Source organism: Cupressus sempervirens, chromosome 11, assembly GCF_028749045.1.
Source record: "Cupressus sempervirens isolate cs-2001-9-10 chromosome 11, ASM2874904v1, whole genome shotgun sequence".
NCBI lineage: Eukaryota > Viridiplantae > Streptophyta > Pinopsida > Cupressales > Cupressaceae > Cupressus > Cupressus sempervirens.
Genome location: NC_143128.1, coordinates 717,800,475 through 717,944,653, shown reverse-complemented (window position 1 = coordinate 717,944,653; position 144,179 = coordinate 717,800,475). Strand labels below are relative to the sequence as shown.

General features: G+C 35.5%; 1 pseudogene across 1 annotated transcript; it reads left to right on the top strand.

Moving 5' to 3' along the window:
* The first annotated feature begins 69,332 nt into the window (after nucleotides 1-69,332).
* On the top strand, nucleotides 69,333-134,969 carry LOC149531685 (lysine--tRNA ligase-like; annotated as a pseudogene). Its single transcript, XR_016358743.1, has 14 exons — nucleotides 69,333-69,734; nucleotides 70,141-70,226; nucleotides 80,169-80,293; nucleotides 80,378-80,458; nucleotides 80,749-80,874; nucleotides 80,983-81,265; nucleotides 81,447-81,543; nucleotides 81,668-81,824; nucleotides 86,297-86,441; nucleotides 86,703-86,770; nucleotides 108,404-108,547; nucleotides 108,627-108,678; nucleotides 133,959-134,173; nucleotides 134,455-134,969. The product of XR_016358743.1 is annotated as a lysine--tRNA ligase-like (transcript).
* Nucleotides 134,970-144,179: the final 9,210 nt, after the last annotated feature.

The following is a 144,179-nucleotide window of genomic DNA, read 5'->3' as shown; positions in this document are numbered from 1 at the left end:
GTTTAGGCTATGAGAAAAATCCATTTTGTTGTGTGCATTTAAAAGTACTGCAAGAATAGTTTTATTGCTTCTCATTGACAAGGAGGTTTGGTGAAATTTCTATGTTTAGTGAATAACATTTCCATTGTGTTATCATACTATGAAGATTTCACCACCTTTTGTGTATTGTAAGAATTATTGAAGGAAACATGTATTGTGTGTAGAAATATAAGCTATCTTGGTTCTTTAAGTTATTGTGCTCCTTCACTTCTATGTAGATTGCAAGAATGAATCTAATTATCATGAAAGAATTGTAATATTAGGAGAATTAGTTTGATGGAATGATATTATCATTTCAACTCTCTTGAATAATAATTGTATATGCATCATCGAATTGAATCCTTGCATGAGAATACAATGCTAGAGCTTGAGAAAATGATATACCAAATTTCATTATTCATAGATAAGTAAAATCAATTAGTTTCATGCGAGATTCTGTCATAATATATGTGAATATTGTATTGAATTTAATGTTCAAATGATTAAACAAAGATCATCAATCCAAACTATATATAACATAACTAGTAACTCCTAATTTATCATTTCAATAACATATTATGAATACCTTGGCCTATAGAAATAGAAAAAAAAATAGATGACATAGTATAGATATTAAGATTTAAGATATAACTTGCTATAGGTGCACATTTTATTCTCTAGAATTTGTATGAGAATGAGAAATTAAAGACTCTTTCTATTACAAAACAATATAAAATTTAGAGGAATATACCTAACTTCCTTAGTATAGGACACTAATAAAATAGTCATTTCTATCTAATGAATAGCAACAACCAAAATAAATAACTACCTAAAAATATAGCTACTCACATCAAAAACTCTATACAATAGGATGTCCTAAGTGTAGGACTATAAGTATGAAAAGGTTACTAATCACAATTATAAAACAAAATAAAAATAAATCCATCCTAAATACGATTACCTAGGCACCAAAATGTAGGATGAAACAAATTAAAATGAAATGAAATTATAAATAAATAAAATAAAAAGGAGAAACAACTATAAAAAAAACATAGGACATATGTATAGGCGCTTATTTCCAAGGCAACCAGCCATGAGACAAGTGATGGGAGGTGTAATACCCCAAAATTGGCTCATTTCCATGATCACCAATTCTGGTCTATTTTGATTAATTCTAAGACCTATTCTAATAGGCAATTCTCATTCTGCTACTCGCTACTTGACTTAATTGTCAAATGCTTAAAACCCTAATTTGCATTCATCATACTCATTATTTAATCCCTATAGTACGCACTCATATTAGCCACATTAAGAACTTATTTGATTCCAATTTAATTTAATCTAAAGTATTCATACTTTATTAAATTAAATTATCTCCTAAGGCTAATGTACTATGGAATTAAATTTATTTAATTTAATAAATATGCCTATTTTAATTAATTAAATGAAATTATTTAATTAAATAGAAAAGCTATTTCTAATTAATTAAGAAAAGTTATTTAATTAAATAGGGAGCCATTCCTAATTAATTAAATGAAGTTATTTAATTAAATAAGAAAAAGTGTCTCTAATTAATTAAATAAAAATATTTAATTAAATGGAAAAGGTATTTATGAGAGCATATCTCATTTTATTAAATAAATATTCTTTCTAATTCTTCTCTTCAGTTAAAAAATGGAAATTCTTAGATAACTACTAATCAAATTAGAAGTGATCCAGATCACTTGCTTTCACACTAAAGTCTATCTGAGCTGACTAAATCTTACACTCAGATCTAAGTCAGTTAACTCCCTCTAATTTGGGAATCTTCCACCTTAACTGAACCTCATCTTCAATCCTGACTGTTGATTGAAATCGATCTCAACCATTGATTCATTTCAGGAAAATCTATTTAAGAGACCCTCATTCCATCATTTTGAGAGGTTGAATTGAAGAAGCATCAAATTGCTGCTGCATTTTACACTCATCTAGCATTAAGATATTCTCATATATTTTCATTCTTAGCTTAATGTCATCTAGATTTAATATGCATACATTTAGTATAATTTCTTTTACATGTTTTTAGATTAAAAATGCATATTTCAATCTAGATTAATCTGCATACTTAGATAGACTAATTGCATTCTCAAATCCTTTGTTCTTAGAGGGTCTAGTTGCCTGCACCTCGATTTTGATGATATTAACAAGAAAAATCCCTTTAGATAGAAGGCAACAGGTCAGCTTGTAGGGAAAATCTTGGGTGAACAATCTCATGTTCATTCTAGGATGAATCCGCAAATAATGACCATGTTGAAGTGTGTGTGTTAGTATAGGCAACAATTCACACATATAGGAGGGACATGGTCCCCACACAGACTAAGCACATTTACTCCATGTAGCACATGAGAAGGAAAAAAGAGTTTGACCAAAAGTGTAATGATGGTTGAACTGACAATAGTTAGAAATTTCTTGCCTAAAGCACCTCATTTCATTTAATATAGATAATGTGTTTTCCTAGGTAACCTAGGTGACTTGGGAAGGAGTAGTGGTAGGTATTCTATCACGTAGTAAATTTGGCGCCTTAGGAGAGAATGTAATCCAAAGGATGGGACAAGCCCTTGGAAATTAGTGCTTGCTTTGTAGAAAAAGGGATGTTAGGAAATTTGAGGTAGTATTATTTTGGGGTGTAGAACTGTCAAGGGTTATTAGACGACTAAGCATTTTAGTTAGGATAGTAGTTAGCTAAGATTAGAGATTTATTAGTTAGTATTAGATATTGAGAAAATCCTAAATATTAAGGGGTAGTAAATCTTGTAAGGACATTAATAAAATAATAGAGGTAAATGAAGTTATGGGGTACAAGCATGAGAGGATGTGATAGTGGAATTGTATTAAGTAGTTAGGGATTGTATTTAGCAAAATTTTATAACTTAATTATGTTGGTGTAAATAATTATTTACCATTTACAATTACTTAAGTTTACTTAGGTTAATGAATTATTTTTTATTTTTTATTTATTAGCCATGTAGTAGTACGCATACTCTTGTGACTTGTCATGTTGACAACATAGGATTCCACACCTCTTTTATGCACATGGTGTCTACAACACAAAAATTAGCACACTAATTAAGCACATGGTGTTTACAACCTTGTCATTCTTATCCACTCATCTAGAATGATGGATAAGGCATGTGCTTAGTTTTCATGATGCTTATCTTCTCTCTTGGTTCTTTCTAGAGATATTCTAGGTGCTTCTTGAGAGGCCATTATATATAGGCACTCCTAGTGTGTTTGCATATACTAAATAGTGTAATGTATGAGGACATACTTTGATTAATTGATCATATCCATTTTTTGGTATATAGTTGTGCTTGTGTTTGTGTTCTTAGTTCTTGGGTGAATTTTACCCTATGGAAAATTCTTACATGGTATCAGAGTTCTTGGAGATTTTCTAATCACAGTCATTCAAGATCATTGTTGCTATAGCACCTCAGCTCAAATCTAGAGTACTGTAAAAATTGGGAGTATCTAGAGCTAGATCTGACCTCACCATTGCATCCAAAATGTTGATTCGGTGAAAATTGGCTATAAAGTTGCCTGCCCTAGGCCAAAGTCGATTGTGAGGCAAATTTTTTTTGCAAACCGGCACCCAAAGTACCAATTTGCAGCATTGGTATGATCATTTCATATCTATACATTTAATTTTTAGATCTGCATTTTTTTCATTTGCATCTTTGCTATTTTTTGGATCTGCATTATTTTCCAGAAATATTTTGGCCATAGGGCCATAGGAGAGAATTTTTGTAGCTGAAGATTGGAGCTTGCTATTACAAATTAGATATTTGCATTAGATTCAGAAGGTCCAAAAACCCCCAAATTAGATTTTGTTTCATCCAAATTGGACATCTGACCCAAAATCTAGAGCCATTTGTTTTTTGGAGATGTGACAGCAATTCAGAAAAAATAACTGCAACAACAATTTTCAAATAGTGATATCTCCCTCATATAGACTCTTTTTTGCGAGCAATTTTTTTTTTTGTTTTGGGGTAGAAATTTGTGATCTACACATTGGTGTAGGTGGTTGAGATCTCTGTTCCTAAATATTTCTACAAGTCACAAATCCCAAATTTTGCCACTTAAAATGCTCCGTACGGGCTCATCTGGACACATTATCAGGTTCCATTTTTTTCGAAAGTGCATTTTTTTTGTCTATTTTCTAGATCTAAAATCAGATTATAAGTTCTATAGATAGAAATATTGGTTTTTCAAATAGGTGCTAAATTGGCAAGTGGTAAAGTACCCAGATCATACCTTGGTTGTGGGGGGGGGGGGGGGGGGGGGGGGGGGGGGGTGGGTTCTTTGATTCTTTTGGTGTTATATTGATTAGTCCATCATGTAAGAGGAAGAACAACTATCAGGAATGGAGTCAACTTGTTATCCAATTTCTCAGTCAGCATAATGCATTGCCATATGTGAGAGACCTTCAATATGATATTGACCAGATTGACATCATTTGGCATAGTCACATTCTATTGATGGATGTGGACATTCTGGATACAATGTTTGACATTAAGTCATATGATCCATATGATAATTGGATGTATCTTTGGGAGACGTATGGAGATTTAAGCATTCCTCCATTTCCAAAATATCTCATACCTCTAGTTGCAACTAACTCCTCTTCAGATGAGATCACACCTCCAAATGCTCCTGTTGCTCCTACTGATCCTATTTCAGTCACAGATACTTCAAATTTAGTGTCGTAGGACCCTTTATGTCTCCCTACTCTACCTTCATGTGATGACTTCCTACCAATCCTTACCAACCTATTCATGGAGTCTCACACTGAAGATGTGGGAGACATTATTGATGATATTCATCTTCTCTTTGAGGTGAATACTACATTCATTACCATAGTGACCAATTCATGTACTTCAGCACAATAGGGTACGCTTGGTCTTCCAACCTAAGGTAATGAATTCTTGCTAGACATTTTAGGTCTATTCTTGGAGTCACACATAGCCAATTTGGAAGACTTCTTTGATGATCTACCACTTCTCTTTGCTGAGGATGATCCTTCTATAGTTGTTGCGAGGGCCCACTCTAACCCTCATGTCCATTCTCTAAATGATCAGACTTTCTAGGCTGATGTGATTGTGGATACTTATGTACAACATCTTTAGGAGGTCTCTTTTTGATTTGAGAAGACTATTTGTTTTTTGAAATAGGTTCTACATCACTCCTTGTTCGATCTGCACTTCTTCTTAGCAATTTTGGAGGAAGCCATCATCAACATCGACATAGGGACACTTGAATAGGTTTCAAAGACACTGTTCATCTTAGATATTCCTTCTCCATATAGGGGATGCATCTCCTATGTACCCTTGCATTTGTTTCTTCCAAAGGGGAAAAACATCACTCAGAGGTCATGGATCAACTTCTACGTCAAAGCATTTTTTACTTATTGGCACACTACCTTTAGTGGGGGAACTACCTCATATCCTTCTTCTCCTTTTTTGGGGGGGACTTTTTCCTCTTAGAGGCTTTTGTCCTTCTCCTTTTTTCTCTTGTATATATTTGATGTATGTTGTAATGGGGGGGTCTTTATTACTCTATCCATCCATGCATCCCTTCCCAACTCTCTCTTTTTGGGAAAGGGTTTTTCCCATGAGGTTTTCCCTCTTTCCCCACTTTCTAAGATATTTGCATATCATTATGTATATGGTTACCTAACATGGCCTTGTAGCCAGGACCCATTATGCATTTCATCCTAGTTCTTGTGAACTTAAGTGCATTCCCCTAAGTTGCACTTAAGGGGTGGTGTTGGTGTAAATAAGTATTTACTATTTACACTTACTTAAGTTTACTTTGGTTAATGCATTATTATTTATTATTTATTTATTATCCATGTAGGAGTATGCATACTCTTGTGAGTTGTTATGTTGAAAACATAGGAGTTTGCACCTCTTTTATGCACATGGTGTCTACAACACAGGAGTTAGCATACTAATGAAGCACATGGTATCTACAACCTTGTAATTCTTATCCACTCATCTAGAATGATGGATAAGACATGTGCTTAGTTGTCATGATGTTTATCTTATCTCTTAATTCTTTCTAGAGACATTCTAGGTGCTTCCTAAGATGCCTTTATATATAGGCACTCCTAGTGTGTTTGCATATACTAAATAGAGTAATGTATGAGGATATACTCTAATTAATTGATCATATCCATTTTTGGGTTTACAATTGTGCTTGTGTTTGAGTTCTTAGTTCCTGGGTGAAGTTTTCTCTAAGGAAAATTCTTACAAATTATTTAGTTGATTAATTAGATGTTCAATTAATTCAAGTCATTATGGTTATAGAGTGGAAGATTTAGTAAAATTGATAATGCTTCATTGATGAGTTGAGTGAATGAGCTTTAAAAAATAAATATTTAGTATTCGTTGGTAGAATGGAATTGGTTGATAGGTAGATAACAATAATAATATTAGCAATAGAAATTGTGATATATATAGGATATCTGAGTAATCACATAAGGATTAATTACCATTGATGCTTAGTTCTATCTATATAGGAATTCCACTTATGACCTTAACATTGAGATGATTTATGTAGAAGATTGTTATGTAAAGGTATATATGCCATGGAAAACTAAATTGCACTAATGCATTTAACTATGCAATCAAAATACTTGTTAAAGATTTAAATATGAAACTAGATATATATCTTGTTCTTAAGTCATAGGTTCTAAGTCATCTACATTATCATGTCTCCAATATTACAATGTATAATTATAATCAATTATGGATACAAACTTTATTGAAAAGCATTGGAGAACAAATGACTAACCTAATGTTACTGGGTATTGGTTATAGTGGAAATTAGTAATTATGATGGGTCAATTGTGATGAAGATCTAATGATAAAGTGCTAGAAGGGTTGCACCCCTCATAGGATTGCTTAGTGTCAGTTTTTATACAAGAATGTAAGCGAGATTATTGAAAAATGAATGAACCCATTATCTCTAGGAATAGATATGAAAAGAACTATGCGAAAGTTACCCGAATGTCATGGTCATACTTAATGAAAGAATTAGGTTGTTCGGGATGTATGGGTAAGGTTCCATACCACCCAGATGGTAATTGTGAATCTTAGAAGATGGTTGATCATGGCCAGTGTGCCTTTAATTTCAATACTCACACATGAAGTTGTGACAATTATACCTTTAAGATAATCTTAACATTCTAATAGATCATCATGTCATTTGATATCTTTGATGTATAATTTAAATGTTCAAAAAAAAATTGTAGTTGTGTTTTATCGTGTATGTTTGGGCATGACATTCTGGTATCAGAGTGTAGTATACAACACTGAGCATTAATGAGCCCACAAATGAATTTATATTTGTAAGTTATCATAATATCATAATACCATATTGCAAAAGAGATAGGCCTCCTAGGATATTGACTCATAATAAATATTATTACTTATTAGCAACAAAATTTAATACCCTAAATGGATAACACTAATTGGTTGTGGTAACAATTTAAAACTACTAAGGATTAAGATATGAAAGGATATAATCTCGACCTTGTAGAAGTTCAAATTAAAAAGGATCTCTATGTAACCCCTCTCAATAGTTGTGAGACTTAACGATTGCAAATCTTGACACACGTGAAAATACATCTTCTTAAACTATACCAACATTAAGGACTAAATGGGTGGTTGCTCATCTCGATGATGTTTAGGTATTGGTAAGAACTCAAAAAACCTTGTAAAATGTGGACTTTGGTCCTTTGGGGAAAATGCTCTTAATTAGGATAGATGAGAATGATAAGAATCATAATTTATAGAATTGTGATAAGAAACCCCCACGATGTAGTATAACAGTGCAAAGATTAATATGTTAAACAATAAGATAATATCTTATGCCTTGAATATCTTGATACAAACCCTATAGTTTAAGTGATAGAAATCACACATGGATAATTCCATTGGAAGTGATGCCTGATAAAGATAAGTCTCCTACTAAACAGGTAGGGGGACAATAAGGAACAATATGCAAATAATAGAAAGAACAACACGCATTAGGAAAGATAGCGTCAAGTATAAGATGTTACATCGATTTCACTTACAATATATACTTCCATAGAAAAAGAGAACCCTTCACCACCTGCAGTACCATCATATTTGGATGGGCAACATGACCATATATACACTTACCAACTAGGGCAATCCATGGAAACATTAAGTTTTTTCAATGTTGATCAATGGAACTTGCAAGCCAAATTTCGCTCAAACATTGTTGTTACTCAACAACACTTTGTAACTCGGTAATGAATTGTGGCATGTGCATCGGCTTCCTACTCAGTTTGCACTATAGCTCGAAGTAATGGAAGCTCAACAAAGACTAAATAGTTCTCACTATATCACTAAATACCTTAAGGAATTTTAGTCTATTATGGGATCAGATGGTAGAATCCTTCTTAAAAGTTATTGATACCCCCAAATGATGCTTGAAGGAAGGTGTGACAAGAGTACAAGCAATACCCTCAATGATTTCTCTAATAGCAACTTATTATATTTAAAGGTAAGTGACATGAATCATAATCTTATACTTATCTCAAGGGCCACTAGTGTAATTTGGGTGGAAACCCTAGCCCTAGGCTACATTTGACAATTCTTGATAGTAATGGGCAGGTAGGTAAGGAAACATAGGCAAATGAAGAATGAATTTCTAAGATTTGATAAACCATAAGTAATAGAGTGTGGATCACTTTCTTGACCTATTCTTATGAAGGACCAAAAATACAAGGGAATTATTTTTGCATACCATTAATTTACCATGTAACCTTAGGGAAACCCTTTCTCTTCTTTCCATTAGGAAGACTTTGGTATGACCACAATGCTTTTGAGAATTTGAATTGTTATGAATTGTTGTTATTTTTTATTTTTGCAAATTTTGGTAATTTTGTGGAACGTCCATCTATGATAATTTCTTGGTACGGTCCCCTTTGCCTTGAGACATGACTTGTTTTAACAAAAGATTTACCATTGTGGCCACACTTATGTTTAATTGACCTGATTTTATTTTGATTTAAATTATTTTTGAGGCAATTTTTTGTGAGAGTATTGTATTATACTTATAAATCCATCATATCAGGGGATATTCTTGACAACCATCATGAGGAAATTAGGATATCAGCCTTTCATTCATCATGAGATATGATTTCATTCAACCTTATAAACATGGAAATACTTAGACTTTCAAACACATATACCCCAATTTCACACCATCCTAAGGACTTTAGGTAAAGGTACAGTATGTGATAAGCCTATAAAGAACACGTAAACCACCGAGTGTCTACGATGGAGAACTTGTAAGTAGGTCTTGATATTAAACTAAAACTAATGGATCCTTGGAGTTTTTATGAAAGTTTTCAACCCTTCACTAATAAGTTAATCTTGGACTATCATTATAAACCTTGTCAGTACTAAGGTGAGTGAATGACTCTAAAATTAATGAGGATTAAAGTTAGTTGGTAAGAACTAAAGGAGAATATGATAGAATTGGTAAACGAATAGTTACCCAAACAAGACATAACATATAAGATTGAAAGCTGTCAACACAAAAAAAAAAAAAAAAGCAAATTGTAAAATAAGAGTAACCAAGTGAGAGAAAGGAAATTGAGTAAGTATGCCAACTAAGGTACAACATAGGAGGAGATAGGTGACCAAGTACTACCAATAAATAATTGGAATTGGCACTGATTAAACAAGTTGATAAAAGAAATGAGACTATGAAATGACAAGAACTAACCTAACTACCAAAGAAGAAGAATTTCAATATGATATTTGAACACACTATTCATGGTAATCCATCCCTAACTCATTAGGAGACTGGGAATGCCACAAGAAGTTGGGACATCCTAGATATAATGGACAATTACCCAACCTATCTAGGAAGAAGTTATGCACAATTACATTCATTAGGTATTGATAGTTACATTAACTTGGAATGGTAACTAATTAAATTGAGTGGAGAGTTAACCTATTTTAAGAAGAATTTTCCCTATATGAGCTATGGAACAATATTTTTATAGTCAATGTAGTTAAATTTTGAATATATATAAAAATCATTAGGAATGTGAGTTGATCTTAAGGCAAGGCCCCTAAGTGGGACACTTATGTCAAATCAAGGTAAGTCCTTCATATGAGTGTTGTGCCCCAAATTGTAGAAGACTTCTAGGAGGAAGTCAATAGCTGGGGAGGATGTAAGGCCCACACTCATACCCTATCATAAATCTTAAGGAATGAATGTTCACATTAGGAGTTAAATTAGGTCATGATTGACATTCTCATTACTAATAATGATTTATGAGATCCTATTAGAGACTGATGTAGATTTTGCTTATTATAAGTCTAATACTCGTTCAATAGCATTAGGTTGAATAGAAAAGACCACATGAAAATGAGACTCAATATGTTCTAGCTAAGAACTTGGTCACGAAATTAAAGGTATGATCTGCAAGGTAATTAGGAAAGATAAATTAACATTCACTCTAGTGAGAACAACAATGAATATAGGTTATAATGACAACAAGACATATGGTTACATTCAAAATTGGTTTTAAATTATTATGAAATAATTATGGAAACATTCTAATAGTCTCAAGAATTAACCCTAGGAACTCACACACAAAACCCTCATAATGTGATAAAGGGATATTGCTAGGATTGTCGCTATGTTTAACTTCATTGGAAGGATACAAGTTAACAAGTCTACATAGTAGTGATTTTCACTTGGGACATATATGCTAAGATCCATTTTACATGTTTCAATGATTTAGTAAAGAGGACTTTAGAGTTTCATTGTTATGTTGGAAAGAGTTGTTATAATATTTATAATGATAATTGGTTATGTTAAGAAAGATAACTATTGATACACATATTTGATATTTCAATGTTTTGAATATTTTATAGAAATTATTAGATGAAAGTTAATTGTATATGTTAATACGAATTATGTGATATTGGATTATTGTGCACTTATCTGTATGTATTTCTATATTACTTCATTGGGCTATTGATGTTTAAGTTGAGTGTGTAAGAAAATTGAACCGTGGAAATTATTCGAGGAAACAAGGTTCTTACCTATATGAACATGGTAAACCCAATGTGAATCTTTGCAAGATTCAAAACCTTGTTGTAATGTGCTTATTTCATGATGTGATTGTGCATGGGTGTTATAAGTTTAAAGATCATGATTAATTAGCAACATGTCATCATGATGTGTAGAGTATTTAATGTGTGTGTGTGTGTCATTTGAAACTTGTGTTGTTTATGTGAAAATGACATGTCATGTAGGATTTTGAGCATGGAGTCACTTAACCTAAGTTTAACGCCCATTGTGAAATTAAGTTAGCCCACCTTGGAGAGTGTTAGGATAAGTCACCTTCATTTTGGAATTCAAATTAAAATTTGATAGGAAATTTAGAGAGCCTAAAAGTGATTCCCAAGTGTTATTTTTTGTGAAAATAAGTCACCCGCATGGTAATAGTATAGGTTGGGGGTCTAAATATAATCATAAGTTGGCCTAGGGGACCTAGGAGACCCTCTAAACTAGTCATTTTCAAGCTAATTCGAAAATTAGAGTGTCACATGACTTCTTTCCTCATACCACCACTTGGTTAAGTTCCTATCAGTAGGAAGGTACAAAGGTGTAAGAGGGGTAGGTGGGGAGGTAAGTGGAGGTCCTTTTAGGAAGCTTTTGCTAAACTTAATTGTTGTTCACCCACTCTCTAATTGTAGAGACACTTAGGGTTTGGAGGAAGAAACTTGGAAGCCAAGGAAGGTAAGCTCTTCATCACCATTTCATAACCTTTAGCTTGGAAGGAGGTTAGAGCTTCATGCCATGTTTTCTCTCATCTCATCAAAGTTGAAGGATAGAAAATTTTAAAAGTGTTCTTGTAGGATTTATGTGTTGCATATGGCACAAGTTGTAAATGTTAGTGTGCTTGTTGAATCTATTAGCATTTGGTTTTGTTTCTTGAATTGTTATGGTGGATTGAATGTAGTGTTGGGTGTGAAGGCTTCACTCACCCTTGGGATGGAAGAGAAGCCTTGGGGTGAAGGGGTTAGTTGGGCTTTACATTGGAGTTGAGAAATCCTTCTCTTGGAGAGGAAATAGTTTTCATGGAGTATGGGCTCCAATGAGGCCATATGCCTTTCTATTATTCTGTGGGAGGTATAAGTAAGGATATGTGAAACAAATAAGTATGGATAGCCTTGTTGAGGGATGTGATTATTGATAGCCTTGGATGGCATGTGTTTCTTGGAAGCCTTATTGGATATATTGCAATTGCAAGATTTGTTAATGCATAAGGATATGGCATTCTCCTCCTTGGAGATCCCAACTTCACCCAATGTTTATGATTACAATTGTGAATTATTGTGCAAACCTTGGTTGGGGTTGTAAGTGTGTTGCAAAAATGTTGTGTTCATGTTTGTTCTCGTTTTGTGAAGTCATTTTGGATGTATCTCATTTGAGCCTTATTTCCCTTGGCACAGTGGGTGGCCTCCTCGAGGTTTAGGTTGGTAGGTGAGCCTCCATGGTTCACCCATTTTTATCTCTAATTTGTAGGTCCTTATTGGATGATCTTCAAAATTTGGAGCTCTTACTATCTTTCCATGTGCATAGGAGATGAAAACCTTTCTTTATTGTATTTGAGTTTAGGTTGTGAGAAAAATTCATTTTGTTGTGTGCGTTTAAAAGTACTGCAAGAATAGTGTTATTGCTTCTCATTGACAAGGAGGTTTGGTGAAATGTCTATGTTTAGTGAATAGGATTTCCATTGTGTTATCATACTATGAAGATTTCACCACCTTTTGTGTATTGTAAGAATTATTGAAGGAAACATGTATTGTGTGTAGAAAGATAAGCTATACTTGTTCTTTAAGTTATGGTGCTCCTTCACTTCTATGTAGATTGCAAGAATGAATCCAATTATCATGGAAGAGTTGTAATATTAGGAGAATTAGTCTCATGGAATGATATTATCATTTCAATTCTCTTTAATAATAATTGTATATGCATCACTGAATTGAATCTTTGCATGAGAATACAATGCTAGAGCTTGAGCAAATGGTATACCAAAGTTCATTATTCATAGATAAGTAAAATCAGTTAGTTTCATGTGAGATTCTGTCATAATATATGTGAATATTGGATTGAATTTAATGTTCAAATGATTAAACCAAAACCATCAATCTAGACCATAGATAACATGATGAGTAACTCCTAACTTATCATTTCAATAACATATTATGAATACCTTGGACTATAGAAATAGAACAACAAATAGATGACATGGTATACATATTAAGATTTAAGATATAACTTGTTGTAGGTGCACATTTTATTCTCTGGAATTTGTATGAGAATGAAAAATTAAAGACTCTTCCTATTATAGACCAATATAAAATTTAGAGAAATATACCTAAGTTCCTTAGTATAGGACACTGATAAAATAGTCATTTTTATCTAATGAATAGAAAAAACTAAAATAAATAATTACGTAAAAATATAGCTACTCATATCAAAAACTCTATACAATACAATGTCCTAAGTGTAGGCCTATAAGTATGAAAAGGTTACTAATCACAATTATAAAAGAAAACAAAAAAATATCCATCCTAAATACTATTACCTAGGTGCCAAAATGTAGGATGAAACAAATGAAAATGAAAGTTAATAATAAAAAAGGAAAATAAAAAGGAGAAACAACTTTAAAGACAAAACATGGGGCATATGTATAGGCACCTATTTCCAAGGCAACCAGCCACGAGATAAGTGGTGGGAGGAACATGGTTCCCACACAAACTGGTTGCATTTACTCCCTATATCACATGAGAAGGAAAAATGAGTTTGACCAAAGGTGTAATGATGGTTGAACTGACAAAAGTCAAAAAGTTTCCTCCCTAAAATGCTTCATTCCATTTAATATAGATAATGTGTTTTCCTAGGTAACCTAGGAAACTTGGGAAGGAGTAGTGTTAGGTATTCTATCACATAGTAAATTTAGTGCCTTAGGAGAGAATGTAATCCAAAGGATTGGATAGGCCCTTGGAAATTAGTGCTTGCTTGGTAGAAAAAGGGATGTTAGGCGATTTGAGTTAGTATTATTTAGGGGTGTGGAATTATCAAGGGTTATTATATGACTAAGCATTTTAGTTAGCATAGTAGTTAGATAAGATTAGAGATTTATTAGTTAGTATTAGATATTGAGAAAATCCTAAATTTTAAGTAGTAGTAAATCTTGTAAGGGGATTAATGAAATAATAGAGGTAAATGGAGTTATGGGGTACAAGCATGATAGGATGTGATAGTGGAATTGTATTAAGAAGTTAGGGATTGTATTTAGGAAATGTTTATAGTTTAATTATGTTTGGTGTAAATAAGTATTTACTATTTGCACTTACTTAAGTTTAATTAGGTTAATACTTTATTTTTTATTATTTATTTATTAGCCACCTAGGAGTATGCATACTCTTGTGAGTTGTCATGTTGACAACATAGGAGTCCGCACCTCTTTTATGCACATGGTGTCTACAACACAAGAGTTAGCACACTAATTAAGCACATGGTGTCTACAACCCTATCATTCTTATCCACTCATCTAGAATGATGGATAAGGCATGTGCTTAGTTTTCATAGTGCTTATCTTATCTCCTGGTTCTTTCTAGAGACATTCTAGGTGCTTTCTGAGAGGCCTTTATAAACAGGCACTCCTAGTGTGTTTGCATATACTAAATAGAGCAATATAATAGGACATACCTTGATTAATTGATCATGTTCAGTTTTTGTTCTCTAGTTGTGCTTGTGTTCAAGTTATTAGGTCTTGGGTGAATTTTTCCCTAAGGCAAATTCTTACATGGCATCAGAGCTATACCAAATTCTTACATGGTATCAGAGTTCATGGATATTTTCTCATCACATAGCCATTCAAGACCATTATTACTTCAGCACCTTAGCCTGAATTCAGAGTACTACAAAAATTGGGAGTGTCTAGAACTAGATCTAACCTTGCCATTGTGTCTAAAATGTTGATTCAGTGAAAATCAGCTATAAAATTGTCTAACCTAGGTCAAAGTCGATTGTGAGGCAATTTTTTTTTTTGCAAATTTGCACCCAAAGGACCGATTTGTAGCATTGGTATGATCATTTCATATCTGTATATTTAAGTTTTAGATTTGGATTTTTTTCATCTACGTCTCTGCTATTTTTTTTAGATCTACATTATTTTCCAGAAATGTTTTGGCGATAGGGCCATAGGAGAGAATTTTTGTAGGTGGAGATTGGAGGTTTTTGGTGCAAATTAGATATTTGCATCACATTCAGAAGGTCCAGAAACCCCCAAATTGGATTTTTTTTCAACCAAATCAGACATCTAAGGCAAAATCTAGAGCCATTTGTTTTCTGGAGGTGCAACGCTGATTCAAAAAATAAATAGCAGTAACGATTTTCAAACAATGATATCTCCCTCATACGGACTCCTTATTGTAAGCAATTTTTTTGGTTTTGGGGTAGAATTTTGTGATCTACACATTGGTGTAGGTGGTTTGAGATCTCTATTCCTAAATATTTTTGCAACTCACAAATCCCAAATTTTGCCACATAAATGCTACATACAGGCTTGTCTGGACACATAATCATGTTCTATTTGTTCTGAAAGTGCATTTTTTTTGTCTACTTTCCAAATCTAAAATTAGATTATAGGTTCTATAGATAGAATTTTTTTTCTTCAGAAATAGGCCCTAAATTGGCAAGTGGTAAAGTACCCAAATCATACATTGGGGGGGCGGGGGGTTGGGGGGTTGGGTTGTTCTTTGATTATTTGGGGGTTACATTGATTAGTCCATCATAGAAGAAGAAGATTTGATTTACTTGACCCTAGACAACTATCAGGAATGGAGTTAACTTGTTATCCAATTTCTTAGTCAACACAATGCACTGCCATATGTGAGAGACCTTCAATATGATATTGACCAGATTGACATCATTTGGTGTACTCTCTTTCTATTTATGGATATAGACATTTTGGATATAATGTTTGATATTAAGTCATCTGATCCATATGATAATTGGATGTATCCTTGGGAGATGTATGGAGATCCAAACATTCCTCCATTCCCAAAAGATCTCATACCTCCAATTGTAGTTGACTCCTCTTTAGATGAGATTAAACCTCTAAATGCTCCTATTGCTCCTACTAATCCTATTCTAGCCATTGATTCTTTGGATTTAGTTTCATAGGATCCTGTATGTCTTCCTACTCTACCTTCATGCGATGACTTCCTACTAGTCCTTACTGGCCTGTTCATGGAGTCTCACATTGAAGATGTGGGAGACACTATTGATGATGTTCATCTTATCTTTGAGGTGAATAGTGCATTCATTACCATAGTAACCAATTCATGTACTTTAGCATAGCAAGGTACACTTGGTCTTCTAGCCTCGGGTGATGACTTCTTGCTAGACATTTTAACTTTGTTCTTGGAGTCATACATAGCTGATTTGGAAGACTTCTTTGATTATCTACTACTTCTCTTTGTTGAGTATGATCCTTTTATAGTTGTTGCAAGGGCCCACTCTAACCCTCATATCATTCTCTACATGATCAGACTTTCTAGGCTGATGTGATTGTGGATACTTATGTACAATATCTGTAGGAGGTCTCTTTATCATTTGAGAAGACTGTTGGCTTTTTGAAATAGGTTCTACAACACTCCTTGTTTTATCTACACTTCTTCTTCATATTTTTGGAGGAAGCCATTATTAGCATTGACATAGAGGCGCTTGAAGAGGTTTTAGACACATCGTTCATCTTAGAAATTCCTTCTCCATACACGGGATGCATCTCCTTTGTGCCCTTGCATTTGTTTCTTCTAAAGGGGAGAACCATCATTCAGAGGTCATGGATTGGCTTCTATGTTAGAGCATTTTCCATTGATCATCACACTACCTTTAAGGGGGAGGACTACCTCATCCCCTTCTTCTCCTTTTTTGGGGGGACTTTTTGCTCTTGGGGGGTTTTGTCCTTCTCCATTTTTCTCTTGTATATACTTGATGTATGTCGTAATGGGGTGTTCTTGATTACTCCATCCATCCATGCATCCCTTCTCATCTCTCTTTAATGGGGAAGGGTTTTTCCCATGATGTTTCCCCTCTCTCCCTACTTTATGAGAGATTTTCATATCATTATGTATATGGGTACCTAACATGGCCTAGTAGCTTGGACCCATTATGCATTTCATCCTAGTTCTTGTGAACTTAAGTGCATTCCCCTAAGTTGCACTTAAGGGGGGGTGTTGGTGTAAATAAGTATTTAATATTTACTCTTACTTAAGTTTACTTATGCTAATGCATAATTTTTTATTATTTATTTATTAGCCATGTAGGAGTAGGTGTACTCTTGTGAGTTGTCATGTTGATAACATAGGAGTCCACACCTCTTTTATGCACATGGTGTGTACAACACAGGAGTTAGCACACTAATTAAGTACATGATGTCTACAACCTTGTCATTCTTATCCACTCATCTAGAATGATGGATAAGGCATGTGCTTAGTTGTCATGATGCTTATCTTATCTCCTGGTTCTTTCTAGAGACATTCTAGGTGCTTCCTGAGAGGCCTTTATATATAGGCACTCCTAGTGTGTTTGCATATACTAAATAGAGCAATGTATGAGGATATACTCTAATTAATTGATCATATCCATTTTTTGGTCTACAATTGTGCTTGTGTTTGAGTTCTTAGTTCTTGGGTGAATTTTTCCCTAAGGAAAATTCTTACAAATTATTTAGTTGATTAACTAGAGGCTCAGTTATTTCAGGTCATTATGGTTATAGAGTGGAAGGGTAAGTAAAATTGATAAGTGCTTCGTTGATGAGTTGAGTGAGTGAGCTTTAAAAAATAAATATTTAGTATTAGTTGGTAGAATGGAACTGGTTGATAGGTAGATAAGAATAATAATATTAGCAATAGAAATTGTGATATATACAATATATGAGTAACTGCATAAGGATTAATTACCATTGATAATTAGTTATATCTATATATGAATTCCACTTATGACCTTAACATTGAGATGATATACATAGAAGATCATTATGTAAAGATATATATGCCATGGAAAACTCAATTGCACTAATGCATTTAACTATGAAATTAAAATACTCGTTTAAGATTTAAATATGAAACTAGATATATATCTTATTCTTAAGTCATAGGTTCTAAGTCATCTATATTATCCTACATCCAAAATGACAATGTACAATTATAATCAATTATGGATACAAACTTTATTGACAAGCATTGGAGATCAATTGACTAACCTAATGTTTCCAAGTATTTGCTATAGTGAAAATTAGTAATTATGATGGGTCAATTGCGACAAGGATGTAATGATAAAGTGCTAGAAGGGTTTCACCCCTCATAGGATTGCTTAGTGTTAGTTGTTATAAAAGAATGTAAGTGAGATTATTGAAAAATGAATGAACCCATTATCTCTAGGAATAGATACAAAAAGAACTATGCGAGAGTTACCTCAATGTCATGGTCATAATTAATGAAAGAATTAGGTTGTTTGAGATGTATGGGTAAGGTTCTATACAACCTAGATGGTAATTGTGATTCTTAGAAGATGGTTGATCAATGGCCAGTGTGCCTTTAATTTCGATACTCAGACACTAAGTTGTAATAGTTATACCTTTAAGATAATCTTAACATTCTAATTGATCATCATGTCATTTGATATCTCTGATGTATAATTTAAATGTTCAAAAAAAAATTGTAGTTGTGTTTTTCCTTGTATTTTTGGGCATGAAATTATGTCAATAATTCGCTCCAAGTCTTCAACCATCTCAAGTGTCCAAAGACACTATTCAAGACCAATTATCAAGAGTTCTAGATTACTTTTCTCAACTCAGATACTCCCACATACATGAAGCATCATTGTTTAGTCCAGTCAAACAATAGTGCTTTGTACCACAAGACTGATGCATTCTCCACATCATCTACTCAAACATAGAAAGGGACATAACACCAAGCATACCTCTCAAGCACTCAAATGTATCTTTTGGTAAGGGCTTCATAAAGATATCTATAATCTGATATTTAGTACTAACATACTCCCATATAATTTCTTTCTTTGCAAATTTCTCTCTTAGAACATGATACTTAATTGATATATACTTAGTCTTAGAATGCAATACAAGATTCTTAAACATACTCATTGTACTTGTGTTATCACAATTTATGATAACATGATCTAATTTTATCCCAATTATGTACTTCAACATTTGTTTCATCCACATGAATAGATTAAAATTGTTTGTTTTTGATACATACACTACCTCAATTTTACTCTGTGAAATGTAATCTTATTTCTTGCTTAGCTTAGAATCTAATCTTCCTCCTAAGAAAAATGCTCCACCACTAGTGCATTTTCTATCATCCATACTACTGCCCAATCCACATTAGTATAGGTACATAAAGTGAAATCAATTGATCTTTTGTACCATGATCCATAATCAGGTTTACCCTTCAAATATCTGAATATCCTTTTCACTACTACATAATGATACTCTTAAGGATCAACTTGAAATCTGGCTAGTATCCCAATTGCATTTGCTATATCTAGTCTAGTGTGAGTTAGATCTATTACAAACCTCCAATCATTGATCTATAATTTTTTTGCTCAACTATAGGTGTTGTTTATCTCTATGACTAAGTTGCCTATTAGTGTTCAAGAACTTAGCCATTTACTAGGCAAGATTACAAGGTCATCACTATGACTGAGTTATCTAGTACAAGTTGAGCATACAATACTTATATAAAAAAAGATAGTGATTACCAAGAATTTAGTAGAGACCAAGAAGATATGCAAGCCAACAAATACAATGGAGACCAAGCATATTAACGAGTTATCAAGAGTCAAGAAGATAGGTATATAGAGGCTGAGTAACAACATGAAGGTTTATACATGACCAAGTGTTAGAACACTCAAGTGTTGAGTAGTTCAATTTTGATATGTTAGTTTTTAATGCACAAACCCATATACAAACCATTTTTGGCTAACTTTCTCTGGTATTTAATATTTGTAGAGCCAAAGAAAATGTTGATTACACGTCAATACAGAAGGTAATGATCCCTAGGTGTACAATTCAATGAATTAGAAAATAGGAAATAAATAGAAAAAGGTGATGAAGTTAAGTCATTGATCAAGATCTAGAAAATTTGTAGAACATCTATTTAAGGATGATTCTAACCCAAGAATCTATTGTTGTTAGAGTTGTTATCAAGGATAAGAGATGCATAAGGAGAGAATGTGCATGTGAAGGAGTAAAATGAATTTTCATTGTCAAATCCAAGAGAGAGCAATAAAAGTAGTAAAGGAATGAAAATAAATTATCAGATTAGGAGAATCAGATTAGAGTTATAGGAAATTTGAGACCCAAGATCAGCTAGCAGGGAAAATTGTGGGTCAGGTAATGAATCAATTATTTTGTAATTGAGATAGGGTAAATCTCTTAACAAAGTGCTCTTTATATATATATAAACCTCCTAACAGAGTCCTTACTTAGTTGTGAGTGTAAAATCCTTTAAAAAGATGAGACCTAATAGTCTCTTAATCTTTTAATAGTGCATACCTTTCATAGGGTAGACCATATTTTATGATCAAATATTGTAACCTTAACAGGTTAACTTTATTGTTGCAAAAGTGAAGATTTGTGGGTTTCATACCCACCCTAGTTTTACCATCATCTTGAAGTGTTTGTAAGTAAAAAAATTATTGTGTTATGTGTTGAACTTTTTATGGATGTGATGTATTTCATTTGTGTTTCAACATTATAGTTTTATTAAAAAACCTATATGATGATTTGTATATGAATTAACAGAATTGGTTTTGAAGTCAAAAGTTTTAGATCCTGATTCACACCCCACCCCCCCAGTATCTTATTTCCCATTTACAAATTCCAACAATTGATATTGGAGCCACTTCTCTTGTCAAGAAGCCTAACAAATTGAGAAGACCAATTCATGGAGATGGAAGTTTTTAAGATGGGAAAGACTATTGAGAATCAGATGATTGAAATGCATATTGTATTGCAACAATTAGAGACATCAAAAGAAGAGCTAAGGAAAAACCTAAAGAGAAGAAGAGAGATAGATATTCAACTAAATGACACTCAAGACATAGAAATTGGATACAAAAGGAATGTTGGAAAGTGGAAAGGCTGGTAAAAATGATGGATCATTGACAAAACTATTGGAGAAGAACAATAACTTGGTAAATAAGTAAAAGATCTCAAGACTGAACATGAAATCCATTAGGTACACTATGTGAAGCAACCAAGAAAAAGAGAAATAAATGGAAGATAAGAATATGGTTGAAGAAGACAAAAGGTAGATGACTAGTAGAATTGTAGAGAGATCATTTAAAGTACATAAGCTTACAAACAATCATATGGAAATGATAAATAAATCAGTGATTGCAAATCAATAAGAAAATAGAAAAGATTTGGAGATCACAAATCTAAGGATATAGAATGAGAAATTGGAAAATAAGTTAAGGTATGAAAAGTAACTCATGGAGAGAGTGACCAAACCTAATGAAGTAATTAAGAATTTTGAAGATATGATGAAGTCACCAAGAGCAAAAGACACCTTTGGACTTGGATACAACAAGCAATCTTCAACTTATAAAGAAGGAGACTCATCCAAAAGTGGAGAACAAAGAAATGCAAAGTCAAAAGGAAAACCTACATTTAATTATTGTGGAAAAATTGGATACACAACCAATATTTATAGAAACATAAATGGTAAGAAAAATACTAAACCTAAGGCAAGTGGTAATTGTTTTAATTGCAATAAAATAGGACATCAAGCACATGAATGCAAATCAAAGAACAATGATTCAACCATAAAGGTATCTAGATTCAAAGGTCATTGCTATAATTGTCAAAAGTATAGATGTAGAGCTTATGAGTATAGACTTAAGAAACATTCAAATTGGTTACTTGAGAAACAAGCTCATACAACAAGGAAAGAAAATTCTTACTATTGGGATTACAACACATGGTACAATTGTCATTATTGTGGATAATATAGGCACATTCCATCAAATTTCCTCAAGACACATTTCAAGGGAAATTACAGGAAATTGTTAAATGGAGAGATAGTATGTTTTAGTTGTCTCAAAGTTTGACACATTAGTAAGAACTGCAAAACTAAAACACCAACACTAGTACTAGAAAATGTGAATGGAAAACCTAAAAGGAAGAAGACATGGGTAGAGATAGTAAGAGCTAGAAGTAGCAGAGTAGATGAAATTATGGTCACCCAATGTGATGGATTAGGTGATCAAACCACATCTCACTAAAGAAAGAAGGTATGTAGGAACCGTATACTTAAAGCTATATTTTACATTAATTCCTAGCATAAAAGTGATGAAAAGTTGTATCTGCATAAATAAAGATGCATTAAGATTTGTTAGAAAAAGAATATTAGAAAGTACCAAGCACCATTGGTATAGTCTATATTGACTAAACCTTGTAGTATAGACTGAGTGATCAAAAGGGATTACATATTGACCAAGTAAATTGGTTATCACTGAATGTGTAACCTTGACCAAACTGAAGTAAAGACCAAGCTAGCTATCTTAAACTAAGTAAAAAAGCATTAATTACAGATCTAAACCAAAAGAATAAAGATATATATTGAATTTGAACTTTCATTTTTACTCACCAAGCAATCAAAGATCTCATGAGAATATTTAAAGGTGATCAAAGCAATTTCAGCAAAAAAAAGAAAAGTATCTTAACAAGTTATCAACAAATTTTTAAAGTGAAGCAAGTATTATTCTTAGTGATGAGTAAAGTATTTAGTGAAGTTTTTTTGAAGTTTTTATTAAAAGCCTAGTTCACACTAGCATTTGGAAGTGAAATGGTGAAGGATAGAAGTGCTCAAGTTATTAGGAATGATCAAAGACCTCCACCCAACTTTAGAAATATAATTAACATTAAAACTAATGTCGATGATGTTGGAGCTTTGTCATTAATTCCACCTAGAGTCTTGATTATGCAAGACACTAGATCATGCTACCAATGCAAGATTGGAGAGATTAGAGATTTTGAAATTAGAGCAACATATGACAAGCTATGTGTTGATGGATTTCTAAAAGATGAATTCAAGATTGTTGCTAACAATGGGATTAGTCGTGCCCTAGGATTTCCAAAAGTTTTCAAAGTTGAATGGATCAAGATTATGCTCAACAAAGTTCATGACATGAAAGTCTTGTTGGAAGGTGGGCAAATAAATATCAAAAAGGAAATCATTGAAAGGGTAACTGGGTACACTACATTAGATAGTCCAAAGAGCATAAGGAGTGGAACCAAGAATGAGATTGAGAACCTAACCAAGGTGAAATGGAATAGTTGTGGAATGTTAATAGACAACATTGAGGATCCACTAATTGAATTTATTGTTAATGTGATTGCACACAAGTTTTATCAATCAAGTAGATTAAACAAAATACCTTTCGTCATGGTTTATTTGGGCTACAAAATTGTAAAGAAACATCATTCATATGATCTTGCCAAGCTATAGCTACACTAACTCTCGAAGAACCTAGAAGCAGTGAGAAAAGTGAAGAACACATTGTCTAAATTAGGTTCACTATTAGTTTGCGTATTCTTCTATGTACAAAATTATTTTCCTACAATTAGAAGGATTGTGTAAGACAAAAATAGGGCTACTACGGAGTAGCTAAGTGACCTAATAGATAGGTTGGGAGAGAATTTTGAGGTATTAGTGGACAAAAAATTTGAAGAGCTCAAAGTTAAAATGAAGAACAGATTGAGAATTCCAAAATTAGTTGTAGATAGATACTATGATGAAATATGTTTCATAGTGGACACAGATTTTGTGTATGCACATGAAGTATTATTAAGGGTAGCATGGCTAAGGCCAATTCCCTATGAGGTAAATATTGATGATCTAATTGTAGTAGTTATTACACTCTTAGTAGAAGACATTGATGCTAATGTCAAGTAGTTTGGTACATATGAGACTATCATTGTCGAGATGACTACAAAATTTAACACACCTAAGGTAGACAAGAAAAGGAAGAGAAAAAGTGTCAAGACTTGTAAGAATGAACAAGGGAAAGGGCTAGGACAACCCTCAAAGGCCAAGGAAGGTAATGGTAAAGAGCTTACAATGGTGAAGCCAAAGGCCACTAGATAGAGAAAGGTTGTTATTATAGAACCCAATGTGAAAGAAGATCTCCAGAAAAACATACAAGAAATAGTGACACCACAAATACCAAAGGGAAAGGTGATCATCACCAGAAAGAGGTTAGCACATCCTCCTACTGAGATATTACTAGGAAGTCCATCAAAGAAAAGGAAGCAAGAAGATGATTAAGAAAAGCCAAAGAGGAAGCTAATTGTTACACAAGAGGAAGATGAAGATAAAGAAATGAATGATTCTGATGAGACCAACAAACTATAAGTGGAAAATAAACTCCCTCCAATGATTGTAGATTAGTTATATTTAAAATTAGTATAATTTAAATGCATTATAGGATTTAAAGACATTCAATATGATTCTTTGAGTAGTGATGATAAAGTTAAACTTGAAGGCACAGTGATTGATTTGATAATAAATTTTAGGCGCACATCCATGGAATTAGGAACATGATTTCCACTAGGATTGTACAAAAGAGTGGATGCTAAGTGGAAATGGGCATTGTCCATTGAAAACCAAGAAATAGAAACAACATTAGCACAAGTTATTCCAGATTTAGGGAAGACACACATGTCTATAGCCCTTAAAGATTTTGTCAAGAAGTTTATGCCAAGTGACATGGCATATAAATTTTCAAAAAATAATGCTCATAAAGTTGAGAAGGATAGTATAAGAGTTTGGAAAGAAGCATTTGGAGTGCCTATTCAAATAGTAGATGAGAGGGAAGGCCAAGATGTTATTTAATTTGAAGATGAATATAAGCAAGAAGTAGCCAAGCTAATAGAGGAAATTCAAAAAAAAATTAGTGGGTATGAAGAGAAAGACATAGTAAAAATTAAAGTGTTGAAAAGAGATTGTTTGAAGTAAAGAACCTATCATGGAACAATCATTATTTTTTCAATGATGTCAAACTTGCTACTTGCTAGTGAGACAATTTCTTTTTGGTCTAAATGCTATCATTTGCTTGATTGATGAAGAGGATTTGAAAAGATAGGATAACAAGAGGACCTAGAGAAAGTTTGAGGTATTTAGTTTATAAAAGGAGCACCAAGACCAAGTAGGACATTTATGATATGATGTATTTTTCGATCTAGTTAAGGCTAAAGTAACTAGTTACTTTAGCTAAGCTAAGAAGAAGTGTTATCATAAAAAGTGTCTACCACGCTTGACCAAGCAAATAGTGTCAATCAAGAAAAATTTAGTAAGTGCCAAGTGTCCATAAAATTAAGTGTCAAGCATTAGTAAAATTTAGTAAGTGCTAAGCGTTAGTAAAATTTAATAAGTCTCGAGCATCAGGTAAATAATAGTGGTGACTAATTTGATGTAGTTGATGCTAAGCAACCTAGTGTTGGCCAAGTATCAGAAGACTATTATTGTTGAGTGAGTAGTATAGATGTTGAGTAACAACATAAAGTGTTAAATTGAAGATTTGAAAAATCTAAGATGACTAATTTGATTTCTTGAATTATGTGAAGCATATGAAAGATAAGTATGATGAGATGGTGGTACAAAATTCAAGACAAACCATTTTGAGGAAAATTTAAAGAAGATTTTAGAAGAAGTTTCTAGAGGGACTAAAATGGAAAAGTGGTTAGATTCATTGAATCTTACCTAACCCTAAAATTGATGATTGTGGTTAAATAGAAAAGGACCTAAATTCTCTATTTATAGAGATAATAGACTAGAAGTATAAGGTTGTCATATGTGAGAACCTAAGGAAGACAAGAAGTCTAGGGTATTGTTTCATATGGTGGCCAAATAGAAGAGATTACAATTGGCATACAAAGTAAGATGACTTAAGAGGATAATGCTTGAAGGATGAACAAGCTATTAGAGATGAAGAGTATGAATGCCAAGTAGAATGGAGAAATGAACTAGGGATCTGTAATATTCAAGTGAGTTGTATTTTTATTATTACATCAAATCCTATTGCTAATTTGTAACAACTATATCATTCTAGATAAATCCTTTTGATTAAGGTTGACCTAACAATTATTTGTAAATCCTTAAATCGGGTGGCATTCTAATCGAATGTTCTAAAGTCCTCTAACAAGGTTCAATCCTAATAGGGTGATTGAAATCCTTTCACTAGGTCGCATTTAAAAATGTGTATTGTAACCTTGGATAGGGTTGGTGATGTAATGGAGCCTAGTAGAATTGATCAAACGATGATCAACTAGTCCAAAAACCCTCTTTATTGAAGTCCTTTTAACCAAGTGTCTTGGAATGATGAAAAAATACGCAAGAAGCAATCACAAGTGCTTCAAGGATGATATTAGGTTATCAAAACCACTCACCCAAACAAGGAAAGCCCTAATCACAAGGGAACCCTACAAACAAGACAACTTGTCACAAGTTGCTCACAATGCACAATTTGACACAATTTGGTTAAATAACCCTAAACTTCATGAAATGACTAGGGGGGACTCATATTCATTGAAGTGGTCTATTTAGGTCACATATGGAATGATCCAGTGATTAAATTTCAACTATGCAACTTCTATCATATAGTTGCTTTGTTAAGCCACTCAAGAAGGCTAGTAGCCCTTTTTGATGAAAATATGACTTAAAAGAGAATATCTCCACAAAAATTAAGGGAAAAATTATAGTTTTAGATACCTTTTTGGGACTTACAAAACATACTAAGGCACCAAGGTTTGATGGCATAAAAAATAGGGTTTTTCTCCAATTCTCACCTAGGCAATTAGGCCTATTAGGAAGTACATGTTATAAGAATCCATATGAAATGTCCCTTTTCTGATTTTACATGATATTTCAAGCCTCAAATCAGATTTTTAAAACCAAACAACCAATATTACAAAGATCCACCAATTTCTCAAATAAACCCAAATCGGGTATGTTTGAAATAGTGCCAAAAAACTTCACAACTTCACAAATTATTAATAAATCTGAAAATGGAAATTTTTATAGAAATTTCAGCAGAATAATGGCCTAAAAAATGAAATTTCTAGATCTGTATAGCCTTTACACAACAGCTCACAAATGTAGGACAAAAACTATGCTCATCAGGCTCCCGAAATTAACACAAAAATGCCCAGAAACACCACAAAAACACTAATAATCTATCTCAAAAGTTTAATCACATCCCAATACATATATTCAGCTCTATTTTAACATCTCAAAGTATGAAATACAGCAGCAACCCAAACTGATATGAAATACTCAACTGAAAACACCAAACTCATACCAAAAAACACACCCGAAAACCCACAAATCTGCACTGTTCAGCACAAAGGCAAACTCTGTATGAGCATGCACATGGAATGGCTTCAAACTCCCATCCTTAGCCTTCCTAGAAACCTGAAAATTCCCATTCTTGGGTCTCCTTGGAAACCTGCAAACTTCCGTTCTTGGGTCTCCTTCTCCACAAGCTTGGCAGCCTTTGAAGAATAACAAAGAAATGAGCAAAATCAAGTTCTGGAATGAGCCCAGAATGCCTCCAAACCCCTTAAAAGAGGGCATAACCCTAACTCACATCCAAGAGGGGTTAATAAAACATATTTTAATAATAATTTTTATTTATTAGCCCATTCGCTTCCAAAGATTTTCCCCTTTTTTCGAAACTTCACCTTTTTGGGCCTGCCTGCCTTAGAAAATATTATTATTTTTTAATTATTTGAAAAGGGGACATGACAAGTCCTCCCCTCCCAAATATTGCTTGTTCTCAAGCAATGGCTGAACAATAAACCAATCAATCCACCTGGATCCCAAATGTACTCATGAACTATACTACTGCCAAATAACATAGGCTCCTGCAATACCCTCTGCAATATGACCAAGAGGAATCCATAATCAAATTGACAATTACAGCTCAACCAAACTCCAAAATCACCACTACCACAATCAAAAACCCATGAGACACAAACTCTTAGAACATCAGAACCCAAGTAAAGTGGACAAATCAAACTGCCAACACAATAAATACCATCAACACATCCCACTGGCCTATACGGAATGTACAATCCAACTCTACAACAATGGTGAATGCTCTCAAATGAAACTATACCAAGTATGGAGAATCCACACACTGTACAACTCCTGCAGTCAAAACAACTCTATAGATCATTGGCCACTGTCTCATAACCATAACTCCCATGCACCCCTGATGGTGAAAAGCCATCACAAGATAAACAACAAGAAATGGAACCCAAACCAAATTTTCCTGCCATCAACTCCTCAACACAAGGATCAAATGCTAACTGATGTACATACCCTGCAATATAATGTTGATTAAAAAAACCAACCTCGGTCAACAGCTCACCATGAACAAGTGATACAACCCACTGTGACTGATCACTGGCTAAGTCAGGAGATGTCATAGCCAAAGGAGTAGAATCAATAACATCACCCACTGAAGCATCACTCCCAAACTCCTGCTCTAAGTCACATATTATCAAGCTGTCAACTGCACAACCTATCACCATATCATGCCCATCACAACTCTCATCTTGAGGCATCAAACTGTCCCATAACTGATGATAAGCACTAGGAACCAAAGTACATCTTTGTATCATCATCTCATCAACATGGTCATCAAAAGTAGATTTATGAGCATACCTCACAGTGTAATGCTGATAGAATGCACCAATCTCAGTCAGTGGCTCAAACTGCAATCCATATGTAACTAATTGCAATCGATCACTAACCAAGTTGGAACTGACTACTACCTCTGAAGACATCGCCAAGGGAGTAGTATTACTAGCAAGAACCATGCCAACTATCAGCTCGCCAACACCAAACATAGTCTTTGATACAACATCTCTAGTCTTCGTGCCATTAGTACTAGAGGTCACCACCATGTTAGGCATACCACAACAATCTGCTGCAGCACCCAACTCAACTAAACTTGACTCTACTAGGGATGAGCTTGATATGCCAACGTTAGTATCAAAGATGGATGCATCCCCATCTCCACTATCTTTGACAATCTCGACCATGGACATCCTCGGATCATTAGACACCACCGCTTGTGATTGTAAAAAATCTGGTAAAGACTGTAGTTGCTCTAACTCCATGGTCACCTTAGCCAAATGAAATTGTGACTTCTTGAAATCCAACTGTGTACTCTCAAGAATATTAGAGGTCACCTCAAGCTGCTGAGTAAGCTCACTCACCTCATCTTCCTTGGCCAACAATGCATCGTATGTTGTACTGCCCCACTCCATAAGATAATCTCTATCAGCTACCAACTGCATATAATCCTATCTCAAAATTTGGATAGCCTCCCATAAAGAGTGGAACTCTGTCAAGGAAAGATAACTGCCTCCTTGCTCATCACTAGTAAGAGAACCCCATCCATAAACTGATAACAACTGACGAGCAGCATCGAAATGCTGGCAAGTGATAGCAATGTCTCGGTCACTAACTCTCAACTAATTAGACACATGATGGCATTGGCTTGACTATCTCCTAAAAACCTCCTATGATGGACTGTCTAAAGGAGTATCCTCAAAGTTACTAGTCTCTAGAGTATTACCATCCATATCCTGTGAATCAACTCTAAAGCTCATGTCAACATATGGAGTATCAAAAACTATAGAACTACTGTCCAACTCTTCTGTACCCAAGGAAACTAAGTCTTCAAAACTGCCCACTGCATCCTCCTGGATGTCATTAATGCCAATATGATCCTGGGACTCATCTGTACACACTGCCAAATATGAAAGATCATCAACACATTCCAGCAAGTATGGTCGACTGGATATATGAACAAAGCCCAACACCAGTGTATAAAAACTAATACCAACATCGGATAAGCTCTTGGCACAAGAAAAGACAACACCGTGCAATCTGCTAATCAAATCCATGATAGCAACCAAAAAATCACTGCTACCAAAAAGTGTTAAAGATTTATAGTCAACTGAATCCCAAATGCCAATATAACAATCTTGAGTCCATATTTGTAAACTAGAATCAGCTCGTAACTCAAGAAAAATCCTCACTTGAGTAATATGACCAATACCAACTAACTCCACATACCTGTAATGATGAGATAATGTAGTCACAATACTGTCTTCACTCACCTTCAGCTGGCAAGATAAATCATGTGAAGTACTACTAGCCTCGACCTCATGTGACGAAGCATCTAACTGTGCCTTGTACTCTCTCTCAGAAAAGTCATGAATGCTCAATGTCTGCTCATCTCCACTAGGTATCTCACCATCATCCACAACAACATCCTCATAATCATCATCCTTGAGGTCAAATCTATCTATCACTCTTTGACTAAAATCACCAAATGTAGTTACCTGATCATGACCTTGGATAGTCATTCCATGATACCACCAATCATAGGCTGCATCTTCCAAGTGTAGACTTGCAATTTGAACAGCATCACTCTCCTTCATGGGGTTAAGTGTGAAGAAGGTCTGTAATTTTTGTAGCCATGCTCTAGCTGAAATTTTATTTGTTCCATCAAAATTAGGTGCTATAAACTTGCTTATTTTATTTTTGAGCTCTCTTCCACTTATGTCCTGCTCCCTTCTATACTCTTTCTTGGGCATCAAAGTGTTCATCATATCCACATATTCTCTAAAAGGAACCGAACTATGAAAGTCATCATCTAAGCCATTATAAGTAGCTCTTAATATAATCAAGTTACCTGTAACCTCTTCCACAGGATTAATGGCTGGATTTGGTACTGGTGGCTCATCTGCAGGCAAGAAAATAGTTTTGGTTGATTTAGATGGTGTGGATTTCAGATTTCTTGGCTCCTCTGAAGTGCTCCCTTTCTCATTAATAGATGCAACTCCTTGTATTTTTTCTGTCAATATTCACAAAGCCTCTCTAGTTTCTGCCAAACTATCCACTGTTTGCTTCTGAGTATTTTGGGTGTCTTGGAAGAATTTCTTTGCCATCTCATCTAGATTAGTCATACTTTTTCCTTCCTTGGATTTTATACTTTTTCTTTCAACTGGAGGTTTGATCAAAATTTATTTATTCTTTTCTCACTATAAATATCTCTTTTCTCTCTCACTTAGTTGCATGCAACCATAAATTTTGACATGCAGCTGATTAGAAGCAACATGCAACCACCAAATTCACCAAGAACTAACATGCAAATGATTAGAAGTAGAATGCAACCATAAATTTTGACATCTAGCTGATTGGAAGCAACATGCAACCATAAATTATGACATGCGAGATTTGGGTAGTTATCAAAACTGACATGCAAGATCTGGGTAGTTGTAAAAACTGACATGCAAGATCTGGGTAGTTGTCAAAACTGACATGCAAGCTTCTACAAACCCTCAGGCTGGCAAGATCATGGCTCTGATACCACTGAAATGTCCCTTTTCTGATTTTACATGATATTTCAAGCCTCAAATCAGATTTTTAAAACCAAACAACCAATATTACAAAGATCCACCAATTTCTCAAATAAACCCAAATCGGGTATGTCTGAAATAGTGCCAAAAAACTTCACAACTTCACAAATTATTAATAAATCTGAAAATGGACATTTTTACAGAAATTTCAGCAGCATAATGGCCTAAAAAATGACATTTATAGATCTGTATAGCCTTTACACAACAACTCACAAATGTAGGACAAAAACTATGCTCATCGGGCTCCCGAAATTAACACAAAAATGCCTAGAAACACCACAAAAACACTAATAATCTATCTCAAAAGTTTAATCACATCCCAATACATATATTCAGCTCTATTTTAACATCTTAAAGTCTAAAATACAGCAGCAACCCAAACTGATATGAAATACTCAACTGAAAACACCAAACTCATACCAAAAAACACACCCGAAAACTCACAAATTTGCACTGTTCAGCACAAAGGCAAACTCTGTATGAGCATGCACATGGAATGGCTTCAAACTCACATCCTTAGCCTTCCTAGAAACTTGCAAACTCCCATTCTTGGGTCTCCCTGGAAACCTGCAAACTCCCGTTCTTGGGTCTCCTTCTCCACAGGTTTGGCAGCCTCTAAAGAATAACAAAGAAATGAGCAAAATCAAGTTCTGGAATGAGCCCAGAATGCCTCCAAACCCCTTAAAAGAGGGCACAACCCTAACTCACGTCCAAGAGGGATTAATAAAAACATATTTTAATAATAATTTTTATTTATTAGTCCATTTTCTTCCAAAGATTATCCCCTTTTTCTGAAACTTCACCTTTTTGGGCCTGCCTGCCTTAGAAAATATTATTATTTTTTAATTATTTGAAAAGGGGACATGAAACCATACTTAAAATCAATGATGGGAACATGTGAGGGAAACCATAGAAAATTTACAAACCTAATTTCAAGCCTTGATGCCAACTGAGGCACCAAGGTTTGATGGCATAAACAAATAAGGTTTTTCTCCAATTCTTGCCTAAGCAATTAGGCCTATTAGGTCTGCATTTATAAAGGAAGTACATGTTATAATAATTCATACTTCAAACCAATCATGGGAACATTTTAGGGAATCCCTAAACAAGTCACAAGCCTAATTTCAAGCCTTGATCCCAAGTCTAGTGCAAGTTGTGGGAGATGTTGCATTCTTTTCCTAGTATGCACATGGGTCTTGCATGCCTAGGGCATCAAGTTACTCATTGATCCTTGAAAAAATAATCCTAAAACCACTTGAATATTATCATACATTTTAAAAACTAGGATTTTACCAAAGTCCATTAGATTCCCATAGTGAAATACCTAGTTATACTTAAAAATGCTTGAAAACCCTAGGCTAGCAACTTTCTAAACCAACTTGTGCAAAAATATGGATAACTTGAGTTAGGATATAGATGGATACTTAAAACCAAATGAATTTTAAATCTACTTCATCCACCTATCTATAAAAATGGGTCTCAACCACATATATGTTCATATAGATCCGTACAATGTGAGACAATAGGCAAATTACTCTAAAATAGGGTATTTTATTGATTTGAAAAGTGAAAGTACATCATAATTGTCTATCACCTACCTGAAAGGGATTATTATAGGCCTTCCAATGGTCATAAAAATACTTTGAAATTTTTTGAGCCATTGGGGTAGTTTTTGCAACATTTTGCAAAAAGTTGCTTGAAACTTTTTGTGCATTTTTTGTATTTTAAGCAATTTTTGCAAACTTATAAGAAAAACTAATAAAACTTAGTATAGATGAACCAAATAGGTCCTAAGCATGGTAAAATATGAAATAAAGTAAATTCTAAGATTCTAGGTCCTTTAACCATCTTTGACCATAGTTGATTGAGGGCTTCTAACTATGCCAATGTTGGAACCATGTCTTACAATTTGGTCTAGATGCCTGATTGATTGATGCAACCTAATCTAGGTGTTCTTAGGACTTTGACGAGTCACCATTTTTTTTGAATTATCCTACACCATAATTCTCTTGAATTTTTAAATTGAAGTTCCTACTTGAGGTTAATTACTCCACAAAAGTGTCTTGTTGTTTGATTTGGTCTTCTGTCATCCAAGTTGCATCAATATTGGGAAGCCCTTTCCACTTGACTAAATACTGCATGTGCTTCTTGGTTCTTTTCTAGTTTAGCAACTTAGTGTCCAAAATTTCTTCTAACTCCACTAGTTTTCTTTGAGGGAGATCAGTTACATAGTCTTCATTAGTTATGTCTACTTGCTCACCTTGTTCAGTTGCCGAATCTGCTATGCCTTTGTAGGGGGTGAGGTCTACAACATTGAAGCTTGAAGAAATTTGAAAATTAGGGGGAAGAAATATCTCATATGCATTTTCACCCATCTTTTTGAGTATATTTCATGGTCCTACTTTCTTCATCTAAAGTTTGGAATATCTACCCTTAGGCAATCTCTCTTTCCTCAAGAATGCCCAAACCTTGTCTTCAACTTTGAAGTGAATTTCCCTTCTTTTATTGTAATCATGTTCATTGTATTTCAATGTTTATCTTTGTAATCCTTCCTTGACTTCATGTTGCACACTTGATATAAGTTTTTCTAATTCTTCTCCTTAAGCATTGATTTTGAAATCAAATGGTAGTTCTACTAGGTCCAGTGGTCCTTTGGGATCAAGGCCATACACTACTTGGAAAGGTGTCTTGCCCGTTGATCTATTCATGGAGTCATTAAATGCAAACTCTTCTTGAGGAAAATGTAGATCCCAACTCTAAGCATATTTTTTGGTTAGGCATCTTAAGAGATTTCCTAAGGATCTATTCACTACCTCAATCTGCCTATCAATTTTTGGATGGTAGGAAGAGCTATAGGTCAAGTTACTACCAAGTTTCTTGAAGAATATTCTCCAAAAGTGGCCTTGAAACTTCACATCCCTATCAGATACAATAGTTTGTGGTAAACCATGGATCCTAACTGCTTCCTTAAAGAAAAGATGTGCAATATGAGAAGCATCATTTGTGCTTTTACATGGTATAAAATGGATCATTTTACTAAATCTATCCACTACCAAAAAAAACTATCAAAACCTTGTTTTTTTCTATGTAGCCCCATGAAAAAATCCATTGAGATTGATTCCCAAGGTCTTGTGGGGATTGGTAAGGGTCAATATAACCCCTGATTCATTAAAACACCTTTAGCTTATTGATAGATGGTGCAAGTCTATATGAACTTCTTTACCTCATTGTTCATTCTTGGCCAATAATAACTTCTTTTCACCATATCTTCCATCTTTTCAATGCCAAAGTGTCTTTCTATGCCACCACAATGTTTCTCTCTTATTATATTTGTCTTCATTGAGCATTTGGGAATGCATAGTTTGGCTCCTTTGAATAGGAGTCTATTTTGAATCAAGTATTTAGAATAATCAATATGGTATCTTCCAAACATCTCCATGAAAATTTGAAAAATCTCTAAAAAATTAGGATCATCAACATATAAATTCTTGAGGGAATCAATTCCCACACTTTGAAGTTGTACCTCTTCAACTAGACCAACCCTCCTACTAAGGGAATTGACAACCTTGTTTGCAATACTTTTCTTGTGTTTGATATTGAAGGTGTAGGCCTACAACTACTCTATCCATTTCAAATGTCTAACAAATATCTTTTCCTAAGATTTGAAGAAACTCAATTCATGGTTGTCAGTGTATACTACAAATTCTTTTGGGATTAGATAGTGTTTCCATTTATTGAGGGCTTGAACCATGACATAACATTCCAAGTCATAAGTTGAGAACTTCTTTTTAGCATCAGTTAATTTCTCAAAGAAGAAAGTAACTGCCTTACCTTCTTGAATTAGGACTACACCTATGGTCAAATTACTTGCATCTATTTCCATAGTAAAAACCTTGTTGAAATTAGGTAGAACCAAAATGGGATATTGAGAAACTCTATTTTTAAAGTACTGAAATGCATCATTGGCTTCTTTTGTCCAAGAAAATTTAGTCTTCCTACCTCCTTTAATGGCATCAAGCATTGGTTCACACACATGACTAAATTTTTTGATAAACTTTATATAGAAGGTGGCAAGACCATGGAAGCTTCTTACATCACCTTGGTTCTTTGGTGGAGGCTAGTTGATGATTTCTTCTCAGGGTCCATCTTGAGGGTACCTTGTGAGATCACAAAACCTAGGAACACAAGTTTCTTCTTCATAAACATGCACTTTTCCAAGTTGATCACCAACTTGTGCTAATGAAGCCTTCTTAATACCTATTCCACATGATCAAGATGCTCCTCCTTTCTATGATTGAATATTAGTATGTCATCAAGTAAAATAACAACAAATTTTCTAATAAAATCAATGAATATCTCATTCATAAGCCCCATAAAAGTACTAGGGGAATTTCTTAACCCAAAGGGAATCACTAACCATTCAAAAAAACCTTTAGTAGTTTTGAATTTTGTCTTCCATTCATTATCTAGTTTGATTCTAATCTAATAGTATCTAGACTTCAAGTCTATCTTGGAGAAATAACAAGCTCCTCTTAGTTGATCTAATAGATCCTCAATTTTGGGCATGCGAAATTTATACTTTATAGTGATCTTGTTGATAGCTCTACTATCAATACAGAGCCTCCATTCTCCATCCTTTTTGGAAGCAAGGACAAATGGAACAACACAAGCACTTAGGCTTCTTTATATTAGCCCTTTTTCCAAAAAATAATAAACTTGCTTAGAAATTTTAGCATGTTTGTTTGGGTTCATCTTATAAGGCCCTATATTAGGTAGAGAAGAACTAGGTATCAAGTCAATTTGATGACTAATATCTCTAATGGGAGGGAGGCTTGTAGGCAGATTAATAGTAGTGACATGACTGTACTTTTGCATCAGGGTTTGTATCTCTTGTGGAATAGGATCTTTTTCCTTAAAGGTTATGTTTTCCTTTGGCTTAGAAACTAATATAAAATATTAGGCATTAGGTTTTTTCAAGGCTTTGATCATTTTTTTCTCTCCTATGGTTACAATAGTAGGCTTTATTTTAGGATCAGGCATGGGTTTCATGGTGAAAGTTACACCATTCCTAGTTATAGAGTAGGTATTCTTTTTGTAATGGTTGATGGCATCAACATAATATTTCCAAGTCCTTCCTAGGAGTATATGAGATTCATCCATTTCTACAATATCACAAAGTACTTTATCCTTGAAATCTGCTAAGGAAAATTCTACCCATGCTTGTTCTATTACTAAGGTTTGATGACCCTTTGTTAGCCAAGAAACATGATATGGAAATAGGTGGGGTTTCTTAGGTAGTTTAATTTTTTCTACCTTTTTAGAGGAATCAAGATTTTTAGTTGAGCCTAAATCAATCAACAAACTACATACTTTACCTTGGCACTTGATCTTTGTTGTGATGTGGAGCCTAATCTGACTTAGAGGTTTATGTAGCATAGTTTCCCTCCATATTATTTCTATGAGGGTTTGGGGGCAGCACCCCCAAGATGGGGTCAAGGGGTAGTGCCCATGTAGGGTCTTGGGGTAGCATCCCAGGTGCACTTCTTGTCATATCATAGGGTGGGATCAAGGGGCAACACCCCTGTAGGGGTTTTTCAAGGGTAGTGCCCCCAAAGCTAGAAATGAATATTATAAAAGGTGTTGGCTATTAGTTTCTATCATTATAGCCCTAATTTTATAAGTGGCAAAAAGATTGTATAAAAAGGCTTAGGGTTAGGGATTTTCATAATGTGTAATGCAAAAATTGGTTCTTGCAGTAGTATCGAGCTGTAAGGGATTACAAATTAGGGCTCTATTAATTTTGTGTTCTTTGCTTGAAAGCTAGAATGGCTTGGTAATGGCTATGAGTAATTCTATTTCCAGATCTAATACCATAAAAATTGATGATGTGATCAGTGTTATTTTGAGTAAGAAAACTTGTAGGAAATATTCAGGTGGATCTACATAAGGAAGTGCTTTGAATGCACAAAGTAGAGGTAGAACAAATGAGTGAGGAAATAATTCTAGAAATCATGGAAAATCAAGAGGAAAGTCAAAGTGGAAGAGGTCTTAATCTAGAGGACCCAAAGATTGTTGGTATTGTGGTAAAATAGGGCATAAGAAGAAATATTGTTGGACTTGAAAGACCAATGAAGGAGATAAACTAAAAGGGAACAAGGAGGAAAATTTTGTAACTGAAAAATCCGAAGAGGATACATTGTTGTTGTCTTTGGAAAGTTTTGATGTTTAATGGGTTTTAGATTCTAGTACTTCATTTCATGCTACACCTCATAGAGGTTATTTCATTGATTATGTCCAAGGGTATTTTGAGCTTGTTTATTTGGGGGATAATAAACCTTGTCAGATTGTTGGAAAAGAAAAAATTAAAACCAAGTTGTAGAATGGGAATCATTGGCTACTACATGAGGTAAGAGATGTTCCAAGGCTGAGTAGAAATTTAATTTCAGCAAAGCAACTCAGTGATGAGGGTTGTGTAGTTACTTTTAATGATAAAAATTGGAAAGTTTCAAAAGGTTCCCTTGTAGTAGGAAAAGGTGTGAAAGTAGGCACCTTATATCTTTGTATAGGTTATATTGTTCCTTCTACTTTGATTGTTTCAGAGAAAAATGAATGTTTAGGAATAGTTGTTGTAGTTGAGCGAGGAGAACAAATAGTTGTTGTAGACTTTGATATAACATTGTGAAACAATAGAATTGGGAACATGAGTGAGAAAGGTATTAAAGTACTTCACTAAAATCAATTTTTATCAGGTCTAAAATGTGTCAATATGGATTTCTATAAAAGTTGTGTGTATGTAAAAAAAGAGAGAGTGAGTTTTGTGAAGACTAGGAAAGAGAAGAGAAGTGAGAGACTAGAGCTTGTGCATATAGATGTATGGGGACCAACTCATGTATCTTCCCTTGGTGGCTCTCATTATTATGTTACATTTATTGAGGATGCAACTAGAAAGGTATGGGTTTATTTCCTTAGATAGAAATCTAATGTATTTAAAAATTTTAAGAAATGGAAATGGTTGGTTGAAAATGAAACTAGAAATAAATTAAAATGTCTTAGATCTAAGAATGATGGTGAGTATTGCAGTCATTAATTTGAAGATTATTGCTCTGCTAATGGTATTCATAGATAGGAAACTATTCCAAGGACTCCATAGGAAAATGGAGTTGTTGAATGAATGATCAGGACTATAATGGAGTGTGCAAGGAGCATGAGGTTGCATGTAGGGTTTCCCTTAAACATGTGGGCAAAGAGTATCAATATTGCTATATATTTCATTAATAGAGGTCTATATACTCTTTTGGGTTGTGGTATTCTAGAGGAAGCATGGACTAGTAAGAAGGTGAGTTATTCTTTTCTCAAAACCTCTAGTTGTGAAGCGTTTACTCATATAGATTTTGAAAATAGAACCAAGTTGGAAGTTAAGTCAAAGAAATGTGTATTTTTTAAATATGCAATTAATGGATTTGGTTATAGGCTTTGGAATTTTGATAATCACATAACTATAAGAAGTAGGGATGTTTATGCAATGAGAAAGTATTGTATGAAGATTTGTTGTAGCAACATGAGAAGAAAGGAGATGATTATGTAGTACTAGATGATACTCCAAAAGTTGAATGTCCAGCAATTCCTCATGATGTGTAACAACTACAACAATGAATACCACACACTCTAGTGAATATTAGATGATCAACAAGGATAAGTACTAGGCCAAATATTGTACATACAGGATGCTTCAACTATAGGAAGCTTCAACTATAGGAAGCTTCAACTATAGGATGCTTCAAATATAGGATGCTTCAACTATAGGAAGCTTAATGTATGCTATGGTATGTACTAGGCCAAATATTGTACATACAACAAGAGTTGTTAGCAGGTATATGAGTAATCTAGGAACTGAGCATTGGAATGTAGTTAAATGGATTCTCAGATATTTGAGAGGCACATCTAGTAAGTGTTTACACTTTGGGGATCTACTATTGATTTATAAGGATATGTTGACACAAATTTGGTAGGAGATATTGATACTAGGTGAAATACTACAGGTTATGTATTTACTATTAGTGGGGTAGTAGTGAGCTGGGTTTGTCAATTATAGCAGGTTAATGGTATATCCACTACAGAAGTAGAGTATGTTGCTACTATAGAGGTAGCCAAGAAGATGATATGGCTTTAGTTCTTCATAGAAGAATTGGGATACCCATATAGGGATAATTATTTGTTCAAAGATAACCATAGCTCCATTCATCTTCCAAAGAATTCAGCTCTACATTCAAAGACAAAACACATACAGTTGTGGTACCATTTTATTTGGTCAATTTTGAATTATGGGTAGTTAAATCTAGAGAATATACATAAAAATGACATTCTAGTAGATATGTTTACAAATATAGTTGCAAGGGAGAAGCTGAACTCCTCTTTAGCTTCGATTGGTTTTCTAGACTAACCAAACAAAAAGAACAACAGAGTCCAAGGTGGTTTAATATTCCAATGGGAGCTATAGGTTTAGTAGTGCTATGATCAATCTCCAGTGGGAGGTTATTATTGTGGATTCTGATTAGTTTCCAAGTGGGAGATCGATGTGATGTAGAGCCTAATCAGACTTAGAGGTTTATTTAGCATAATTTCCCTCCAGATTATTTTTAAAAGGGTTTGGGGGTAGTGCCCCCAAGATGAGGTCAAGGGGTAATGCCCTTGTGGGGTGCACTCCTTGTTGCATGAGGAGGCCTCAAAGCCACAATGACCTTATATTGTAAAAAGTGTCAGATATTATTTTCTATCATTCTAGCCCTAATTTTGTATGCAGTAAAAAGCTTGTATAAAAAGGCTAAGCGTTAGGGATTTTTATAATGTGTGATGCAAAAATTGGTTCTTGTAGTAGTATCAAGCTATAAGGGACTATGAATTAAAATTAGGTTGTAACCACTGGATCACAATAATATTTGACTTGCTATTAGTGGACATAGCCTAGGGATTGAGTGAACCATGTTAAATCTTGACATCCTGTGTTTTCTTATGTGTGATCTATTATTTTCTAGTATTGGTTATATTTGCATGTAACTATTATTTCTATCTAAGGTTAATCCTAACAGAGCCAGATGGTTGTTGTTAATTTTAGTAGATTGTTGTCATTTTTTTTAGTGATCCTCTGTAAGAGGGTCTTATAGTTGAGTGGGAGTCTCATGATTGAGTGGGAGAAATGGCAGACATGGGTAAGCTATAGGCAGAGAAGTTTAATGGACAAAACTTTCAGTTATGGCAGATGCAAATGGAAGGCTATCTTTATCAGAAGGATTTTTGAAAGTCGTTGGAAGGAAAATTTGAGAAACAAGGAACTATGTCATATGAGGATTGGAAGATTTTAGATAGAAAAGGAATTTGGAAGCATTCAATTATGCTTGGCATGATTAGTCACATTTAACACTAAAAAAGCAAAGATGATTGAAGAGTTGATGGAAACCCTCAAAAAATTATATTAAATGCCCTTTTCTTTAAATATGGTATTTCTCATGAAGCATTTATTTAATGTGAAAATGGAAAAAGGTGGATCTATTGTAGATCATTTAAATGAGTTTAATACTATTACTAGTCAAGTATCTTCTATGGGTATTAATGTTGATGAAGAAATTAGGGCTCTCTTAATTTTGTGTTCTTTTCTTAAAAGCTACAATGGCTTGGTAATGCTTGTGAGTAATTCTATTTCTAGATCTAATACCATAAATTTTGATGATGTGATTGGTGTTATTTTGATTAAGGAAACTCATAAGAAATGCTTAGGTGGATCTACATCAGGAAATGCTTTGAATGCATAAAGCAGAGGCAGAATAGCTGAGAGAGGAAATAATTCCAAAAATTGTGGGAAATCAAGAGGTAAGTTAAAGGGGAAGAGGTCTCAATATAGAGGACCCAGAGATTGCTAGTACTGTAGTAAAATAAGGCATAAGAAGAAAGATTGTTGGACTTGAAAGAACAATGAAGGAGATAAACTTGAAGGGCACAAGGAGGTAAATGTGGTAAGTAAAAATTCCAAAGAGGATGCTTTGCTTCTATCATTAAAAATTGTTGATGATTCATGGGTTTTAGATTCTGGTGCTTCATTTCATGCTACACCTCATAGAGGTTATTTCATTGATTATGTCCAAGGGGATTTTGGGCTTGTTTATTTAGGGGATAATGAACCCTGTTAGATTGTTGGAAAAGGAAAAGTTAAGATTAAGTTGTAGAATGGAAATCATTGTCTACTACATGAGGTAAGACATGTTGCAAGGTTGAGTAGGAATTCAATTTCATCAGGGCAACTCGGTGATGAGGGTTGTGTAGTTACTTTTAATGATAAAAATTGGAAGGTTTCAAAAGGTTCCCTTGTAGTAGGAAAAGGTGTGAAAGTAGGCACTTTATATCTTTGTATAGGTTATATTGTTCTTTCTACTTTGATTATTTTAGAGAAAAATGAATGTTCAAGAATAGTTTATATAGTTGAGCAGGGAGAACAAATAGCTATTGTAGATTTTGATATAGCATTGTGGCACAATAGAATTAGGCACATGAGTGAGAAAGGTATGAAATTACTTCATTAAAATCAATTTTTACCAGGTCTAAAAAGTGTCAATATGGATTTTTGTGAAAGTTGTGTGTATGGAAAAAAAGGAAAGTGAGTTTTGTGAAGACTACGAAGGAAAAGAGAAGTGAGAGATTAGAGCTTGTGCATACAGATGTGTGGGGATCAACTTAGGTATCTTCCCTTGGTGGCTCTCATTATTATGTTACATTTATTGATGATGCAACTAGAAAAGTATGGGTTTATTTCCTTAGATAGAAATACGATGTTTTCCAAACTTTTAAGAAATGGAAACGATTGGTTGAAAATGAGATTAGAGAGAAATTGAAATGTCTTACACTTTACAATGGTGGTGAGTATTGTAGTCATGAATTTGAAGATTATTACTCCACTAATGGGATTCATAGACATAAAACTATTCCAAGGACTCCATAGGAAAATGGAGTGGTTGAATGCATGAACAAGACTATAATGGAGTGTGAAAGGAGCATGAGGTTCTTGGGTGTGAGGGATCTACAAAAATTCTTGCCTCGCCATCAAACATGTTCCTTCCTTATGTTCAAGGTCTCTACAATCAAGTTTCTCTTCTTCCACAAGTTGTGCTCTTCTTTCCCTTTGATTGTTATTCATTTTCTCATGGAACTTTCCTACATGGTTTCCTAATTTATTATATTTGTAGCATGTAAATAGGCCATTACCTTATCCTCTACCTTTAAAATAATTTTATCTTCTATAGTTCCCTTTAGAACTTTGTCCTCCCTAATCCTTATTCTAATTTGTAGGTTTGTTTCCACTATTTTGTCCCTTGTTCCAAGAATTGTCCTTGGGCTTGAAATTCTTGTTGTTCTATTTTCCTTTGTTTTGATCTTGTCTCCTCTTTCATTTTAATTCCACTTTGAGGGGTATTTGATAGCACTTATTCACTAAAGTGGGACTGCAAAAGTTGAGTTCTTCTTAAAAGGGTAACTTAAGGCCATTCATATACCTTGCTAGTTTTTCTTCCTCATCCTCTACTATGTTGGTTTTCATACACAACTTCAAGAATTCTTCTATATATGAACTAACATCTAGATCCTTTTGTTTCAAACTTTTTTTTCTTCCATGGAGTTGTACCCTATAGTCTTTAGGCACATATGTCTCCTTGACTAGTTTCATCATTCTATCCCAAGAAGAAATCATGCTTCTTCCTTTCTTCACCATCTTAGTCTAGATGAAGTTCCACCAAGTTAGGGCTACTCCCTTCAACTTTGACTTTTCCATATTACCCTCTGCTTCTTTGGAATGTCTTCATACTCCAAGAAACTAGTTAGGGCTTCTATCCAATCCAATGCCACATCAACAATTTGAACTTCACTTTCATGGTTCTTTTCTCTATATATTTGAGAGCATTCAAAAGAGGTTTTTATTCAGCAGGAAATTCACCATCTTCCTCAAGGTCTTCAGCCTCATTATTCTAGTCTCTTTAGATTGTGCTCCTTTTTGTTTGTCCACCTTTCCTTCAAGTTCTCTCAACCTCTTTGCTAGAGAAACATTATTTTCCCTTTATTCTCTCATTAACTTTTCTATTTCAGCATTGTTACCATTGTAGTTATTTATTCATATTCTTTAATAAGAGTCATGGCTCTGATACCACTTGATGCAATGGAGCCTAGAGGAATTGATCAAATGATGATCAACTAGTTCAAAAATCCTCTTCATTGAAGTCCTTTTGACGAAGTGTGTTGGAACAATGATAAAATGTCAAAGAACCAATTACAAGTGTTTCAAGGATGGTATTAGGTTATCACAAACACTCACCCAAACAAGGAAAATTCTAATCACAAGGGAACCCTACAAACAAGACAACTTATCACAAGTTTCTCACAATGCACAATTTGACCCAATTTGGTTAAACAACCCTAAAACTTCATGAAATGACTAGGGGAGACTCATACTTGTGGAAATTGTCTATTTAGGTCACAAATGGAATTATGATCCAATGATTAAATTTGAAATATACAACTTCTAGCATATAGTTGCTTTATTAAGCCACTCAAGAAGGATAGTAGCCCTTTTTGATGAAAATATGACTTAAAATAGAATACCTCCACAAAACTCAAGGAAAAAATTACATTTTTGGTTACCCTTTTGGGACTTACAAAATATACTAAGGCACCAAGGTTTGATGGAATAAATAAATAGGTTTTTTCTCCAATTCTCACCTAGGAAATTAGGCCTATTAAGTCTCCATTTAGAAAGTAAGTACGTATTATAAGACTCCATCAAACAAAAAAAAGGGAAAATGCGATGGAAACCCTAGACAAGTCAAAAACTTGATTTCAAGCCTTGATGCCAAGTCTGGTACAAGTTATGGGAGATGTTGCATTCTTTTCGTAGCATACACATGGGTCTTGCATGCCTAGAGCATCAAGTAACTCATGGAACCTTACAAGTACAATCCTAAAACCACTTGCATTCTATAATACATGTTAAACACTAGGATTTTACCAAAGTCCATTAGATTCCCATGGTGAAATCCATGGTTATACATAAAATTGTTTCAAAACCCTAGCTTAGCAACTTTTTTAACCAACTTTTGCAAAAATATGGATAACTTGAGTTAGGAGATAGATTAAGACTTAAAAAGAGATGAATTGTAAGTGTTCTTCATCCACCTATCCAAAAAAGTGGGTCTCCTCTAGATGTATCTATATAGATCCGTACAACATGAGACAATAGGTGGATTGCACTAAAATAGATATTTTATTGATTTTAAAAGTGAAAGTACATCATTATTTCCTATCACCTACTTGAAAAGGCTTCTTATATGCCTTCCAATGGTCATAACAATATTTTGAACTATTTTGAGCCATTGGGGGAGTTTTTGCAACATTTTGCAAAAAGTTACTAAAGTTGCTTGAAACCTTTTACACATTTTTTGCATTTTTAGCAATTTTTGCAAACTTACAAGGAAAACTAATGAAACTTGGTCTAAATTACCCAAATAGGTCCGAAACATGGTTAAAAATTAAATAGGTAAAAATCCTAAGACTCTAGGCCCTTTGACCATCTTTGACCATAGTTGACCAAGGGCTTATAACTATGCCAATCTTGGAACCAGTTCTTACAATTTGGTCTAGATTCCTAATTGATTAATCTAACCTAATCTAGGTGTTATTAGAACTTTGATGAGTCACCATTTGTTGTGGGTTCTCTTGCACCAGTTGGCCTTAAATAGGGCATCACTTCAAAAGAGTGAAATTGGGTAGCATATTTCTGGTGGTTTTCCCAAATTGGGTTTCAATGTAAAATCCTTGTCTCAAATTGTGTGAATAAGTTTTTAGTATTTCATGTTTACATTTTTGTGAAGTTATTTTGACCTAGGATAGTGACCTACTAAGTTAAGGTATTGGATTATCTAATGGATGCATGCATGATATGGTTTTATGGATATGAATTTGTTAAGCACTGAATAGTTTTATTTGTACACTTGGACCTTGGATAACTGATTCACCACCCCCCCACTCTCATTTATTATAAATAATTCCAAAAATTGGTATCAATTCTATTGGTGCTTGTAAGAAAATATTTTGAAGGTATTAAAATAAAAAGAGAAAGATGTACAGAAAGGAGGTGCCCAAACCGAACAAGGAAAACTTTCCTACATCGAAAAACTTGATGAAGCTACATGTTGGAGGACTTAGAGATTATACAAAATATACCATCACCATTGATCTTATTGATCCTATTGGAGTGCTTACTTCTGATGATTGCAAAAGAAGAAACAACACAATTGAGCAATGTTAGATATTGCATCTACCCTAAGCTACTTATAGTTTGATGACATCAAAGGATGTAATTCTACTAAGATGTGAGATGTATAGAGATGATCTATGGAGGAGACATGAATTTTATGAGAGCCAAAGTTGAAAGTCTAAGAGGAAATTTTAATGTCATGAGAATGCAAGAAGGTGAGACTATAATCTAGTATTGCATAGGAATTCAAGATGTTGTGAATGCTATTAGAGGAGAAAATGGTGTTATGAAGATGAGACTATGATCAACAAATTATTGAGAACCTTGTTGCCTATATATGCTATTAGAGTCTCTTCCATGCAAAAACAGAGGTGTTTTCTTGGTAGTAATCTAACCTTGGAAGGACTAATGGATAGACTCATTGCTTTTGAGCTTCCTAATTTTGATAATTTCAAAACTAAAAATGTTGAATCTGCTTTCAAAGCTAAATTGATAGTGAAAGAACCTAAAGAGAAGAAGAAAAAGGTCAAGCATGTTTCTAGTGATAGTGATATAGATGAAGATGATGTAGAAGATCTTGAAGCATTGCTGGTGAGGAGATTTCATAGAGGCAAAGGGAAATACAAAGGTAAGTTACCTATCATGTGTTTCAATTGTATTGAGGTTGGTCATATTGTTGAAAGGTGTCCAGAGAAGAACAACAATAGAAGTGGAGATAAATATATAGATAAAAGAGATGAGAACAAAAAAAGACTATAAAGACAAAGTAAAGAAGTATTGTGAAACAAAAGATGGATCTAATGACCATGATGATGAAGTGTTGTATGTTTCTATGAAGGATGATTTTGATGAACATGACAAAATTGTATTAATATCCTATGTGAACAAAAGTGATAGATGGATCATTGACAATGGATGTTCACATCACATGATTGGAGATAAAAGTAAGTTCATTACCCTTCAGTATTACAATGGAAATATTGTTAGATTTGGAAATAATGCACCTTGTCTGATAAAAGGTAAAGAATCAATAAAATTGATAGAAAATATCATGTGTGATAATGCTTACTATGTAGAAGGACTTAACTATAACTTGTTGAGTGTATCACAATTGAATAGTTTAGGTTGTAAAGTTGAATTTGATAACAACAAAGTAGAGATCTATGAAATTGGTGGAAATTGATTGGGAATAGAGATCAAACTAGAGGTAATATATTTTATCTTGACATGAATAATGCTACGTGTCTTGTTGTAGAATTTTATGATGTGTGGCTATGGCACAAGAGGTTATGTCATGTTAACTTTGATAACTTAGTCACTATTATTAACATTAAAAGAGTCAGAGATTTTCCAAAATTGAAGAAACCTAATAATATGATTTGAAAGCAATGTCAGAAAGGAAAGATGATAAAATATAACTTTAAAAGTAATATTCACTCCTCAAAAGAAATTCTAGAATTATTTCATAGTGATTTGTGTGGACTAATTGATGTGCAAAGCTACAAAGGTGACAAGTATATTATTCTATTTGTTGATGATTATTCTAGGATGATGACTATTATGTGTTTGAAACAAAAATATGATTCTTTTCAAATGTTTAAGTGGTATCTGACAAGAGTTGAAAAGGAAATTGGTAAAAGCCTAAAATGTCTAAGATCTAAGAGTGGTGAAGGATTTACATCAAATGAGTTTGAGCTATTCTGTAATGATAGAGGAATCAAGATACATAATTCTGCACATAGGACTCCTCCACAAAATGATATTTCTTAAGGAAGGAACATATCTATAATGGATTGTGCTAGAACACTAATGATGGAGAAGAATGTTACTTTGAAATACTAGAGAGAATTTGTAAGTACAATTGTCTATACCTTGAACCAAGTACAAGTCAAGAAAGGTACAAATTCCACACCTTTTGAACTATGGTATGGATACTCACCCAATGTAAAATATTTTAAAGTATTTGCAAGCAAGTGTTACATTCTTAAGGACATTGGGAATGATAAACTTGATGCTAAAAGTGAAGAAGGTATGTTCCTAGGCTATTCCACAAAAGGAAAGGCTTACAAGTGTTTAAATATTAACATTAACAAAGTTGTGGAAAGTGCAAATGTGAAGTTTGATGAATATACAGAGGTACATGAAGATTAACCTAAGAAGGAACCTAAAGAGTACAAAACCTTCATATACTACTATGAAGAAATGAATGTTGATGAAGTTTTGAACCAAGGTTTAAATCAACAACAACAAGTATGAGGAACTACTGAGTCACATACAATAGATGTCTAGTTGCATTCAAGAGCTGAGTTTTAGACAAAAGCTGAAGTATATTTTGATACCAAGATCAATGTAAATGAAACGAATGTTAATTTACTTGATAGAGAAGTGCATAGTAACCTTGAAATTGACAAACCCATTGAAGAAAGAAGAGTAGAACCAAGGTTGTCAAAATATGTCACAAGACATCACCCTGCTAAACAAATTATTGGAGATAAAGAAGCTAGACCAATGAAAAGGAATAGGTTGAGAATTGATAAATGTCTATTAAGCATGCGTGAGCCTAAGTTAGTGAAGGATGTGTTAGCGAATGAAGATGTAAAGCCATGAAAGAAGAGATTGATTAGATTGAGAAGAACAAAAACTGGACTCTAGTACCCAATCTAGAGAATAAGAATGTGATTGGAACCAAGTGGGTGTACAGAAACAAACTAGATGAGAATGTTGAAGTCGCAAGGAATAAGGCAAGATTAGTTTACAAGGGATATGTACAAAAGGGAATTGACTACGGAGAGACATTTCCTCAGTTGCAAGATTGGAATGAGTAATAAATTTTCTTGCTTACTTTGCATACAAAGGTTTCAAATTTTATCAAATGGATGTGTAGTTAGCATTTTTGAATGGTATACTGGAGGAGGAGGTTTACATTGAACAACCAAAAGGATTTGTTGCTCCAAACAATAAGAACATGGTATGTAGATTACACAAAGCTTCATATGGATCAAAGAAAGCCCCAAGAGCATGGTATGAAAGGCTTCATAATTATCTTGTGAAGATTGGATTTGAGAAGACTGATGATAAAAACAATCTACACTTGAAGATAGAAAGAGGTAAAGGGATTTTACTAGCTGAAATATTTGTTGATGATATCATATTTGGAGGACAAAATGCATTGTGCAAGACATTTACAAATGAAATGAAGATAGAATTTGAGATGTTTATGTTTGGATAGATAAATTTCTTTGTTGGTTTACAAATATATCAGATGAAATATGGTATTTACATCACTCAATCTAAGTATGTAAAGGAAATATTGAATTTTTTTGTTATCAAGGATTCAAAATTTGTTAGTAATCCTATAGTGATAGGACACAAACTATCCAAAATAGATGATTCTGTTGAAGTAAATCAAACTTTGTATAGGTCTATAATTGGAAAATTGGAATATTGCATTAGATGTTGGGATTGTTGCAAGGTTTTCTACAAATCCTAAGGAGAATCATGTGATGGTTTCTAAATGGATCATGAGATACTTGAAAGGAACAAAAGACTATGGGCTATACTAAAAGATGAATGATAAGTTTGATTGGGATGAAAACATTGATGACAAAAAGAGTACAAGTGGTGGAGCATTTTTCTTATGAAAGAGATAGGTCACTTGGACTAGTAATAAACACAATTATATATCTCAATCTACTATTGAAGTTGAATATGTGGATACTATAGTGAACTATACAAATGTGGTATGGATCAAACAACTACCCAAAGGACTAAAGGAAGAAATTACTGAACCTGTGGTAGTTTATTGTGATAACACAAATGGTATAAATATATCAAAGAACTTTGTGATATACATAATGACAAAGAACACTACAATCAAGTATTATTACTTGAGAGAGTTGGCTCAAGAAAAAGAAGTGAGAATGGACTATGTGAATACAAAAGAACTAATAATTAACATATTCACAAAACATATACCTAAGGATGCACATGAATATCTAAGAATCCAAAGCTACTTAAGAGGCAAGAGTAGTGCCCTACATTAGCTGAGTTAAATGCCATATCTTAGAATTTGGTATAGTGGATCTTACTTTGGGAGCTACCTAAAGTAATGAAGAAGCTGAATAAAAAGATTTATAGTCACATGCAAGTTGATTGAGGGAGAAATTGAATTTATTATATTTGCATAAAAAGATGACAAGTCTTTGGCATTGTTGTCAAAGAGGGAGAAATTCCTAGTGAGAGAGATATAAGTTAGAGGGAGAAGATACATTGAGGGAGATTGACAAAGGTTACATTACCCTATATAGAGGAAGGAGACATATTGATAGAGGGAGAGATTTCAAATATATTAATTTTTCATATTGATATTGTTGTTGGTATTGGGTTGCCATCAATGCCAAAGAGAGAGATTGTTGAAAATAGATTGCTTGAAGTGAAGAACCTATCATGGAACAATCATTATTTTGTCAATGATTTCAAACCTACTACGTGCTAGTGAGATAATTGCTTTTTGGTCTAAATTCTATCATTTATTTGATTGATGAAGAGGATTTGAAAATATAGGATAACAAGAAAACCTAGAGAAAGTTTGAGTTTTTTAGTGTATAAAAGGAGCACTAAGACCAAGTAAGACATGGATGATATGATGTATTTTTAATCTACTTAAGGCTAAAGAAAATGGTCACTCTAGCTAAGTGAAGAAGAAGTGTTTTCATAATAAGTGTCTTCCAAGCCCGATTGAGTGAACAATGTAAGCCAAGTAAAATTGAGCAAGTGTTGAGTATCAGTAAAATTTAGTAAGTGCTAAGCATCAATAGAATTTAGTAAGTGTCAAGAATCAATAAAATTCAATAAATGTCAAGCATCAGTAAAATTCATTAAGTGTTGAGCACCAATAAAATTTAGTAAGTTTGAGCATCATGGAAATAATAGTAGTGACCAAGCTGAGAAGACATAGTTGATGTTGAGCAACTTAGTGTTGGTCGAGCATCAGAAGAGTATTAATGCCAAGTGAATAATATAGATGCTGAGTGACACCAAAAAGCATTAAATTGAAGATTTGATGAATTTAAGCTGATTGATTTGATTTCTTTAACAATGTGAAGTGTGTGGAAGACAAGTATAACGAGCTAGTGGCATAGAATTCAAGATAACCCATTTTGAAGAAAATTCAAAGAAGAATATAGAATAAGTTTCTAGAGGGACTCAAATGGAAAAGTGGGTAGATCTATTGAATCTTACTTAAACCTAAAATGGATGATTGTGGTTAAACAAAAAAAGACCTAAATTCTCTATTTATAAAGATAGCAGGCTAGAAGCAAAGGTTGTCATGTGTGAGAACCTAAGGAAGATAAGAAGTCTATGGTGTTGCTTGATATGGTGGCTGAATAGAAGAGACTATGATTTGCATACAAAGCAAGAAGGCTTAAGAGGATGAGTGATTGAAGGGTGAACAAGCTATTAGAGATGAAGAATATGAATACCAAATAGAATGGAGGGCTGAACCAGAAACTTTTAATCTACAAGTGAGTTGTATTTTATTATCAAATCAAGTCCTATTGTTACTTTATAACAACTATATCAGTTTGGATAAATCCTTTGGATTAAGGTTGACCTAGTAGTCATTTATAAATCCTTTAACTAAGTGACATTCTAATGGAATGTTATAAAGTCCTCTAACAAGGCTCACTCCTAATGGGGTGATTGAAATCCTTTAACCAAGTCACATTTAACAGTGTATATTTTAACCTTTAATAGAGTTGGTATTTAACAGGGCATCACTTCAAAAGAGTGAAATTGGGTATAATGTTACTAGTAGTTTTTCCCAAATTGGGTTTACATGTAAAATCCTTGTGTCAAATTTTGTGAATGAGTTTGTAGGATTTCATGTTTACATTACTACAAAGTTATTTTGACCTAGGATAGTGACCTACTAAGTTAAGGTATTGGATGATCTAATGGATGCATGCATGATACAATTTTATGGATATGAATTTGTTAAGAAATGAAAAAGTTTTATTTGTACATTTGGACCTTGGATAACTAATTCACCCCACCCCCCTCTTAGTTATTCTAAAGAAATCCAACATGAAGATGACACTAACACCCCTCCACCTAATCCTAATATACTAATTGAAGAGGAAATTCAAGGTTTGATGAAGGACTCAAGAAAACTCTATAAAAAGACAATTTGTTTATAGATAGTTGAATATCCAAATCTTGAAGTTAGTAAGATTGATGATGTTATAGTCACATCAATTATAGAGTCTACAAGTATTGAGCAACTTGGTAAGGCACTAATTGTATATAATTTGTATGCAAATTTTGAACAAGGAAGAAAGTTTTTAAAAAGACTCATGCACTAAGTTTGAAGAAGTTGAAGTAACACAAAAAGAGAAAGATGTTACTCAATCTCTTATTCAATTTCCAAGTACAAAGGCTATAGAACCAACACATGTGACACCTATGCAACAGGTGATTTCTACACCAGTACAATAGCAAAAGTTGAGATCAAGTGAAAAAGGGAAGATATTGTGACTGTCACTTCCAAGTGATACACCCTCTAGATCTCAAGATATGAATCATGAAGAAGAGGAAGATGATGAGTTAGTCAACCTTGATGAGGTAATTACATTGCCTAAATATGATTTGAATAATCTTACACTAGAAAAATTGCATGAATCACAAATGTTGTTGAGTCATAAGGGGGAAAAAATAGTCAAAGGGAGAGTAGAAGAGAATATAGGTACTTTATATTGTCAAATATATCTTTACTGATGCATTTGGAATTATAGATGTAAATAATCAACAAACAATTTTGGACCAACTAGTGTATATAGTTGACAAAATTCAAAAATATGATATAGAGACAAATGAGAAGTTATTGCAATGGTATAACAGAAAAATGGAGCATAAAGTATTACAGAAAGTCTCATAGGAACTTGTACAGAGACAAGATGAGCTTTCTACATCCATTACACAGTTAGAAACAATTTTGAAGTACATCAATTTTTTATACTTGAAATTGTGTGATATAGATTTCTTTATAGCAAACACTACACACTCATTAGAGTTATTGCATGCAGACATGAGAGATAGTGTTCTCCCATTGGGAAAGAATGCAAGTTCAAGCTTGTTCTCTTACAATGAACTAAGATTTAGTCAAACAAGGTTAACCAAGCTCACAACTAAAGATGTAGAGATAAGACATAAGTTGACATTAATTCAACTTCAGCTATTTCCACATATAGAGACAATTCAAAAGGTAATCTTTGTTGGTAGAGATATTTTGAAGAAAGATACACATTTTTCACACATTGCAAGATTCGTTGATCTAGCTACTAAGATAAAATTCAATTTCAAATTTTGGAATAGGCATATGAGAGGTGGAACATAGGCTATGCCAATATTGTGGCAAGTTATCAACAATTCTTTGATAAATATTAGTTAACCCAAATAGCTCCAAGTTCCACTAGTGACAAAAACAAGGGGGATAATAAGGATAAGCATGATAAGGAAAGATAAGTAGAATGAAATAACAAGAAAGGGGATGATAATAAATAAATAAGGAGATAATACAATATGTATATCATAGATCAAATATATCAAATTGAACATAATCAAATTTTGGTCTCAAGGGGAGAACACATTTTTTGAATGAGATGATTTCATGGCAAAGTGTTTTCTCAATTAATGTCAAAGGGGGAAGCCTAAGTTACTTATTAGTGTTCAAACACTTAGTCATTTACTAGGAAAGATTACAAGCTTATCACTGTGACTGAGTTATCTAGTGAAGGCTGAGCATATAATACTTATACTGAGAAGGATAGTAATTGTCAAGCATTCAATAGAGACCAAGAAGATATATGAGCTAAGAAATATAATGAATACTGAGCATATTAATCAGCTATCAAGATCCACATAGATAGGTATATAGAGGCTGAGTAACAACATGAAGGTTTATGCATGACTGAGCATCAGATTACTCAAGTATTGAGTAGTTTAGTCTTGATATGTTAGTTTGTACTACACAAACTCATATGTAAACCATTTTTGGATGAATTTATAGGGTATTTAATATTTGTAGATCTAGAACAGATGTTGATTATACATAATTGCATAAGGTAATGATCCCTAGGCTTGTAATTCAACCAATCAAAAAATGGGAAATAAATGAAAAAGATGATGAAGTTTAAGTCATTGATCAAGATCTGGAATCTTCACAAAGTGTCTATTTAAGGAGGATTCTAACCCTAGAATCTATTGTTGTTAGATTTTTTATCAAGGAGAAGATATTCATAAGGAGTGAATGTGCATGTGAAGTAAAATGAGGTTTCATTGATAGATCAAAAAGAGAGAAATTGGAGAAGTGAAGGACTGAATAGAATCATCGGATTAGGAGAATCATATTAGAGTTATAGGAAAGAGGAGACCCAAGATCATTTTGTAGAGAAAACCAAGGGTCAAGTACTGAATTAGTTATTTTGTAATTGAGATAGGGTAAATCTATTAATAGAGTTGTCTTCATATATCTATATAAACCTCCTAATAGAGTCCTTAATTATGAGTGTAAAACCATTTAGCAAGGTGAGACCTAATAGTCTCTTAAGATTTTAATAGGTCAAACCTTTCATAGGGAATATCATATTTTATGATCAAACATGGTAACATTAACTAGATAAATTTATTATTGTAATAATGAAGATTTGTGGGTTTCATCCCTACCCCAATTTTACCTTCATCTTGAAGTGTTTTTGGGTAACCAAATCATTGTGTTATGTGTTGAAATTTTTATGGATGTGACGTGTTTCATTTATGTATCAACATTACATTTTTATTTATAAATCTATGTGATGATTTCGATATGAATTAATGGAATTGGTTTTGTATTCAAAATTTTAAGATCCTAATTCACCCTCCCCCTCTTAGTATTTTGTTTCCCATTTACTCATTCCAACAGGTGTCTCATCTTTTCTATATAACTTATGACTAGTTATTATTGCTATACTAATAGGATTACAACTTTCCAAGCCAAATATTTTCAACAAATCTTTCAAATACTTAGCTTGTGATATGAAAATTCCATCATTATTTTGTACAATCTACACCCAAAAAGAACTTGATCTCACCAATCATGCTCATCTCAAATTCATTCTTTATTTCCTTAGAAAACTTATCACTTACTTTGTCATTTCCTCTAAAAATTATATCATCAACAAATATCACTATTATCAACAAACCATTCTTAATTTCTTTCAAATACAAGTTACTATCTACCGTACCTTTAGCAAATCCAAGTTTTTCCAAATACTTGTCCAACCTTGCATACTAGGTTCAAGGTTATTGCTTTAGATCATATAGAGATTTCTTCAATTTGCATACCATAGCTTTGTCTTTTGTCAAAGAAAATCCTTCAAGATGCTCAATGTCTAAACCTCTTCTTCAAGTGCTTCATTTGGAAAGGTTGATTTGACATCCATATGATGCACTTAGAACTTCTTATTTGTTGCATAAGGCAAAAATATTCTCACTACTTCCATTATGGCTATAGGGAAATACATTTCCACATAATTTATTCCTTCTTGTTGTAAATAGACTTTTCATACCAGTCTAGCTTTGTTTCTCACAAATTCATCTTGTTCATTCATCTTATTTCTGAATACCCATTTCATTCCTATAACATTCTTGTCTATAGGTCTAGAAACCAATTCCCATGTGTCATTCTTCACAATCTAATTTAGTTCTTCCTTCATTTATTGAATCTAATGATCATCTTTACGTGCCTCATCTATACACTTAGGTTCAACTTGAGAAATCATACACAATTACGCATTTACTTTATTTCTTTCCATTGCTCCTTTATCTTTGCTTCCAATTATTTGTTCTATAGGGTGATTCTTTATCAGTTTCTTGTTAGGTGTGGGAGTTTCTATCTCAAATCTTATCTCTTCCCTTGGTTCTAATCTCTATTCACCTCTTTTCTCAATAATTTGCATTGTTCTACAAGTCATTGTTAATCTCCAAGAAAACTTTTGCATTCTCTCTAACAAATCTAGGATCTTCTTCTTCTTCTTCATTGGAGTTATAATCCATTATCCTCTCTTTAACTCCAAACTTTTCATCAATTTTTACATTTTCACACTCAAAAATTATCTTAGTTCTATGATTTTTAATGAATAACCAAGGAACATACCTTCATCACTTCTTGAATCAAACTTACCAACATCATCATCTCTATTTATGTTGTACCTACTTCCAATTTTTTTGAAATACTTTACTAAAAGTATATTACCAAACCACAATTCATAAGGATTCTTATTTGCAACTTTATTGATATGTACTCTATTTATGGTGTATATTATTGTATTGGCTACTTCTCTCCAGAAAGTCTTGGATACATCATTTTCAAACATCATTTCTCTTGTTACCTCTGATACTAATCTAGTTCTCCTTTCTTCTATCTCATCCTGCTTAGGGGTCTTGGGCGATGATAATTGTCTCTTAATTCCATTCTCTTCACAAAACATGTTAAAATCTCTAGAAGTAAATTCTCTACCTCTGTTTGATATCAAACATTTAATCTTTTCACTAGATTTATTCTCAACTCTATTCTTGACTATCTTGAACTTTTCAAAAGCTTGAAATTTCTCTTTAAGAAATACTATTGACATCATTCTAGTGAAATCATCAACAAAAATCATACGGTACCTTTCTCCATATAATTCTCTTGTCCTAGTAGGGCCACTTAAATATGTATGAATAATCTATAGCTTCTCTATAGTAGGGAACTTCTCACAGGGAAATGATACCTTCTTTTGCTTAGCCATGATATACTCTTTACAAATGACATTAGTAGACTTCATGATCTTAGGAAAATATATGACTATAAATATACTACTAACCTTCACAATATTATAAAAAATTACATGATAAAATCTTCTATGCCATAACTAACTATTATCCACTTTTGTAACCAAACATGTCATCTAAGTAGGATTTAATTGAAACACATTCAATCGGTTTACCATCCTTATCTTTTATAATACAAGTCTTCTCTATGAATTGCAACTGATAATCTATATCCGCCATTGTCCACCAATCAACAAGTTATGATTTAAACCATCAACAGAGTAAACATCATGAGTTATAGTATTTCTATCAAGAGTAATAGATCCTATTCTTGTGATGTGACATATTGCATTGTTACCAACTCTAACAATATCTCCACCATGATTTCTGAATTTAAAAATTTTGTTCATATCATTAGTCATATGATGTGAACATCCACTATTTATAATCCAATCATATTTCTTTTCAACTTGGGAAGCTAGAGCCTTTTCTTCTCTAATTTCTTTATCAAGCTCATCTTCTTTTAGGCTACAAATCCTAGCTCATCACCACTTTCACTCTAAACTCTTTCCTAGGATTTATCATCTTTATTTGCATACAAATAATCCCTAGGTCTTCTAGGCTTAAAATTTCTCTTATACTATTTCTCTCTTTTAGGACACTTAGATGCATAATGACCAAACTCTTTACATGTCCAACAAACAAAAAGATTCATACCTTTTGGCTCCCTTTTTATAAGAAGATCAAAACCTTCTTTGATATTCTTGTCTTCATTAGATTTTGATCTATATTTACTTGTTCTTATGATCTTTTGAATGCAATAGGAGGATTATGGATTAGGAAAATTGATGCTTCATTCTTTACACAATTCTAATATTTCACCAAAAAGCTCCATCTTCTAGGTGTCAAAATTTCCTCCATCTAACTTAGGAATTTATTTTTTGAAGTAACTCATCATTGATCTCCCAAAGCTATTAAGATTTCTCTTCAAGGACCTGATGCTCTAGTACTAATTGTTAGAATATAAAGTCCACTAATATTATTGGGGGTGGTGATGGTTGAGTCAGTTATCCAACTATTAGAATAATTATCAACCTCATTAATCCTTAACCATATGAGAAATATAATCAGCAATCATAAAAAGATACTCATACACAATAACACCAGATATGTTAACTAGAGAAACCCTTATCAGAGGGAAAATCCTAGTGGGGATGGTACCCACAAAATGATGTACTAATATTACTATTGCTTGTTAAAAGATGAGCCCTATTAGGAGTCTATGAAATACATTCAATACATATCAATCCCTATTCAAAGACTTTGAATCCCTATTAGGAGATTCCAACCCTATTAGGAGTTGTGGAATGCACATGGACCCAATGTGTAAAAAACTTTAGGGGCAAGACCAATTAACTTACTATCCAAATAATCTCTATATTATTCCTTGTAGAATAATAGAAATGAACTATACTTGTACTTTCTCTTCCTCTGTCCTATCAATTGGACTACTCTACTTCTTCTGATCTCGATACCATATCACCAATTTCACATCCAATAATCCTTTGGATCACTTACATGCATTTAGAAAACTCTCTGCTCTTATTTGTACTTCTTCACATCCAATACATATCTCAAATAAGGAAAGCATCTTTCCTTTATACCATGTCCTTAAAACAATTCCTTGAGTTAGCATTGAGGCTTTCCCAATTAATTATAATAAGACCACATTAAGATAATTAATTATTTCAAAATCACATAACATTTTTGGCTCATAGTCTTTACAACTTCTCACATGTGCAACTCTAAATTTTCACACTCGCCAACATCACCATTAGACTATTTTATGTCATTGTATAAATGCTCATATCATGATTCTATCTCTATTAGGAGATTTAGTCCAATCATCAGAAATTGCTTATCATTTACTCTGCCTTTGTACTGATCTCTATAAATCATGTATATCTTATGCATATCTTTGACTTACTCAATACACACTTGAACTTTTCATCAAGACACAATGTAGAACATGTTCTTTATCATGCATCACCTGAACATCAAACCTTTGTCTATATGATGTATGTATACTACTCTACTATTCTTCATAGAAACAACACTATATTGTCATTGATGACAAACACAGTCATGAATGAAACATGTCAATCATGCCACATGCTCACTAATTCTTAGGATAATCCCCCAAAGGAATGCCATCATCATCCATGCTAATATGAAACCCCAAGATTATATTGATGACTTCTGTCACTAGGCAAATGAAGGAAAGTACCTCTCACAATGGCATAGGCTATAACCATACACAAATTTTAAGGATTATAACCATACACATATCTCAAAATATGACACTATAGAAATAATTAATCAAAATTGGCAAGATGGAATAGAAGAGGTTGGCATCCATAACTATGTCTAGAGTTAGAGCATTGAATGACCTCTGCATTCAATTGATGTTCTGCTTCAAGAGATGCTCTATAATGTTATATAATAGAGAAAAATGGTTTCTATCAACTATAACCAAGTGGTGTGGATAAAGAAGATATTGGAAGGAATTTAGGAAAAAAAGGATTGAAAAAATAGTTATCTACTCTAATATAACAAGTTATGTCAACATATCTAAGAACCTGAACATGCAATTTAAGACAAAGCACATTGTAATTAAGTATCATTTCTAATAGAATAGGTACAAGAAAAATATTTATATTTGGAATATGTTCCAAATAAGGAACAAGTAGAAGATATCTTCACAAATCTATTACCTAAGGATATATTTGAGTATCTAAGAGGTAGGTTAGGGGTCACACACGTACTTGAGTCAAACTAGAAGAGATGTTGGGGCACGAGTCAGTAAAGTGCTTATGTGGTGAATTTAAAAAATACGTAGTGTTGAAATGAGTACGTATAGAAAATAAATTCTAATTGAATTTTCTCCTTCTGTTGATGAGGAGTTTTCAAGAAAATATTAGTTTCAAAGTCATTATATCTTAGGAAATCTCGAGTAAATAAGGGTGATGTCAAATTGTGTTTTTGTGCATAGAATTTTAATTCCAACTAAAATTTCTCCTTCTATTAGTGATGTTTTCAAGAACTAGTTTCTCAAAAATTGTGATTGATTTAACAGAGAACCATCATGATTCACACCTTGTTTTACAACATGCTCATCAACTTAAAGATTTTTTTAATTTGGCAACACTTAAATATGATTTCACCAAAAACATATTTCATCCCTCAATATCCTAATCCATCTTAGATTGTTTGATTCAGGATGACCCGAATAAGATTTCTAAAAAAAAAAAGTTTTCTTAAAATAAGGTTAGTTTCTATATATTGACTCACCCCAAACCACGTGCTAGAGACAACATACATAATGTAGAAAAATATAGAGATTTGAATGAAAATAAAAAATCAATTCATCTTGCCTTGTATTACACACTTATACATTTAGAATAATTACCTACTATAGTTAACCAAAGCATAGAAATCTACTTCAAAAGAAACATATTTTATCTAGTTCATACACCTAAGAAGTTTATAAACAATTTCTACTAAATGGATTTCATAGTAATGACTATTGAGATTATGTGTGTTGTACATATTGCATAATATTATTACATTATATTATGTAATGCTGAACCTAAGAGCACCTAGACAGATGTGCAATGGGGAAAGATTCCCATGGCACATACTTGATGAGTTGTATTCTAATACTGTGATAATATTTGATATAATTATTTAATATTGTGGAAAAGAATTAAATGTCCAATATTAAATTTGGGATCAATTGGTTAGGTAGCACATGGTTCTAGGACATGGATTATGTAATGCCACTTTATGTTTTTGTGGTATTTACTACAATATAAGTAGCCACAAGGGTAGTTCTATGAGAAGGGAAAAAATGAGAAGACAAGAGTTGAGCATGGAAGGGCTTAGCAGATTATCCAAGGGAGAATTTGTGAAGTTTAGAAGCATGACATGGGATTTGTGGATTCATGCTTGTTCACGTGGATTATTTTGTTGTGGCTATGGAATTGAAAGCTTCCATGGTTGTATTGAAATGGTGTTTTTATTAAGTAATACATTGTGATGAATTCTTTTGGAGGCTAGATTTTTTTTTCCTTAATGAGGGTTTCAAGGGTATATCTTATGTCACAATTTTTGGATGTTTCATTTAAATGAGGGTTTTAAGGAGAAGCTTGTAGAAATGACCTCCTGGGAAAATAAAACCTCACCATTGGATCTGGGTTGGATTTTCCATAAATTTTGATAGATAATATGCCCTAGTTTGGCCATGTTGATAGAAAATGTAAAAGATCTTTAGTTTTAGCCCATGATGGCCGTTAAATTTAATTGTAGCATAATTTTTGTCACAAAAAAGTGAAATATTTGCAATGAAAATGGTAAAGAGAATGTCTTGGTAAAATGATCGTAGCTTTCTCTTAGGATCAAATTTTAGACTTCTTATAGTTGTTGAAAAGATAATTTAGAGAACTATAGCTTGGTGTAGGTTTGATTCTATGATTTTGAAATTTAATCAAGTTTTAAGAGCCTAAAAGTCATATGTTTTTTATAATGGGCAAAGATTTGGGTATAACTTGGTATACAAAGACAAATTTTGGACTTCTAGTAGTCAATGGAACAATCTTGGAGTGTTCTACACATTGGTTTAGATTTGGTGCAGGTTTGACATGATTAATTTGGTGATATATTGATCAGAATGGTTTATGATATATATATTGTCTATGGTAACATTGTGATTTTATGACATTGTATGTTTTGGATATTTGAGTTTGATGTTTTTGATTAGATAAACAGGTTTTACAAGGAACTTGAAACCTGAAAGTTAGTACATAAGAAGGCTGATAATAAGCATGACAACCCATCCAAAAAAGTATAAGTTCAAAGGCTGATAATAAGCATTAAGCCTAGCCAAAGGAAAGAGTACTAAGAAAAGACTAGGAAAAGGAATTAAACAAAGCCACAGCCAAAAGCCAGAACAAAAAGCCAAAAGACAACGTTAAACAAAAGAACAGGTAAGAGTTATTTGAGTTTGATGTTATTGTACACTCAACTTATATTTCAAACTAGTCTTATGATGATATGGTTATTATTATTTGGTTTGGGTATGTATGATGACTTGTTGGATCTACAAGTTATGCAGTGTTGTAAGTGGTCTATACTTACAGGTTGCATTTATGCCTTGGTTAAGGGTTGTCTTTGCCCATTAATCTTTCATTATTGATGCATATTTAGATTGGTGACTTATATTTGGGTTTTCTATGCCCTAAGTCACATGATTTTCTAATTTTTCTTCATGTAGAAAGGATGATATTTTGTTACCAAGTACAGTCACAGTGGAGGATTGTGGTTGACTATTTTATGCTAACAGGTTGGACACTTTGAGAGTTAGTTACTTCGTTCTCATGGATGTGATCATGGTGCCATGGATCTTGGCATGACATGATTGGATATATAGGTACATGGTATAATTTCATTGATTTGGATTCCTAATTTAGTTATGGTGGTATATCTTCTTGGTTGAGGATCATGGTTATTTGATTTCTTTTGAGGAGCTCATGATGTGCACTTTGAGTTCTTTGATAGTTTGATGCATTGGTTAATTCTCATGGTTAGAGGAAGGTTTTTTCATCATGATGTCATGGATAGCTTAGATAAATGGTTTATTGGGAGCTTGTAACAAATGAGATGGTGCTACAAGATTAGTTCCTAGTTTGATTTGTATCTTCTTGGGTTGGAGATCTTGGTTTCATTTGGTACTGACACTTTGGTTATGTGTGTGCATAGACCTAGAGGATCTTCATGTAAGAGAATTTTATGATGTCATGGGTGACTCCATAGCATGGTTGAATGATATTTTTTGTCATTGATATATTGAGTTTTTGCAGATTTTAGAGGTTTGTCTTAGAACTTGTTGTTACAAAATAATCTTTAACATTTACATGTTATGCTAGTTATCTTCATGTTGTGTGAAGAGGGTTGGATCTTGAGCACTCATGGGGTTCTTGGTTGTCTTAATGGTATACAAAGATGGTTTCATCTTGAGGACTCATAGGATTCTTGGTAAAGGTGTGATTTATGCTTTCATTTGACATGTTATCATTGGTATTAGGATTATTTTATTATTATGCCATGGTATACTCTTGATACATCTTTAGAGTTTTGACATGTTATGATATGCTCATATGGAGCATGTTATCTATTTGGTTGAGATGGTTTAGATCATTTTTTCATATTTATGTTCCTAAGGCCATGGTTGGAACTTTGACATTGGTCTTGGTTTAGTTTCTTGGTATTGATTGCATTGGTCATTTTTTGGATACTTCATGATATTGCTATGTTCAATTTGGAGTTGGAATGGTTGATTGGTTACAAGTGCTCATGAATACTTAGAGATGGTGGTGATATTGATTTCTCTTGTATTGGAGGAGTATTTTTTGGGACAACTAATGGCTTCAGTAGGAAGTCTGAGGGGCATTCACTTGATATGGACTTGAGAGAATATTTTTCTTAGATGAGTCTTGGTTGGAGACTTGGATATCTTGATGAGCATTCTCATTCCCCACTCTTGGTCTACTCAATGATTTGCTACTTGAGAGGTATAGCCCATTGTTTCTCTTAGGTGCATTGTGTTTATGCTTTTCTTACATGGATATGGATCTTGAGATATGGTACATGAGTTAGTTCTAGAGGGGTGTTAGAAATATCTAAGATATGACAGGTTATTGAGAGGGGAGGGGTGAATCAGTAACCTCAAAACTTTAATAGAATTCAACACTTTAATTATATATACTATTCACCATTCATTCATCTAATCTATTGTATGTATGAGAGATCAAACATTCATAACACATGTACACAGTGATTTGGTGACCCAGAAACCTTCCAAATAGAAAGTAAAACTGGGGTGGGGATGATACCCACAAAGCTTCAATATTGTAGTATAAAGTTGGCCTGTTAAGGCTTACATTGACCACTTTTGGTGATCTACCCTATTAGGAGCATAAAGGATTGCTAGGTCCACCTTATTAGAGGATTTATAAACATATAATGAAGTATGCACTCGGTTAAGAGATTTACAAAAGACTGTTAAGTCTACCTTGTTAAAGGATTTAGAAACTTGTTCACCTGTTAGGATGAAATAGTAGATTTGACTTACAACTAGATTGTTGATTAGATCCTTGAAGTACAGATCACCTTTTGTGATTGATGAATCTTTACTATTCCTTGTTGACCTTTCTGAGTATTCTGCTTTGCTGCTGATTCGCATTTACACTTCTCAAAACATTATATGTCTATTTCTCGATACTCTCATGCATGCATTGTAAATGATATAATACATTACATATATATAATTCCAATAATTATAATTGCAAGGTCGGCTAAAACACGAGTGAACAAAATATTACTGAGTCAGCCCAATAGTAAATAACTCAGGTTCACTGAACTGACTCGGTGACCTTCTGATACTCGACATCCACTGTATTACTTGGCATCATCATGCACTCAGTAGAAGTGAAGGCTCAGTCCATACTAATCAATTGACGTAGTTCTAAACTTGGTGACCACTAGTGACTCGATAGATGTAGTGTTACTCGGTATATACTCCATGCTGAGTTTACCTTGCTTTACTTGGTAAACATTATAACTTCCATGCTCAGTTTACACTGAATTCTCATGACACAGTGTGATTGCTTGGTAGACACTAAGATGCTCGGTGGAAATTGCTGAACACTTCTAAGCTTGGTGTAAACTGTTGAACACTTCTAAGCTCGGTGAGTGTAGGAAACTGAGTGCTGAGCTCTGTAGCTATATTGATATAGATAAGTGTTGTCACTAATGGCAATAGTAACTTAATGCCAACAATCTCCCCTTTGGCATTAGTGACAAAATACTTATAAGTCAAAACATATGTACATAACTTGACTCACTGAATTTTGGTTTTTTTAAATTGATCTTTGTAGAACTCTTTGTAGGACTGCTACATATACATTTCTACATATATCTTCTTGATGATGTATATACAAAGATACTTATGTACACATGCTAATTCTATTGAGTGCTAACTCCCCCTTTCACTTATACTAATAACTCTCCTCATTTATTATGCTGAATCTCTCCCCCTTTTTCACAATAATGCTAAAGGACTACATATATAGTTTATATGGGTACACCAAAGTGAGGTAGAAAATCTTGATGTACCTTAAGGATGGTGGCAAAAGTATTATCCTAAGTCTGTTGCAAAATTTGACTGGTGGAGAGAGAAATTTGAACTTCTACTGATAATTGGATCATGTGATCAGCCATTGAGAAGTTCTAATCTTGGACCAATTTTTTGCAATGAGCAATATGTTTCTGCATTGTATCCATGATAGGAAGGATCATGTTCTAGATGTCTATTAGTGTAGACTGGATCCTTGCTTCCTCTCTCAATAGTTCTGCTTGCACATCTCCCATATATCTAATTTTGGTGTGAAGGGAGGTTGTGGAGGAGGAGTCCACCTTTAGCTTGGATGCACTTGATTGCATATCAACGTCAATCTTATTTAGCTTATCCTTTATTTCTTTAGTAAAACTAGAAACATCACAAAGTTTGGAAAAAAGTGATGCTGCATTATTAAAATAATTTTCAAAGTTACCCAAAAGTGTGGACAATTCAACTTGCTTGATTGCTATCTATTGAGCAATATGCTCTAGAAGGATCTTCATTAAACTTTTGTACTACCTCTTCTAACTAAATGAAAATGTGTCGAGTGGAATCTACTTCAACACCTATAGCTTCTGTAATTATATCTTTGGCATTCTCAATTATTCTGTACTCCTTATCCCTTTCAAACCTTAACTGCTCCTACGTAGCTTTCATCTCTATGAGTTGACTAGCTAACCTCATCTCTTCAATGGTAGCAGTGTCAAAGCTAATCTTTGGTATCACTATCTCTGTATCTAAGTCAATGTCTTCTTCAATTTCCTTTCCAGTGATCAGAAGTTTTAATGGATGCTTTTGTTTGACTTCTGTGTTTACTGGTTTGACCTTTGGAATAGACACAATAGTGGAGATAGAAGGGCTAACAATGAAAAATGGATAGGACTTGAGGATTGAATGCCAATAGAAGTGCTAACTAGATCAAAAACTAAAACACTTCCCAAAAATGGTGTCACACTCGGTAGAGTACCCATAGTAGTATCTAAACTGATTGGAGTTGAAGTGGATACAGATAATCCTAATGAAAACAAAACCATAGAGCTTACTATAATAGATGGAGACAAAATTGTAGAACTTACTATTACACTAACTGATGGTGAAGGAGCTAAGGTAGCTAACTTGGTCGCTGAAGAAGTGACAGGAAACTTAGTTGATAAAGTGCTTGGCATTTCTGTTTTAGATACCTGGAGCTAGGATGAGGCTAGTGAAGATTGAGCAATTGAAGTGACTATTGTTGTGCTCACAATTTCACTTGCAGAAGCTATCTCCATAGTAGATTTACCAATCTTTGGTGGAGAGTGAGGAAGGGATGCAATAACTACTGTTGCAATTCTTTCTGGGTCATATTCATCTTTTTCTTCCTCAAGTGCTTCTTCCTCTTTTTCTTTCATAAGTGCATGCACCTCTCCTAGTGTGACTATGATAGATGGAGTGTTATCAAAATCATCATTGTCACTGCTATCATTATCCTTAATTTCAATAGGATCATCTGATGGCTTCCTGAGATGATATGCATCATTCCAAATATCTGTAGCATTTGTGACAACTAATTCAATGTCTTTTAATAATATAAGACAAGTATTGAATCTCTTATTCATTCTTCCTTCATGATCTTTTAATGCCTTTTTTGCTTCTGCATCTATCATCCTTGTTGAGATATTTGTATGCAATTATTTTTTTCATTGCCTCTTATTTTAAGTTGCCAATGCAAATGTCGGTGCGAGAACTGGGTGCATGCAATTTTTTTGGGGTTTTGGATGCATTTATATATATGATATTAGAATAGTTTAGAGACTGAATACAAGAAGTTTAGCTGAAAGTAATCAGGAAAGAGCACCTAACTTAAGCGGTTACTTCAGTATCTAGACCCAGTAGCACTATACATCAGAATACATATGGGAAAAGTATCACATATACCCAAAATGGGAGTACATAAAGTAAACAAACCTTAGAGCACCTGCACATGTTTCAAAAACAAGATCTCAAAATAACAACATATTCAGTCATTTGCTAATTATCTCTATTCGGTCCTCATCCATCATTAGACTCCAGTGATTGCAAAATATCTGTATCAAAAGTTCATTGTTCCAGCCTGCAAGCACATATTCTTTAGGAATATTGTCACCAAGTTCTTTGACCTCTTTACTGCCACTAGTAGCAGTAGTAGAATGCATTCTTTAGGAATATTGTCACCAAGTTCTTTGACCTCTTTACTACCACTAGTAGCAGTAGTAGAATGCTGAACATTACTGGAGATTTGTAGCTCTTCCATTTTCTTCTCAAGTTGATTTAACTCAGCAGGATCCAGCATGTCTTTGAACTGATCCAAATACTGAAAAGCCTTGACCTCATTTTTGTGAATCAGGAGCATACTATCTTGAACCAACATCATGAATTGAGCCATAGAAATTTCCAAGGAAAGAGAAACCTATGACATAATTAGAAAATAGGTGAGTTTACATGTAAACCCAATAAGCCTTCTATCTTTTTTCAGAGATAAAGAATATGCAAGGAGGTGCAAGGTGTTAATGTTTTGCTAAAAAATAATGATAAATAAAATAGGTACAAACGACAATGACTTACCCAAAAAAAACCCCTCCAAATAAAGGGAAAAACCCAACCACACTAGAGAAATATCTCTTTTATTAATCATAGATGTTTAAATACAATGCTTTCGACTTGATGCCATATACAGAAAACAATCACATATATATATTGAATAGAGAGACTCTTTATATCACAACTCAAGGTCTCTTCAATTTCCAAAAGAAAGTCTCTTCATTTTTCCAAACACATGACTTAGCATTTTGTATGCCTAGCACATGTTCAATGCCACATTGTGCTCACTTAATAACAACATAAATGTCTCCTTTAGCTGATGACACAATACAAAGGTATTGTCCCAATTTTAACATATGGCAAAATCAGAGATAAAGATCTCTATTGCAAGTACAATCTTCAATGCTCCCTCTTAGCAAAAGAGAGATCTTTAGTATGGCAGGCATAAATAGCTGCAATGAAAGATGTCAATAATAAATTTTCATTGCATAGAAAGCAATGTTATCTCAGCGTAAGATTATTCACCATAGTTACTTCATAGGAGCATAAAATTAAAGTCATGGAGTTGCACACAGGACTTCCACTGTGCCTACTCGTAGAGGGTTTTTGACCATACCTACTTGCAGTGGGTTGAACAAGGGCTTTCACCTTAGAGTTCTCCTAGAGAATGCAACTCAACAATGCCTACTCATAGAGGTTACTTATGACTCTTAAGGCCCTTTGGGGGACATTACATTCACATTAGTTAGTGGTCGTTTCTTGTATCTTTCCATCCATTAGACACAATAGAAACACCTATTGTTTTCGAAGAATTTCCAATTGGTTGAAGAGATCTCTCTAGAGAAGTCTTCTCTTTTTGCAATAGGATGGTAGTCAGTTCTTTATTGATGGCTTCCACCATATTCTTCCAATATGTTATCTCACCAAGTTGAAAGGAAGACCATTGGCATAGAGGCAATGTGCAATGGCTTGATCAACGATCTCTCTTGCCTCCATCTTAAATGTTGTGTCTAATGGATCTTGTTTACGGGGGGTAATTTATACTTCGTCCTCTTCTTCTTGTGGGACATGTACTTGCAAGAATGGATGTATTGAGGATAGAATTGGTCTAGTGTGTATTTACATTTTTTTTCTTTTTGGTTAAAAACTTTTTTTTGGATCTTTTAGCCAATTTTTCAACAACTTCTTGTTCTTTTACACATCTTGCTATTTGTGCATTAGACATCCCCTTGCCATCTTTGCCTTTGCACATTCCCATTCCTTGGCCAGCAAAACCCATAAAGTGAAGTTTGACTTGGGAATATGAGCTATCGAATGGTTTGCTTTTGCTACTTCAAACATTACACTTTGAAAGAAATGAGCCACCTCCTAAAACCTATGATAATCTTGTGGTATGTCTCCATAATGTAGATCCTACATCAATTTTTAAACTATCAACTCCTTGTTCTCCCATTGAACTTTGACTACTCGTGGCAGCCATTCATGCACAATACAATCTAATTTCTTGCTATAATAAGAAATTAAATAAATTTAAATTAGAAAAAAAAAAAAGAACATCAAGCATACAAGTGTGAGAAAATGATACAAAAATATTAAAAAAACAATGAAAAAAAAGAGAAAAAATTCTTCCCAAACTTGAAAGAATTCATCAAGATCTCAAAAAATTCATTGAAGGGCTCAAGAATGGGATAAAATGCTTACATTAGATGCTTACAACTCCTATGTGGAAGCTATCTCGCACTCCATAAACAATCCTCTTCGAGAATAATCACCTCATCTTCAAAATGCCAAATTGGAGCCCAAATGAGAAGAGAGAGCCTAGCTGCAAACAAAATGAGATGAAAAATGAATGAATGACCCCTACATGGCTGTTTTAGGGTTTTGAAACAAAAAAGGAATTAAATATGTTATGCACATGTTTGAATGAGCTTTAAATTGTATTTTGTTTGAAAATCACGTTTTTGCCAAATGGGACCTGCAGATGCTAGCGGAAGTGCCTGGGTGCCCTATGGATGCTCCCCGAGAGGAGCCTCTGGATATGCTGTGGATGCACAGTTCAGATCAGAATCAGCATCCTTGCCCATCTGCTTCTGCTTCCCCTTCCGCGTCCACCTTGCTAGGGCGCTGTATCCAAGCTCTTATCTGTACAGTGATATTGAGTCTTGTATTATCAGATTGCTTTGTCCTTCACAAATTTGATGTGCCAAATGTATTGCTGAAAAGTCAACCAGAGTTTATTGGAATGAATAAGTTTTTGTGATTATGTTTACACAAATAATGGTCCGGGTTCTTATGTCCTAGAAAATTTTAGTTTGACCATATTCTAGTTCATCTATGGTTAATCTATTTCATCTCAAAGATATTGGAGATTCCACATATGGGATTTCTCATATTTTAATCAGCATTGATTTTTTGTTCAATATTTTTTTCAAGTAATTGATTGATTGTGAATTCAATCTTGAAATTAAAATTTCTATCTTCGAATTCATCTTAGCATTGGATATACCCCTTCATTTTGTATTGACACACATAACGTGTTACTGTTTTCAGGAATTCAGGAATGGAAGAGGCTCAATTTGTTAAGCTCCATGCTGGTGTAAAGCGTGGTGATATTGTTGGCATTCGTGGATTTCCAGGTGTGTGGTTCTCCTTAGTTAATTGAGTCACATTTTATTGACGCCAATATTTTGGTTGAATTTTCATCAATGCAATAAACTTTCTGTGCCTATGTGAAAATTTTAGACAACAATAAAGTAAGGTTTCTGCTTTAGTGACATTAAATGTGATAGGAGTATTACAATCACAGCTTTTTACATTTTCAATTAAAGGAACGATGACAGAATCTCATTTATATGCATTCAGTTGCACAGCCCATTTTGTTTTTGTAAGCCACAGATTCGTACTCTAGTATGTGTTTTTTCAACATGGTTCAATACACAATGGTTTTTATTGACTTGTATATTTTTATCAGGCATATTTGCCATATGGTTTATTTAAAGAAAGCTGGAGTAAATAATGACAAAAAACCATATGAAGGTATATGTAACATACCCACCAGGGAACTGTAATGTCGCCTGCTAAGTGAAAGCGCAGTCACTACCAGATTTTCATTTAAGATAATTTAGCAAATATTGTTTATAGTCATACAACATATGAAATTGGCAATGAATATTAAAATTGACCATTTTTTAATGTATATTATGGGACAGAACTAATAATCCTTCAATTCTCGAGAAGGGATAAGACATTGGAGGCAGTTCCCGAAGTGGTTAAAGACCATTGATAGGCTCCCTAAAAGTTTATAGATTCAGCCTTGAACCTGTTTTGGGATTAAGCCCTCAGGGCTAAAGATAACGCTAATCCCTACCCTATCTTGGGAGCTACCTTATTGGATTTAGACTGCCCCTCTTTCCCCTCTCATAAGTCAAGCTATAATAGCATCTGAGTCTAATTATATGTTATAGTTTCATTAACAATTCAGATTAATTGTGTGTATATGTATGTGTGTGAGAGACTGCTATTAAATGATTACTAGCCACATTAATATCAAATGGTACTGCTGTATTTGGATCGCACTGTTCCGTTATCATGCTAACAGCTTGGCCTGTTCGGATCAATCAACACTGGCGGGGGGAATCAGTGTTGCAACACTTTTAATCAAATTAAACTTTTCACCACAATACCTTACAATAACGGAAATGACAAAGCATGAAAGTAAAGCATATACAACAAGAGAATTCATTACACCATGATTTGTTCTCGAGGAAACCTTGGGCAAGGGAAAACCCCAATGGGGATTGAACTCACAAGATAATGCACCAATCTGAAAATGTCCCTGTTAGTAGACTGAACCTATTAAGAAACTAGATTCTGTTAAAGGTCTGCAACCCTGTTAGGAGTTGAGAGAACAAAAAGGGAGTTCACTGCTTGAGGATGAAGGTTATAGCCACTTTCAAGGACCCACTGTCCAATACAATAAAGTATTATATCAAAAGCTTGAACTATACATAGCATCTCAATGCTTGATTAGTTCCAATGAAGTTCACATCTTCTCTGTTTTGACATCCAGCATCAAGGCTGGCACATCACAATAGTATTACATTTGTATCTCATATTCTCAGATACAAATTGCTTTCCTTTATACCACTTGATTTTCTATTCTAGTTATCTTTGAGAAGGCTTTACAAAACGTGTTCATACACTCATCGATATACAATATTAAACTGTGCCATCCAAGAGAAGTCCTGATATGTCGGCCCAATAATGCTGAGTAATTGAATTGCCAAGTCAATTCAATTTACTAAGCCAAATTGCCCGATCAACAAAACTGTCCTGTAACATTTTCTTCTCAAACACGTGCCAATTTACACCATTGTAACTCAGTGCATCACATACTAACACCAACTATCTTCTAGAAGTTATAGACCCATCTGAAAAAATCCTTTGTCGTCACTGAATGAGACTGCCCAACTGTGCTCTATATTCCTTTCCCGTACTCCTGCATTTTTCACATTCTTGACATACTAAAACTTATTACCAACACTGGTGACTATACCAATGATGTATATTGCCATCAATGACAAAATCTGTACAATCGCCTTGGATTCACTTGCCAACATGATCTTCTTACTAAATCTATATTAGTCGATATTAGAGTGCTCTTATCATTGTACTACAACCGATTTAGATTATTGATTACTTGGGTAATATCAATTACGATTTCCTTAATGAATATCAATAGTGTCGTTCACATCAGCAATTGAATTGCATTTGTTTCATTTTTATTAACTCTCTAGAATAATTGTGTTTGCACGGTCTACCTCCTATGTGGCCTTGCAGAATCATCAGACTGTGCAAGAGTCTCATTGCTATTGTCAACGATATATATACCTAGTGTTGACGGTATAGATAGTTATCTATTTATTAATTATTATTTAGTATCTAATAATTATTAGCTTTATATAATTAAAAATTATTTGTTTATTTGAATATATATAGATATACAATATAATCATTTAATATTTATTTTACTTATTTAGTTATTCTATTAATGACACATTGATGTTGGATAAAATATATATTTAATTAATATATTCCGTGAATTGGTTTATTTATTAAATACTTAGTACAAGTAAGGGCTATTACAGTCTGCCACTCCTAATTATGCTTGTCCTTGAGCAATTTAAGGTTTGGGTGCTAAAAAATATTTGCTCCTTCCCAAGTTGCATTTTACCTCAAGCAAGCCTTTCTATTTAATGAGATATTCTAAATTGGTCTTATTTCTCCACTTATTCTCCCTCATGTTGAGGACCCTTTTTGGTTTTAGGACGAGTTTACCCTCATCATCAAGTAGGGGTAATTCTTTACATGGATTAATTTGTTGGCCAAGTATTTCTTTAGCCATGATACATAGTAGACATGTGGATCCTACTGTTGATGCAGAGCTTCATGGGATTCCAACAAAGATCCCCTAATAAACCATAGAGTTCAATCATCAACACAATGTCTTCAATATTATAGAGACATTAATATATGTTTCCCAATACAACATCAATCAAATTACCATTATCAAAAACAAATCAATCTTGAAAATATATTCTTCAATTATGCCATTCTAGATAGATCTACACACAGAGATTCACAACTTTCAAACCCAGTCTTATTTATTCAATCCAACCATCCAATTTAGGCACAGTTTGGTCCCCAACAACATATCCAAAACTCAGAAACATCCAACGGTAGAATCCAAAGTTATGGTCTCTACACCGAGACCTATTTTTCTGTGACTCCATTGAAGAGGGTTAAAAACCTGTTTTCACTAAAACTGTCATAACTTTTACAAAACTTAACAAAAACATATCAAAACAATTGCATTAGAAAGCTCATTCATCCCTGTTTCCAGAAATATAAGGTTCATCCCTTTAAGATCCATTAAGTAATCGTAAACATTGCTTCAATATGATTGTATTCTGAAAATCTGAAAATTATTATCCATAGAATGCTCACAACTTTCTCAAATCTGCATGAAATTAACTCAAACCAAAAGAAATAGAAGGATTATTCATTTTCCTACTTAACCATATCAATAATACATCGTTTCCAGGCTGTACATGGCCGTACAGAGGCTGGAAATGATAAAAGAACTAGAAAAACCAATCAAAATAACAAGTGCAAAGTGCTCCAAAAGATCTTAATTTTTCTTCCCTTTCTTGCTTGGTTCGACCTTACAATGAATTTTATAGTTTCTTCGTCAATTTAGACCTTACAAATGCCACCCTTGACGTTTGGACTTCCTTTTACAATTTTAATGCAATTTTGCATTGCTGCATTTTTTGCAACTCCATCTTCTTGATAACTTTTGAGACTTTTTACAAATGTGATGCCATGACTTTGCATAAACCTTCAAGACATATCCAAATGACCATTTAATGACCTTGTACATGGTCTTTACCCTTTCAAGGGTTATTTTACAACTCTTGACATATTAAATCAATTGGGACCTCAACTATGACAATATGGACAACATTACATTTTTGTTACAACTTTTCTTTTCAATTGGATTCCTTTACATGAAATGACGTTGCAACATATAAGAATTAACATAGATCATTAAAATTTCCATTATGATCTCATGTAGTTATATGATGGCTAGGTGTTCCTGCACCAACTGTTATCGTGTAACTTGATTTCACAAGCTACCCCACCAATTTTTCTTAAATCTTTGTAGGTCCCATAGAATCATGGCTTAAATTTTTATGCGCCACTAGGTTTTATTGACAACTGTAAATAGGGTTGTAACCTCAAGAAAACCCAATTCCCCAAACTCAAATGCTTGTTCAGTTTGGTTCTATGCTGGTTTTGTGCATGGTGTAGGTTATCTCTAGTAACTCTCATAATGTTCATGTTTTGTTTGTTCAAAATGACCAGCTCCTGGTACCTTACTTTTTGGAAGAATCAAACTCCAAAAAGAATCGGCTTCATACCTATATAATGCCTTGAATGGGCTCATTCCAATGCATAGATGGTGTGTAGTATTGTAATAGTACTCACCAAGGTGTAGCCACTTTACTGATGCATTCAGTTGACTTGTAATGTAATTCCTCAAATATCCTTCTATCCTTGTATTAACTATTTTTGTTTGTCCATCGGGTTGAGGATGATAACTTGAGCTTGGTGTCAATTTAGTGCTTGCCAAATGTAAAAATTCCTGCCAAAACATGCTAAAGAATCGGCTACCTTTGTCGATAACAATGTTTCGTGGAAACCTATGTAACCTGAACACTTTGGAAAAAATCCTCTGTAACTTGAGGTGCTCTATATTCTATAGATTTGGCTGTGAAGTGTGTATTTGGTTAATCAATCCATCGCTACGTGTATACAATCTTTCCTGGTACTTTGGGAAGGTTTACTATGAAGTCCATGAAGATGCTCTACCATTTGTGGCTTGATATTGGTAAGGGTTGAAGTAATTCGACTGCGTGTGTTTGCTTTATTTTTTGGGCATTTCGTACATTCTTAGACTTGCTTAACTATGTCTTTCTCATGTCCCTTCCAAGAATATTTTTTCTTATGTCCTTTCTACATCCTGCTATGAGGCTGCCATGAAACTCTTTAATAGTGTTAACCTTCATTTTTGAACAGGATGAAAGATAGTTTATGCTTTTATAAAGGATATTTACCTCAACTATTTTATAATCTTCATTTGGTATGTGTCCTTCGATGATATCATTGGCATGTGATAACATAATTGCAATTTTACATTTTGAATGAAAGAAACAATGCCAAACAAATATTGCAGAAATTGAAGGAGGAGATTTGCTTATTAATTTGAAGAAATGTTCATTTACGAAGAAAGAGATTGTGTACCTTGGTTTTGTTATTTCAATGGATGGTTTGAAGATGGATCTTGAAAAGCTAAAACTTATTCTTGATTGGCCTACACCAGAGAATGTTAGAGAGGTAAGATCATTTCATGGGTTGACAAATTTCTATAGGAAGTTCATAAACAAATTCAGTTCTATTTGCAATATTATGACTGAGACTATCAGTGGAGATAATAAGGATTTCAAGTGGACACATGGAGCATAAAAAAGCTTTGAACCATTGAGACAAAAGATTGGAGAATTGCCTCAGTAAAGTCTTTCAAGTTCATTGTGATGCTAGTGGAAGTGCTATTGGAGTTGTTTTGAGTCAAGAGGGAAAACTTGTAGCTTTCTTTAGTGAGAAGTTGAATGATGCTAAAAGAAAATATTCAATTTATGATCAAGACTTCGTTGCTATTATTCAAGCTTTGAAGAAATGGAGACATTATTTGATGCCTAAAGATTTTGTGTTGTATAATTTCCATAAAGCTTTGTAGTGTTTGGGGGGTTAGAATAAGTTGAATCAGAGACATATGAAGTGGGTTAAGTTTTTGCAGAACTTCTCTTTCTCTTTGAAACATAAGAGTGGACAGTCAAATATTTTGTTGATGCAGTAAGTAGAAGGAATTTATTGACAGAGATGAGAGTTAAGTATGTGGCTTTGATGATTTGAAGTATTTGTATGAAATTGATCTTGATTTTGTAGATCCTTGGAAAGTTTGTAAAGAACAGATGATAAGTGATAAGTGGATTGATTATTTCATTTAGGAAGATATGTTAAGGGAATTCAGTTGTGCATCCCCAGAGGATCTATGAGAGAGAACATCATGAAGGAGAAGCATAGTGGCAGACTTGCTAGACATTTTGGGTTTGATAAGACAATAAAGTTGATTTTTGGTAGATTCTTTTGGCCGCATATCTATAAGGTTGTGCAAACAATGGTTAGGAGTTGCAGAGTTTGTCAAACAAAAGGAACTAATTAGAATTTGGGATTTTTTTAACTATTGCCTGAACCTGATAAGTCTTGGGAAGACATCAGTATGAACTTTGTTCTTGGTTTGTCTAGAACTCCAAGAGGTAATGATTCTATTTTTGTAGTAGTTGACAAATTTTAAAAGATGGTTCATTTCATACCTTGTAAGAAGACATCTGATGTAGTACATACGGATGAATTATTCTTTAAGTAGGTAATAAGATTGAAAGGTTTGCCTAAAAATATTGTTTTAAACAGAGATACTAAGTTTATCGGTTATTTTTGGAAGACACTTTGGAAGAAGATGAATAATGGGCTGAAGTTTAGTTCTACATTTCAACCACAAACAGATGGGCAAACTAAGGTTGTGAACAAGAGTTTGGGTAATTTGTTGAGATGTTTAGTTGGAGATTTTAATGCTTGTAGCTTCAATAGGATAAATCTATTATATATGTGTTTTTTTAATATATTTGAGATATAAGTTTATATATATATATATGATTAATTTTTTTATTCTATTATTTATCTGATTCATGAATAGACATGTTGCATGAAGGGACATGTCTATTTGTGCCCCACTCTCAATATAAATCTAAGAGGTTGCATTTGAAACACACATACCAAAAAGCATGGTAGTGCTATTACATTTGCAAGTGATCCTCGGAATTCAACGTGTTATCAGAGCCTAATTGCAGATGTAAACAAAATGAAGAGTATAATTAAGGGATCATACTCTGTATAATAAGAAGGCACCAGTGAAGGAGGACATCTAGAAGGTGAGGGAGGATGGAGAATATCCATTGGAAGAGTTTCCTAAGAAACCCGTGGTACTTATACCACTTGTGTTAAGGTCATGGATCTTCTGCAAATATTTACATTTGTATAGGTGATTCTAATCGGGCAGATTGCTAGAAGAGAAAAATTATAGATTTCGGTGTGTCTTCTAATCTGCAATTTGGCCCCCCTTATACCTAACTCAAGGGGCATGTTCATTGAATGGACATGTCCCTCTCTAGGTTGGCCTATTTAACAACATAGTTGTTTCCTCAAGATTGGTGCCCATTCCAAGATTACTAATAGTTAGTAACTAACTAACCACATTAGTAAATAAGAAGGCTTATAAAAGCCACAAAGAAAATGCCAATCTGTCTAGAGGGGACAATATGTTCTAGTGACCAATACTTAGGGGAACTCATGCATCTAGATCAGACTGATCTGAAAATCAGAACACTTGTTTTGTCAAAGTTACAAGGAATTAACAACTTGCGCAGAGCAACCAAAATGAACATAGAATCTAAAGATTATGTGGCACACATCGGACAACGAGTATGGACATTCTTTAATGATGATGAATCGACAGACAACTTGGATTATCCTAAGAACAAGGCAAATAGCATTGAGATGATCTTGAATAGTAGAATAAACAAGAGTATGAGAGGAAAAGACTGCATGGAATACCTAGTTCAGTGGAAAGATAAGCCCGCTGAAGACAATTCATGGATTACACAAGCTGAGTTGGATTTTTATGATTCAAGTCAGACTATTAGGGATGCCTAATGTGGACACCAGTTCTTTATTAATCCCAGGTGTCTAATGTAGGAGCATCTTGGGTCTTTGAGCAATCTTGTATCAAGTAAAAGTATTTCTTATTTTTTGTACTAGTCTGCTGTTCGCAGAGTAGCTGTTGCTACTTCTGGTTTCATGTTGTGGGCAGTTGATGTCATGTTGAAGACCTATCCTAGATCCTTGTTCTAAGTGCGCAAGTTCTAATGTTTTATATCTCTCAAGTTTTGTGTCGTTCTTTGCGATCTTTGTTTCAAACAGTTTTCTTCCAGCAAGGCATGCCGTTTCATTTGGCATGATTTCCTATGCTTGCGTGGCATCTTGCGCATTTTGGACCCAACTCCTAACACACGTGTGGACCCCTTAAGTGCGTGTGATCTTATGTTCTCCTTTGCTTGGGTTTTGATTTACTCCTTAAGGCTGGACCTAAATTATAATTAAATGCTTGACTAGCAGACTTGTGCCTTAGATGTAGGAAGGTAGCATTCCTAGAGAAAGACTAGAAGATTGAAGATGCAAGCTTGGACTCTAAATTGTAATTCTTATTGTGTATAAGGCTGCAACCTGGAAGGCCTCACAGTCGGGCGTGCTGCTGTTTTGTATGCAATGTTAAATAATTACACCTATGAATATGCTGCATCTGGCCTCGTGTTCACTGTTGTTTAATTGAATTTCTGTATGATGCTTCTGTGTGTAACTCTGAGGAGGGGTTTATTGGAAGGTTCAAGTTGAGTTTATTCCACCTCTTTCCCTTCCTTTCATTTTCCCTGTGTCAGGTTGTATTAGAGCGAGTTCTTTATTGCAGATTGGATCGGGGAGAACCTTATTGGATTGGTTGTAAGGTGGCAGATCTGAAATCTGACCTATAACTTGAAGAAGGTTACAATCTTGTAGGAACTATTGTCAAGATGGGTTGTGGTAGAGGAAATGCAGATAATGCTATGATGATATGTTGAGGCAGATTGCATATCTTGTAGGCAATGTCACACTAGGATGCAAACTCTCCAATGGATATCCCTGTCTTTTTGGTTTGCCCCTCCATATGCAATCTATATGTCTCAATCTTTTTCAGATGGGTTATAGCTTCACAACTATTCAACATTTTACTACCTATAAATGAAATATAACAATAATCTCAAGGATAGCTGCCCTTATATCCTTTGGGGGACATTTGTTATTTGTTATGCTTATCAACTCGTGTTATGAATTGCTATAGAGGTTTCTAGGGGTTACATGGCATTTTGCATAGGTTTTAAGCAGTTTGGAAAAAAATTTAAATGGATTTGAACTAGCTGGCCTTGGTACACTCCTTCGTTGAGGAACCTTCAGTGGCTGCCATATTTCTTATGAGTTCTACCTCTAAGTTCTAGGTCTATCTCTTTCTTCCATTTTAATCTCAACCTCCTCATTTTCAGTATTCTAACTGCATACTATGATTTTTGTTGGTTGAGAGTTTCAAAGAAAGCTGCAAGTTATAAAAGGAAAAGTGAATTCAATTTGCCCTTCCCATGTCTTAATTTTTTTGATTTAATTGAAAATAACTAAAGTACGACAAAGAAAACTTATCTTTAATGTAGTGGATTTGACGCCCTAACTCCTCTTATCAACTGTTGTATTTCACTTGCTGCTCATCAACAAAGTTTGTAAATGTCAAAATGAGAAATAGGTTTAGGTTTTGTTTGAAGCGGTGTGGAGGCCCAACCATCCCTGTGTTGAATCATGACTGGGCTGCTGGGGAGGACTGCATTTTTTTTGCATTTTGGGGATGATCTCAATTTTGGGGACTGATAGGGTATGGAGATGTTTCTGGTGTGTCCCGGAGTCCCCAGAATGTTCTTTGTAAGGGACAAAGCTAAAAACACAGGGGATGTGTCCTTGTGAAGCATTACTTTATATTTATGTATGGGATCTTCATGAATCTGATTGTTGTGATTATAGAGTTTTTTCTTCTCCATTTTGCTTAGTTCTTTGATCATAAGAAGTATCGTATATACTTAGAATTTAATCTAGGATACACAGTATGAATTTCAAAATATTGGAAAGTATTGAAATTTTACATTAATATTTAGCATTTATTTTCCTGACTTTCTTGATTCCAAGTATAATATCATACAATGTGTTTCAGTGTGATTCTATTGTTAATAGTCTTGGTAAGATGGATTGTTGATGTTGTGCTTCAGGCAAAAGTAAAATGGGTGAGCTTAGTATATTTCCTAAGTCTTTGGAGGTTCTATCACCTTGCTTACACATGATGCCAAGACAAAGAGCTCAGGAGAGGGTTAAGGATGATCGTGCTCAGGAAAAGGTTTAATAATTACTCCAAGGATTTTATTACCTACAAATCAAGAGGCTTTCACCCCCAAATCTAATGTTCTTGATCAACATGCAGGAAAGTGAGGGAGATAAAATTGTTGGCGTATGATGTCCTGGTCAGACCAGAAACCCTGAAAAATATGTCCTGAAAGATCAGGTATCTTATTTCTTTTTATGTGAATGTGCTTGAGAACCTTTAATTGCTTGAATACATATTCACACTGCTAGAGGTTGTTTCTTATGAGCTAGTAGGTTGTTGGAATGACACACACTCTAATTTCTTATTATTCTGTTTGGCTTCTTATTTAAAGTCCTTGAAAACCAATAAATATTGTCTTATGTTCTGATTGATCCACATGAAGAGAACTACAAAAATCCCACTATTCTCAAACGTTGCAGTGTTCTGGTGAAGTTGTCTCTTGATTATCTTTTAATTTTGAGTGACAGGAAACAAGATATCGGTAACGCTATCTTGATTTGATGGTTAATTCAGAGGTTAGAAATATATTCATAACAAGATCAAGGATAATATCTTATGTACGGCAGTTTCTTGACAGGCTTAACTTTCTGGAGGTATTGATCTTGCCTAATTTGCTCATATTAGTTATATAATTTTTTATTTATTTCATTACTGTTGTTTATTGCTTGATTTTGCCACCTGAAGCCAAATTTGATATTCAGGTGGAGACACCTATGATGAATATGATAGCTGGTGGAGCTGCTGCAAGGCCGTTTGTTACTTACATTAATGAACTTGATATGAGGTTATACATGCGTATTGCTCCAGAGCTTTACTTGAAACAACTTATTGTAGGTGGCTTGGATCGAGTATATGAAATTGGAAAGCAATTTCGAAACGAGGGCATAGATCTGACTCATAACCCTGAGTTCCCCACCTGTGAATTCTACATGGCTTATGCGGACTATAATGACTTGATGAAACTCACAGAGCAATTGCTATCTGGTTAGGACAACAATGTTATTTATCAAACTAACCAACCATCAATTTTATGGTTTTCTGAAATATTTTTCTTCACATAAAGTGAATTGAACATGATGAGTTGGGGATAGTCAGTTTCTACTTTCATATACAATCAAATCTTCGATATCTTAAGATTAATTGTTTCTTGCTTTCCAATTATCAGGAATAGTCAAGGAATTAACTGGTGGCTATAAAATCAAATATCATGCTAATGGTGTGGATAAGGATCCCATTGAAATTGATTTCACTCCTCCCTTCAAGTGAGTTTTTGGTTGTGATATTATCTAATGATTTGTTTTGTTGTATATATATTGGTTATTGTTTAGACTATTTACTTGAGATGATTTGATACTTTGAAAGCAAGCCTTATCTTTTTAACTTCAGGAGGATAGATATGATCGAGGGGTTAGAAGAAGTTGCTGGTCTCAACATTCCTAAAGACCTGTCATCTGATGAGGCAGTCAAGTATCTTATAGCTGCTTGTGAGAAGTTTGATGTGAAATGTCCCCCTCCACTAACAACGACTCGTTTGCTTGACAAGGTCAGTTGATGCATTGAATATAATCCTTTGAAAGTTCTATGGTATTTATTCAGATTCTGGTCTTGCTATTTCTATGTTATGTTTTCCTTTCTTGTTTCCAATCATTTTGTGATGATGAATATAATTACCCAAGTAACTATATGCTTTTCTCAAATTTGTATATAGAGAAGCTTGCAGTTGTCTAATATAAGGCTTCTGCTTCCATGCCAGGCCACTAAATAGTTTGGAATCTTTAGCCATTCTAGTTCAGAATCTGGTGTTTGTTAGCTATATATCAGAATGCAATTTTCTTTCAAGTGGTTTTTCTTACACTTAAATCCTAGGAATTTTTTTAATGCTGCCTTTGCTTCGGACAGTAGACCACAAATTTCATCAAATTTTGCCCAAACAATGGTTGTGAAGGACTTCTGAAATCACAAGCCTCGGAATACACTGATGAGCAATAAAAACCAAATGAAGCCTTAGGTCATAAAGCAAGAAAGGATCTAAACAGTTGAAGCCCCCTCGATCGCCTCATAATTGAAACTTTAAAAAGTGGAATGAATTGTATTAATAGTACACACAAATAAATAGTTGTTTACAGATGGTAAAAAAATGTTAACTAAAAAGAAGAGTTGTCCAAATAAAGAAGCCTAAAAATAAACCAAATTAAGACAACTTAAAATAAAGCTTAAATGACTATTAACAAAGATTCTAGAATAACAGGCTAAAAATAGCGAGAACCTACGATACTAAAAATATTCTAATACCATTACTTAATGGTGATTGTATCAACTAGCCTTCAAAAGACTGTACATATCTAGTGGCCATAAATTCTTCAGAACATTCTGTTGCTGCTGATACTCCTTGGATTTGCAAATGTCAACAACCTAGAGCAGCAAAAACAGAGAAGTCTGCCCCCTTCTTTAGAATGGTCTGCAACAAAAGGCAAGAGCCTGCCACTGAAATGAGTTTACCACTATTCCTTCAGAATCTGCAAAACCTCTGACCAAAAATCATCACAAGAAGTCCAACCTGATATTGGATAACAAAATTGTCCTTCCTTGTAGACAGAGGCACACATTGAGAACAGCTGCCACGATTTTGAGGAAAAATCGGCACTCCTCCAAACTATTGCAGAAGAGCAAGATGCTCCATAATAGACTGCAAGAAACCATATGATTTGAAGTTAATAAAACATTGTTTTTTTTGGAAAAAAATGGTAAAAATCTGAAAATAGGAATTCCTGACATAACTTCCCACATTAACTTCATGAATTATAGAAACCAAACCCGAATTTCGGGGTGAAAAATTTAATCAAAATAGAACAGAATTTTTGAGGTGAGAAATCAATCGGAACTAGATGAATAGTTGACACCTAAGTTGCCGATTCGGGTTCGAGGACGGATTCGGGTTCGTGGGTTCAGGCAAAAAAAATTTTCCATTTGGGTTCGTGAGTATACATATATAAAGATAAACATCCATATTTGTAAAACTAATGACTAGTTGACACCTAAGTTGCCGATTCAGGTTCAAGCACGGGTTCGGGTTTGTGTGTTCAGGCAAATTTTTTTTCCCATTTGGGTTCGTGGGTGGGTTCGTGAGTATATATATATATATATATATATATGCAAAAAAAAGATAAACATGCATAGTTGTAAAACTAACTTACGAATTCATTTCATAGTATGAATATATCAATGTTACTTGATCATTGATCAATGCCAAATGTCAAAGATAAACATTAAATACTCACTCATTAATCAATGTTAATATTGTAAAGAAAATTATACATTGAAAATATTAAAAAATGATATTTTAATTTAATTTGAAACACTTTTATGGTCCACAGTCCCAATCAGGGACCCAAGCACGAATCCGAACCCGGATCCAGACCCAAGCACGAATCCGAACCCAGACGAATCCGGATCTGGACCAAGCTCCAGGGCTGAATCCGATAACTAAGGTTGACACAAATCTGAGATATGGATCAGCATAGGAAAACTCAACAAAAGCAAGGAACCCTCCTGAACTGCAGAAACCTTGACCAGGTCATATGGCAGCAAATACTTAATTTTTGAGGAAAACATTATAAGTCCTCTAGCATTCTTTTGAAGGAAAAAAATTATGAAAACAACAGATTTTTTTTCAAGGGAAAAATATATTTAAGACCCTTTTTCCAAAAAGAGTGTAGAACTTTGTCTACTTAATCCGAATGGATCCAAATGGATTTATAGGGTTTTAGGGCCAAAACCAGAGAATTTTATTGGCCAAAATTGTAGAGTTTTCCCAGAAAATCCATGCTGACAGAAAAAACGTCTTTGTCTGTCAATCACATGCTGAAGAATGACGACCTGAAAATAAAAAATGAACAGAAGAAAACGCGAGCTAAACAGGGTCTATAAAATATTAAAGAGGCAGTAAAAAACCCCAGAATTTGCAGAGTGGAAAAAGATTGTGGTCACAAATTTGAGAGTTGAAACTGCGGCAATGGCCGAATAATAAATGTGTTTGAAATTACATGGTGGCTCCAAGAAAACTCATATTCTGCTGGAAAACACTGGTTCCTTCACTTTTGACCATAGATACCAGAAGTTGTGGGTTTATACTTGCAAAATGTAGCCGCCAAATACATAAAAACAATGACGTCAGACAGAATGAATGTGGACAAAAATCAGAATTAGAGTAGGTCTGGGCACCAGAAAAACAGCCCTCACATAAAATTGACACGGCCCAAAAATCCCTTCAATTTCTGCCAAAAACACAAAAAAAATGCTCCGTGCATGGGCTAAAAAAGGTCAGAAACCCTTCTGCAAAATACTGCCCAGCAAAACAGGAGCACACATTCATGAACTGAAAAATGTGGGTACAAAAAAAGGGTGTCGGGTTCTGAGAAAATTCTTGAAAACGAACCACAAAAAACTGGAAAAAAAAATTGCTTGTGAAGTAATGTGAAGTTCTGATCACAAATGTAGCCTGAGCAACAATGCTAAATGTGAACCAAATAATATGGATCAAGAATGTACTCAAGTACCCAACTAAGATATACTACTTAGAGACGATAATATTGCCTTGTATAGGTCTGACAGCAGTTCTTTCTGGCAGTCAAAACTGAACCTTTGTGGATAACACAGAAAACACTGCATAGAAGCATTTCAACTTTACTCAACTGAAACAATTACCACTACACATTTTAATGCCCTCAAATCACACTAAAAAAGTGAAAAAACACTGGGAACAGCTATTATCACAATTTTATGTCTTAAGGGAAAATTCAGGTATTTGGCACATTTTTGTATATCGTGAACTTGGGGTGCTTGTGTAGGACCTTGGGCGAACTTGGTTACTCCTGTTGGAGAACCAGTACTTGGAGCAGTTCAGTACAGGATCCAGAGCCCACTGCAGTGTACCTGGTAACATAATATGTATAGATTGCGGGTTAATTTATCATTTCATAAATCTGGTGAAAATCAATAGTCCACATACAAGAACAGATATGTTAGTGTTATGCAGGAGTTAGCTGCTTCAAATAGATTGATGATGACTATTTCATGAATTAAAAGATACCGGAATGGAATTTGATGTTACTGAAGATAGACGGGGTGGAAAATCACAGGATATTTCTAGAGTTTTGTTGTTTCTTATTCTAGGTTATCTACAACACTAATATGTTAAGAGGAGTAGGGAAATGCTGGATAAACACTATGAGTAGTATCATTAGCAACTTTAGTTGATGCTATCCAATTAAGAATTTAAATGAAATTTAGTTCATAAGCATATGGTCTTGCTTGTGGATGCAATTTTTTTCGTAGACGCTTATTATTGAATGATTGAAAAGCCTTGCATTGATGTATGGAATGGATTTGAGAATTTTATTTAATGAAAATTATTCTTATTTGATCAATTGAAGTTGTCTCAAACTCAGTTCTAGGATTAGGAATTAATTGTTTATAATGTTCTAAAACTGAACTTTTGCAAGAAAAAGTTATGCTAATTGCAATAATGGAATGCACATATTTATTTGTTTAAGGTCAACAATGGTTCACTATTCTGTACAAGAACAATAATGCTCATTATTAATCCCAAGAGTGCCATTAAAGGCTTTTAAGATATTTCAATCGGACAAGGAAAACTTGAAATGCTAATTTTCCTTTTTGATTTTCATACCTATTAATACCTCTCATAAATGTCGTTCTTATTATATGATTTTTAAGACGATCTAGACTGTTATGGATTTTGTGGATCAGTTCAGTCTTGTCTGTCTCACATAAGTTGGTTTCTTGGGTATACAGTAAATTTTAGTTGCATGTAATAAGGTTGTTATAATTCAATTATGGAATATTGAGCTTTGTGATAGTGCTATCAGGATTTAACTGTGTACCAATATCACAATTTGACTTGCTGTGGAAAATATCTCCTACTTATCAATGTTAAGCTTTGCTATAATCATGGGTGCACCAGAAATTTTGATCCGTTTATAAATGAATTGGCAGCTTGTTGGACATTTCTTGGAGGAAATGTGTGTGAATCCTTCATTCATCATCAATCATCCCCAGATCATGAGTCCCCTTGCAAAGTGGCACAGACACAGACCGGAATTGACTGAGTGATTTGAACTGTTTGTGAATAAGCACGAGGTATTTCAGCCAGCTGCTTAGTTTGAATTTTGGTTCAATAATTAATAGATTTCATTTATAGTGTGTGGATGGTCATCAGGTGCTATAAATGAGATGAGAAAAAAATTAATTCTCGAAGTACACAAGAATTAATGGTCATACTTTTGCATTTTGTTTAACCCTTGCATGTTTATCTAATGACGGAATTCTACAAACTAGCTGCATATGCTTAGGTTTGAAGCTTGCTTTTATGTCTTTCCTATAAGAAATGTTATATTTGTCTTCTGCAATGCATATACTGAACTGAATGACCCTGTTGTCCAGCGTCAGCGCTTCGCAGATCAGTTGAAGGTAAACAAGTTTTCTCCGACCAGCTTGCTTCTGTAATCATTGCCTTAATTTACTACGTTACCTTGAGAATCATTGATTTTTTGACTTATACTCTGTGTTGGTGAATACCAGTAAAATTTGGCTGCATATTTATTTTGCTTGACAATGTTGGGATTGCATGATAATATAAGCTATCAAATTCAATTCTCTCTTGCTCTGTATATTATTTAGTAGTATTTGTCTTTTAATTACTCTTAGAGTGCGTTAATTTTTATATACAATGAGAATATATTTCTCATTCTAGATTCTAACCTAATTTTGAAGGAAGGCATAGATACTTGTCAATTAATTGTCAAATACCATTGTCTATCATCTAAAGCAAGTTTCTGCAAAGTCTTTAGGCAGCTGGAGTGATTTGATTTTTTCACTTGCAATGTTTTAACATATCTACCTTTCAATATGCACATCTTGCGACAGGTTGATTTGCAATCTCTCTAGCATCATTCTTAAATGCTCTCTCTGACAGCCCATTGCCTCTCTTCGTAGTAATAGGTTCTTCAATTCTGCCCAAGAATGGGTGGCTATCTGCAACATCAGAAAAATCACTATGAGATGGAGAAGTTGGGGGCCTTTATCTACCTCCTTTTCCTTTCAACAAAGGATGGTTTGTGTCACGTTGGGCTCTTGCATACGCTTCCTCTTTCTCTAATAAATCCTGCTTTTTGATGAGGTGGTAATCCTTTCTTATCTGGTCCTACATGTATTTTGATTCTGTGGTGGAAAATGACATAGAATGGGCATTTAAACTGCTGTAGGTGCTAGTTTTCTTCCACTTACAAAAACTGCATGTCCAAATAAATGTTCCACTCCCTTTATTTGTCCTGTTACTGTTAACTTATTATCATAATGGCGAATTTGGTTCGTGGGTCGAGCAATAAAACCAACACTTGCTGCCTGTTTTCCCTCGTGGGTTAATAGAGATTAATTGCACACATAAGTAAGGTACTCAACAATGGATATAAAGAGAGTATAACAGCATTGTATTCGTCAACTCCTTGCTATATACAAGTTTTCTTCATACAAGCGTGTCTCATTTTGAGAGAGTACATATCTATAGTGCCCAAGGGGATGCGAGACAAATCGTCACATCCATGTAACTTCCTCGGACAGACCAACTGTCTAGCTACCCGTTTTCCCGACAACATAATCCTCCTAAAAAGAAAAGTCGTCTCTTGGTGACTCAAACTTACAAAATAGAAGACAGCTATATGAATATATCAAGAAAACTTACAAAATAGGAGACATCTATACAAATATATCAAGAAAATAGAGACTAATAGGGAGATTGCGTCCCTGGGGTGTTCAGCAATTGGCGCTACTCGTAGATCTGATCCGTGTGGATGCGCAAATCCTTTTGAGTCCTTGTGTTGACCTCTACGACCTCTTCCAATAAGAGTCCGACTTCCATGGCCTGAGCTTCCCTTTGTTTATAGGCTGCTTTAGCCTCTTCTAACCCCTTTTCCGCTTGCTCCTTATCTTGTAACAACACTGCTCGCTCTGCGGCCCAAGGTGCCTGTTGGCTAGCCAAATGAGTAGCTAGCTCCTCTCGAGCCTTTGCCTCAATCTCTTTGGACCTCTTAGCTACCACTCTGTCGGCCTTTGCACGCCGCTGAGCATAGTAGGTGTCCTTGTATGCCGCTACTAACTCATGTGCGAGCCTCTCCATTGTGTTGGTGACTGGTCCCAACTCGGGTTCTGTGGCACAATCTGCCAGCATCTCTGGTGTCTCTACTGTTGGTCATCCTCTTGCCTCAAAGCAAGAGTGGAATTGCTCGGGGCATGTTCGCCTGATGTAGGCCTGGATCAGCTGTAGTTCCCGTGTTCTAGTCAAGGCATGATGTCCAATCATCAGACCTCTTTCCAACACATTCTTCAGAGCTCTGATGTATGCCTTGGATCTCTCCTCATCCGACCCATAGGAAAATCTGTCCTCATCCTCTGCCCAATCTGCTGATCTGACTCAACTTCCATACTTCCTATGACAACAACTTACACTTTTGGTGCAGCCTCCTCATCGGGTGCATTCTCAGATAGTGGACTCTCCTTCTAAGTTGTTGTTGCTGGTGCTTTGCTCAAACCCACTTCCTGTCATGGGGACTGACGTCAGTAGGAGTGAGTCGGAATTGGTGTCTCAGGAACATATTGGCTTGGTCCATCACTTGGACATCCGCCATCTCTGGTTGGGTTGATTGCGCCATGCTCTCTAGTTCAGACAATAGGGGAGAAGCAATGGTCACGACCGCCTTGGTGCCAATGACCTCTAATCTGCCCTGGGGCTTAGAAAATCGCTCTCATTTGCCTTTGCCTGGTGGATTTCCATCTCACCTTCTGCTAGATCTAGTCTAGTCTGGTCAAGGACAAGGTCGACTATCTGACTCTAAGCTACCTAGGAGGGCACTTCAACTATCTCTGTCCCCATCACCTGCTCAATCTCTGTGGGCGGCTCCGGAGTAGGTGTCATAACAATTTGTGGCTTCCTTTGTCCGAATGGTGGAATGGAAGGAGTGGCAGTGGTAGGTGTCAAGTGTGCTGTCGTTGGTAATAGAGGTGGTGCAAACAATGACTTAGGCAGAGACATGCTCTGGATCACCTTTGTCTCATCCTCGGCTTGAGAGTTGTCACTCTTTGAAGTAGTCTCCTCACTCTCTGTAGTATTTTCGCGGCCACTATCTGTGTCACTCATGCTCAATCCCTACATCACTCTCTTTAGGCCAGCTATTCTACCCTCAGTGTCCAAGTGTCGCCAATAAATTACTAGGGGTACTCTGTGCTAATTTGCCTTTCGACGGTATCTCAAATACATCAGCCTACTTGCGAAGTATATTGGGTGATCGAGTCCATGTGCCCCTTGCTAAGCCAAGGTGGCTCCGATGGCATAATTTGATGCGTTAACATGTACATGGAATTCTTTGTCCCAATTTGGAAATGCAAGAATAGGGGCTGCCAACAACCTTGTCTTCAAATCTCTAAAGGCTTCCTCTTGTTCTCCCTTCCAAGCATACGGTTCGCCCTTCCTTGTGAGCATATCCATCGGATATGAAATTTGTGCGAAGTTTTTGATGAACCATTAGTAATATCCGATTATGTCTGTAGGAGCCTCCATTTCCACTATCACCCGTACCTTGTCAGGATCTGGTTTTAATCCTTCTATGTACTCTATGTGCCTAAGCAACTTCCCTTGTGGCACCATAAATCAACACTTCTTGGGGTTAAGTGCTAGAGGAGTTCGCCGACACCTTTCCATGCACCCCCCCAAGGCTGCAATGTGCTTGTCTTGACTGCTGAATATGGACCAGTTGTCCAAGAATGCTTTGAAATTCCCCATCAACATCTTATCAAAGATGTGTAAGATAATCCGCTAGAAAGTCATCGATGCGTTGCAAAGGCCGAAGGGCATTAGATTGTAAGCATATACATAGTCCTCCACTACGAAGGTGGTTTTTTGTTTGTTTTCCTCTGTAATGGATATCTGGTTATGTTTGGAGAACCCATCTACGAACGAGTAAATTTCATGGTTGGCTACATCCTTCAATATGCTATCTGTGAACGAAATGGGAAACGAGTCTTTAATGGTTACTGTGTTAAGACCTTGAAAATCCACACAAATGTGGATCTGGTTTGCTTCCTTCTTATGATGGGTGAGACCCATTCACTTGTGTCCACCCAAAAGATAATACCCGCATCCAACATCCGTTCGATCTCGACTTTTACCCTTGTGGCATAATTCTTGTTCATCTTGTACGACCTTTTCCCTACAGGTTGGGCTCCGAGGACTAGGGGAATTCGGTGTATGCATAGCTTGGGAGGTACACCCTTCAGGTCCTTGTACATTTAGGTGAAGACTTCCTTATACTCCACAAAGATTTTGAATGCTGCCGTTTTTAACACCGAGTCCAAATCATCCCCCATTAGGATGGTCTTTGGGTTCTCTGAGGTTTATGTCCTGCAGCTTTGCCTCCTTGTATTGGATCCGCTCATCCTTAGAAAATTGGTGGGCAAGGCTGTCCTCGACCTGTGCTTCGCCTTCCTTGTACTCTTTGTTTTCTTGAGGGAACTCATTGGGACCTTCTTCGATTTCAAGCACATTACAGGATAGAGGGAATAGTTCACAGTCATTCATTTGCCTATGAAATAAGCCATCCATGGAGTCTGTGTCGTCTTGCAACTCTAGTACCCCTTCGTCGTTAGGCTTCATGCTCCTCTTCCCTTCATCTCCCCCGTTGTCAAATTCAAAATCTGATGAGGATGCTATTTCTTCGCCAACCATCTAGGTTCTGAGATCCATTACAAATTTTCTTCCCCCCTTCTCGAATGACAGGGTATTCTTTTTACAATTATGGTTTTCCTTGGCGGTCACCAACCACCCTCTTCCTAGGATGGCATTGTATTCTTTCCAATTGAGGGGAATCACCACGAAGTCCAAAATAAATGGTTGTGGACCGATGGTTACTTCTTGCGTCGTCAAGGTTCCCAAGGGTTTGATGCCATGTTGATCAGCCCTGAGTAAGTTGAATGTTGGTGGCCACAATGCCCACTTTTCGAGACTCTTCCAAGTGTCCTCGGGTAGAACTTTCACCCTTGACCCACCATCTACAATTGTGTTGGTGAGGATGGTGCCGAGGATATCCATCTCCACTATTGCAAAATTTCGCCCGTTATTTATAGCCAACGTCATCGGGTTTGCCGCGAAGCTGCCAGGATCCTCTGTTTGTTCCATTGTACTTGTTGGAACCATTGAGCTACTGAATAGGGCTGCTTTTAAATGTGGCATCGTTTCCACGAGATCCTTGATCTTCACGGGTACTTCTAACTGCAACATCTGTCCTAAAATGTTTTGCTCTGCTATGGCTCGAGTAGAATTGCCAAAGGTATCTCTTAGGTCTCTTCGAGCATGTAATTCTTTCTAAATCTCAACCTTCACCTTGAGTAGTCTTTGCTTTTCTGTACGAGGGTTAGGGTAGGTGGTCTTTTTTGCTTGTGCCCTTGTAATCATCAGAATGTCTTTCTTCGGGTCTTCTTTCTCCACATGAAGGAGGTTGCAGCTAGTTTGGGGCAAGTGGCCTTCTCATGGTCTCTTGGTCTGCACCACCTACACAGCTCCTGTGGAGTCTCCTCCTTCAAACAGTCCAGGACAAAGTGCCCCCATATATTGATATTGCATCAAGAGAGATTTAGTTTATCTTTATTAGAGATCCTACAAACCTTTTCATGGTATCAGAGCCTAGTTGATAGAGAAACATGTTCTCAGAATTATTAATTTCAGAGTTATTAATATCAGACTTTTCAAATCAAAATGGTGAATCACGTAAGGCTAGAGGATAGACTCGAAGGAGCTTCTAATTTTACATCATGGAAAATTCGAGTTATGATTATACTATGAGAGATGGAATTACAAGAATATGTAGAGTCGAGAATAAACCAATTCTAGAAAATGATCTAGATAAAACAACATGGAAGAGGCACAACAACAAAGCCATGAAGATTATTATAGATTCTTTAAAAGATCACATTCTCTCTCCTATATCTATTTTCAAAACAACTTTTGAGATGTTTCCTACAGTTAAGAATACTCTTGAATTAACAACACTAGTAGATTGCTAACATTGAAGCAAGCTCTTCTATAAATCAAAATGAACAATGGAGAATCAATTACGCCTTATTTCTTAAGAATTTATGAGTTGAAAGATGAACTTGCGACTATTAGAAGTCAAGTAGATGACAAAGAACTTAGCATTATAGCCTTAAAAGGATTACCACTATCTTGGGAAACGTTTATTCGTGGCCTAAGCTCTCGACTTGATCTTCCTAAATTTGCACTACTTAAGAATGAATGCACTCAAGAAGAGTCAAGATTAGTTTCCAGAGGAATCAGCCTAAATCTAGAGGGAGACGTTCAAGCTCTTCATGCTAATAGCAACAATAAAGAAAAGAAAGGTAAATTCAAAAGAAATAGGAAGGAATTCAACAAATTATACAAAAAACGAGATTGGTCAAAAGTACAAGGTTTCAAATGTGACAAATTTGGCACACTCAACTTCTCTTTAGAAAGAAAGAAAATTCAAGCAACTCTAGCATAAATCAAAGAGTAAAAAGATGAAAGAGAAGAAAACTATGCATTTTATCTAGCACTATCTAGTGAAATAAACTCCTACAAGAATACTTGGATTATAGAAAGTGGAGCATCACGTCATATCACAGGCTTTAGAGATAAATTTGCAAGTGAAATAAACTCCAACAAGAATACTTGGATTGTAGAAAGTGGAGCATCACTTCATATCATAGGCTTTAGAGATAAATTTGAAAGCTTCGAAGGATACTCCTTTGAAGAACCAACTATTGGAGACAACTCTACACCTGGTTAAAGGCATTGGATCATGTTCAATTCAACTAAATTCAGGCATTACTCTCCAACTTGAGAATGTTTTGTTTGTATCTGGTATAAAAGGAAATTTGGTCTCCATCTTTGGTCTTGCTGATCAAGGGTATCGAATCACCTTCCAAGAAGATAAAGTTCTATCTTGGCGAAATAATTCAAATATCAAGAAAGCTATATCCATTGGATTTAGAGATGGAAGTCTACACAAACTTTGTAACCAGCAAAATTTAGCTCTAAATCATGAAACATCAAACACAAATGAAATATGGCATAGAAGACTAGGTCACCTTCATTTCTGTGCTTTATCATCAATAGGAAAAATTGAAATTGGGTTACTTAGCCTCAAACCATGATCATTTAGGCTTTTGCAAAGGATGTGCCCTAGGTAAAAACACGAAAAAATCCTTTCCCATACATGTACACAAATCAAATTTTGTACTTGAACTTATTTATATTGATCTATGTGGTCCTATGTCTGTACCTTCCCTAAATGGATGTCTCTATTAAGTGATCTTTATAAATGAATATTTTAGGAGAACTTGGATCTACTTCCTTAAACAAAAGGAATCAATTGAAGTGTTATCTAAATTCAAAGAATTCAAAGCCCTAGTTGAAAATCAGTTCGGTTAGAAAATCAAAACATTAAGATTAGATAATGGAGGTGAATACATCTCAAAAATCTTTAAAGATTTTTACATTACTGTTGGGATTAAGAGGGAGTTTTTTGTACCTTATAATCCTCGACAGAATGGAGTTGCAGAACGAAAAAACAGATCCATCATTGAATCAGCCAGAGCTATGATGCATGACCAAAATCTTCATACTTCTTTTTTGGGTTGAAGCTTCTAATACTACAGTTTATTATTCAAAATAGATGTCTTCACTCAATATTGGAATATACAACTCTTGAAGAAGTATTTACAAGCATCAAACTAGACTTAAGCCACCTAAGAAAAATTTGGGTGTCCTCTTTATATTCATATTCCTAAAGAAAAGAGAACAAAATTAGAACCATTTGGAAAGAAGGATATACTCATCAGATACAGTGAATCAACCAAAGGTTACAGGATCTATGTCCCTGTTCAAAGAATCATCGAAGTCAGTAGAGGTGTAAAATTTGAAGAAGACATTGCCTTTAATCTTTCAAAGAACATTGATGAAACATACGTAGAGCCTACTATTGAACTAGATGAGGATCATTCAGTAGAGAATGAGAGGGAGAATGATGCTGAACACATTACACCTATTATTCCAAATTCGAAGGATACTAAAAATCCTAATAACAAAAAGAGACCATTTTGGGCTAGAAAAATGATGGAAGAAAATCATATAGAATTTGATGAAGTAGTCAGAGAAAACAAGAAAACAAGAAATCAATCATGCTATGTAGCACTACTCTTTGAACTCATCAAAACAGAGCCTTCAAATGTCGAGGGAGCCTTATCAAGCAAATCTTGGAAAGAAGCAACGATTGAAGAATATCAATCAATACTAAAAAATGATATGTGGGATGTAGTACCCAGACCAAAGAATAAATCAGCGGTCTCTTCTAAATGGTATACAAAATCAAACATGCCCCTGATGACAACATTGAAAAATACAAAGCTAGATTTGTAGCCCGTGGATTCTTGTAGAAGGAAGGAATTGATTATGAAGAAACATTTGCTCTAGTTGCCCAATACACATCTGTTAGAACCATCATAGCAATTGCAGCCTCCAAAGCGTGGAAGATATATCAAATGGATGTCAAAACAACATTCCTAAATGGTGAAATTGAAGAAGTATATATTGAGCAACCAGAGGGATTCATCACTCATGAAAAAACTCTTATGTGTGCAAATTAAAGAAAGCACTATATGCCTTTAAACAAGCACCCAGGGCATGGTATGAAAGAATAGACAACTATCTCACAAAATTAGGATATTCCAAGAATGAAGTTGATCCCAACATATTCTTTAAAATAAATGGAGATGATATGATTATTCTTGTATTATATGTTGATGACTTGCTTATAATAGGTGAAGAATGTCTCATAGTTAAATGTAAGTACGAACTAACAACATAATTTGATATGAAAGACCTAGGACTTCATCATTACTTCCTTGGTCTAGAAGTTTGGCAAAAGGAGGACTACATTTTCTTAAATCAAGGAAAATACATTGTTGATATTTTGACTAAGTTTGGAATGATGGATTGTAAACTAGTTACTACTCCTATGGAAGCTAACTAACTTACATAAACTGAAGAATGACGGATTTGAATTTGAACGTATTGATCCTACTTACTATAGGCAAATCATTGGATCAGTAATGTTGTTGATATCTATTGTGCAGCTAATACATTAAGTCAATTCTTGTGTGAACCAAAGAAGATACATCTTATGACAGCTAAGCACATCTTATGATACTTAAGAGGTTCAATTGGTATGAGACTCAAATATGATCAAGTTGAAATCAATCTTGATGGATATTTAGATTTTGACTGGGCCGACAACTCTATTGAATGTCAGGATGTTGTTTCAGTCTTGAATTTGCAACGATTTCTTGGTTTAGTAGGAAAGAATCTTCAGTTGCCTTAAGCTCCACTGCAGCAGAATATATAGCCTTGTGCATGGGAGCCATAGAAGTTGTATGGTTGCAAAAGCTGCTAGTGGGGTTGTTCAAGAAACCTTTGAAGCCAACTATCATTCACTGCGATAATCAAAGTTGTATCAAGCTTTCAGCAAATCCAGTTCTCCACAATCGATCTAAGCATTGGGATACCTTATCATTATATTAGGGATATGGTAGATCGAGGTGTTATCAAACTAGAGTACATAAGTACAAATGAGCAAACAACATATGTTCTTACCAAACCTCTTGCCAAGGTTAAATTGGAATATTTTATAGGAAAACATGGTATGATCAAATTGTAATTTTGAATATTGAATTTGAGTTTCTATTTTATATGTATGTTTATGCTTCTAATTGAATAGTTGCATTAGATATGTAATGAAAGATGACAATCTTTCATAGACATATATATTTATAAGGTAATCATTGTAAGGTGATGATCTTACAAATGATAGGCCTGTTATCGTGACAAGTTATGTTATTGTTTTTGGATATGCCGAAAGTCATTGATAATGAACGTATTATGATCACTCTTATTGTTGATCTAGAATGACGGAGATCATAATACATGTTGTGATAGTGTTCATAACATTGTGATTATGATTATTTGACAAGTCACTATTTTACAGTGTTAAAGTTAGATAATCTGTTATGTGTGTGAATATCATTAATATTGATATCTTGTTTAGGTTCATGAGATATGATTAATATTTCACTTCTCTCTTGCTAAGAGGGAGTGTTAATGTGTAGCTTCAGAAGAAGTGAAGTTCGCAGATATGTTAAGTATGCGATCTGTGATTTTCTTACATTGATATATATATATATATATAATCACTAACATATGTTTACTAATTTTCATATGCTTAATCATATTAGGTGTTTGATTATTGTTAGTTTGTTATTAGAACAATTAGTTTATTAGAAGTGCATGACCCTATAGGGCCATGACTCTATGTGGCCATTGGCCACGTATAGTCATGTTCCTACAAGACATGCACCTCTACTTCTCATATTTAATCATTGATCGCTGGGTGAATCAAATCATCAATAACAACGAGGATGTTCTACTCTTCACCAACGATAACGATAAAGTAGAAGACATATATCGTTGCCTCACTCAAACCTGTTAAATACATACATCATTCAGATTGTGATCAAAAACATTGTCGATCTACTTACCATATCAAAATCACATCGATGTTCTTAATCAAAACCAGGCTCAATTGTATATATAGTTCTAATAATATCTATATCAGTATATATTGATATTGCATCAAGAGGATTTAGTTTATCTTTATTAGAGATCCTACAAACCTTTTCACATTGCACGGTTATACGCATTATTGTATGATGTCAAAGATACGATCTTCATCTTCTTCCGGATGAAGGTCTTTAGTCCTTCGACAAACCACTACTTCTTTAGTTCGTCGGTTGGGCCAGATGACATAATTCCAATCAACTCCTCTAGTTGTTGCTCGTAAGCCCTAATAGATTCATTCTTTGCTTGGTTTGTGCTATAGATTTAGAAAGGATCTTGTTATCATCTCTGAATAATTTGAACTTTGTTTGAAATTCTTTCTTTACATCTGCCCATGTTGTCATGTGAGTTTTGTCCACATCGAGTACCAATCAATGGCTCCTTCTCTCAATGTGGCAAGGACCTACTTGACCCACTCATCCTCGTCGGTGACTCGGTTGGCCATCCATATGGTTTCGCAGGTTTGACATTGCCGTAGAGGATCCTTGTTTGCCTGGCCTGTGATGGCAATTTGTGGTCATCACTATTGGTTTTTGTATGGGTTGTTCCCTTTGTGGGGTTTGTATTTGGCCGCCCGCGTTGCTTGTATTGTTTAGGGGCGTAATAAGGACGAATCCCAAATTTCTACTACCAAACCATCTTCCCCCGTTCGACGTACAAGAGTCGAATTGAGTGTCCCAGTGAGGACTAAACAGGGTATCTTGGTTGCTGTGCACTTGTGCCCGTCGACACCTTCAGACGTGTCGGTTCCTGCTTCCCGTCTACTCCTTGTTTACTCTGCCTGTGGTGTGATGGATAGGTTGAGAAATTGTTCTCGCGTTTATTCAATCAAATTTAGCTCTTGCCTCGCTTCCACAAGTGACTCCTCCCTACTTCTTACTCTCCTAGGTTCTGACAAACAATAGTCTTCCCCTTCGGTTGTTGCCTTTCCAATTGTCTCCTTCGGTTAACCCGTCGGTTGACTGTCTTTCAGTGAGTTGCCTAAACCTTTGTCGACGTTCTACTTGCTGGGCAAAAATTAAAGCATCATGTGTGGCTTCTAAGGCATTTCGCTGTTAACCACCTTTGTGATCTCCTTTGGTTAACCCGTCGTCTGGCTATCCTCTGGCAAGTTGCTGAAACCTTCGTCTATGTTCTACTTGTTGGGCAAAAATTAAAGCATCATGTGGGGCTTCTAAGGCATTCGGCTGTTGCTTCTTATTCTTATCTTTGTTTAATTGATTTGGCATTAATCTAATCAAACATTATAATCATCTTAAAACAAAATGTTGAACACTTTTATTGATCCATTTTCTGTACAACAAGTCAACTTTGTGATCTTGTTATTATGAATTTTCAGTGTTCTTTATTCTTCTCCCCGAGGCTTAAAGCTCATGGGTTTGTTCTTCGTCGAGTGCAATCACACTCTTCCTCCTTACGATGGTTACTTTCGGCAAAGTTCCAGAGGACTTGCTGTCGGCGCTGCTTACGCTCTACCTCCTCCCTTCGGTTCCTTTTTGCTATGGTTGCTTGCGCCAACAGATGAGGTAGTTGATGCAATAACCTATTCGTTGTAGGACTGATGTCGAGTGCGTCCCACACAAGGTTTGAATCGACTTCTACTCGTACGACTTCCCTTCGTACAAAAGTCTCAATCGCTGTGTGAATTGAAACAAGGAAGTCAATTGTTAGAGCATGCTCCCCTTCAAAGAGTTCCGTAATGTCTTAGGCATTGGTCCTCACATTCCCATTTACCTCAAATGGTAATCCCATTTATCCAATCATTTCGTCACTTCCCAAATTCGATGGGCAATGACCTAAATGTTTTCCCTCATAGGTTAACATAGATTAATTGCACACCAAAGTAAGGTACTCAACAATGGATATAAAGAGAATATAACAACATTGTATTCATCAACTCCTTGCTACATATAGGTTTTCTCCATACAAGTGTATCTCATTCCAAGAGAGAAGTATATACTTATAGTTCCCGAAAGGATGCAAGGTGAACCTTTGCATCTGTGTAACTTCCTCAGACGGACCAACCGTCTAACTACCCATTTTCCCGACAACACTGCCATTATGCTATTGACAACATATTAAAGAAATAATTATCAGTGTTATACAGGGATACTTCCGCCCAAACCCCTAGCATTCTTTGGACTTGGGGACACTATTCCCAAGTTCCTAGCTTTACTCTATTGTTGCATACAGAGTTTCGTTCCTGCAGAATCTCCGTTCTTCACAGAATATGTACGTTCCATCATCTTTGTTGCACATATAACATTGGCAATGAATAACAGAGCAGTGGAAATGAACGTGTGATTTTTTGCATTCATTTAAATTTGCTTCTAGGGATTTTTGTGGTTGGTTTAAGTGAAAAAAATTTCTCGCAGTCTTTGTTGCTCACAAAATATGTTTGTTCCTTTGTCTTTGTTGCACATAGAGCAGCTGAAATGAATAACATGTTGATTTTTTTGTGTTCGTTAAGTTCAAATCTTGCTTTCAGGGTTCTGGCCATTGGTTTAAGTGAAAAACTAAAAATTTGCACCAATTCAAGCAAAAAAAAAGCCAGGTCACCATCCGATTTGACAGGAATTGTAGTCAAATTGCAACGTCATCATAAAAATGTCTAAATGTAGAGTGGAAAATGCAGATGGATGCGTTTCAGGCAAGAAACGATTGAACCGTCTGATTCAACAGGGATTCCTGAACAAACTTGACTTGGATACATACTGTACCAGGACTGGAGGGCAAATCACGACGTACCGGTAACTCAATGATCATTGCATGTTATGGCCTACTACATTCATTTTCACAATTACATTTGGAGTCATGTATTTATGATTACCACAACTTTCTTTTTTCTCAGTCAGCTGGAAGAGATGCTGAGTTTGTTTTGTAACTGAGCAATTTTGAAAGGGATATCTCTTGAAGTTTGTGCATATGCCATGATATGCTTCTTCCTTTTGTGGATTTTATAATAAATAAGTTTTTAATTGCTGTATAATCCTTGTGTACAATATATGCTGATCTGGTGTATAAGGATATTTCCTTATCCTCATTTGATTTCCTGTGCATCTGTATCTTGCCTTTTTATGGAAGTTCTGCAATAGAGATATTCTATACCATTGATGCTAGGTGATATACCAAGCTCATTATATGCATTTTATCTTCTCTACTAATACCAGTCCCAATCGTCTGATAAATATATCCTAAGATATGACAAGAGATCAGCTCTCATGAGCAGTAATATATTACCACCTCATTTCTGTTACTTAAATCTTTGGTATTATAGGGGCTAGATAATCTGCTACATAATCTACAAAGCTAATTGATTCCATTTTATCTCCTGTACTATTACCAGTCCCAGTCTTCTGGTAAACATGGCTTATATTTGACAATAGATCAGGTTTGTTAAATGACAAAGTATCAAATCGAAAACCAGGTAGAAGTAGAAATTTATGGTTCTATTATGCAATTTATTCATGACTTGAACACAATTAATAGTGACCAATATTTTGTTGTGGAGTTGGAACTGACATTGTTCCATGCTCATGCTTATTGTCCTGCATTGACAAGTCATGTGAATTGGAATAAAAAAGGTTCAAGGCCCAGGGCAACTGAAATAGAGTCAAAACTTAAAAAAATAGAAAAATTAAATGGACTTCACAAATGGAGATGTTTCCTGTTCTGTAATCACTTTCACCCGTAGATGTCAATATCAACAGAAAACTATATTGCATAGGCAAGCTGCAAAATCATTGCCCTAGAATGTGTATCACCAATAAAAAAGACATTTGTCAATTTAATACATTATTAGGCTTTTTTTTATGCTTATGCATGATAGTCAGGCAAATGAGACTTCACAAGCTGATGATCAATATTAGATTTGCATTTGATCAAAACTGTTGATGTTGGTTTTGTACCACTACATAACATATAGCAATTGAATACTTGATATGGGATATCAAACACTCAATTCCTCTATTCTGTACTGGTTTCAAATGTGAAGGGCACCAGTGATTTAACAAATAATTGATTATGTCTTGATACCATTCATCTGGGTGCACATCTTCCAATTCATAAACTTGCTGCACAAGTCCAGGCCCCTCTGATGCCATGGTCTGCGCCAACCGTTGCCCTCTGACCAATTTCATTGGTTGAATTTCTATGTCATATTCCTGGATAGTGGCGACCCACTCGCCTCTTCTTTCTCCAATTTCGTTTTGCATTAAGAGAGTCTTCACTGCTATGTCAGCCACAGTTGCATGTACTTTGCTTCTCAATATGTAATGCCTGAACTTCTTCATTGCCTTTACCAAGGCATAAGCTTGTTTCTCCACATTTGGATAATTCAATTCGGCCTCCTTGAAAGGTGCACTCATGAATGCTATCGGGTGCTCTTCATCTACTTCATTCTTCTGTGTTAAAATGGCCGGACACGCATGATTAGAGGCAAAAGAGTATCTATAGAATGGCCTCTCATAATCTGGGCTTACTAGAATTGGTGCGTTAACGATAACATACTTTATTTCTTCAAATGCCTTCTTTGCTGCTGGAGTCCAATCCATCTTTGCATCTTTCTTTAACATGTCATTCATTGGCTTTACAGTCTCAGCGAATGCAGATATGAACTTTCTCATGAAGTTGATCTTTCCAAAGAATGATTTGAGCTCTTTCTTGCTAGCTGGCACGCCAAGTTTGAAAATTGCCTCCACTCTCTTTGGATCTATCATGATACCCTTTTCTGAAATTACATGTCCCAAAACTTTCCCCTCGGTGACTCCAAACATACATTTCGTCATATTCAAAGAAACTCCAAACCTTCTACATCTCGTGAAAACTTTCCTCAAATCCAGAATGTGATCCTCTCTGTTGTTTGAAAATACCGTTATGTCGTCCATGTAAATGATAATGCACTTGTCTTTTAAGTCCTTGAAAGCATAAACCATGGCTCTTTGAAATGTTGCACCGACTCAGGCCAAAGGGCATCCTCCAGTATGCAAATGTTCCCCACTTCGTGGTGAAAGTTGTCTTCAATCTATCTTCAACAATTACTTGATTGTACCTCGAATATGCATCCATAAATGACATCATTTGTGCTCCATTGACAATTTGCAGGACATCATCTAGTGTTGTCAATGGATAATTATCCTTTTTTGATGCTCTGTTCAAATTCCTGAAATCAACACAACCTTATTTCTCCGTTTTTCTTCCTAACTGGGACAAGATTGGCGACCCATATTGAATGCCTTACTGGGAAGATGATCTACACATTTAGCAACTTCTTTACTTCTTGGAATATCAATGGTTCTAACAAAAGATTGACTGGTCTTTATCGCTGCCTGAATGGCTTACTTCCTTCCTTCAGTGGAATTGTATGTGTGATGATGGAAGGATCATATGTTTTCAAATCTTTATATCCCCAAGCAATTACATTTGGGATTCCTTCATCAAACTCAGTATATCTGCCTTCTCCTTAGGTGTGCAAACTTTCCCAATATAAACTATTTTGGGACAATCCTCTTTTCCCAAATTTACTTTTTTGCATTCATCGTCCCCAGTGGGTTGATATTGCACTTTGTTGAATTGGTCCATGTCAAATATTCTTTCTAGCTCAATCATTCCCTATGGAATAGTATTTGTCTTCAAGCTCATAACTCCTAAGTCGATTTTTGCTTCTTCATCCACTTCACCATCGATGATTTGTGCTGCAAAGACATCTGAATTAGTCAAGAATTTGAGGATATGTCTATCATCTTCAAACACTTGGAAGTTCTTGACATTATCTAGTATTGATGGGACCGATGCTAACTCAACTCTGAATTTCTTCAAGCCATCCAACTTAATTGGTGCTAGTGAGCTTGCAGTTTGTGCAAGGGCATTAGCCACCTAATTATTTTCTCTATAGCTAAACTTGATATTGAAGGCATCGAAGTCCTCTATCAAATCCCAAACTCTGTTTCTATATCTCTTCAATCGCTTGTCATGGCAAGTGAACTTCTGCTTTATCTGCTCAATTACTAAATATGAATCTCCAAGTGCATGAAGTATCTTGGGGCCTTTCTTGATAGCACACAACAAGCCTAAAATCAAAGCTTCATATTCTGCCATGGGAATTGCAATCTATGTGCCTCCAAATATGTTGCCCTTGTCAGGCTAACTAACTCAAATCCGGCTCTAGCCCCTTGCTTAGTTTTGGAACCATCGAATCTTAGAGTCCACACTCCATCACTTTCTTGATACTCCTTTTGGGAATTCTTGGACTTGTCTGTTTCAATACCTTTCTTCATTTCCGAGTTGGGTGGTGTAATTTGCTTCTTTGTTTCACCCATCATGCTACTTTCTGCTTCATCAACTTGTAAATTTTCAACCCTCTGTTTGCCATGTTGATCATCTTGTTTTAGTGCCCCTGGGATTCTCTTCTCTACTTGTTCTAAGGCAACTATGCACAAGGAGCAAGATAATTCTGAATGGAAAGCATTGTGGATTCTGCACCTGTTGGGCAATAATAAGTCCCTCACTAATTTTGATTACCGAACTGTCCTCCTTGCTGTACAGTTCTAGTTACAAAGTTCTTAAAATTCTCGAACATGACTTCACCATAGTTTGATGAAGTGTTTGGATCTGACTCAATCAAGATCTCTGTGGAATCCCCCCCTTCACTTATGATATTCATTGTCAACACTTCTGTCTTCTTTGGTCTATAGGTGTTCATATTTGTTTCTACAAACGATATTTCATTTGGTTCCCCATACTTGGTAACCATCAATCTCATCCTTGGGGTGCTATCGATTCTGATTTGGTTGGCCAGTCCTCTCCATGGGAGCCGCATGTGAGAAAAGTCAGTTGCCATGTATCCGTTCAACCTTCTGGCCCAATCTCTACTTGGGATCAATCCATAGGTATTGGCCACATCTACCACTGAAGTATCTACGATATGTTCCATCCTCGGATCAGATGCCAACTGCATATGTATGTTGTGTAGCTCACCTACCACTGGCACTTCTGTCTTATCCAATTGAGTTACCTTTCTGTTTGATCCCAAAGGCGTGATTCCCAAACTTCTACAAATATTCAAAGGCATGACATTACTCGATGCTCTTGAATCTATCAAACAATTATGGAGAAGCTTTCCGAATATCTTCATTGATAGCAGGAATGGGGCTAGCTCATCTTTCCCTTGATAATATACCATTGGTGTCTTATGTACTTGCTTCGACTTCACTTCGAAATCTGTCAGTTGCACTACTTCTTCTTTCTTCACCCTTTCCTTATTATTTATTGAGTCTTGAATTTTTTGAGCTTGTGGTGCTGCCGAGCTTGATCGTTGAGCCATATAAATTGGTTGAGGCCCTAGCTGTCTGTTGAACTCACTAATGTCGCCATATGCAATCCCTTGTGTAGAGTTCTCTATTTCTCCATATGAAATCTCTTGAGATGAATTCATCATGTTCCCTCCTGGAATGTCTTGGATTACATGTATTGAGTTAGGAGGAGGCCTCCCTTGAGTATGCGTTATTGCACTTTGATTGTGAGTCCCCTTGTGATTTGTTATCCTCAAGTTGTCAAGGAATGTATCTCTAATCTCCATTATCTTCAACAATTCAAACAAAGGGAGATTGATTTTGATCTTCTTCATCTCCTTTATTACATTTTGTCCTAATCTTATCAACTCATCATTAATCACGACATTGTTTCCTGTTCTTCCTTTATTTGCTCCTTGTGTTGATTGGATATTCTGTGATCTTCAAACATCTTGATTGTTCTGTTGCGTACTTTGTTGGGAACTCTGTGTTCCACTTCTGCTGTTATGGTTACCATGTCTGTACTCGGGTGCATCCCTTGAAGAATTTGGTACGTTACTTGCATTGGGGGGTGGAGGTGTATTGAAATTGTTTGGAGGTATGGAGGACGTGAAGGGTCCATCATTCCTCTTATTGTTTCTCTGATAAAACCTTGCATTGCTAGCCGGTTGTTGAAATGTTTGGTTCCCACCTGTCCCTTGAACTAGAATGATGTCGCTCAAAGGTGGGAAAGAATCTGACCCATTGTTATACCCATTTTGGTCTATTGCCTCGCTAACTAGCCTGTTGGTTGACGCAGGAGGAAATCTTCCTTGGTGTTCTTCATATGATTCAAATTCTGATGGAAATGAAATCTCCTCAAAAGTCAAGCATTGATCATATCCCAAGGACGGGACAATTTCATACCCTGTGACGTTAATATCTTCTTGGTTGTTTGACTCATCTATTATGTTCTGAAACATGTTGGATGCCCTCTTGAACTCAGCACATCCTAACTTCGAATGTTGATCAGTCTCATGGAATCTGCAATATTTGGACACGGCGGACTCAACTAGAAATATTCTATCCACCGGTCTACTATCCACTGAGGCTTGATTATCTAGTGGCGACACCACATTTCCATTGTTTGGGCCTGTGTTCCACGTCCTCTTTTGGTTAGACTGATTGTTATATCCTTGGTCCTGTGGTTGGCTGTTACCTTGGTAATTGTTATTTTGATAGTTCCTTTGATAACCACCACCTTGGTTGTTTCTTTGATAGTCTCTGCCCTGATAGTTCCTTTGGTCTCTGCCTTCGTGATGATTTCTTTGATTCCCTCCTTGATAACCTCCGCCATGATTTTGATAATTGCTTCCTTGATTACCTCCTTGATTGTTCCTCTGGAAAGATTGGAGTTGATTGTTTTGATTTCTCAAATAAGTGACTTCTGTAGATAGCTTCTTGACTTGCTCGATCAATTCCTTCATTTCATCCTTTTCCTCTTGCGTTCTTGTGGATGAACTTGCACTTTTCAGATAAACTGGCGTTGATGGCGGTGCCTAAGACAACAGAGGTCCCGGATGTACCATCAACTGATTTGTAGGTGCTTGGAATGCAAGCTATGGAACTGGATTATTCGGATACCTAGCACTTGGAGGTTCCATTCCTTGTTGGCCCAATTGCTTCCCTAATTCAATTGCTTTAATGTAAGCCTCATTCAACGTTGTGGGAGCAAGATTTGCCATCCTTGTAAACATAGCTGTTTGACTATCTAAGGCACTGTAATATGCTTCTAAAGCGCCTACCTCCGTCATTGTGTAAGGGGCTTGCAATCTCGTGTAGGCCTTGTGGAAACGGTTGTTGAAGGAACTTATTGACTCTTTATCTTGTCTCCTAATATCCACAAACATCCTATGCAACTCCAATGGTGTGATGGGTATGCCAAATTTTGCAATAAAAGCTTCTCTGAGCTGAACCTATCCTATTATAGATGACGCCGGCAGATTGACAAACCAGTAGTAAGGGTCTTCCCCCAACGAATAAGGGAAAAGCCTGCATGCTACATCCTCATTTTGAATCCTTCTGTTGCACAATGCATCTTCGAACACTTTGATATGCTCTTTTGTTGTACGATTAGGGTCATTAACAAAGAACTTGGAGCAGAATACTGCCGGATTCTTTGGTAAATCATGATATTGTTGGAATGAAATGGGTGAGGCATTGTTTTGAATCCATGATGGTTGAGCCATCATTGGTTGATTGGCTTGAGCTTGACCCAATTGACTACTTGAGGGGCTAGCTAAATTTGAGGTATCAGCTACCCAGCGGATTATTGATTTCTTATGAAATTCTAACACAAGTAGATCCTCTTCTTGGTGTGGTGTAGACCTTAGTATCCTCTACCTATTATCAGATTGCAGTTTCTCAAACCTTTCGGGGGAAAAAAACCCAATTCTTCTATCCAGCTTGACTACAATTCAGACCTGATTGATTTTCTAATTTGAGTTTTCCTCAACAGTAGCCCGAGCTTGTCTTCGTGCTTTCCTTTCTCTTTCAAGCTTCCTTTCTAGTTCTCTTTGGCGTTCCAACCTTTTTTGAATTCTCCTTTCAATAGCTCGTGCTTTCCTTTCTTCTTGATTCAATACGTCAATAGTGTCCAGATACTCTCTAGTGCTTTCACTTTCCTCCCAAGCAGTTGAGCACAAACTGGCTACAATATGGTCTTGGAGCGTTCCCCAAGTTGCTCTAGGTTGATTCGATCTAGGAAGCACCATTCTTCCTCATAGTTAAATACCGACGAGTCCTTAAACGAAACACTTTCAGACCCTCCTTCTAGCGCCAAATAATGTTGATGTGGGTTTTGTACCACTACATAACATATAGCAATTGAGTGTTTGATACCCCATATCAAGTATTCAATTGCTATATGTTATGTAGTGGTACAAAACCAACATCAACAAAAACTTGGCAATATAATTACTCTGCCTTTTTTTACAGATATAATGTTTCAGTATCATGACCGTGGTCTGGTATATTACCAAACATTAGAATAAAATGAATTGAATTTCAATTGCTTGGTATAAACGATTCATGGCTGCTTGAATTCTAATTGCTTGCTTTGTGTGAGATCTGGCAATTATTGGGAGAAGAGGCCCAAAATGTAATTTTATATTCAGATATAGTACAAGGAATATTTTTACCTGCTTGCTGTAAAACTGTAAATCTTAAATAACCACTGATTCTTTTGACTGATTGACTCAAGGATCCACTCTTCTTGATAAGACATTTTGCTCCAGGGACCTGCTTACCCTCCAAGGAGTGCAGTGGTTTCCTATCTTGCTTCTATCTTAGCATTCGTTGTAATCCTCACTGGATTCTATATGGAAGTTCGTGGAACAATCTTTGCTTATTTAATTGATTTGAACCAGCAAGTTTTGTTCTTCACTTCAAAAACTTCATTTTGGTAAAACAAAATTAAAATACCAACTGCTTATTGTTAAAGGGATTATATTGACTGTCAGTGTCTGCCTATTAGCTTCTTGTTCAAATATCTATCTTCTGGCATATACCAGCTGTTTTTTCACGTTAGAAAAGCTTATGAACTACTTATAATTGATCAGAGAAGTTGGCTTCTCAAATGTGATGGATTTCAAGGGAGAACCTTAGAAACATTTATCTCAGATATTAATTTGGGCTTTGGCAGAAGCAACTAATACTTTTGTGACACCTTTCTCCTCAACTAATGCCAATAATTGCATCACATTTGACTTATTGCAGTAATAATATAGTAAATATTCATCTAACAATATTATTACTGCAATTATTAGTCAAAGAATTCCAACTAGTGATTTATAAATGTCAACATTTTAATATTATTATTACAATTTACAACAATTTCAACTTTAAAACAAAGCACTATGGCAGGAACATGATGTAGCTGTATCCTCGTGTTAAAAATTTAAGATGAGGGATTAAACTCTGAGAAACTGTTCCAAAGCCGCATGTTTGGTTGCTGTAGATGAATATTTTATCTAAATGTTTTCTAATACTTTTCATTTTGCACGTTTTTAAATATTTCAGGACAGGCAATCTGGTGATGATGAAGCAATGGCTTTAGATGAAACATTTTGTACTGCATTAGAGTATGGGTTGCCACCAACTGGTGGATGGGGAATGGGAATAGATCGTCTTGCTATGATTTTGACAGACTCCCAGAATATTAAGGTCAGTTCTGTTTGCTTCATTGTTCATTTCTGAAGATGCATAATTGATAGAAGAACTAATAACTGTACACCATTTTCAGGAAGTTCTGCTCTTCCCTGCAATGAAACCTCAAGAAGATAATTCCTCCAAAGGTTAGTTTTTGTTTATAAATCGTGGTGAAGCTACTGAGGCTTTACTAATTGTTTCTGAACATGAAAGCGAATTTATTGTTCAGTGTGTTGGATGCCAATTTATTTGTAAACTTACAATTGGAAGAACTTTTGGCTCCAATATAAGTTCTGTAGTGGAAAGTTGGCTTTCTTTTGGTTTGTGATAATTCTTACTTTTAATTGAATGGCATTCCTGTAGTGCTGCTAAAGTGATGATTGAATGCTATATAGAATTTGTTCCTGTCTTAAGGGTGAAAGCAATTGGAATACAAGGTGAAATATAAAGGAAGCTCTTTAGATTGATGCCATCTAGACAATAGTTCTTTAACTTGGACTTAGCTCAGACTTGGCAAGGCCGACTTGACGTGTGACTCAACCACACAAGCATATCAGAATGTGATAAATGTCATTTTCTTTTTCAATTGAGATTGCAAATACTCATGGAAAGGCCTATGTGAAAGCAAATTTGCTTCTGCAGGTGTAGGACAGTAGCTCCATTGATAGTGACTAGGATGTTTGACCGTCATTCAACTGCTATGCCGAATCAAATGTATCTAGGATTGTGTTGGGTTTAATCCCTTGAAAGTCATGGATTACTTTCCTCATTCTGTCAGGCAGCAAAGGTTTTTGTAAAAGTTTCATTCATATGTGTTAATGGCTGCTTTTACCTATCTATAATGTATAGTGAACCCAGGGAAAACTCATATCCAAACTGACAACTTAGGTTTTAGTGTATATATATATATATATATATATATATATATATATATATATATATATATTGGTAGGACCTAACCTATACGCATTTTAATATTCAAAGTGACAGTTAGCAATTCAATAAATAAGAATATAGTCGAATTCTAAGTGATGTGAATTTGAGTAAACTACGGAGAAAACTCCATAGTTAAGTGTGCTCAACTGGAGGTAGTACTGGGGGGGTGACCTCTTGGGAAGTCTCGGTGCTTCACCTAGATCCAAGGAGTGCTAAGTGTTCCATTTATTCTCATGATAGATGGATTCGTATGAATTACTATTCCTGAAACATGAGTCAGTGAGTTTGACTCAAAAACTACACAGTTAAACCCTGATAGCAATATAACAATGTCAAACCAGTTAGTCTGGTGGAACTTGTGCCCAATGCTCTACCCAAATATAATATACATGGGAAACAATTGATTTTGATGATACAAGTTCACAGAGTGGCCTTTGAATCTAATCCTGATTTTAATCTAGGCTGTAACACCAACGTGGGGGTATGTCGGACCTTGGGACAACTTTCAGGTGTGGGAAAAAATGGCCTCAATTTTGGGACGGTGGGGGTACAGGGGCATTGCATACTATACATAAATAGTTCTTGAAATGGTAATTATGAAATGACATGTCAACTTTCTGTCATGCCCAAAAATTGGGGCAAAAACACAAACAATTTATTTTATTTTTAAACTTAATAAACACATGATTAACACCTACTAAATTGAATATGTTACGGCAAGTTGAAAAAGAGACTGAAGTGAGTTTCGGTTGTATTTTATAATGATGCAGAGTCTACATCTCAACCCTATCACACCATGACGAAACCTTAGGAATTAGTGACTTTAGGAACACTTAGTTCGAGTTACACAATTTGGTTGACTAAACCATGTTTAAGATGTGACATCAAATTCGAGGGGACATTAGGGTTCCATAGTTCTTGGATTAAAGTTGAATCAATATGTTTGACTAATTACCCAAGACACATTAGGTTTGACATGATTCCATAAAGTCATTTCATTATGTCGGACAATTACCCTAGGTGAACTAATTCTGCACCTCCTAGGAAGTGATTCGGAATCTTAATACTGGTTCCCAATTAATCATAATTTAATGATAAAACTAATTAATACATTTAAATATTCATCATGCAAATACCTACGTTGCACATTTCATCTCTACAACACCTTCCTATTTCACTATCCCGATCTAACTCTAACTTTACACCTAAAGTTTGAAATCCTATAATAATTTTACATCTCATTTAAAAAATAAATTATATTCTAAATATAAATCTGAACTTTCAAATGTCGCATAAAAAGAAATATTTAAAAAAAATTAATGAACAAACTATAACATTAATCTCCTAACTATCTAACTAACCTTACTAACTAGAATTACTTTATATCCTAACACTTTCATTTTAATTCAATTTAATATGTAAATAGGAACACAATCATTTTTTATAAAAACCTATTTACTAACACTAAAGATCTTACACACATGGTAGAGGATAATGAGCAAGTGGGTGGAATAAGGATAAAGGAAGGAGTGTAAAACAATTTTTTTTTAAAACCCTTTTCAACTTCTGCCAAGTCAACATACCAGGTACGCATGGCAAGGACGATGTCATCAAATCTTCACCAAGGACAACGAGGATGAGCGGCCCAATGGGAGAGCTGCTCCAAAATGCATTTAATGTGGATTGTGTTGGAAGGTAGAGATATTTGCAAGATGGGGTCTTTGCCTTTTTTGGTAAAGTGAAGGGCATGTCGCCACATGCATATACTTAGGGTATTTTAAGGTTAAAGTGGTGAGGTGGAGGTGGGACCCACCGGGTGTCGCTTTCCCATTCACTTACTTTTTAAGAGTTTAATTCGTTAATTGTTTTAATTAAAATTGGTGTCCACTAATTTATGTCTACCCTTTCTTACTTAGCATTTGGGTTTGCACTAACAATAAAATATGATAGGTGAAATATCCTAATGAGAGGAATATTGAAAGAATATTCTCTGTCACAAAAGAGAATTAAAATCTCCCCCATACATTCTCCAGAGAGCATTTTGGCTCTCCCAAATAGATGGAAATGATAAGTTTTCCTTCTTTAATAGTATTAGATTTCCTCTTAGAAATTTTATAGTGTCATAGGGTATAATGTTTTGTTCATTCTATTGAGTGGATTGTAGGTATAATTTTGATGTTTAATTTTGCATCCAAGTTGGGAGTATTTTTAGGTAGTTTACATATTATGCACCATAAGGTAAAATTCATTGATTTAATAGAACTTATACAAACTGAGGTTTTAATATGCAAGTAAGATGGATGTATCTAAATCAAACATCCACATCATTGATTACTCTCGAGCACAATAAATTAAATCCAAGATTTCGTGGAGAAAGTAGAGAGTTTTCAACTTGAACTTTATGCAAAGCAATATAATTGAAAGTACGGTATGATTTACAATCTAATAACACTTAGATCACATAACTTGCTTATTTCATACAATATCTGAATTCCTATTTATCAATATTGAAGTTACAACATTTAATCCATTTCTTTCGTAATCATTCTCAACATGGATATACAATACAATAGGTGGTATTACAATGGAGAATCCTCTAATAACATGACATCAAGAACACCAATAGTGCCCCAAGAAAACCAGGATTGTTCCATCATGAGAACTTATCCAGACAATTTGCAAAATAGAAAGAACAACTATGGAGAGCTTACCTCCCATCCTAGGTCTCGAAAGGCCACCCATCGAGTTAGGAGAACTAGTAATTGACTAGGTGACATTCAAAGACCAATCACAATGACATAACTCATCATATAATTACCATCCAAGGTATGCACAACAGGTTTCATAATGAGCCTATGACCAGGGAGAAGGTGGATTTTTCTAGGTAGGAGATGTCACTCAAGAGCACAAATCATATGCCTTCTTTCAAGGCTACCAAACCACATAAACTTCAATTTCTTTCTCTCCTTATTTCCCAAAAACACACTCAATTTTGCATTGACAGGCAAGGGCCCATAACACCTTGCTTTCTCCCTTTCCTCAACATGGGAAGAGACTCTGCATTGACTTGAGGTCCAACTAAGCCCTTCCCTCGTACATGACCACTTATGCCCTATCCGAGGGTGAGTAATGCCAACACACCCTTCATAGTTTTCCCAACAAAACAAGAGAAGAAACATGAAACAAAGCAAGTAAAATCCCACAATGCCCATTCCTTACATGATACAAGACACACATACTATAGTATGCAAGAATTTTATACATACAAGCAATGAACAAAAAGGCATAACCATGGCAATGGAGAACCTACCTTCACAAAGGTTATGTCAATGAATTTTGAGTCTCCTTGCAAATTCCAAACTTGACTTCTCTAATGTAGAGAATGAGTAAACAACCCTCAACTCTTCAAAGGGACTTTAAATAGCCTCTAAACTTATCTACCAAAATAACAGTAACTCCAAACTTGACTTTAAGCCTCCTATGGTCTTCTCACTTCCCCCTATCATCAAGACAACCTTTTGAAAGAGTGAAAACTTGGCTAACCTTATGAAGATGATCCATTTTTGCAACAAAGAGAAATTGGGATATTTTAGGGGTCATAAATGTTTTTGATCAAGGAAAACAGGTTTTACAGGGACTTGAAACTCGAAAGTTTTATAGCATAAAAGATAAGACAATAAAGTCCAACAAAACACGAAATAGCAACCAATAGCCAAAAAGAAACAAAAGGCCAGAGGCCAGGAGGCAAAAGCCAACCGCTAGACCGACAAGGAAAACCAAACCTAATGGTTCTCCTTATCCAGATCTTGCAGAGTTTCTACAGCTTCATTATCCTTTTGGTTGTCCGCTCCTTCCTGGTTGAAGTTCTGGAATTCCTCCTGGTCCAAATGATCCACCTGGTCCCTGCCTGCATTCAGATCGGCCTCTTCCTTACCAATGTTCTGGCTAGTCAGCTTCCCCGTGTTCCCCCCTCGACGCCAATTCTCATTAGAGTATCCCCTAGGTTGACAATGTTCTCGTTCAAAGTGTGCAGAGTGTCCACAATTTGATTAGTTAGAATCTGGATGATGTTGTCTAACCTCTGGACTTTCTGTTCAACCCGGGAAAATCTATCCTCTTGATCATTTCTGGAGTCCTGGCCGCTGTAGTGCTTCTGGTTGTCATCCTGGTCGTTCATCCTTCCGGTGTTCTCTTGGACTCTGCAGGAGCTCTGGTTGCTATCCTGGATAATCTTTTCCTTTAGAACCTCGATTTCCTGAAACAACAATTTGATAGATCGAAAGTTATCTATCAAGCCGTTCTTCGCGTTGTTTAGAAGGTCGAAGCCGGATTCCCGCGTGTTATCAGACAAGACCAGAAGAGCGGGGTCGATGAGCTCATCATAATGGGTTGTGCTGTCGAGGTCCTCCATCACCTGGATGTTCATTGGCTCTCTGACAATTCCCAGCCTAACAGTATCCATGTTAAAATTCCTCCAAGCCCTCCTGTCCTTTGTTATCACCTCCCCACTTTTTACCACAGTCTTCGCCTCAGGCAAGGAAGAGGGCGAGACAGGACCAAGGGTCTCGGAGGTCAGGGCGATGGGGTCTTCCTGAAGCAGGGCTTGTTTTGCTTTTCTTTTTCTGGGGTTATCTAGGGGAGCAACGAGGGTATCGAGGGTTTCCTCCCTGTCTCTCCCCCACTCCTTTTCCCCATCCTTCACAGTGTCCTTCCCCTTCGCCTTTTCCTCATCCTCTGACTCAGTCGTAGTCTCCTCTTCTTCTTCACTGTCATCTTTCACCTCTTGGGGCTCAGGCTTGGGAAGAATGGGGGGAGACCTCTAGGGCTCTTTCTGCTAGGAAAGCGGGGGTTGAGGGCAACAGAGATGGCTTTGGTGAAAAAATCCTCGTCCTCCGATTTAACAACTTGAACATCCTCAGAGTCTGAACTGGCAGTGTCCTCCGAAGCATTCCCAGGGTCACCAAGGGTTTTTCCCTTGGTTTGAGCTTTCAGAAACTCATAAACCAAGAGGAGACGGCCTTCGTGGAGGGCGGGATCAGTGATGGGTTTTCTCTTGAAACCCTCAATATTCTTAGACATGGAGGTGAAAAGAAAGGAAAATAGATTTTAACAGCATGCTTAAAGTGGTTAAGCAACACAAAATGGTGCGTTCTTATCCTATCGAACCTGGAGTCAAGAGTAATATACTCAATGAGAATCCTGAGAACATACCTCCATAATTTTTTGATGGATTCCATCTCATAGTAAGTGTCTATCTTGATAAGATTGTTCCTCTCAGCATTGTCCTTGACAAATTCACTAATAGCATTGGCCAACATCTTTTTATCCCTAAAGAAGTTTATGCCAACTTGAGGGATTTCCGTCACCTCTGCTATCAATCCCTTAGTGATTTGGTGGGAGACCATCAATTTTAACTTTCCCGTTGTTCCATGTTTCCACCATCCCCTTGGTAACCCCAGCGTCAAAGCCATGAAGGTTCTCCATGAATTTGGTTATACCCCCTTTTTCAAGCTTGTGCCAAACCTTCCCCTTCCCCTTCCACTTCTCCATTTCCCCCCAAGGCTCTCTTCTGATCCTTTCCCCAACCATGGCAGACTTCGGCTCTATAAACCCTATTCCTCTAGCAGAAATGTTGAGCTCGGTTTTCCTTGAGACGCTGAAAAAAAAATCGTAATTACGATTTTTGGTGGTTTTGTTCACACCAGCCCTCAAAGTGTGCCATCCGTACGCGTGATTATGACTTGAAAAGAGCTTTGCATGACTTGTAATTACTCCCCTTTCGACGTGTGATTTGGCGTATCTTTCCATAATTAAAAAGGGGTGATATTAGTACCCTAGATTTGATCATGCCGGAGTAACTCAATTGCTGCTGCCGGGATTTCGTCTCTGTTCGTCCATGTCATCACCGAGTTTCTGGTAACAACGTCATTGGCGAACCAGTCAGCAACCAAGTTGGCTTCACGGTAAGTGTGGCTAATGAAAGCCCTTTTGAACTTTCCCGAGTTAGATCTAAGGTCCTCAATGATGTTAGCAATCGTTGAAGAGGGCGGGGCATGTCCTTTAATACAATTGATAATGTTTAGGGAGTCGCCCTCAAGCCATAGGCTCTCGATCCTTGACGCTAGGGCGAGCTTAACAATCTGTTTGGCCGCACTGGCTTCAGCAAAGCGATTGGTCTGGTGACCAAGAGGGAAAGAAACAGCCGCAATTCCTCCTTCCGAACAATTTCTGATGATGCCATCGCTACTGGTCGGTCCAGGATTCCCCTTAGCCGCCCCATCAAAGTTGGCTTTGTGCCAATCCTCAGGGCGGAAGGACCATCTTGCTTCCTGTCTTCTCTTGTCCCTGTCTTTCTTCCTAGCTTTACTATTCCCTCCTTCCTTGATGTTTCCTCCCTTTGTGATGGCAAAGTTCTCCATAGTTAGACCTTCAATTTTCTCAGCAATTATGGACTTAGGAACCTCTCTGTCTCTGAAGATTCGGTTGTTGCGCTCTTTCCAAATTCCCCAGCAAAAGTGTGGGAGAATCCAGGAGCTAAAAAGCTGAGTATTCAAAACAGAGTGGTGGCTTCTCCACTGGTAGAAGAAGTCCTGGATGTTGTCAGGGGGACACCAGCTGAAGCCAAGATGCTTGGTCAAAAGATTTCGCACCTTAGAGGAATAGGGGTAGAGGATGAATAGGTGATTTACCGATTCCAGGTTAAGCTTGCAAAGGCTGCACCTATTGGGGATGAATTGGCCTTTCTTGGCTAAATTGTCCAGGTAAGAATTTTGTCTTGCAGTAGTAGCCAGAAAAAGATATTAATTTTGGGAGTGAGGCCAGAAATCCAGGCACTGGCCCACAATGGCTTCTCCATTCTGGCCCATAAGGAGAAGTAGCCAGAGGCTACAGAGAAAAGCCCATCCAAGTTATCACCCCAAATGACAGAGTCCCTATTGTTGTTGATGGGGGTGGCATTCAATAAAATCATCAGAGGGATAAGGTCCGGGGATAGCTCAGTGAGGTCCTGCCAACCTTGACTAGTTTTGTAATCACTGACTTGCCTACCATAACTTTCAATGCACTGTTTTGCCCATCTTCCATAAATGGGGTGGTTGATAAGAGGTCCCTCACTAGTCCAGTTGTCCTGCTAGAATAAGATATTATCCCCTTTGCCAACTTTCCATTTTGCCTTTGACTTCGCCAGGGGTCTAGCCTTTGAGATCCCATTCTAGATATAGGACCCCTGGGGAATCTCGGTCTCTTTTATCAGGAAGTTAAAGGGTTGACTTCTCAGATATTTCGGTTAGGATATCCCTCCAAACATCGGTGCTTTGAAAGATACGCCATAGCTATTTGGCCAAAAGGGCGTTGTTGAGGTGTTTAATCTTTTTGATGCCTAGACGTCCATAGCGTTTAGGGAGACAAACAAGATCCTAGGCGACAAGGTGATATCTCTTATGGTCATCAACCTTTGACCAAAGGAAGTCCCTCTGAATCTTCTCCATTCTATCCGCATGTTTGGCAGGGATTCCAAAGAGGCTTAAAGCATAAGTGGGGAGGTTCTGGAAAATGGATTTCACCAGGGTACACTTGCCAGCTTGGCTAAGGGTAGCCCCTTTCTATCCAGCAAGTTTCTTATTGAATCTATCAATGATGCTGTTCCAGAAGGAGTTCGGGGGTCTGAAGCCCAAGGGCAGGCCAAGATAATTGGCTGGCAGGGATCCAATGCCGCTTCCCAAAATTTGAGCAATTTTCCTCTTTCTCTCCAAAGGGGTGTTGATGAAGAAAACTAAGCTCTTCTCCTAGTTAATAGCTTGGCCTGAACCCCTGGTGTAGGTGTTCAGAATGCCCTTGAAAGCTTTGGCTTCACGGATAGTAGCTTCTCCCCCCAAGATGGTGTCATCCACGAATTGCTGGTGAGAGAAGGTAGAGGGGCCCGAAGAGGGCTTGAGACCCTGCAAACTCCTGTCCTGACGTTTCCTCTGGATGAGTCTTCCCAGGCATTCAGCCATAATGATAAAGAGAACAAGGGAGATGGGGTCACCCTGCCTCAGTCCTCTCGAAGGGAAGAAGAAAAGAGAGGGGAAGCCATTAACCAAAACAGATAAAGATGGAGAGGAGACAAGTTGAGAGATAATCTTGCATACCTGAGCATCAAAACCAAATGCCTGAAGGACCGCCAAGAGAAAATTCCAATCCACCCTATCATAGGCTTTAGACATATCCAACTTTAGCAGAAAGCCTTCCTTCTTGCCAGCCTCCAGAGAGTGGATGACCTCGTGAACCGTGACAATAGAGTCAAGAATCTGCCTGCCAAGGACAAAACCAGTCTGCTGGGGGGAGATAAATAGGGGGAGAATGTTGAGGAGTCTGGTGGTAAGAACCTTAGAGATGATTTTGTAAAAGGAATTGCAAAGACTAATAGGCCTGAACTTGTCCAGCGTATCAGCCCTCAGAATCTTAGGAATGAGAACCAGGAAAATGGCGTTGAGCTCTTTCAAAAGGTTTTTGGCCCCAAAGAATTCTTGGACAGCCTTAGTAACGTCCCTTTTGACCACCTCCCAGTAGGTTTGAAAAAAGAAAGTCGCGAAACTGTCCGGGCTAGGAGCTTTGTCCCCCGGAAGAGAGTTGAGAGCCTGGAGGATTTCCTCCTGGGAGGGGATAGCTTTCAGCATAGAATTGTGGTGCAGTTGCAGTAATGAAGGGATTGCCGACAGAATGTCAGCTTGATCAATCGCCAACAGAGAGGGGTCCTTGGAGAGGAGGGATGAGAAGAACTGAACAACTTCATCCGCAATCTCATCTTCCTTGGAAAGAAGGTCTTGGCCTTTCTTAATGCTTACGATCTTGTTGTTTGTGCGATGTTTGAGCATGGTCAAATGGAAGAAACAAGAGTTCTGGTCACCTTCTTTCAGCCAACTGACTCTAGATCTTTGTTTTCAATAATGTTCTTCCTTAGATATTATGTTGTGGAGGTCAGAGAGGATGGCTCGTTCTTCCAGCCTGTTCTTGTCATTATATCTATTGTGCTGAATTTCTTCCTGAATGATACAGAGCTGGTCTGTCTTTTCGTCTTTATCCTGGAAAATGTGACCAAAGTCGGACTTGTTCCAAACTTTAATGTTTCTTTTCACATTCTTCAATTTTTGGGCAACCCTGAACATTGCGGTGCCTTCAACCTCAATATCCCACTAGGAAGATATCTTAGATTCCAGATCCGGGTGGGAAATCCACATTTTCTCAAAACGGAAGGGGAAAGACCTTTTCACTGCCAGGGGGCTAACAGAGAGAGAAATAGGAGAGTGGTCAGAGCCAATTCTGGGGAGAAGGGAGAGTCTACAAGAGTGAGTCTGTAGCCACCCAAGAGAGATGAGAGCTCTGTCAAGACAGACCTGGATGCATTCCCCACCAACTCTTCTGTTAGACCAAGTGAATCTTACCCCCAAGAGGTCCAGATCCATGAAAGCCAGGTTGAGGATGAAGTTGGAGAGGTCGAGCTTGTTGTTCTGATCCGGGGCAAGATGTTCGCTTTTTTCACCATCTGTGAGGGGAGAGTTAAAATCTCCCATAACTATCCCTTTGTTAATATTGTAGTTGGCAAAGAACACTGAGATCTTGTCCCAGTTAGCTTTCCTTTCCCTTACTGAATTAGGGGCGTACAGGTTTAAAATGAACCAAGAGTCATCAGTATGGATATGGGACACCTTGCAAAGGAGAACATTCTTTGCAACAAAAATGGGGGACAACTTGAATGCCCTACTGTTATAAAGAATCATCACCACTCTCGAGGCTCCTTCTGAATCCGTGGCTTCACTGTTCATGGATTTACTAAAAGAAATCTTATTAACTAGATTCCTTTTCATCTTAGTTTCTTGGATCAGCAAAAAATCGGGTCTTTGATCTCTGATCAAATTTCTGATAAGTTCCTGTTTATGGGCTCCATTAAGGCCCCTAATGTTCCAAGAAATGACCTTCATTTCTTGCTTTCTGAGAATTCCTTGATGGTTCTCTGGCTCCTGTCTGCCAGGTTTCTTTTGGTTTCTTCTTGCAATAGCTGGTTTGATTTCTTCTTATCAGGTTGCTTGGGAGTTATCCCAACATCAGCCTTTACCTTGCTCTTGGTTGTCGTTGGGGACAACGAGGGGAGGTCATGAGGTTGGTGCTTCCTATGATATTTTTTCTTCATACACCAGCCATCTAGATTGTCCAGAGAGCAGCTGTCTATCCACTCTTCCCAATGAGCAACCTGGTTAGGGGAAGAGTTGTTGATAAGTTGAAGGAGTTTTGCCTCCTATCCTTTAAGAGCTAGCATAGTCTCCGCCTGATCAGAACCCGGACCCAGAGGTCGGGTCAGGGGGACCATAGGCCTTGGGGAGATCTTCTGAGGAGAGTCCAGCCTACCATCTGAACAGGGGGGCTCAATCCTCTGACCAATGTTTTCTTTAGAGCAGGGTTTTTCTTGCCTCTAGCCGTTCTGCTCTGACCCTACCGCCTCAGGACCGTCCTCTGCATCAAGGGATTCCACCACAGGATCAATGTGGGCTTGATCCTCCAAAATGGTGTCAATCTGCCCGGGGGTAATCTGCTTAACTGCCTTGCTAATCCACGTCTGTGAAGACCTAGATGGTTTACGCCTCCAGATCAGTTTCTTCTTCCCCTTGGCTGCTGGGCGAGGGGGAGGAGGAAGCTTCTTGGAATTGTCTGAGGTAACAGGGACCATCGTCTTCTGCTTGACCACCGTAGGGCACTGGTTGGCCTTGTGACTTGCCTTCAGGCAGAGAAAGCAGGCGAAAGGAATAGTTTCATAAACCAGTTTTTGAATGTGCACTCCAAGTTTAGAGTGAAAGGCCACAAATGCAGGCATGTCTGTGCCTTCCCTGACTCCAATACAGATGCGAGCATAGTTGAGGTGGCGCTTGGAGGCAGTGATCGGATCTGTAGATAGGAGTTCACCAAAAGTCCTTGCAAGCCCCACAAAAACATCTTCGTTCCAAAACTCTAAAGGCAACTTAGGTAATCTAGCCTATAGACAGGGGCTTGGACAAAAAAAGTCGTTCAAGTTCAGATTGGAGGTCCACTTCTGGAGCACCAGGGTGGAGCGACCAATAGCCCACTGTCCCTCACAGAGGATGTTGGACATATCTTCCATGCATGAAAAAGCAAAAGACAAGAAACCCTTCGCCATTGCCGTGACTGAGACATGACTTTTCAGAGCCCAATTCTTCTTGATGAAGGACCTTACATTGTTTATGTTAGGTCTCGGCCCCAGAAATTTGCCAACCAGAGTAGAGGCCATGGATCGAATGCTGTGATCCACGATTTCGTCTGTGATGGCGATAGCACAGGTACCTTTCTCAGATTCCGGAATAGTATTAACAGGCAGGAAAGATGACTTACCTAAAGGTTTGACCCTGAATAGAGAAGACCATTTTGTTGGCAGGTCTGCTTTGGGAAGCGGAGGAATCTTGACCACCTCCTTGGGGGGGATAACTGGGTCCCCATCTAGGATCTCCGACTGGTACCTAGTACCAGAAGATGCCTGTCCATCCCCCGCCTGTGACCCGTGTTCCAGACCAGGGATCCGATCTCGACATTCCTGCAGAGTCCCGCCCTTACCTAAATTCAATTTTTGAAAAACATTGCTTCCTTCGCTCTCGCTCGCCATTTTGCTAGGAAGTTCTAGAAGGGTTGAAAAAGTTCCTAGCCCATACACATACCACTTGGGCACTTGAATTGCATTAATTTTGGCTTTTAGGATCAATTTATGACCTATACGAGTGGCTTGAAATATTTGATCTTCAAAAACCCTAAGGATGTAACCTTTCCACTAAACCCTAATTAAGGGGAACTAATTTAGGTTACTAACTAATCAGTCTTAGATTGATGGGTTACTTTGCTAACCCTAAACTGATATGTTTGTCCACATATGCATATGATGGGTGTCAAGTGACACCATAAGATTTATTTTTACATAACATTTGACATGTCACAAAATACAGAATGATGCATACATTCCGATTATGATACAAATTAAACACTAGACAACGAGGTTCGAATCACTTTATTGGATTCAACCTTAGTGTTACAGTTTGCACATAGGGTCAATTACCTATACTTCTATTAATTCCATGGTTAATTATCCTGCACACTCAATTCGAATATCAGTAGTTCGATAACATCACATTCATATTTTAAAACCACATTTGCATAATCACATTGGTTAAAACATTAAAATTTTCATTTAAATAACTTTTCTCATTTCTGCACACATATTTAATCATCACTAATTGCATAATTAAGGTATTAACACATTAGTGTCTCAAACACATTGAGTCATAATATGTCAAAAATAAAATGTATCAGATGTGATACGATGGATCAGAGCGAGGCCTCACACTTACAGTATAATAGACCAAATGCTTGAGATGGAAAAATTGCAACACAAACCAAAACTTTTGAATAACCAAAAGAGTAACAATGTAACATAATGATGAAAGTGTTGGACTAAACACCGACGTTCCCCTTGGGGTTTCATCACATGGCTTAACTGCTTTCTGTTTTCTATAAATAAGTGGTATCAGGCACTAACAGGGTCTTTTGGTGCAACGACAACTCTAGCTTGTAACAAGAAGTAAGTTAGTTTTGTTGGTTCCCAAAACCATAGATTGGAAATCCAAGAGCTTGCTACTTCTCCAATAGGATTCCACAATTAGTTCAGGCCAACAAACAAGAATCACCTTGATTCCCTTGCACTTCAAGCTCTGCTACACTAGGCAGGTAGATCTTCTCCTCGAACCTGATCACTTGGTTTAGAGCTTTTCTATAGAAAATTTAAGCTTTGGGAGTTCTTCGACTGGCAAGGTCGTTGTACTCGATTAACATGGAGTTACATTATAGTTTTGAAATGAATGTTTTGTATAAGTTTTTTAACAATGGATTTGAGGTGTGTAAGAAGGAAGTTATAGATTTTACGACTTCAAATATAAATCCAATACTTCAATGATAAAAAGACTAGTGCTTTGGCTTATTCGGGCAACAAAGTCAACTACAATGAAGATTATAACGTACAACTTTATGATGTTCTATGCACATAAACTATAAATAGTTTAATAATCAAGAGGTGACAGATCAAATATATATACACAATTCTAAACTAGTCCAGATTGTGCTTTAATTCCTAAGGTCGGGGAGACAGATTGGACACAGATTCAGAAACAATTAAATTTTTCACAATATTTGTGATGATCGAGTTTAAAATGCCATAGATAACCTTGTCCACTTATTTGACCAAAATTGTTTATAGAATTCAAAAATGATTATAAAGGACGAATCAACTGCACTTTAAATCTCCTCGCCTTTTAGAAAATAAATAAATGGCCTTCTATTTTATTACAAATATTTGAATTCATATTACAAAGCCATATTTTTGCTCCTTATTCCTTCCTACAAATATTTATAAATGGTTCTTTTTCGAATAATGTGGTTTATAATCTCTGCCCCTATATATATCCTATTTTTCTAAAATTGTGACCTTTCAAAAAGTCATATTACTCTTCTTATTAATTAATCCCACCTCTTCGTAACATAAACTATTATGTCTTTTGCGTTATAATGCATAATCCATATGTTTGGTTGATAATTGGTTATGTTGTTTATAGCGACCACAAAAGACGAACCACACTTCAGCGTTGCTATATTGCCTTTGTTACTTCCTTCCAATCACCTCTGAAGATTTTATACATTCGCAGATGTTTGAGTTGCAATGATCCTGCACTGTATGCACAGCTACATATTTGGACTTGGAGAAGATGCTTTTGATAGCCTTATGATGCCGTAAATATCCAAACCTTTCTGCCACTGGTCATAGTTAATGTGCAGTGTCTTGATAATGATAATACTGGATACACCAAACCTCTTTATCGCTGATTGGTACTCTTAAATCTGGGTTTTATCGTTACTTTTCTTTCAACCATATTGATGTTGCATACAGGTTTTAAGCATTATTTGGACCCTCATATTCCCTCATCCTGTCTGGACTCGTATTTCCTGCTGATGTCAACGCTTGTATGCTGCTTAATTATATTTTTATTGAATCCTCCAATTAGGTGCGGTTGTCATGTTTGATGTGGATGTTATCTTTTGGTATATACAGTCAAATTATTTATCATTACCTTCTTAGATCAGAATGATGATCGATACCTTGTATGGTTCATATAGACTTCTATCATAACCATTTCATGCTTGTATTCGAAGACCTCATTCCAGTTGTCTCTGTTTATTCTTTAGAACTATATGTTTGACTGTATATTTTGACGTTAATAAATTTCCACCAGTAAGGATGTGTATTTCTGAAGCCTTGAGGGACTGCAGGGGTAGGCTGAGAAAGTGGATCTTGAATTCTATTTCCATACTTTTCAAACCAGCTAGTAATCAGAGTTTAGATACAGTAGTTGGAAGTGACTGAATAATTATTTGCCGGGTTTTCTTGCCTGAAATAATTATTGACTGGATATATATAATCCCCAAACTTTGTTGATAGGATCAGACCTTTTACCCTGCTACTTGCTATGTATGAATTTTTAAAAAGCCTTGTTCTGCTTTCCACACTCATTTTTCCAATTCAACTGACCCGGTCACAATTATGTCACCATTCAGTAATGACACTCTATTAATCTATTTGTTCAAAATTCATTGTTCAAATATGAAATATAGTAATTCATGAAGATGATCATGATAATGAGTAGAGTAGCATGATATGAAATAATGAATCATAATCAATACCAAAATGCTAGGTTGCACGGGTACCTCCCTCCCCCCCCGCTCCGAACCACGATCTGGTTCGAACCGGTTCCAAGTTCGGGTCCGGTTCAAACTTGGTTCGACCAGGGTTCTCTTTTAAGTGTTTTATTTGCAATTTTGTATAATGTTTTGACGTCCATGTAACCTAAAAAGGTGTTATTAATAGATAGATCATTATATAAATTTTAATGTCCAACAAGAGGCCTAAGGGACTGCCAATGAAAGAGCAGAAATCCAGCAAACAGCGGGAACACATAATATTGTCCGGACAAAGACAGAACAACAAACAAAGCAAAGCATACTATAGATTCTAAAGCATTCACTTCTCAGAAGACTTTCTCAAGGAGAATTTACACCCATCATTTCCCTGACATCTTGCCAATAAATATTAGTACATAACTTACAAGCGAAATAAGGGAACACAGAATCAATTGATTCCCCATTTTGGGTCAACTTTCAACTTAGATTACATGACAAAGGAGTATCTCTTCCATCAAAGTCATCTGTGACTTGCATCTGGCCTTGATGATTGAGACAACTCTACACCTTGTGTGTTTATGTTACTTTATCCAAACTCATCTTTTGGCCTCAGCCTTTGCTTTGAAAGCCCTTTTACAAGTTCAGTGCATCCTGATTGGCATTATTTTCTCAAGAATTGAATGTTTAGTGATTTGTTTCCATCATTAACCACCTGTGAAAATCTAAGAGAAGCTAAAAACTAGGTATAAAATTGCAAAATGGAAAGATTAAACAAGATCTAAAATAAGTTCATTTTCTCAGTTTCAATCATTTAAACCAACCGACCCTTCGACCCCACCCTTTTTGAATGGACAAGGAATCACACTACAATTCTATGGGGGGGCCTACCCCTACTATTTAAGGGTAAGGCAGTGAGTAGGAATCAGAGACGGGTCCAACTGGCTCATTTACGATAATAGGGGAGGGGCGATAAGAAATTAAGTTAGAGCCCTGTGTTGCTTTGACACAATAGATTTTCATTCCATTAGTTAAACCATGAACGTGAAACAATGATTACTTGAACTTGATATTTTAAATGTTTTGAATATTTGATGTTGAAGTTGATTGAACTATGTTACTATATGATGGTATGATCACTATGATATGTTATTGTTTACGGTGTTTTAAAGTTTTTGTTGTTTAAATGTGTTTATGCTTCTATGCTACATTCTAATTTTAACTCATGCTTCATAAAAATGTATATATATATATATATAAATAATTTTTACATGTTTTTGTACTAACAAACCCAAACGAACCCAAACCCCTTTCCAAAATTTTGTCAAACCAGTGAATTGGTTTTCAAATTTCGAACTTGGAACTAAACCCGAACTGGCAACTTAGCCAAAATGAGTACAAAATCATGTCAAAATGTAAGAAAGGGAGGCCTCTAATCATCACCCCAAGCCAAAGTCCTCTACACTAGAACTATTGGACTCCTCATGGTCAAGTTCTGCTAAAAAAACACTAACTAGCACTACATTGACTTATGCTGCAATCTCATCCTCATCAATTTGAGATAGCAAACCAATGGTTCTTGTGAGAAAATCAGAAAAGTATGATTCTTTAACTTAAAATTAAAAATGATAAAATTTAGAACTTGAATAGGTTCTAAAAATGAGGAACTACAAACCTGAGATAGCAATCGATTGGCTAGATTGGTAATCTTTGCCCTCTGTGGTATATGATATTTCCATCACAAAATTGAGTGCTTGTATGCTATTGTTCTAACGCCCATCTGTGCCCAATCCGAGTAAAACCTAGAATGTAATAAGTTTGAACATAATGCCATAAATACACTTAATAGAAAAACTGAAGTTACTAAACTAGAGATAGTAAATATTAGTAATGAATATTGAATTAGCAATTGCTTGTAAGAGTGTCAAATTCCGTCCAATCTGAACAAATCTCACCAGCAATCTCAACATTAGACGTCTTACAATGCACCTAAAGAACCTGGTCTTCACCTCATCATCCTGTTGTGGTGTATCTCTTCTAGGCCTAGGCATGTACCACTTAGGATTCAATGCATAGGCAACCATGTGCAAAGGATTGTTCAACTTCTTCTATCTGCAGTGAATGATAGGCCGAATGTGCTCATTGTACAATGCTAAATTGGGGTCCCTCTCACGCTCAACCGCCCTTATCTGGCCAAGCATGGAATCAATGCACTCACAAACCTCCCCAAGGGATTATCATTGGGGCGTTTAACCACCGAACCATGGATCAACCTGAACCTCCTTTGTACGCTTCTAGTTGGAGTGTGCCTGGTCCTTTGCAAGGGAAAAGTACGTGGTAAGGGATCGAGTCATTTGGAACTGTTGTTACCCTACAACCTTAGTCGGTTACACCCTAAAGCTTCTGCTAACTTGGTGTAACTCCTGACGAAGTTGTATCTGGGAATTAGAGATTGACAAGCACTGACAAGTTCTGGTGTAACTTGGCCAAAGATTTATACTCATGGCAAGCATGGAATCAGTCCACACATTATCGACTTGCACCATCTAAATTCAATTGTCTAAACTACAATTACTAGGTATCCACTGAGCTTGGATCACTAGCATTACTCTTATTAGGTTAGATTGCAGCTATGAATAATTTGAGACTTTTCTTTTACATCTGACTTGCATAGATCAACTTTTGCAGCTTATGTGAAGTGACTGACTTGTTTATGGTTGGTTTTCCCAGGGTGTCCTAACTTGGGCTTAGTGCTTACATTGTGCATGACCTTTCTAATGTTGTAGGTTTGTAAGGTTGCTCTGCTACAAGTGTTGATAGGTATTCTCTATCCTGGAGTACCGTCCATAAACTGCATGTTCTTAGTACATCATTACTATTGTATCATGCTTTAGATATTGGTCAAATCGAACCTATTGTTACAGTTCCTACTTGTCTGCTGCTATGTTGGACTGCCTATACTGAACCAGTTCACACATGGCACGTGAAGCAGTCTGAGTTATTGTTAAGGCATTAAAGGTTATTGTTTCCATTCTTTCAGGTTGCATCGGTTCTGTCTGAACATTAACAGCTTAGTCACCCTTCATATTACTTTTCTTTTGGCTTAAGTCCTTTCTGTTGAGAGTTGAGACATAAAAACGATCAAGAGAATGCCTTAAATGCATGCAACGTAAGTTTGGATGTCTAAAAGTTTATATGCTATTGAAATAGCTGAGCGGCACGTTGGGCATGCCGCCCAGCACCAGATCAAGATTTGGTTCAATTTCTCTCTGCTAATTTCATCTTCAAAGATTCTTTTAATTTGAACTATGCAACACCTAACTGTACTTCTATTTTTCCATTCATGTTTAAGCATAAAACTGGAACTTCAGATATAAACAAGACAAAATAGCAGAAACATTCCATTCTTTTGGGATGTGATTATCAGAACCTTTTTGAACAGGAAACTATGATGGCAACTTGACTTTTCTAGTTCATTCAATTCAAAAGAAAGTAATAAAGCGATTGGAATTTCACGTGCCTGGACATGCTGGCTGAGAGACTGCAAGGTCTGTATTAGCTCTTCCTCATAAAAGGCTCGGCAAGTATCTCATCCCCACCTGAGTCCCAAGCTACCCAAAGTGCAACGTTTATTTTTCCTAGGTTCATGATAGTGTTCAGTTGCAAAGAATGCAAAACTACAAACTTAGAAAGAAGAGTTGCTGCTCAAAGCTGTTTTCTCATCCTCATTATATTGGCAGGAGGTGCATCCCTAACTCACAATGAGTGGGCACACTATTTCCACTACCACCCTTCGTGCTTCAAGAATGTATTTGCATGCTAGGGATCATTTTTGTTTTTGGAAGTTCCAAAATCAGATTCCCTCTCTCCCGATAAAATCCTTTACCTTCATGTTTTCCAAAAATATTTCAATATATGGAGCCAAGCTTTCCTGACAACTCATCCATTAACCAAAGAATTAAATTCAATAGGATTATCGAAAGGTGGCGACTTGGACATGATCAAGTTAGACTTAACTAAGCATTAATAAATTATGGCTGTACAATTTCTCATCAACATTACTTAGTGTGTCGCTATGCATTACACCGGAATGCCTTAGTGCTAGCAAGTGGTAATATAAAACATGTATGTTCATATAGTCAAAACATTCACATAACACATATTTACTTGTGTGGGTAATTCTATTTACTATTTATGTTTGGGTAATTCTATTGTGACATTTACTTGTGTGGGCAATGTAACTTGTGCTCGCAAGCCCACCAAGCAATCTCCTAGTTTTCAAGCCTCAACCACTAGCCCTTCAAAGTTTGCATCCTCTTCTCCAACATGGATCACTTAATCTTCTCTTTCTAAAAGACTCCACAACACCCTTTACTTATATCCAACTAAGCCACAAGTTGGCCCAATTCATTACAAATTAAATTAAATCCCTTACATTAAATATATGTTGAACCACAAATTGGCTACAACACAAATTAAATACCCAAAATTGGCTACAACACGAATTAAATACCAAAAGTCAGCTCACAGACAACTCGGCACCAACAGGGACCAAGACCAAGCCGAGCATCAGTAAATTCCCAAGCACTGCCGAGCTCCCAGTGCATGCCGAGCACACAGAGAAATATAGGTAAATATGTTCATATAGCTGACATATTTACCCAAACATACATATTTTAAATCGGCACATATTAAATTTTGCTTTGGGATAACCCTAATAACGTTTTTAGAACCCCTTACAAGCTATACGTGGTCAACATATCCTATATGGTGCAAGTGGGGGTAACAATTTGACTCAGGAGTCATGCACATTAATCAAAGCTAAAGATGAACATATCCATTTCAATTTCTTACCAGAAATTTGATCTACGAAGGTGACCAAACATCTTTCCCGATGATACCTTTCCCATCCTTTGGAGGCTGCATCGATCCTGCACCCACTTGCAGTACAATAGCATTCAGTCTGTTATCATATTATGGTAAATTTAGAGACATACATAATGCAAAATAATAATTAAATGTACTAGACTTGATTAACCATAACATCTTAAAATTAAATTAAATTCATTATACAAATAAGGATAATTCAAAATCATAAATTATTTCATGCAGAACCACCTGTGGCATAATTCACAAAACCATTTAAAATTAAACCAGAAACCACTTCAAGCACAACCTACAAAACCACAGTTCACTCCAAATAAAACCATTTAGGGCACAATTTCCAAAACCATTGTTTAATGTAAAGCCAAAACCATTTTGAGCTCAATTTACAAAACCATTGTTTAATTTAAAGCTAAAACCATTTAGAGCTCAATTTACAAAACCACTGTTTAATATAAAGTATCTTGGAGGGGTGTGATAGTGGCACAAATGATGGCCCTTTCTCCATTGCCACCAAGGACATCAACTCCTTATAATAAGGAGATCAAGCTGCATGCAAAGGGATGCCATTGGTAAAGAAGAATGTACCAATGGCATTGTCTAACCATCTCGTGGACATTAAACAAATTGGCAATGGGGTTCCTACAACTTCCTACCTTACTTTCCCTTGCCCTACCCTTTCTTGCTAAACTGTGAATGGATGAAGTTCTCGAAGCTGATTCTGACATAGTCCTTACTTTCTAATGCAAGATACACGTAGAAGTAACATGCTACCCCCGTAACTGCTGAATTGTGTGCACCTATTGCATACTAGCCAAAGACTTAGGCATTGGAACTAAACTACCATTAGGAATTCCCCACATTTTGTTTATTTCAATTCTAAACTTGCCATTTTCAGCACTTGACAAGATTTTGCATGTACTCACACAATTTCTAGTCCAAAAGAGGTGGTGTGAATTAACTCTAATAATTCTTCAAAACCATTTTGTGCCACAAAAATTACATTTCCATTTTTGCATGCCACAACTTGTAGGTGTTGATGGTGAAACTCTTATTGGAACTGTTTCATAGGTTTCACAGGAGACTTTGGATCATAAGGACCCCATACAAATGGTGCTAAAATTTGAGAGGGACAATCAACACCCCTTACTTATACCCAACTAAGCAGTCGGCCCAGTTCATTACAAATTAAATTAAATCCCTTACATTAAATTTATGTTGAGCCACAAGTGGGCTACAACACAAATTAAATACCCAAAGTCGGCTACAACACAAATTAAATACCAAAAGTGAGCTCATAGACAACTCGGCACCAAGTGTAACCAAAAGCAAGCTGAGCGTTAGAAAGACCAAGCCGAGCATCAGTAAACTCCCAAGCACTGCCTAGCTCCCAGTGTATGCAAAGCACATAGAGAGTGCTGAGAAACCAACATATGTCGAGCACACAGAGTGCTGAGCAACCAACATAAGTCGAGCACCACAGAAGGTGCCGAGCTCCATTAACGATCGAGCACCTCGGCCACAACTAGACCCTTCAGTGACTAAGCACCACTATTTGGTGACTGAGTCCACAATACTTAGCCAAAACACCTCCAACATGCAGGATTGCAAGCAAGCCCAGAATGCTCTTGCATCAAACACCCCAAGTGCGAAAAGATGTTCTCAGTAGTTGGAAGAACATCTTCTAGGATTCAACACATAAATCCCAAACTGGTTCTTCACATACATATCCTCCAACTCTTCAACTTGCACACTGTTTCCCTTCTTCTGCTTCGTCTCATCCATCCTAGGTGTGATACAGGTCTGCTTTCAATGCTGATCTCCCAAGTCAACTCGATTGCCAATACTCAGGTTTCTCGTAGTGAACTTTTTATTCTGCAAAGGAATCAGGGAATGCTTCCTACCACCTTTCACAATAGTAAACACATTCTTGACACAATCATGCACAAATCTGCAATCGTACTGCCAAGGTTTGCCAAGCAACACATGACAACTGTTTATGTCCACAATATCACACAACACTTGATCCTTATACTGCCCAATCTGGAAATCAACAAGGCACTGCTCCCTCACTTCCAAAGCATGCTCACCGTGCAACCAGCCAATCCTATAAGGATAAAGATGTCTCACTCTCTTCAAACCAAGTTTTTGAACCATCTCCTCAGCAATAAAGTTATCAGTACTACCACCATCCACAATCATCTTGCAGATTTTACCACCAGACTTGCAACAAGCCTTGAACAAATTAGTCCTCTGACAAGAATCCAATGTCCTTTGACCAACTAGTACTCGCCGAGTTAGTAAACTCTCTCCTTGCTTAGGTTGACTATCTTGGACTACAACCTCATTCACAACAACTCCTCTCCTACCACGAGGACATTCAAAAGATCTATGCCCTTCCTTACCACATCTAAAACAATTACTTTTGAACTCACCTCCACCTGTCCTTCTAATAGATTTGGCTCACCTTTTGCACTCAATTTAGCCTTTGCCAAGCTATCTTGCTTCACCTTCCCTCTAGCATTCCCTTGACTTTTCCTCTTCAACTTAACTTCTTCCTTCAGAGCATACTGATAAGCATCCTCAACCGAAGAAATATTCAACATACCAACCACATCCTGAATAATGAATCTCAAACCATTAATGTACCGAGCTACTTTCTTCTTTGACAATTCTCTATGCCCAGACCAAATAGTCAACTTGTAGAACTCCTCAGTATAATCTTTCACAGTCATATCCTTTTGTTTCATATTCTGCAACCTCTTAAGCAACTCAAGTTCATAATCATCAAGAATGAACTTAGCCTTTAACTTAGTCACCATCAACCTCCATCTAGTGATCTTCATTTCGCTTTCCTCCTCTCTGTCTCTTTGTAGTTCTTTCCACCAAAGAGCAACATGTCCTTTCAGCTTAGTTTGTGCCAACCTCACTCTAAGTGGATCTTCAATATCCTCAAGTTCAAAGTAGTTTTTCAATTCACCAATCTAATCAATCAGGTCTTCATGAGTCAAAGTACCTGAGAAATTAAAAACCTCCATCTTATGCTTCAGCTTCAATTGAGATCCAGGTCTAGCAAACTGACCAACCCTAGTTCCAGTGGGTCTCTCCACATGATCAGTTCTGTCCTCACCACTAGATCCAGTAACTTCAAAGTCTTCAACAACTTCTTCATAACCATCTTCAGTAACCACATGCCTAGGTACACGACCTAAATCACTCACAATTCAGCAATCATGTCACTCTTCATCAATGCAATCTTAGATCTGAATTCTGCTCTAATCTTCTTTGAGATCCTTTCCTCCACAACATCACTAAGATGATCAATTGCCCCAGGGTCCAGTCTTCTTAGAGGCATCTTCCAAAATCTTTGCAAACCCTAATCAATAGATACACAATCAAGAAGATCAATCAGCTCCACTAGATCAACCATCTCTCCAGCCTTCACCAATGTCTTGGTGCAAATCGCCTCGACTTTGGCGATTTGTCTACCACTTAGGAAAACTTTGGCTCTGATACCATTTGATGTAGTACAAGGCAGGAGAATCCCTAAAGGAGATGTCCAAGCGCCTAACAAATAACCACACAGCGGAAACACCAAAACAATGCAACAATAATGCAAGATGTGATACCAAATCACAACTCTTCATTCATAAAACAATTGATTATATGCAATATGCTTGGTTGTAAGGCCTTCTGGGTTAGGGCCAAATACAACAACAATTACAATAATAGTTTTGCAAGATCCTCCAAGATCCAATCCAAACACTACTCCCAGCTTGTCCATACTTGAACTCCGAAAGAAAATCACCAAGGAAATCTTAACTTGTGCTCACAAGCCCACCAAACATTCTCCTAGTTTTCAAGCCTCAGCCACTAGCCTTTCAAAGTTCGCATCCTCTTTTCCAAGATGGATCACTTACTCTCCTCTTTCTAAAAGACTCCCCAATATCCCTTACTTATATCCAACTAAGCCACAAGTTGGCCTAGTTCATTACAAATTAAATTAAATCCCTTACATTAAATATATGTTGAGCCACAAGTCGGCTACAACACAATTTAAATACCCGAAGTCGATTTCAACACGAATTAAATACCAAAAGTGAGCTCATAGACAACTTGGCACCATCAGGAACCAAGACCAAGCCGAGCGTTAGAAAGACCAAGCCGAGCATCAGTTAACTCCCAAGCACTGTTGAGCTCCTAGTGCATGCCGAGCACACAGAGAGTGCCGAGCAACCAACTTATGCCGAGCACACAGAGAGTGTCGAGCAGCCAACATAAACCGAGCACCACAAAATGCATTGAGCTCCAACGACGATCGAGCATCTCGGCCATAACTAGACCCTTCAGTGACCAAGCATCATTATTTGGTGATCGAGTCCACAATACTTCGCCAAAACACCTCCAACATGCAGGATTGCAAGCAAGCCCAAGATGCTCCTCCATTAGAAGCCAAGCAGGTTGGTTCCTTTGGGTCAAACCTAGGTTGAACTAGGGCAGACCCAAGTAGACCGAGTGTGAACCAGGTACAGTTTCATTGGGAACATTCTATAATTTAGTTCAGAAAACAATTATTACAGAATTTGAGTAAATATTTTTCGCATTACAAATAAAATTTTCTGAAGTTCAAATATTTATTACATCAAAATAAACTAGGCCTCAAGATTTCTTGGAGTGAAATTTTTATATCCAATTGTTGATAATGGCCCATCCAAATAATTGGTAGCTTTGTATGGTGATAAATCATATTTGAAACATTAAACAATATCTTCAATAGGTGAAGGGAGTTGCAAGCTACTTATATAACACTTTTCAAGTAGGATGTTAAAGTACTTTTTCATTCCCGCAGATGACCTCACCTTGTCACATTCATGGTGCTGTTGAGGGACTGTTGGAGTCTAAAAGTCCCCAAGCACCATCACACCACACTGGAGTTTCAGAGCACCCGCGCGGAATGGTCCTGGAGATGTCCCAACACCCGGTACTCTGGGGTTTTGGGTTGGGTTTGTGTCCCTGGGTTTTATTGAGAAAGAATGACATATAGGCCAATATTGATTCCTAATAGTATGTCTTCTATACCACTATGCCCTTGTTTGACTACAGGAATTGGTTGCTTCATCCTGTATCATAGAAAAAATTTGCTACTAATAGATATTGTAGTTACTGATACCATTTTTTTGTCTTTAAGGCTGAATTGTGCAGAAGTTCAGAATAATTAACTTGGGAGACTAAAAAACTTTTTATTGTGTCCAAGTTTGTATGGAATATGTGGTTCCTTTATAAAGAAATGTAATTTTGCTTAATGTATATCTTGATTGTAACTATACATTGCATTCTTTTCACAGCTTGAAGTGTTCCAAGAAAGGTCGAAAGTCAAACAAAATGCTGATTTGCTATCATGCTGCGCAGAAGTATTGGATGAATTTTTGTATTTTCGTTGGCATTCTAACTGCATTATAATGCACATCTCAAATGATAAATGAGCAGCACAATTATTATTATGTTCGTTGTAATAGATGAACTGGAATTTGTCGTTGATTTATCTCTCTATTGTTGACAATCCAATTTGCTAAATTAACTATTTGCAATTGACTCGACTGTTACTAAATACTTTTTCTTGGCGATGGCAATGATGTAAATCTGCTGGCAGATTAATTTTTGGAATTTTTTTGTTGTGCTCGGCAAAAGAGGTTCAATTTCTTTAATGCCTTGTTTTTGTTATTGTCAAAAGACACGTGAACTATTCAAGTTCAGAAATATTGTTGTAAAACTGCCATGTTCCACGATGTTTCCAAGGCGGGGGCAGCAGTTCATATATATTAATATAGGAACTGTTTTGAGTTCCTGGAATTTCATAGAATGATTGCCTTGTTCAAATGTTACATAAAAATCTAAAATATCTATGCAGTCTTTGTAAATGGTGAGCGAGTTCCATTTGGGATGTTAAGGGTTTTCAGAAGGGGAGTGAGATGGCTTGTGAGTTCCCCATGCACTTTTTTGTCTGCTTTACTAATGAAAGTGAGTGATTAAAAGTAAAGAAAAGAAGGGATGCACCTGTACCCATTTCCCTTACAGAACAGGGGATCACTGGGTGAGATCCTCGTGTCCGTGGGAGGTGAGGTTGGAGAGTGGCGGGACACATACACTTGCATCCCCATGTAATGATTGTATATTGAGGCTTTGTATAGATGGTTGGTTTGTTTTTCCCTAAATAAAAGTAGGAATGGTAAGAGATTGAATGTGCTGATTTTTGTCTGTAACCATGTCGATTAGAAAAGTCATTTTTATATCTTTGAGAGCCTTAAATAACATTTTTTCAAGTGTCTTTTGATTTTAGTAAACTATATTTGTACTCAGGTGAGCTTCCTCCATTGTGATAGGCACCATATATACTAGGGAAAAAAATCTTAACTGATGTTAAGTTGCTTATTATTATATACTTGAGAATGGAATGATGAATTGTAAAGATACAATGAATTGCACTCGTTTGTTCTGAGTGTTTGTAAAATGTTATTCTATGATATTGCTGTCCAGATTGCAACCCAAGTGAGCTTATTGTTGTGGAAACTGTGGTTAGGTGTGTTTGAGCTAGAGTAATACTGAGATGCAATGAGTGTTTAGTGTTCCATTCATTCATGGAAGACGAGTTCTTATGAATTGCTGCACATAGAACATGTGTCAATGAGTTCGACTCAAAATCTACCAAATTAAATTTTAATAACAATATCACAATTTAATTTGATATAGAAAAATATCTTCTTATCAAATATTATTATCACCTATTTTTTCACATTCTCAACTTTTGCCTAAACTATATATATATATATATATATATTCCAGTGAACTAAAACTGTTGTGGAGTGTATTTGATGGGTTGTGGGTTTCCTTATAATGATAAATTACATAAGATAATTTTCTAGAATTTTGATTGTGTGAGTTTTTAACATCAACATATCTGGCCATAAAGTTACCCATTGATGAAGGAGAGTGAAGAGAATAGAAAACTCATGTTTAAAGTTCATACACAGTAGAAAAAACTGTCTTATGCATTTCTAATGGATTGTAAAAATCTGATGACAATAAATGGGGAAAAATGAGAAAAAACAAAACAAAACATTTATTTGACATTGAGAACTCGAACATTGTGCTCTGTTATTTATGACGTGTTGAAGAAATGAAAAATCTGGTGAAGGAAGGAAACTTAGTTCAAGTTACTATAGTAGCTACTATATTAGTTGGGGAGCACATCATAATCAAAGATGTCTCAAGGTCTGAATTTGGTGGAGGGCGGGGAATGAAGTTACTACTAGAAGCAATGAAACTGGTTAACTTTAGAGCGTCCAACCATGCATTCCGACACAAGCCCTTAGAAATGCCGATCGATGGAAATATTTCACCAATTATTGCACATACAACATTCCGTTTACTACGGGGCATTGTGTTTAAAAGAGTGTAAAACTTAACAAAATAAAAAAAATGAGGCTGGTGCCTTGCAAAATAATTGGAGGAAATCACACCACTTATAGAATAATTTGTAGCATATTTGAAAACGAATAATTTGTAGCATATTTGAAAAGGAAAGGATATTTCTTATTCTTAACTAGAATGAATGTATAGGGTGGGGTTATTTAGAAGGGAGCATCCTCAAAAGTAGAGATGAATGACTCGCTTTTTTTTTTAGGGAATATTTGAAAGCTAGCATTACCATGAATTATATAGTCTATCTTAACCTAAAAAGATTAATTACAAAATTTAAATAAGGTGTGGCGTAACTTTGCCTATAAAAAACAAGTTAAAAAATTAATTTTCTTTTAATTTTTGATATTTTTGAATATGAAAATTTAATATTTGATTAATGAAAAAAAAATATTACTAAAAAAATAAGAGCTATTATTTTCTAGGAGATTCAAAATTGTCCTATAGCAAAATAATGTTTTGATCATGGGTTCTTCCTCAAAAATAGAGCTGAAGCTCTGTGTCATATGCCTTATAGCCCATTTATGTGATAGACTAATAATTAGTGACCTCTTGATCTTTATTTAATGTTTTGTTTTAACATTATTTCATTTTATATAGATAGTATGTTTTTCATTCTAAAGAGCTATCATTTATAAATATTAGTATTATTTTCATTTTATAAAGAAGTTTGTCTTAAATATTAGTTGTTTGTAAGATTATTCCACAATTTATAAAAGTTTCAAATGGTATACTTCAATATAAAGGAGATGGTTGCTATATTTTCCTCATCTTTTTGTTAAATGTATGCAATTTAATTTGAATTTGTGTTTTAAAGATTCTACATTTCATTCTAATCTAAAATACTCAAGCTACAAATTCACTTTGTTGTCATGCATATGAAAATCTTATTGAAAATATATGACTTGTAACCTTTCCAATTCTTAATATGTTAGTTCTTATTTTACAACATCTATAATTTATTTTAAAAAATATAATTATGCTAGTTAATAATATTGGTATAATTTTAGATATAATTTAGTCTTCTAAATTTTTTTTAGATGAGGGTATACATGTAATGGAATAATATAATATTATGTTTTCAACATTAAAGTGAAAATATTGGATAGATCTATCAAAAAGTCAACAATGATGTTTGATCATTCATAATAACAAATTTAGTTTTGTTAATTTAGTTTTTGCCTTCTTATTTTGAAGGAATACAACTATGAAGAAGTATTAGTTAAAAAATTCAATTTATATTATTATCAACTATTTTCAATATTTTAATAAAAGTATTTTTTTAAAACTAAATTATTTTGAGATTGATTAAGATATTATCTCAATTTTTTTTCATATTGATAGAATTGATATATGTCTACCCACAAATTCATTGTATGTTAAAAATATATATTTTTACTTGTAACTATCAAACATGTTTTATTTTCCTTCAAACATACATATACCTGAGTGCCATTCTCTAAGTGGACACAAATGGGTTTGACAAAAAAGAACTCATTATTTGTGCTTTAGTAACTAAATCTTCTTGGAGAATCTATGGAGGTATAATATGGGACATGGCTTTAACCACTTATTTTCTAGGGGCTAATATTCATTAATTAACTAATTATTTTATACAGTATAAATTGCAAGTGCCTAACATGTGTGTACAATTTCACAACTATTTAGCACCCACCTTAGTGTGTTTTCATAAGAGGACTTTAAATTTATCTTCACAGACACTTAAATTTACGCATAGGTCTTCTATTATATCAATCTTGTTTGAAATCATGGTAAGCTCTTATTTCGAAGTGTTCTACTCAACCTTTTCCTCCAAGACAATAATTTATATCATAAGCTAGGCCCTATGTTACCATTGTGGCATCATTTTATGTCTTGATCTCAAAATGAACCATGCTCTATAATCTGGCATCTCCTAATTGTCTGCAACTTGTGGCCTTGCTATGAGCTCTGATTGAGTGAAAGACATTATGTTCTTGGGAACATATACATTGACACTTTGTTCCTTGAAGATTAGGCAGTTTACTGGAATATATGGATTTACACTCAACCTACTTTAGTTATAACCCTGGAGTTGTTTTTAGAGGTATATAAACACCTTATCTCATCAATTTAAGAGGTGTTAACATTATTACCAAGCATGTATTATTGTCAAGTGCAATAATTTAAAATCAAGGTTTGTAAGGAAGCATTCAAGCATTACAGATCTAGATTTGTTCTCAATAATTCAAGGTGGTATTCTCTATGGATCAATCTTCTTTCTCTCATTGAATGCCTAGAAAATGAGTGTTCTATCCAAGAGATAAACCCACATCTACATTTTTCTTCTTTTCAATCAAATTTTTTGGGTGAATTAGAGCATCCATCGTATAATTTTATCTTTCATGTTTTCCTTTTGGGGTTGTTATGTTATGTCAACTATTACATCAACATATTTAAAGAGACATTTGCATAGCCAAGGTATGACATATTTTTCTTTTCAAATCTAGCCATGTTATATGAAAACATGCTTTCATTTCTTCCAATAATCTCAAGGTTGATTTCAATTAGGGGATTTTCTCTATCAAATTGTCATTTTTCTTTCATGTGCAGTTATAGGTGGCACACTTGTCTAGAGTTGCTATGACAAGCACAAGATTTGTAAAAAAACTACAACTAGATTATGGAAAAACACTTGGGTAAAGAGTGCCTCAGGCTTTGTATTTCTAGGAACAAAAAATCCAAGGAATTTCATACCTAGAAAGTCTATTTTCTCCAAGTCTATTTTGTAATTTTGTCAATATTTTCTTATTCATCATTCTATTCTCCATCATCATATCATCTCTATCAGTGAAGTATCACTGGATCTCTTATAGCTTAAGACTTAAACCTATTGAGATGTCTTCCTTCCAATTGTAAATCAAGATTAGGGGAACAATCACATTGCTAAATTTTCTTAGTGTACATTTTGGTGAATACAACATATGATATTTCCATTTTGATTTTAGTGTTACCTCTTTTTTGTATAACTGGATCTAATACATTTCATTTATATGTCTAAGTTGGGGCAATTTTTGTTATGGAATTTACTAAGTTAGATTGGTGTGTGATAAGTTATGTAGTTATATTTTTCCTTCTCTTTATTAATCACATGGTGAAAAATATACCATTTGCACTTAATGATGTTTATAATCCATGATTTTATTGCATATGGTGTTATGAGACTTTCAAATATCTTTCTTCCTTATGAGGGATGTCTTTAAGACTTTTATCAGTATTCTAATTTTTTCACAAGATCTTTAACAAAATGCGTATAATATATTGATTACACAAGTCTATTTGTTGATGATTACACTAGAATTAACCAACATTATCAAAGCATTTATCATAATTATGATGTTACACATTTTATTAACGATTCATCTCCAAGAATAACGTTGAGTATCTATGTGAAGATCTTGATAAACCATCTTCTTCTTCTCCACCTAATAAAGAAAGGAATAGCAATAGGAATCCTGATCTACCTAAAGAGATTATTTCCCTTCATATTCCTCTTTATACTACCCATGTTCATAGTCAACAAGGCTATAGTGAACAATGACTTGATATTAATGAGCAAGGTCTTCAAGGTATTAATGAGCAAGGTATAAACATTCCTATAGATCCTACTACACAAGTTACTTCAATCACCCTAAAATTGATAGAATTTTTAAATCATGGTGTTATTAAATAAACAATGACAAAGTCAAACTTAAATCAAATCAAGGTCATTTAATCAAAACGAATTAAATTAAAGTGATCAAAATAGTTAAATATTAAATCATTATGAGAAGAATATAGATTTATTCATTGTTAAAGTAAAAATAATTAAATCAAATCAAAGCTGTTAAGTAATTATGTAATTCATTTTAATTATTTACACAGTTCACTTAATTAATTAAATATTAATTCCAACCCATTCCATGGGCAAACTTCGTTAAAATAAATGAAATAAATAAATTAGTAATTCTAACATCCCTCCCAAACCACATGGGATGGGAACTGAGGACATTACTCATATGGATCACCAAAATCTTTACAATCTTAACTACTCAAATTGGCTATGCAATATTGATCACTAATTTCAAATGGTATTCCCCTCATTTGAAACCATTTAAATGAAGTCACTCAACCATGAGTAATTGACTTAACTTTGACTCTACCCCTAATCATTGGAAAAATCTATAAATACTAAGCCATTTTACAACAAATCATCCATTGTATTTCCATTACATTACTATAATCAATTTGATCACATTGAGTCATTTAGCTCAATTATTAATTTTGTAGTTTGATTAGATCAATTTTAGTTCAATTGTGCATCTAGAATCATGTTAATATTTGATTTTCCATTCTAGAAGTTGTTGCTATTGTGCTTAGTTAAGAACTTTCTTAGTCATTTTAGTTACGAAAACATAAAATGGTTTTGATTAAGCTTAATTTGATAATTGTTCATATTGTTCTTCATTTTAGTTATCAAATTGAGTCTCAAGTTAATGTTTCATGAATATGCAATTTAGTGTATCCAAAATAACACCCACCGTGGGCACTAGCTTCAAGTTTGATCGATTTTCATCTTTAAACTAGATTTTGAAGTCATAATTTACAATAACGTCTCCACATAGTCTTCTAGCGCATTTGAATCTTCTTATGACACATCTAAATTATCTTGCAACACTTTCAAATTATTTTACAACTCATTTGCAAAACACTTGCAGTGCTTTTGATTTTCTTTCAACACATTTGTGGAAAATTCTTTATTCCTTTTCTCTATCTATCAAAATTTTGCACTAAAAAATCTTTCAGCGTGATTTTTCCTTTCTTCCAATACCTTTAATTTTCCTTACAATGCTTGGTTTCATAATTATTTACAACACCTTTAAATTTTCTTATAATGTTTTTGTTAAATATTGCAAAATTTTAAATTTTGTAAACTTAATGTCAAATTTCATGTTGTTTGTAGATGACAAGACCTAAAAAGGTGCAGAAGTCGAGGCTTAAATTGCCAAGACACTACAAGGAGAATAAAGGAAGCAATTATCAAGCTATGAGAATTTTTTTAGTAATGCTAATTTGCTAGAAGATTTATTGGAGTAAGAAGAAGCACATTTGGGTTATCTTAGGGTTGTATCAACTTACAAGTTGAAATATCATTCTTTAAATTAGATCTTTACTCCTTGGATTTTGAGGTTTCATTAATTAGGAGCATTTTCCTTTTGATTTTGGAATTACATAACTTTTTCTTGGAGTTTTTTTTGGACTAACATTTGTGGAAGGGCATGGGAAGGAACGAGAGCTATTGTTGAGGTATGAAAATAAATGCACAATATAAATAAAAACTTCACCTAGCCTAGCTACATTGAATTGAGGCAAGTAGTTAAACAGGCTTGAATATGATCAAGTTGTGGCATTTAATTGAAAAATCTAGTTTGATTAGGAAGTGTTAAGGTCCTTGACAACAAATTAGGGATATGCTCTTTCTTTTCTTAAAGTCATTGAATTCCAAAATATGTGGATTTGGAGATGATAAAATGCTTTGGACAAACAAACACCCCTAAAGAAAGCCTAATTTGTTTGTGAACAAAAGGTATTAGGGATACTCTTTCACCTCTTTGAGGTGATTAAACTCCCAAACATACCCTAGTTCTACTTGGATTAGAGGCTTGTAAATTAACAATTATTAATTGTGTTTGGAAGATTGAAATAATAGGAATATGCACTTACCCTTTTAGGGTGATCTAACCCCTTGACCTATTTTCCCTCACATTTCATGCTTTGATGAACATGTTATCTTTCATAGAGTCATAGAAAGGAACATCTCCCAAGGACTATAATATAGTCATAAGAGAATTGACCTTAAGTGAGATACAAAATTAGCTTTGTCGTGGTTGATCCAACTCACTCAATAACACAACGATTACATCCTTATGGAGTGTGAGACATAGTTGCTTGTAACAACCTTCCTCTAGTAGTCCTAAGCATACAACGTGAATCTCCCCAACGCTAGTGGGGAGATCTCAAAAGAGAGGTAAAAGCAAGCAACTTTGAATGCATTATTGACTAATACCATCTTAAATTAGTTACCTACCTATTAGATACATGTTTAAAAACCAATTTGACCTTAGGTAGGTGAATACAATATTTGATTTGTTCAAAATCCATAAAAATCAAAAGAAGATACACATTTTATTTAACGACATAGTTGAGAAAAAATATGTAGTGCCTACCTCATAGTTTTCTTTTCAATTCATTTTGCCAAACTCTTTTGGGCCACTTTCATTTGTATATTGGTTAGTTCAGTAACATTGGAGATCATTAATGTATGACCTTATATTGGGATTTGATTTTATATCAAGATCTATAGGATAGTGTGAGATATCATGTGTGGATAGTTATGTGTTCATGATGATGATTCTTTATGATTCTGGATTGCTTGACCCATACTTGCATGTTTATGATGTGTGTGTCTGTTTTACATTTTCTCTTGATGTGTCTGATGTAGATGATGGAGGAAGTCATAGTTACAATCTATATGATGTACCACTCCCCATCATTATCTATTATATAAACATATATTTGTACATGCTCTTCTTTTATACAAGTATGTAGGTACTAGACATCGACTTTCTTGAATTGTTCGGATAAGCGTGCCCTATCATAGTATCTCAATCATAAAAGGGGAGATAATATACATACTCAATCCCATCCTAACTCATCATTGTCCTAAAATACAAACATGCATCTAATTGACTACCTATCCAAATTCATCAAGGTGACATGAATTTGTGAACCTGACCATGAGCTTGATAGTCTATTGGAGTTATTTTCATGTTGCTAAGTCGTGAGTTTTGTCATATGTTTACTTGGTGAAATGAATTTATTAAGATATATTATGACTTGAGAATAATTAAATCTTATGAATATTTGAATATTAGAGTAATAAATATTAAAATAATTAGGTGTGATGAATTAATTAAATACCTTTATTTAATTAAACAGATGTAATTAAAAGGCAAGAGCATACAACAGAACAGTGAGTTGTGAGCCTCTTATGTGAGAAGTCTTGGTTTCAAGTATACTTGAGCTTAATAAAATAATAATAATTAATCACAACTCATAATAATAATGAATCTTGGCTTCAACCTCTTAAAAAAAGACTTAATTAAAAAATTAGCTATGGAATTAAAGATTTAATTAATGATTAAAGAAAAACTTAAATTAAAGTTGCACAAATAATGTGAGTTAATTTTAAAGTCATGTTGCATCTTATATTGTTTAAATTTATTAAATATAATTAATCTATAATTTTTCATATAGTAGTGTGCTAAAAATATTAATTTTTAAATAAATATTAATATGTTTTTGATTAATTCAAAAATAGGTTTTGAAGTGACTTAAAACCCTTCACAACAACATTACAAAAATATCATAAAAAGAGATGTCTTATTAGACCAAAGTCGTTCAACACCAAGACGACTATAATAAAATTAAAGCTGCACATTAATTTAGTAAAATTGAATTATGATTTAAGTTAAAAGTTTAGTGATTTGAGTTGAGTGGTTATTAGTTGAGTTGC